Below are 144,179 nucleotides of genomic sequence, written 5' to 3' on the forward strand. Positions count from 1 at the left end.
TGATTGAAAACATGCTTCTTTGATCTTATATTTGCTTATTATTAATCCTCTCTTATTATCATTAGATGCCTTGATATGTGTGTTAAGTGTTTTCAGAGATTACAGGGCAGGAATGGCTTAGAGGATGGAAAGGAAGCATGCAAAAGTGGAAGGAATACAATAAGTTGGAGAAATTGCTAAGCTGTCCAGCCTGACCTCTCTGCACTCAAACGGCTATAACTTTAGCTACAGATGTTCAAACGATGCGGTTTCAGTTGCGTTGGAAAAGCTAACGTCCGGGGCTTCGATTTGATATATAATATGTTATAGTTTCTCTGACGCTAGGCGATGCGAACGCGTGCCCCACACGGACGCGTCGCAATGACGAAAAACCAGCGTGACAAAATTCGAAACCAGCGAATTCTGGACTGTTTTTGACCCAGTTTGCGGTCCAGAAAACATAGATTAGAGGCTATAAAGTGGGAGAATGCATCCATTCATCAGCAAGCTCTCATATTCACAATTTTAGGATTAGATGTAGTTTTTAGAGAGAGAGGTTCTCTCCTCTCTCTTAGGATTAGGATTTAGGACTTCTCTTAGTTTTTAAGAGTGACTCTCGATCCAGGTTCAATGTTCCTTTAATTTATGTTTCTCTTTTATTTTTATTTTTATTTACTCTAATACTTTTATTTGTATATGATTTATGTTGCCCAATTGGCTTATGAACTTTTCATGTTAAGATTTGAATGTTCTATTTATTATAATTTGAGGTATTTCAGTTTAATATTACTTTCTCTTATTTACATGATTATTACTTTCCATTTGAAGACATTTTTATTCCAAGTAGATTTATTTTTTCCCTTTTGGTCTTGGTTAAGAATTCAGTAACTCAGGAGTTATCCAATTCAACAGCATAATTGATAATTGTTATCTTTGCTAATTGAACTGAACTTCAATAATCCCAACCTTTTCTTAGGAATTAAATAGGATTCGAAGGTCAAACTAATTAGTCCCTTGACTTTCCTTTGCTTTAGCAAAGGTTGACTAAGTGGAATTAAGATTCAACTTTCATTATCATTGATAAGGATAATTAAGTCTGGACTTCTAATTTCTCATACATTACCAAAAGTTTGCTTTACAATATTTATTTATTTTAATTGCCATTTAAATTATTTGTCATATTTACTCCTCACTCTCAACCCCGATTTACAAACTCATAACCAATAATAAGAACATACCTCCCTGCAATTCCTTGAGAAGACGACCCGAGGTTTAAATACTCGGTTATCAATTTTAAAAAGGGGTTAGTTACTTGTGACAACCAAAACGTTTGTATGAAAGGACTTTTGAAGGTTTAGAAACTATACTTGCAACGAGAATTTATCCGCAAATTTCTAGACCACGCGAAAGTTCTTCTCATCAGACAGCAAACTGGAAAAGACCCTACCAAGTCATATAAGTACTTGGAAAGGGCTACTACAGACTGTCCGAACTCAATGGGCAAGAGCTTCCTAGGTCATGGCACGCCTGCAACCTAAGAAGGTACTATAATTAGGGATGATAAAGGATCTTGGGATAAGGCGCACTCTTTTTCCTAAAAAGGTTTTTTAATGAGGCGCCAAGCCAAGACCTACAAATTTCCCGACTTAGAGGGATAAAACTCCCGCATGTATATATTTGCATTTTCTTTTTGAATAAAATCTATGTAGATCTTCTACAAATTCTCAAGCCGTATTAATCTGAAACATTCATCATCCGATTATAAAGCTACAGATCGGCAGAAAGTGAAAATCAAATTCGCTACACGATCACGATAAAGACCAACAGAGATGAAAACCAAATTCATTAAAAGGTCGACCAAGCGAGGATTAAACCCAATTTCTACAAAATCGGCAAAGATGAAAACAGAATAATGCAAGAAGTTATCGAAAGTGATCCATAGAAAGGACCTGACGAAGTTTTAATAAAATGGATTGCTAAAAAATAACTTAAAGACTGGCCGATGTATAGAAGTCGGACCAGCCGTAAAAAACAAAGTTATAAGTAAATCCCTGGAAAGAGGTCTGGCCAGCCCTATAAAAGAGGATTACTATAACTTAGAAGGGCTCGACATGAAGAAGTCGGCCCAAAACATAAAGTTATGAAAGTAATCCCTAAAAGAGACCTGAACAAGGTCCAAGAAAGAGGATTACTAAAAATAACTTAGAAGGGCCCGACATCATGAAGTCGGCCCAAAACATAAAGTTATGAAAGTAATCCCTAAAAGAGACCTGAACAAGGTCCAAGAAAGAGGATTACTAAAAATAACTTAGAAGGGCCCGACATGATGAAGTCGGCCCAAAACATAAAAGTAATCCCTGAAAGAGACCTGAACAAAAGTCCAAAAAAAGAGGATTACTAGAAATAATTGGTAAGATACCAACATGACGAAGTCGGCCACCCACGAGCAAGTTATAAAAAGTAAATCCTAACGAAAGACCTGACAAAGGCCCAAGCAAAACGGATTGCTAGAAAATAACTTCAGTAACGAAGCCAACATACAAGATTGGACCCAAACCTCAAAAGAAACAAGCCACAAGTATGAAAAACAATGGCAATCTAAAGAGGTCAAGCAACAGGGTTCCAACACTTCCAAAAAAAAACTTAGAAAGGTACCAAGGCAGAAACAGACATGATATAAAAACATAAAGTTATAATAATAACAAGCTCCAGAGGCCACCAAAATCAGCCCCAAAAGCTTGGAAATCATTTGTTTTTTCAAAATTAAGTCGCTAAACAAGCAACTAAAAAAGTGTCAAAGGCCAACAACCATCATTTACATAACAAAGACTTTTAAAGCCCACAAACCGGGCTAGCTACACAAAATCTAGAAACATCATGGAAGATCCATAGGCTTCTCGACAGTATCAACACGGGGCGAAGGAGGGCGAGTCTGAAGAGATACAGCATCCACTGTCCCGTCATCCCGATTTAAGATTTGACAATCAGGTTCCGGTCCGGGATAACCAACCTCAGATGAAGGAGCTGAAGAAGTCGGCATAACAGTGGCCTTGGCGACAGGCACAGAAGGAGGTTCAACATCATCGTCATCAAGATCATCAGGGACAATCTTGCCGTCCTTTACAACATTATCCAGGCTGAAGAGAGCAAGATCAAGCTCGGGGGCAAGAACCCGAACCTGCTCCTTCAAGTTCTCATAAGCAGCATTTACGCTGCCCACAAGGTGACCTTGGAGCTCGGCATAGTCAGCCCGAGCAGACTCCCTGAGACGCATCACTTCCCTGTAGGTTGTGACATAGCTCTCTTTATGCCTCAATGCCGTGTCTTCAGCCAACTTCACAGAAGCTGCCAAGGCAATAGAACTAGCCTTTTCGCCCTCCAGCTCCTTCTCCAGCTTGGTCACTTTCACTTGGAGCTCCTCCTTCAAACCCTTCATCCTGTTGAACTCCCGCTTAGCCTCCTCCATAAAGGCCTTGGTAGCATGAAGGGGAAGATTCTAGGCAGTTCGGTACATGGCAGCCCCCATATGTGCCATCTTGGTACTGCTCCGAGTAATGAAGTCCAAATGGCGAAGAAGAGAGACATCGTCAGTAGGGATGGTACCATAAGGACCGATCTGCTGATCGACAAACTCAACCGCATCAAAGTCAGGAGCATCAAGATTAAAAGCCTCAGTTGTTTTTTGTTTTTTCAGAGGGGGAGCACTAGAGATAGCAGCAGAAGCCTGCGAAAGATCAGTCAAACAAACCCGGGGAGTGGGGATCATCTTTCTCGACCCAGAGAACTCGACACTGAGGGCTTCGATTGAACTTGAGAAGATCCCTCCCCGGCCGCTTTGGCCGAATTGTTCTGAGTTGCAGTGGCCTTTCTTGCCTTTTTAAAGGCCTTCATGGATTCATTATTTTTAATCATCTCTGCAAACAAAACAGCGAGAGACCAAGTTATGAATTAGAAAAGAAAAGAGATAAAACTCGACAAAATAAGCAAAAAACAAAAGAGAAATCGACCACTACCCAGCTCAGCTCGGAGAAGAGAGGGATTTTCTAGGAATTTCTTTGTATCAAGATGGGGAGGCTGTCCCCAATTTTTTTCCAACACAGTAACAAAGGCTTGTTCAGCCTCATCCAACATCTCCCACGTATATTTAGACACCATCACATTCTTTTGCCTTTCCAAAGGAAAGGCGGGCTCGGACCCTGAAAAAATAATTTTTGAAGTCGCGAAAAGATTCATCAAACATCGAAAAAACCTTCTTCCGTTGGGAAGCTCGGAAAGAAACCCAGGCGGCCTTCTTCTTAACCACCCCAGGCTTTGTCAAAACAAAGAGATAAAAGACGAGGGATTGTGAAGCAGGGATATCTAGTTCATCACACAGCAACTGAAAGATTTTTATAAAACCCCAAGAGTTGGGGTGAAGTTGGGATAGGAGCTACATTACAAGACCACAAGAGGTTGGTCTCAAAGGGGGTAAAAGGAAGAGTAACATTCATCTGACTAAAAAAGAAGTCGTATGCATAGAAAAAGGGGCGCTCTCCAGCAATTCGGGTAGAAAAACAAACCTTTTCTTCAGAATTGGGAGACACAAGCTCATAGTTCTTTTCATCACTACCATTACTACAAATCCTGTGAAATTGCCTAAGCTGCTGACAAAACTCGGAATCAACCAACGAAACGCATAGAAGAACCATGGAATCCACCCAATCAGCCATGCCCTCAGGGACTTGGAAAGATGTCTCAACAATATTTTTGCGAGAAGACATAAGGTCAACTAATCCTACAACAAGAAAAGAAGATTGGATTACTAAAAAAACATCTCGAACGAAATCAAAACAACTCGGCTAGTATGATTCAGGACAGCACAAACAACAAAAGGAAACCCCAGGACCCACACAGAAGCTCCAGGGGCATCCTTTGGAGGCAGTCAGGGAACAAGGATTCAGGAAAACCTACAAGACTAACGTCCAAACAAAACTCGCAGCAAAGACAAAGAGAAACCCTTTCTAAAAAAAAGCAACATCCTGAAACGAAAAGAAAGTCATTACCCCAGAAAGCTACAAATCAAATAAAACCAAAATAGCTACCTTCCAAATTCACAGTCTCAACTTATCAGCAAACAAAACTACCAAGCAGCAGAGCATATCAAGAAGAAGTCATCAAAGGTGCCACCTTTTTCAGAGAAATAAATCCCCCCCCCAAAAGCAAAACAACACGAAAAAAATCAAAACGAGCCATCAGAAAAAGTCGTTATCTTTTACGGAATTCATCAGCAAAGAAAGCTGTCAGCATGACGAAAAACATCAAAAGAGCAATCTTTCGGGAAAGCAAGCAAGATCATGCAGTTCGCAAAAGAAAAACAAGCAGTATGAACCCTAGAATACAGAGGGACCATTTCAAAAGCAAGAAAAGCCCCCAAACAGTAAACAAGCAGGCGCACAGTGATACGAAAAGATTTAGATTTCCAGCATGCACTTCAAGAGAAAAATTAAAACTTTATCAAAAACCGAAGGCAAAACGACGAAAGAGAAAGTAAAACCAACCTGGAGAAAGGAGAGAAAGCTCTGAAGAAAGGTGGAAGCCAGAGCGAAGAAATCTTCCCTTGAGCAAAGCGCAAGACACAGCGTCGAAAAACGAAAAGGCAAGCTCCAGGTGAAACAGAAGAACAAAGAAAAGAGGGAAGTTACAGAAAAGAGAAAACCGTTTCTTGAGAACAAAATTCAAAATAAAAGCCAAGAGAAACGGAGCATCAAAAACCAATTCATGAGGGCATTAAAACCCCCGCGCATTCCCAAGGCTAGGACGCTAATACAAAAGCGCGCGCTTTCAGAGGAAACGAAAGAAGAAACGTTCCGCATTCAAAAAAGAACTCAACAAAGATAAAATCGACAAAATGCTCGAGTTCGGCTTCACCCGAGAAGGTTCGAAGTCCTAAAACTAAGACTCGACCTCAAAATAAAGACCGAGCTCGAGTAGGGGCACTATTCATACCCTGGGTCGAGCTATCTGACCCGGGATGTTTAGCGACAAGGTGACCGACCTCTTCAGGTCAGACTATCCGATCTCTTCTCAAAGAGCTCAGCCAAAATACCAAGAAAGCCCAAATATAGGGCCCGAATAGAGGAACACGACCCAAATCCAAAAGCCGCCCAAGCCTATAGAGATAAGGACGGTTACCTTGAAGATAAGCTGACCTCACCCAAAGATAAGATAAGATAAGATAACTAACTTATCTTATCTAAAAAGGTCCCTCCACACCTCTATAAATACACTGGAGCACCCAGGTATAACTCATACTCTGATTCTACTAAAAAACCTTCTTAATACCCTTGCTAACTTAAGCATCGGAGTCCCTTGCAGGTACCACCACCTTCCAGTGACAAAGGATCAGCAGCATAGCTAGTCAAACAAGTCGGACACAACAGCTCCAGCCACCACCTACCAGCCGGACACGTCAACTCCGATCAGTACAGAAGATCTCATCCGAGATCGACCTACAGTTTCAGGTAACCCTCGGAACAGAATTTGATTTTCACTTTCTGCCGGTCTGTAGCTTTATAATCGGACGATGAATGTTTCAGACTAATGCGGCTTGAGAATTTGTAGAAGATCTAAATAGATTTTATTCAAAAGAAAATGCAAATATATACATGCGGGAGTTTTATCCCTCTAAGTCGGGCAGTTTGTAGGTCTTGGCTTGGCGCCTCATTAAAAAACCTTTTCAGGAAAAAGAGTGCGCCTTATCCTAAGATCCTTTATCATCCCTAACTATAGTACCTTCTTGTCCATCGAGTTCGGACAGTCTGTAGTAGCCCTTTCCAAGTACTTCTACGACTCGGTAAGGTCCTTTCCAGTTTACTGCCAGCTTTCCTTCTCCAAGTCGAGTTGCTCCGATATCATTTTGGATTAGGATGAGGTCGTTCTCAGCAAAAACTCGCTGTACTACCTTTTGATTGTATCTCGAAGCCATTCGACGTTTTAATGCTTCTTCCCTGATCCGAGCTCTTTCTTGGATTTCCGGAAGTAGGTCGAGCTCTTCTCTTTGAAGTTGGGAGTTGGCTTCTTCATTATAGTGGATCACTCTAGGCGAATCTTCTTCAATCTCTACTGGGATCATTGCCTCCATTCCATATGCTAATCGGAAGGGTGATTCCTTTGTGGTGGAATATGGTGTTGTTCGATATGCTCATAAGACTTGTGGGAGCTCCTCAGCACAGTGTCCCTTTGCGTCCTGTAATCTCCGTTTTAGCCCAGCCAATATGACTTTGTTGGCAGCTTCGACTTGTCCATTGGCTTGGGGATGTTCTACAGAAGTGAATTGTTGTTTTATGTTTAAGTCGGCCACTAATTTTTTGAAGCTTACAACTGTGAATTGGGTGCCATTGTCTGTGGTGATGAAGTATGGGACCCCGAACCTTGTGACAATGTTTCTATATAGGAATTTTTGACTTCTTTGAGCAGTGGCATTAGCTAGGGGTTCTGCCTCGATCCACTTTGTGAAATAGTCTACCCCTACTATGAGGAATTTAACTTGTCCCAATCCCTGAGGGAAGGGTCCGAGAAGGTCGAGTCCCCATTTTGCGAATGGCCAAGGTGAGGTCACGCTGATGAGTTCCTCTGGCGGCGCGATGTGAAAGTTGGCAAGTTTCTGACATGGTGGACATGTCTTTACGAACTCTGTGGCTTCTTTTTGTAGAGTTGGCCAATAAAATCCTGCCCGAAGTACTTTTTTGGTAAGAGCTTGCGCTCCGAGATGATTGCCACAAATACCACTGTGTACTTCTTCTAGAACTTTCTTTGTGTTGGAAGTCGGCACACATTTTAACAATGGTATTAAAATCCCTCTTTTGTATAGAGTATTGTTTATGATGGTGTAGTGTTGTGCCTCCCGTTTTAACCTCTTTGCCTCCTTTTCCTCTATGGGGAGTGTTTCTGTTTTGAGGTAGTTAATTATGGGAGTCATCCATCCTTGATTCTGACCTGTTATGGCTAGGACTTTTTCTTCTTCCGAGATTGACGGGTTCTGCAGCATTTCTTGGATGAGGCTTCTATTGTTGCCCCCTGTTCCGAGGGTTACCTGAAACTATAGGTCGATCTCGGACGAGATCCTCAGTGGTGGTCAGAACCGATGTGTCCGGCTGGTGAATAGAGGCCGGAGCTGGTACGTCCGACTTGTTTGGACTTGGACGTGCTGTTGATCCTCTGTCACCGAAGGTTGGGGGGTACCTGCAAGAGACTCCGATGCTTAAGTTAGCATGGGTATTAAACAGGTGTTATGTAGAATCAGAGTATGAGTTATACCTGGGTGCTCCAGTGTATTTATAGTAGTGGGGGCTGACCTTTCTGATAAGATAAGTTAGTTATCTTATCTTATCTTATCCTGTTTTGGATGAAGTCAGCTTATTTTCAAGGGAACCACCTTTATCTCTATAGGCTGGGATTGCCTTTGGATTTGGGTCGTGTTCCTCTATTTGGGCCCTTTATTGGGCTTTCCTGTCGATTTGGCCGACCTCTTTTAGAAGAGGTCGGGTAGTCTGACCTGAAGAGGTCGGTCGCTTTGTCGCCAATCATCCCGGGTCGGGTAACTCGACCCAGTGTATGAACAGTGCCCCTGCTTGAGCTCGGTCTTTTTGTTGAGGTCGAGTCTTTGACTTCGGTCCTTCTCTGACGAAGCCGAACTCAAGCATTTTGTCGATTTCTTCCTTTTGTAGAATCTTTTGAATGTAGAACGTTTTTCTCTAAAAGCGCGCGCTTTTGTATTAGCGCTTTGTCCTTGGGAACGTGCGAGGGTTTAATACCCTAATTAATTAGTATTAATTGCCCCGTTTTTCCTTTGGCTCTTTATTTTGATTTTTGAAAACTCAGAAACGGTTTCTCTTCTTTGCTCTTTCGTAACTTCTTCACTATTTTCCTCCATTTTTCTCGTTCTCTGTTTTTCGCCTACGTTTCTTCTTTTCCTACGTTGCGGCGTCGCTTGGCGATTCTCGGGACAACTTTCATTTTTACATCTCCTTCTTTCCTTTGAAGCTTTTCTCTTCTCCAGGTGAGTTCCATTCGTACTTTCTTTCTCTTTCGCTGCTTTGGCTTTTTGTGATTAAGTTGCAATTTTGTTTTGAGGGAAGTTTGGATCTTTCTGCTTTTACTGTGCCTGGTTACTGTCGTAATGCGTGCTCTGAAGTTTCTTCATCCTTTTGTATGAATCTTTTCGCCTTTCCTATTGCTTTAATGTGCTTAGGGCTTCTGCATGTTATTTCTCGTTTGTGCTTTTGATGATAATTTGTTTGATATGCTCGGTGTTGGTGCTTGTTCTTTGCTGATGATTTTTTGCTTGATTTCGAAAAAGTTTGCGCCTTTCCGCTTGGCCATTTCTGATAAACTGTAGAAATAGTGCTTTCTTCTGATAAACTGTATGAGAGTGGACCTTTTGCATTTTCGCTTTCTTTTGTTTTCTTTCTGGATTTTATTTTGATGAGTGCTGGGATGTAGGCCGTAGAAATAACTTGAAAACCTTGCTTGTTTACTGCCTCCAAGGGATGCCCCAAGACCTTTGTCTTGAGTCTTGGGGTTTTCCCTTTTTGTTTATCCGCCCGTCGAGATGTTTTGCCCTCTGCCTGAGATGTTTTTGAGTAATCCATTCTTCTTTTCTTTTTGTAGGATTTAGTTGACCTCATGTCTTCCCGAAATAACGTTGTCGAAATGCCTTCCCAGGTTCCCGCGGGTATGGCTGATTGGGTGGACTCCATGGTTCTTATGTGTGTCTCGCTGGTTGATTCTGAATTTTGTACTCAGCTTAGGCAGTTTCACAGTGTCTGTAGTAATTCTGGTGATGAGAAGAACTATGAACTTGTCCCTCCCTCTTCTGACAAGAGAGTTTGCTTTTCGACTCGAGTTGTTGATGGTCGCCCTTTCTTTTATGCTTATGATTTTTTCTTTGGTCAGCTGGGTATCACCCTTCCTTTTACCAAATTCGAAACCGACCTGTTATGGTCTTGTAATGTTGCCCCTTCTCAACTTCACCCCAATTCCTGGGGTTTTATTAAAATTTTTCAATTGCTGTGCGATGGTTTTGGTATTCCTGCTTCCCAATCTCTCTTTTCCTATCTGTTTGTCTTGACTAAGCCCGGTGTGGTAAAAAAGAAGTCGGTCTGGGTCTCCTTTCGTTCTACCCAGGGGAAGAAGGTTTTTTCCATGTTTGACGAGTCTTTCTGTGATTTTAAAAACTACTTTCTCAAGGTCCGAGCTGTTGAAGGAGCTCGGCCCTTTTTTCTAGATGAGAATGACGAACCTGCTTTTCCCTTGGAATGGCAAAAAGATGTGAGGGTCTCCAAGTATTCGTGGGAGATGTTGGATGAGGCCGAGCAAGCCTTTGTGACTATCTTGGAAGAACGCGGGGGTCAACCTCCCCATCTTGACACAAAGAAATTTCTAACCAATCCTACTCTTCTTCAAACTGAACTGGGTATCTTGTGTTTCTTTTATTATTTTGTTTATGTTGCTTGTAGCTGTCCTTTCCGACTTATCCGACTTGTAGCTGAGTTTTCTGTTTTGTTTGCAGAGGCAATGAAGAATAATGAATCCATGAAAGCTTATAAGAGGGCGCAGAGGGCGACTGCTGCCAGAAATGCTGCTGCCCAGGCGGCTGGGGAGGGATCTTCCCAAGTGCGCGAGAAGCCATCGGTGCAGAGTTCCGCCGGGGTGAAGAAGGTGATCCCTACACCCCGAGTTCGTTTGGCAGATCCTCACGTCGCCTCTGCTGCTCCTTCTGTTGCTCCTCCCAATAAAAAACAAAAGATTGCTGAGCCCTTTGACCTCGATGCTCCTGATTTTAATGCTATTGAATTCGTGGATCAACAAATCGGTCCTTATGGCACTCTCTCCATGGACGATGTGTCCATCCTCCATCATTTGGAATTCATGGCCCAAAATCATGTGAAGATGGCGTACATGTCGGCTGCCATATATCGGACTGCTCAGAATCTCCCTCTCCACGCTACTAAAGCGTTTATGGAGGAGGCAAAACAGGAGTTTGATCGGATGAAGGAGCTAAAGGAGGAGCTTGAGACGAAGGTAGCCAAGTTGGAGAAGGACTTGAAGAATGAGGAGGCGAGCTCTTAGTCATTGGCGGCTTCTTTGAGGTTGGCTGAGGACGCAGTCTTGATGCACAAGGAGAGTTACCTTTCATCTTATCGGGAAGTGATGCGCCTGAGGGGGGAGCTTGACAGTGTTCGGGAAGATTATGCTGAGCTCCAAAGTCATCTCGTTGGCAGCGTGACTGCTGCTTATGAGAAATTGAGGGAGCAAGTTCAGGTTATTGCTCTCGAGGCCGACCTCACCCTTTTTAGCCTCGATAATATTGTCAGGGATAGCAAGATTGTCCCTGATGATGAGGGTGATGATGATGATGTCGTTCCTCCTGTGTCTTCTACCAAAGTGCCGACCTCTTCGGTTCCTCCCGCTGTGCCCGACCCGGATTGCCAGATCCTGAATCGGGAGGATGGAACTGTGGATGCTGTGCCGATCCAGACTTGCCCTCCTTCTCCTTGTCCTGATGCTGCCAAGAAGGCTCCTGATGCTTGTTGATCTTTTCTTAAAATTTATGTAGTTGGCCCGGCTTGTGGGCTTTTTTAGAACTCTTTTATTTATTTGCTGATACTTCTTGGTTGCTTATCTAGCAACTTTTATTTTGAAAAACAAACAATAGCTCGCTATATTTTTTATAGTAGTTTTTGGTGGCCTTTCGAGGCCTTATAACTCTGTAAAAAGTAGTTTTTTGACTAGGCATCTTTTCTGTTTTCTGCTGATGTCGAAATCTTGCGGCTCGACCTCCTTGGGTTGTTTTTGTTATGTTATTTGTAGCTTGAATCCTTTGAAGTCGTGGTCGTGGGGGTCCAACTTGTCTCTTTGGTTTTCTTTGCTTTGCATGCTTTCTTAACGTTGGTCCCCTTCTAAGCTATTCTCGTAATCCTGTGTCTTGGACCTTTGCTAGGTCTCCTTCAGGGATTACTTTTATAACTTTCCAGTTGTAGGAGTCCGACTTCGTTAGGTCGGTCTCCTTTAAGTTATTTGTAGTCCTCTTTCTTGGATCTTTGTCAGATCTCTTTCAGGGACTACTTTGATAACTTTTAAGTAGTAGGAGTCCGACTTGGTTATACCGGTCTCCTTTAAGTTATTTTTTGTAGTCCTCTTTCTTGGATCTTTGTCAGATCTCTTTCAGGGACTATTTTGATAACTTTTAAGTAGTAGGAGTCCGACTTGGTTATATCGGTCTCCTTTAAGTTATTTTTGTAATCCTCTTTCTTGGACCTTTGTCAGGTCTCTTTCAGGATTACTTTTATAACTTGTTAGTAGTAGGAGTCCGACTTCGTTATATCGGTCTCCTTTAAGTTATTTTTGTAATCCTCTTTCTTGGACCTTTGTCAGGTCTTTTTCAGGGACTACTTTTATAACTTGTTAGTAGTAGGAGTCCGACTTCGTTATATCGGTCTCCTTTAAGTTATTTTTGTAATCCTCTTTCTTGGACCTTTGTCAGGTCTCTTTCAGGGATTACTTTTATAACTTTTCATTTTGGGCTGACTTTGTCATGTCGAGCCCTTCTAAGTTAAAGCAATCCTCTTTAATAAGGTTGGCCAGACCTCTTTCCAGGGTTTACTTATAACTTGGGTTGACTTGGTCCGACTTCTCAACGTCGGCCAGTCTTTAAGTTATTATTTTAGCAATCCGTAAGACCTCGTCAGGTTCTTTTTTAGATCACTTTCGATAACTTCTTACATTATTCTGTGTTCATCTTTGCCGATTTGTAGAAAGTGGTTGTCGTCTCTAGATCGTCCTTTGGGTGAATCGCGTTTTCACCTTTATCGGACGGTTGTCTTTATCATGATCGTGCAGTGAAGTTGTTTTTCACTTTCTGCCGATCTGTTGCTTTATAATCAGACGATGAATGCTTCACATTAATGCGTCTTGAAATCTTTGTAGAATATTTAAAATATATTTTATTTAAAGGAAAAATGCAAATATATACATATGGGATTTGTCTGAGTCTTAACTTGGTGCCTCATTAAAAAACCTTTTCAGGAAAAAGAGTGCATCCAATGATGAGATCTTTTATCTTCTCTAACTGTAGTACCTTCTGAGGTTGCAGGCGTGCCATGACCTGGGAAGTTCTCGTCCATCGAGTTCAGACAGTCTGTAGTAGCCCTTTCCAAGTACTTCTATAATTCGGTAGGGTCCTTTCCAGTTTGCTGCCAGCTTTCCCTCTCCTGGTCGAGTTGTACCGATATCATTTCGGATTAGGATGAGATCATTTTCTGCAAAACTTTTCGGCACTACCTTTTGATTATATCTGGAGGCCATTCGGCGTTTTAGAGCTTCTTCCCTGATCCGAGCTCTTTCTTGGATTTCGGGTAACAAGTCGAGCTCTTCTCTCTGAAGTTGGGAGTTTGCTCCCTCATTGTAGTGAACTACTCTGGGCAACCCTTTCTCAATCTCTACTGGAATCATCGCCTCTATTCCGTATGCTAATTGGAAGGGGGATTCCTTCATGGTGGAATGTGGCGTTGTTCGATATACCCACAGGACCTGTGGAAGCTCTTCTGCCCAGGCTCCCTTTGCATCTTGTGATCTCCGTTTTAATCCAGCCAGTATGACTTTGTTAGCAGCTTCGGCCTGCCCATTGGCTTGTGGATGTTCGACGGAGGTGTACTGGTGCTTTATATTCAAGTCGGCTACTAGTTTTCTGAAGCCTGCATTTGTGAATTGAGTGCCATTATCTGTGGTTATTGAATATGGAACCCCGAACCTTGTGACAATATTTCTATAAAAGAATTTTCGGCTTCTTTGAGCGGTGGCATTGGCCAGGGGCTCTGCCTCGATCCACTTTGTAAAGTAATCTACCCCTACTATGAGGAATTTAACTTGTCCTGATCCCTGTGGGAATGGGCCGAGAAGATCGAGTCCCCATTTTGCAAACGGCCAAGGCGAGGTCACGCTGATGAGCTCTTTTGGCGGGACGATGTGAAAGTTGGCATGTTTCTGACATGGTGGGCATGTCTTTACAAATTCTGTGGCTTCTTTCTATAGAGTTGGCCAATAAAATCCCGCCCGGAGTACTTTTTTGGCGAGAGCTTGTGCTCCGAGATGATTGCCACAAATACCGCCGTGTATTTTTTCTAGCACTTCCTTTGTGTTGGAGGTTGGCACACATTTTAGTAAAGGTGTTGAGATTCCTCTTTTGTACAGGATGTTGTTTATGATGGTGTAGTACTGTGCCTCCCTTTTTAACTTCTTTGCCTCCTTTTCTTCTGTGGAGAGCGTTCCTGTTCTGAGGTAGTTGGCTATAGGGGTCATCCATCCTTGGTCTTGATTTGTTATGGTCAAGACTTTTTCCTCTTCCGAGATTGATGGGTTCTGCAACATTTCCTGGATGAGGCTTCTATTGTTACCCCCTGGTTTAGTGCTGGCTAGTTTTGAGAGTGCGTCAGCTCGGGCATTTTGTTCGCGGGGTATGTGGCAGATCTTATACTCCCCAACTTGTCCGAGCTGTTCCTTGGTTTTATCCAAATACTTTTTCATGGTGGGATATTTGGCTTGATAGCTCCCTGTTATTTGTGATGTGACTACTTGTGAATCGCTGTAAATGTTGAGTTTTTGAGCTCCGACCTCTTTAGCCAGCTTCAAACCAGCTAATAACGCTTCATATTCCGCCTGGTTGTTTGAGGCCGGGAACCCGAACTTGAGGGAGAGCTCAACCTGGGTTCCTTGGTTGCTCTCTATTATCACGCCCGCACCGCTTCCAGTTTTATTTGAAGAACCATCCACGTAAAGATTTTATTCTGTGGGGGTTTCTAGGGCATCTGTGAATTCTGCGATGAAATCGGCCAGATACTGTGATTTGATGGCCGTCCGAGCTTCATATTTGAGGTCAAATTCTGACAACTCGACTGCCCATTGCAGAATTCTGCCTGCTAAATCTATTTTCTGCAATATTCCTTTTATGGGCTGGTTAGTTCGAACCTTAATGGTGTGAGCCTGGAAGTACCGGCGGAGTCGTCGAGATGTTAGGATAAGAGTATAGGCAAATTTTTCTATTTTCTGGTAGTTCAGTTCGGATCCCTGTAGTGCCTTGCTAATGAAGTAGACGGGTTGTTGCCCATTTTCGTCTTCTCTGACTAGTGCTGAGGCTATTGCCCGGCTCCCTACTGCGAGATATAATATGAGCAGTTCTCCTTCTCGTGGTCGAGATAGGATGGGTGGCCGTCCTAAGAATTCCTTGAAGTCTTTGAAGGCTTGCTCACATTCTGTCGTCCATTCGAACTGTTTTCCCTTTCTTAGAGTGGCATAGAAGGGGAGAGATCTTATCGCAGCTCCTGCTAAGAATCGGGATAGGGCGGCCAATCTCCCGTTGAGTTGTTGTACAGTTTTGACATAGGTTGGGGTCTTCATGTTGAGTATGGCTTGACATTTGTCTGGATTTGCTTCAATTCCCCTTTGTGTGAGCATGAAACCTAAGAATTTGTCTGCTTCTACTGCGAAGGTACATTTTGAGGGATTGAGTCGCATGTTGTGTTTCCTTATGGTGTCAAACACTTGAGCCAAGTTGGATAATAATGTATCTTCGGTTTGCATTTTTATCAACATGTCATCCGCATAAACTTCCATAATTTTTCTGATGTGATCTGAGAAGACTTTATTCATTAGCCTTTGATAAGTAGCTCCTGCGTTCTTGAGACCGAAAGGCATCATGATGTAGCAGTAGTTTGCTTTTGGTGTTAAGAACGAGGTCTTTTCCTGATCTGGTGGGTACATGGGGATTTGGTTGTATCCCGAGTATGCGTCCATAAACGAGAGATATTTATATCCAGAGGAAGCATCTACCAGAGCGTCAATGCTTGGAAGTGGGTATGGGTCTTTTGGACAAGCTTTGTTGAGATCGGTGTAATCAGTGCACATTCGCCACTTCCCATTCGACTTTTTCACCAAGACGACGTTGGCTAGCCATAGTGGGTACTTGACTTCTCTTATAAATCCGGCTTCCAGCAGTGCTTGTACTTGCTCTTCCACAGCCTGGGATTGCTCTGGCCCAAGCTTTCTTCGTCTCTGCTGCACCGGTCGAGATCCTGGATAGACCGCCAACTTGTGGCACATTAGCTTAGGGTCGATGCCTGGCATGTCCGCGGCTTTCCATACGAAGAGATCGACATTATCTCATAAGAATTGTATTAGCAATTCTTTTAATCCTCCTTTGAGGATTGTACCGATATTAGTTGTTTTTTTCGAGGTGTCCCCGATCTGAATTTTTTCTATCTCACCTTCTAGTTGGGGGCGAAGATCTTCTTGTCGTTGAACTCCGCCCAACTCGATTGCGTGGAACTCTTCTCCTTTGCCTCTGAGGTTTAGGCTTTTGTTATAACAGCGACGTGCCATCTTTTGGTTAGCATTTATCGTGGCTATCCCTTTTGGCGTTGGGAACTTCATACATAGGTGTGGGGTCGAGACTATTGCGTCGAGTTGGTTGAGTGTTGTCCGACCTATAAGAGCATTGTAAGCTGAACTTACATTGACTACGATGTACTCTATTTTGAGGGTCCTGGATTGGTCTCCTTTTCCGAAGGTTGTATGTAGTGATATATATCCTAGTGGTCGAACCGGGGTATCTCCTAACCCGAACAGACTGTTTGGATATGCCTTAAGTTCTTTTTCTTCTAAGCCGAGTTTATCAAAGGCTGTCTTGAATAATATGTCGGCAGAACTCCCTTGGTCTATTAAGGTGCGGTGTAGGTTGGCGTTTGCCAATATGATGGTGATGACCATCGGATCGTCGTGTCCTGTGATGATGACGGACGCATCCTCCTTAGTGAATGTTATCGCTGGGATGTTGAGTGCTTCCTCCTCTCCTTCGACATGACATACTTCTTTGAGATACCTTTTGCGGGAAGATTTGGAGATCCCTCTTGCTGCGAATCCGCCATGTATCATGTGGACGTGTCTTTCTGGTGTCCGAGGTGATCGTTCTGCTCGTTCGGTATCTTCATCCCTTCGTCTTTTTCTTTGATCATCATCTCGGGTGGCCAGGAATCGATCTAATTTTCCTTCCCTCACCAATTTTTCTATGATATTTTTCAAGTCGAAGCATTCGTTGGTGGCGTGTCCTCTGACCCGATGATATTCACGATATTCCTTCCGATTTCCTCCTCCTCTTTTTCCTTTGAGGGGCCGTGCTGGGGGAATCTTTTCTGTATGGCAGACCTCTTTGTATATTTCGACTAGGGATGCTCTGAGGGGAGTATAATTATGGTATTTTTTAATTTTCTCCCCTTGTCGGTCTTCTTTCTTTTTGTCTTTATCTCGGTAGGGGTTCCCAGATTTTGAGGTTTCTCCTAATCGAGCGTTTTCTTCCATGTTGATGTATTTTTCTGCTCGCTCCTGTACTTCGTCTAATGAGGTAGGGTACTTCTTTGATATAGATTGGCTAAATGGCCCCTCTCGTAGGCCATTGATGAGTCCCATGATGGCGGCCTCTGTTGGTAAGCTTTGTATGTCCATGCATGTTTTGTTGAATCTTTCCATGTAGTTGCGGAGGCTCTCCCGATCTCCTTGCTTGATCCCCAGTAGACTGGGGGCGTGCTTGGCTTTATCTTTCTGGATGGAGAATATGGCCAGGAACTTTTTGGCCAGGTCGTCGAAGTTTGGGATGGACTTTGGAGGTAAGTTGTCGAACCATCAGATTGCTGTCTTTGTGAGAGTTGTTGGGAAAGCTTTGCAGCGAACGGCGTCTGAGGCGTCGGTAAGGTACATTCTGCTTCTGAAATTGCTGAGATGGTGGTTGGGATCTGTGGTGCCATCATATAAAGTCATATCTGGGAGTTTGAAGTCCTTTGGGATTTTGGTTTTCATGATCTCTCTGGTGAATGGATCCTGTTCTTTACGTGAGCTTTCCTCAGGAGTGATCCGAGGGGCCTTCGATTTGAGATCGGCTTCCAATTGCTGTAATTTTTCTTCCAATTCTCGACGTCGCCGTATCTCTCTTTGTAGATCCTTCCCGATTTCTCGTTGTTGTTGGGTTTCTTTTTCAAGTTGCTTCAAGCGATCTTGAAGTACTTCTATCGCCCCAGGATTTGCTGGATTTTTGTCTCCGTTGGATTCCGGGGTGTCTTTTAGTGGGGTGTCCGCGTTTTTGTGCGGCGTTCTGTTTTCTAGATCTGAATCGCGATCGTTGTCATGGTTGTCCGCCATGGTGTTGGGATGACTTCCAGGTCCCCGGCAACGGCGCCAATGTTCCAAGGGTTACTTGAAACTATAGGTCGATCTCGGACGAGATCCTCAGTGGTGGTCGGAACCGATGTGTCCGGCTGGTGAATGGAAGCCGGAGCTGGTACGTCCGACTTGTTTGGACTTGGACGTGCTGCTGATCCTTTGTCACCGAAGGCTGGGGGTACCTGCAAGAGACTCCGATGCTTAAGTTAGCATGGGTATTAAACAGGTATTATGTAGAATCAGAGTATGAGATATACCTGGGTGCTCCAGTGTATTTATAGTAGTGGGGGCTGACCTTTCTGATAAGATAAGTTAGTTATCTTATCTTATCTTATCCTGTTTTGGATGAAGTCAGCTTATTTTTAAGGGAACCGCCTTTATTTCTATAGGCTGGGATTGCCTTTGGATTTGGGTCGTGTTCCTCTATTTGGGCCCTTTATTGGGCTGTCCTGTCGATTTGGCCGACCTCTTTTAGAAGAGGTCGGGTAGTCTGACCTGAAGAGGTCGGTCGCTTTGTCGCCAATCATCCTGGGTCGGGTAACTCGACCCAGGGTATGAACACCCCCTGGTTTGGTGTTGGCAAGTTTTGAAAGTGCGTCAGCCCGGGCATTCTGCTTTCGGGGTATGTGACGGACCTCATATTCTCCGAGTTGTCTGAGCTGTTCCCTAATTTTGTCCAAGTACTTTTTCATGGTGGGATCTTTGGCTTGGTAGCTCACTGCTATTTGTGAAGTGACTACTTGTGAGTCGCTGAAGATGATATGCTTTTGAGCTCCAACCTCCCTAGCCAGCTTCAAACCAACTAGTAGCGCCTCATATTCCGCTTGGTTGTTTGAGGCGGGGAACTCGAATTTGAGGGAGAGTTCAATTTGAGTTCCTTGGTCGCTTTCAATTATCACACCCGCGCCGCTTCCATTTTTATTTGAGGAACCGTCCACGTAGAGATTCCATTCTGTGGAGATTTCTAGGGTGTCTGTAAATTCTGCAATGAAGTCGGCCATGTATTTTGATTTGATGGTTGTCCGTGCTTCGTATTGAAGGTCGAATTCGGACAGCTCGACTGCCCATTGCAAAATTCTTCCTGCTAGGTCTGTTTTCCGCAAAATCCCTTTTATGGGCTGGTTGGTCCGAACCCTGATGGTGTGAGCTTGGAAGTATGGACGAAGTCGTCGAGATGTTAGTATGAGAGCGTAGGAAAATTTTTCTATTTTTTGGTAGTTCAACTCGGATCCTTGTAATGCTTTACTGATGAAGTATACAGCTTTTTGCCCACTGTCGTCTTCTCGAACTAGTGTTGAGGCTACTGCCCGACTTCCTACCGTGAGGTATAGTATGAGTGGTTCTCCTTCCCGTGGCCAGCTTAGGATAGGCGGTTGTCCCAAGAATCTTTTGAAATCTTGGAAGGCTTGTTCGCACTCTGTTGTCCATTCGAACTTCTTTCCCTTCCTTAGGGTGGCGTAGAAGGGGAGAGACCTTATTGCCGATCCGGCTAGAAATCTGGACATGGCTGCCAACCTCCCGTTGAGTTGTTGTACCTCTTTGACACAGGTCGGGCTCTTCATGTCGAGTATGGCCCGGCATTTATCCGGATTTGCCTCGATTCCCCTTTGTGTGAGCATAAAACCCAATAATTTTCCAGCTTCTACTGCGAATGTGCACTTTGCAGGATTGAGTCGCATGCCATGCCTTCTTATAGTATCGAATACTTGGGTCATGTTGGACAATAGCGTTTCTTCACTTTATGTCTTTATTAACATGTCGTCCACATAGACTTCCATGATTTTTCCGATGTGATCCGTAAAGACCTTATTCATTAATCTCTGATAAGTAGCTCCCTCGTTTTTAAGACCAAAAGGCATGACGATGTAGCAGTAGTTTGCTTTTGGGGTTAAGAACAAAGTTTTTTCTTGGTCAGGTGGATACTTTGGGATTTGATTGTATCCCAAATATGCGTCCATAAACGAGAGGTATTTATATCCGGAGGAGGTATCCACCAGAGAGTCGATACTTGGGAGTGGATAAGGATCTTTTGGGCAGGCTTTGTTGAGATCAGTGTAGTCAGTGCACATTCGTCACTTCCCATTTGATTTTTTCACCAAGACGACGTTAGCTAGCCATAGTAGATACTTAACTTCTCTTATGAATCTTGCCTCTAGTAGAACTTTTACCTGCTCTTCCACAGCTTGGGATCGTTCTGGCCCGAGCTTTCTTCGTCTCTGTTGTACTGGCCGAGATCCTGGATAGACCGCCAACTTGTGGCACATTAATTTGGGGTCTATGCCTGGCATGTCTGCAGCTTTCCATGCAAAGAGGTCGACGTTATCTCATAAGAACTGTACGAGTGATTCTTTTATGTCTCCCTTTAGGATCGTACCAATGTTGGTTGTTTTGTCCGGGATGTCTCCGATCTGGACTTTCTCTATTTCACCTTCGGGATGCGGGCGGAGTTCTTCCCGCCTCTGAACTCCACCGAGTTCGATTGTGTGGAATTCTTCTCCTCTGCCTCTGAGGTTTAGACTTTCATTGTAGCAGCGGCGCGCCATCTTCTTGTCTGCTTTTATTGTAGCTATCCCTTCTGTAGTTGGGAATTTCATGCACAGATGTGGAGTCAAGACTATTGCGCCGAGCTGATTCAATGTTGTCCGACCTATTAATACGTTGTAGGCTGAACTCACGTCGACCACGATGTAGTCTATCTTGAGTGTTCTGGATTGGTTTCCTTTTCCGAAGGTTGTGTGTAGTGAGATGTATCCAAGTGGTTGAACTGGGGTGTCTCACAGTCCAAACAGACTGTTCCGATATACTCTAAGTTCTTTTTCTTCCAGGCCGAGCTTGATGAAGGCATTTTTGAACAAGATATCGGCGGAGCTCCCTTGGTCTATCAGTGTGCAATGGAGATTAGCATTTGCCAGTATAATAGTGATGACCAAGGGATCGTCGTGTCCTAAGATGATACCGGATGCGTCTTCTTTGGTGAAAGTAATTGCGGGGATGTCGAGTGCTTCCTCTTTCCCCTCAACATGATATACTTCTTTGAGATATCTTTTGCGAGATGATTTGGAGATTCCTCCTCCCGCAAATCCACCATGTATCATATGGACGTGTCTTTCTGGTGTACGAGGTGAACGCTCAGTTCGTCCGACATCCTCGTCCCTTCTTCTTTTTCTTTGCTCATCGTCCCGGGTGGCCAGATACCGATCTAATTTCCCTTCTCTTACTAGTTTTTCTATGACATTCTTTAAGTTAAAACATTCGTTGGTGGAATGTCTGCGGATTCGATGGTATTCACAATATTCAGTCCGATTTCCTCCTCCTTTTTTGCCTTTGAGTGGTCAAGCTGGGGGTATTTTTTCAGTGTGGCAGACTTCTCTGTAGACATCCACAAGGGACAGCCGAAGAGGGGTGTAATTGTGGTATTTTTTAATCTTTTCCCCATGTCGATCTTCCTTCTTTTTGGATTCTTTATCCTTATCCCGGAAGGGATAGGTGAATCCATATTTTGAGGTTTCTCCTAGTCGAGAGTTTTCCTCCATGTTGATGTACTTCTCTGCTCGTTCTTGCACTTCGTTCAGAGATATGGGGTGCTTTTTTGATATAGATTGGCTAAAAGGTCCCTATCGCAGGCCATTGATGAGGCCCATAATGGCGGCCTCTGTTGGTAGGCTTTGTATGTCCAGGCATATTTTGTTGAATCTTTCCATGTAGTTGCAAAGACTTTCCCGATCTCCTTGCTTGATTCCTAATAGACTTGGGGCGTGTTTAGTCTTATCTTTTTGGATGGAGAATCTGGCCAGAAACTACTTGGCTAAGTCGTCGAAGCTTGAGATGGACCTAGGAGGTAGATTGTCGAACCATCTGATTGCTGTCATTGTTAAAGTAGTTGGAAAGGCTTTGCAGTGAACTACATCTGAGGCGTCGGTGAGGTACATTCTACTTCTGAAATTGCTAAGATGATGGCCGAGATCTGTAGTGCCATCGTATAAAGTCATATCCGGGAGTTTAAAATCTTTTGGGATTTTGGTCTTCATGATCTCCTTGGTAAATGGATCTTGGTTCTTGCGGGAGCTATCCTCATGAGAGGATTGATTAGCTTTGGCCTTGAGATCGGCTTCGAGTTTTAGGAGTTTGTCCTCCAATTCCCGGCGTTGCCTTATTTCCCTTTGTAGGTTTTTCTCAGCCTCTCGTTGATGTAGGGCTTCTTTTTCAAGTTGTTTTAAACGATCTTGAAGCACCTCCATGGCTCTTGCGTTTGGAGAATTCTTTTCGTTGTTAAGTTGAGGAGTATCCTTTGGTGTAGCGTCCGCATTTTTGTGCGGTGTTCTATCCTCTAGATCTGAATCGTGATCGTTGCCCTGGTCGTCCGCCATGGTGATGGGATAACTTCTAGGTCCCCGGCAACAGCGCCAATGTTCTGAGGGTTACCTGAAACCGTAGGTCGATCTCGGACGAGATCTTTAGTGCTGGTCGGAGATGACGTGTCCGGCGTGTAGGTGGAGGCCGGAGCTGCCGTGTCCGACTTGTTGGACTGGTGATTCAGTTGATCCTTTGCCACCGGAGGGTGGGGGTACCTGCAAGGGACTCCGATGCTTAAGTTAGCAAGGGTATTAAGCAGGTTTTTTATAGAATCAGAGTATGAGTTATTCCTGGATGCTCCAGTGTATTTATAGAGGTGTGGAATGACCTTTTTAGATAAGATAAGTTAGTTATCTTATCTTATCTTTGGGTGAGGTCAGCTTATCTTCAAGGGAACCACCCTTATCTCTATAGGCTTGGGTTGCCTTTGGCTTTGGGTCGTGTTCCTCTATTCGGGCCCTTTATTTGGGTTTTCTTGGTAATTTGGCCGAGCTCTTTGAGAAGAAGTCGGATAGTCTGACCTGAAGAGGTCGGTCGCTTTATCACTAAACATCCCGGGTCGGATAGCTCGACCCAGGGTATGAACAGTTTTCAAAATTGATTAAAATTTGTTTATAATTAAAGATCTTTGAAAACCCTTTAAATCGATATAAAGTTTGTGAAAATTGGAATTTTGTAGAGGAAGTTATGATCCGGCAAAGTTGGTGTTAAAAATCTGAAATTCTGCAAAATTGCAGAATTTCCTAATTTCTGATATGTGCGGGCGCACACTCTTGTGCGGACGCACACCCTGCGAAATTTTGACCTGTGCGGATGCACACACACCTGTGCGCACGCACAGGCAGGGGAGTACGCTCTGTTTGCAGCGCTAGCATAGCTTGTGCGCGCACATATCTAAGGAAGAATGCCAACCTGTGCGGACGCACATGTTTGGAAGGTCAGTCTGTTAGGGGCACTGGCACAGGTCGTGCGAGAGAACAGACCAATTTGAGTTTTGACACCTGTGCGTACGCACACTCTTAAAAATTTTCTGGACGTGCACACGCACACACCCCTGTGCAGCCGCACACGTCCTGTTTCTCAAATTTTGCTTGTTTTTCAACTATTCTACCTTCCCAACAAGGTTGTGAGCTTCTAAAACACCATTTTAAGATTTTTGGGCCTAGTTTTGAGTATTAGAACATGGGATATAACTTAAGGGTTCAAGTACTTGATTTTAAGATAAATTAGAAAACGGAGGCCTAGGTTTCTGGTGTGCTGATAAGAGGTTTGACGTTAGGTGAAGGATGAATGATATATGAGATGAGGAATGATGAACTGTTGATATTTGGATACTGAGTTATGAATGGACAGTGGTTGAGATGAGTCGGGGACTCGGATTGAAGTGATGGATCTCTGTATACTGAAAATGCTTTTGAAAACCACTAAAATAACATTTTTATATGATATTATGAGACGCTATGCGCCTGACAAGGACGGTGGTTAATCCCGCCTGTCGAGGTAGCGGCGGCGGCGTAAGGACGGTGGTTAATCCCGCTTACATTGAGATATGAGGTCTGAGGCAAGAGTATCCTGCTTGCATCCCTTCTGATCTATATGGTGAGCATGCGCCGATACCTGGACAGTGATCCGGGCACTATATCTCGGGAGTTCCCATATGAGAAATCCGAAAAGCGACGTCTCTATGGAGATGTGTCGGGTTGGCAGTTGAACCGACAATGTGATATCACAGCCAGTAGGACAGGCATTCATCATATGCATTTTCTATCTATTTGTATGCTTTGTTTACTTGTAAATGGCTTGCCTTATTGAATAACATGCTTACTTGCTATCCGAATTAATTGCCTTGTATGCTTCTACTTGTGATTTACTTGCATTGTATATTACCTGTGTTTTCTGCTGGGATTGAGGAGGTTTGGAAGGCGGTGGTGATGGGATCGCATGGAGGATCGGTTGGTGGAGGCTGTGGGACAGCGGTGTTTGGTTAGAGTAGAAATCCCCTAAGATAGATTACCTGGTTTATTTAAGACAATGTTGGTATATTATGCTTATCTGTTTTAGAATGCTTAACTTTGAAATCTTATGATGGATACGGAGCTTAGGATTACCTTTGGCGTCCCGGGGTCTTATATCCTACATCACTGGGCATTATTACCATACTGAGAACCTCCGGTTCTCATACCATATTTCTGTTGTGTTTTTCATATGCAGGTCGCAACCCACCTCGGTGAGTTGTTTTGGATGGTGACAGAAGCGGAGGATCTTGGATTCTTTTGGAGTCTTTTTGGTTTACTTTGTTTATACATCTCTCCTTTTGTATTTTGTTTTGCCTAAAGGCATGTATTTGAGAGGACAAAACTTGTATAAGCTGTTTTTCATTGTATGGTTCTGTATACCTGTATATGGCTAGCCGGCTTAAACTCCGCGAGTCGTGACTAGTTCCCTATGATATTATATACTTATCTTTTGTTATATCTTGTCTGTTTCTTGTGCTTTAAGCTAGAATCTTCGTTAGTACGTTTTGCGCTTTGAAATTCTGTTTTTGAGCTGTATCCTTCATCAGACTTCTAGATTATATTATTCTTTCTATATATATCTATTATGTAAGAGTTTAGAATTGTCGTAATCTTTGATTAGCCTTTGCTTTACAACGCGTGGTAAGGCTTAGGCTAATTAGGGTGTTACACAATGCAAGACTAACAGCGTTAATCAATAGACCGTCATGTGTATAAAGCTCTAATTCTTGTTATCCAGACAAGACCTATTACATGACAAACGCTCAGAATATGCAATTGAAGCATAGTCGGTCCATTCCTCAGGCTCTACAGGAAAGACCGCTCTGATACCATAATGTAACACCCTAACTATCAAAGCTCATGCTTCTGGCTGCACAACTCTGATAGCTCGGACATTACAATGACTCTTATACTATTTAATACTAAAATATGAGCCTGTTTAAAACTTAAAACCGCAACACCGCTTCAAAGTACTTTTATTATGTACATACATCCATACATACAATACAACTTACAAGACTCATAAAGAGTATATATATTAAGTAACTTTACAAGCATTAGCCAATGCCATTCCTATCCCTCTTACATAATGCATAAAGATAAAGGCGAGGGAACAATAATTAATAACTAAGGCAATACAAAACATCATGACAACAATTAGATAAGCTCTTTATGACTTCTGCTTCCATATCCTGAAAGGGGAAATTATAGGGGGTGAGAACATCATCCTCGAAAGGGTTCCCACCGTAGGGTTGCAGAATTACTATAAAAGGATACGAGAGATAAAATCGTTATAGTGATTGATAACCGCCTTATGTATCTTTTCCAAAAACAACGGCTTATTATAAAAGAGAAGTCTGAAATCTTTTCTGAAAGAAAAACCGTTCAATTCTTAAAAACTCAAAAGCCTTTCAAAAGGGTTTATCTAAGCTGAACCAAATTAGCCTTTCATGCTTTTCCAAACCAGAAACACCAACGAACATGGCCTTCGGCCCAAATCATGATCAACCAAGGCCCCAGGCTCAAACAGTCCAACCAACAACCAATCACCATAGTCCAACAGAATCCCAGTCACAATCACAAGTAGAAAAGTTCAAGCACAAACAAATAGTTACTGCAAGTAGAACAATTAGCAGATAATCACAAGTATTCACAAAGGCAAACCAAGTACAATATACACACCCAAACAATGTCACATAGATGCATATGATGCATGCCTGTCCTAGTGGCTGATGATATCATCTGTTGGTTATAAAGCCAGTCTGACAAGTCTTGGTAGCTAACCATTGGACTGTCCCTCTATCGTGCATCCCCAACTCGATTTATTTCTCAATCATCATCATGATCATAATCACAATCCATATCCAACACCCTCACTGGTGTATATTCATGGGGGCGAGCTCATCCGAGAATTTTACAGTGCCCGGCCACACTTACGACATAGGGTCAGCAGAGTATCGAGTCTCCACCTGGAACACGTGGTGGCTAGCCACTGCTTTCACCCAAGGAAACTCGTATCTCAGATAAGTGGAAGTGCAAAATCACAATATCAATATCTCAGCATATATGCATTTATTCTCAGCCATAATTCAACATTCATTTCAGCCATTCGGCTTGAATTCATGACTTACAGTCAGCCATCCGGCTCATAGTTCAATCCAGGATCAGCCAAAATTCATAATCATACACAGCCATTCCGGCTCATAACAAAACAGCACTTCCGCCATCCAACATCATCAAATTCATGAAATCATTATTCAAGCCATAAATCACTTTTTCTCAATTTAATTTACTCTGAAATCAAATTTCAGCTCTTTTCAGCCTTGGCTTTAAAGATCTCATTTCTCAAATCATCTCAGGCTCATAAGCCACTTTTGCTCAAAGTAAGTTCCCCTTTTAAAAACAATGCCACTTTCGGCATCCTCTTTCCAAAATTTCCATAACCATGGCAAGTTAAAGATTTATTTTGAAATATTCAAAATCATCCATCCAATAACGGGATTTTATGACAAAAGTTCATCGGCAGAATCTCAAGTCTTTAGGGGAGAATAACATAACTCATTTCCTCAAATTTACTAAAAATCATTAAAACATTGGCTTCCTGATTTGAGTAATAAAATAGGATTTAAGCCAAACCGAATCATGTAATCAATTACTCTTTTCAAAGCCGCTTCCTTCACTTAAACAAAACCAGTTTCAACTCCATGGTAAATTCCAAAGCGTTTCAAACTGCCCAAAAATTGTTTTAGTCTTACAAAAATTCAAAATTTAAAGAGTACTTAAGACTTTTCCAAAACATTTTAGAATGAAACTTGTCAATAGACGTTTAGGCTCTTTCAAAGTCACTGAACTTCTCTAATTGAAACCCTCAAGTCAAATTCAAAGGCATAAACCCTTTTCACATTTAAAACAGCCTTAAAGCATAAGTTTCATCTAAATAACTTGTTCACAAGTGAAATATAATATTTTTCTTAAGAAACAAGACTAAATCACAATTTCCTTTTTAATAATTCATTTCAAAAGCAAAAGTCATCCCTTTCTTAATAATTTGGATAAAATAGTAGAAGCCTTTAACTCATAAGTTTCCGAATAACGTTTCAGTAAAGTCCCAGATTCTACCGAAATTTCGGCAGCACCTCCCCTAAAACTTGGACTTTGCCACCCTTTCCGGGTCCCAACCAATCCATTCCGCAACCCTCTTCAAGGGATCCAAAACCAAATCAATTCAAAATCAAGTTGTTTCCAAATATGCACCGTGTTCAGGTTTTAAGAATACCAAATCAAGTTCAAATCAATTCTTGACAGAATAAACCCGATTTCAAGCTTTTAAAAAAAATTAACTTTAAAGAAGCATTTCAAGAACGGTCCGTTTCACAAAACCGAACCACAACCCAGCCAATCAAACAGTCATATTCGTTCAAGACAATCAACAATCACATAAGACTTATACAATCACTCTCAGATACATTTCCTCATATCAATATCCATATATAGTAATTCTAATTCATACAATATGGTTTTCTGAAAGAGCCCCTACCTCGACACGCGAAACCACAGTCCAAACGCCTCAGAGTCCTTTCCGCCTCAACCCAAAATCAACAACCAAAATCCCGGTTCCGCTTGTTTTTCTCAATAGTAGAAACAGCCTCAACACCACATATAAGCTCATTTACCACTTCCTAACACATCAATATCGTGGAAATCTTAAAACTCATAACTGAAAATAAATGGCGAGGATTCCGAGGTAAAAACACTTACTGAAATAAAAGGAATGTCAGAGCAGCCTCCGCAACACTTATGCGACACGCAAACAACGGAACTCAAACCTACATTACCAAGCCTCAAGGTCTTTAACCAAACACAACCGAACGCTAAAGCAGGGGTTTTCGAAACGTGAAATACTCACTGAATTAACAAAACGAAGCAGCCGCAACTCCAAATCGACCCAGCAACGGCTCCGTCAATAACCCCAAGTGACAATCGCGAGCAAAAACCCCGGTAACGGCAACTGTAATAACCACACGGCGTTAACAACCTTTTCGAAATTCCAAAAGGACAGAAACCAAACTCAAAACTCTTACCAGCGGTGGAACACGGTGGTAGCAGGGTCTCAAGTGGCAGAAGCTCAGCCCGGAGCTCCGGCGGTCAGAAACACAGAGGCGCGGCTTCACAGCAACACCTGCGGCGACCTGAATCCTTTTCCAGCGGCGGTGAGAACCCCAACAGCACTGCCGCGGCTCACTCTGTTCCATAGCACAGCGGCAACGATGGTTTGACCGCAGGTTGATGGCGTCACAGGGTGCTTCGGCAGCGGCAAATCGGTGGCGACGTGGTGGCGGGACGACGGTGGCTTCACAGACGAGACTAGGCGCGGCGGTTCCAGGCCTTCAGCCCCCTTCTCACTCGCGTACCCTCTCTCCCCGTGTCTCAAATTTGACGGGTCAATAGAGGTGGAGGCGGCGCAAGCTCCCTCTCGTCTTCGCGATTCTCCTCAGGCGACGGAACGGGTGCTGGATGGCAGAACCGCGACTGGGCAGGGGCAAAAGGCGTGGCTTCGACGGCGGCGCTCCTCACGTGTGGCAGAGCGCGACGGCAATGAAGCCTCATCTCCCTCCTTCGCGTCCTTCTCCTCTCCTGGCGACAGCAACAGCGACGGCACTCCTCGCCGGCACCGCACCGTCTGTCTTCTCTGATTCCCCTTCCCCGGTTCCCTCTGATTCCTCATCCTCTCTCTCTGTTCTATTTCATGAATGCCGCCGGTTTTGGAAGAGGCAATAGGATTAGGGTTTCGGCGGCTGAGGGGTAGGGGATTAGGGTTTCATTTTTTTAAAAATTAGGGTTAGAGGCATTTTAGTAATTTTAAATGAAATGGGGAAAAATATAATAATTGAAACCCTAATTAAACTCAACACTAATTGTATATAGAAAATACTATTTGTTCATTAATTTTATAAATTACTTTCAATAAAAAATCCAAATCAAATAATTAGAAATAATATACTTAATTTCTTCATTTTCCAAAATAACAGTATTAATATTTAAAATATTACTTATTTAATCCAAATTATATAAAATCTTTGTTATTTCACAACTACCAACTTTATAATTCAAATATAGAAAATAATCCAATAATTATAAAATTGGATAATAAATCCTAATTTATTTCAAATTCAATTAATCAAAACTTGCTCTAATTTTCTTTAATAAGGAAATTTCTAAAATTAAAGCTACAGAAATACTAAATTTGAAATTAGCTCATGATAGCTATTTTTCAAAAGTTATGGGTCTTACACCTATAACATACAATTTCAGCTCCAACTCATACAATATCATAACAATATCACTCCATATTCAACCATCACCCATCAAACCCCAACTTTTACCAATCCACACTCTAAATTTCTTCCATCAACAAAAATCACTAACACCTTGGCATACATTCATATATAACCAATATCATCAATTTACCAACTTATCAATTACCCATCAATACACCATATAGCATTATATTTCCCACAATAACTATGATCACCAACATATATTCAGCTCATTCAACTCATATCAGCAATCATTGTCATAAGCACTAAACATTCAACATGCTTAATCATTCCAACCTTACTTAAGGTCTTCTAACCTAAGTTTTCACAGAACATTATATATTAAATACGAGAAACCTAAACCATACCTTGACTGATTTCCACGTATTATCCGAGACAACCCACTAATGCATCGAACACAGCCCCAAGAGGTCCAAAATCACTAAAGCAACGTCACCCAACCTCCACCAAGTCTCAAGTGTCCACAAATCAAGCTCCAATTAATATATATACACCTGACTTCACATTACCACACATATACATATCCAAATTTAATACCCAACATATGAAATTAGAGAATTAACTAGAGTTCTAGGATTCTCACCTTACACAAGCACCAAAGAAGCAAGATTGAACGTTCTTCTCAAGCTAGTTCAAACCTAAACACCGGAATTAAGCAATTTTTAACATAATTGCTCATATAATTTGAAATTCGGAAGGAAGAAATTGGAATACAGAAGTAGTTTTCTTACCTAATTGTTGACTGGGCTTTGTAGAGCTTGACGTTGCGGACGCGTGGCCGCAAACAGTACGGTGATCGGAGCTCAGAGCGAGAAGTTATGGAAGATTGAATTGGAACCAAGGGTTTGGAACCTCACCCTCGTTCTTCTCCCTTTCCTTCAGCCCCAACGTGAAAATGAAATCATTTGGGGAAGGAAACTGAACCTCTTGCTTTATATGTGTTGGGCTTTGACCCGGTTTGGATTCGATTCAATCGGTTCGGCCCGTTCAACCCAATTTTAGGCTAAATTCTTTGAAATTGGTATCAAAATTTTCGTTATATTTAGCTCTATCCTATTTTAAAATAAAAATCGCATTTCTAAATTATTTTATTAAAATTTAATTTATTAATTAATTATTTACTAATTTAACGAAATTTACGTAAAGTACTTACACAGCATAAAAAACAAAATAATAAGCCACAATATATAATAACCACATAATATTATGAGTCCTTATTATTAATCAATTGAATCCACAACAAAAAGATTCAAATAACAAAAAAGTCACAACAATTATCTTATATAACAAAAAACAATCATGAATTAATATTTATGCTATTGTGGCCATAGTAAAATTTATTTATTTATTTTAACGCAATAATAACTGAATCCATATTCATATACATAAGGGACATTGAATGAATGTTTATATAGACCAACAAGAACATATGATTTAAAGCCTTATATCATATAAAAAAAATTAATTCATGATGTTTTAAAAAAAATGAAATTAACGTCATTCTCTATGATACCTCAAAAATAAGTGCTGCACAAGATAACACAAAAATATATACTAATTTTTAACAAAGGTATACTGCATATATCAATTAGTCTTTTATATGATAAAAATTTACCACACATTATAAACATCAAAGTGGATAAATAAATTGTATACACATATTATTAATAATCTGTCATCTTGTATCTCATTATCCCGATGGAATTATCGGCCATTCCTAATGCATTATTATAGTTGATTGATTCACACTAATAAATTTTATCCAAAAGATAATGAGAAAGAAAGAATTTAATTGAATCTAAATAAATGTATAAATGTAAAAACAGAAACTGTTTGAAAATGAATGATTCGTAAATCCAAAATTCACATCAAACATTAATTAAGATAAATTGAATATCGCTCGATGATTCAATTATGGATGGCTCTGATACTACTTGTTAGAATTTTCTTAAAATTTTTTAATCCCAAAATCATCCATGTTAAATAATTAAAAAAAATATTTGAATACGCACTACTAGAAAACAATAAATTATAGACATAATTTTTTCGATAGATTTTTTTTATCAAAAATATCGACGAATTTTAAATAAATTTTCTATCGATAAAAAACCCCAAAAAAAATATGAAGACGGGAAATCTCACTGATAATGAGGTCAAGTTGAAGCACGAGGAGCTCACTGATAACAATAATAAGCAGATTGATGGAAACAGGAACACTTCTCTGAATAATGTGAGTTATAATTTTTTCCCCATATGTTTTCAGGGTTCCATGATGGACAATATCAATTCTAAATTGTAGAGATATCTACTTTCCTGGTTTATGTTAATGCATTATGCATGGATGGTTATTTAGAATTTCACCTAAATTGTAGGTCTGTGTGTTTATTTTCAGTTATTGAAGATGTGCAGTGAAAGTATTGGTACTTAGTATACTACTATACTAGAACAGTAATGCTTGTAGAATAATTTGAGATACTATCTCAAGGTGTTGGGTCACTACTGCTGGTTTACTAGAGATATATTCTGATGTCTTTCCATGATTGTGATTTACCTTTCTGTGCACCTAATCTTGGTCATTTCACTGCTACATTGATAAGAGTGAGAAAAACTTGACGCTGAATTTCTTGAATCTGTTATTAGAAATAAGGAGTACTTAGTTGAGTGTTTTCTTTCTCCTTTTTTTTTTCTTTTTCTCTTTCCCTCTTATCCACCGTTTTCTCTATGATATCAACACAATCAAATTGATCTTAGTTTTACAAATTACTACTATTTTTTAGGAAAGCAACAATAAATAGTACATGCTCAATTGTCAAGAGATTCCTTAATATTTTCTTCCTTTTGCAGATTATATTTGCGTTTGTTATATAGCCTTGTTTGGTGGTACAGTATATAGGTCAAGCTGCTTTCTTGTCTAAGAACCTTTAATCTATTCATAACAGTTTTTATGATTCAATACCTGGTTGGTCCATTTATTACTCTCATTCATTAATACTGCTTTGAGAATTTAGTAATTTAGTGCAATATGCTCATTTTTTTGCTTCTCCTGCAGAACCTGTATTTTGGCTTGTTTTTGTTGTTGCCAGCCTTGCTGCTATTGAGAGTCAATTTCGTAATATATATCTTTAGCATAAGTTCTTATGAAGCCTATGTCACACTTGATAATATGGGGAATTGGTGGCACATTTTTCATCCTTCTTTGTTTTCTTCCCTTCTTCAGAATCTGAGACACATACAGCTTCTAAATCTCTGTGGCCTCAATTAATACTCTCTTAAATTATCGGCAAAGTCATAACCAACAACATGTGCAACCATTCTTATGCTTTGAAATTAACTTCCATATCCTTTTTGCAACTATTCTAGTATATATATATGTTCCAGACCCGATCTCCGGGCCTTTCCTCGAAACGGTCATCAAACCCGGCATGTGATGAGATGCCCAAAAAAAGCGCTCATCGCCTGACCATGAAACGGCCAGGAACTCCTGAATCCCCGACCGTGACCGGAAAAACCAAACAACGATCTCCTTGCCAAACCACAACGGCGAGGAAAAGGTTCCTCCAGCGATGAGACCGAGCACCCTCACTCTCTCGCTCCGGGGGCAACTGTTATGGATCCGGCCCACGACTTCCACACCTGGAACAGTCTTCGAACCCGGTTACCCAGATCCGAACTACTTCACCCTTCTAGAAGGCCCGAAACCAGCCCACTAGAGCTTCTAACCAACAATCAAATTCAAATATCTCCCTTATCTTAACCAGATAAGATAAGATAAGATAATTACCATCACCTATATAAAGGGGAGCCTAGGCACCCTCAAGTATGTCATTCACTCTACACACCTTATACCTCTCAGATCCATTCTGACTTGAGCGTCGGAGTGTCTTTGTAGGTACCACTCCCATTGCTCCAGTCAAATAATCCGGCATCCGCCTCGACTCGCAAGTTCCCGATCTATCTCTCCACATCCAAATAAGTAAACGGATACCCGGGAATCGATCACCTCGAAGCCAACAAAACGGATATCTAAATAATAAAACGGATATCCAAATAGGTAAACTGCTACCCGGGAATCGATCACCCCGAGGCCCACAAAACGGATATCTAAATAATAAAATGGATATCCAAATAAGTAAACGGATACCCGGGAATCAATCACCTCGAAGCCAATAAAACGGATATCCAAATAACAAAACGGATATCCAAATAATAAAACGGATATCCAAATAAGTAAACGGCTACCCGGGAATCGATCACCCCGAAGCCAACAAAATGAATATCCAAATAAGTAAACGGTTATCCGGGAATCGATCACCTTGAAGCCAATAAAATGGATATCCAAATAACAAAATGGATATCCAAATAATAAAACGGATATCCAAATAAATAAGCAGCTATCCGGGAATCAATCACCCCGAAGCCAATAAAACGGATATCCAAATAATAAAACGGATATCCAAATAGGTAAACGGCTACCTGGGGATCATCCCGAGGCCCATAAAACGAATATCCAAATAATAAAACGGATATCCAAATAAGTAAACGGCTACCCGGGAATCGATCAACTCGAAGCCAATAAAACGGATATCCAAATAACAAAACGGATATTCAAATAAGTAAACGGCTACATGGGAATCGATTACCCCGAGGCCAACAAAACGGATATCCAAATAATAAAATGGATATCCAAATAGGTAAACGGCTACCCGGAAATCGATCACCCAGAGGCCAGCAAAATGGATATCCAAAAAACAAAAAATGACGGCTCGGGGATCGATCACCGCGAGGCAAACAAAACAGAAATCTAAATAAGCTAAATAAATAAAGTCTTGAAATTGGCCCACCAAGAGGCCTAAAATAAGTTCACAATAATGGCCCAAAACAACAAGCATGAGCTGATGGTCTTCCAACTCGCGAAAAGCCGGACTAACCAACATCCTGCCAATCGGTGCAGGATGACGTCACGCCCTTTCCAGGCCCTTCACAGTCTCCCGAACTACAGAGAATCGGACTCTCCAAACAACTTAGCATTGAGACCAAGCAAGCATGCTCTCATGCTCTGGGGGCAACTGTTCCAGACCCGATCTCCGGGCCTTTCCTCGAAACGGTCATCAAACCCGGCATGTGATGAGATGCCCAAACAACGCACTCGTCGCCTGACCATGAAACGGCCAGGAACTCCCTGAATCCCCGACCGCGACCGGAAAAATCAAACAACGATCTCCTTACCAAACCACAACGGCGAGGAAAAGGTTCCTCTAGCGATGAGACCGAGCACCCTCACTCTCTCACTCCGGGGGCAACTGTTATGGATCCGGCCCACGACTTCCACACCCGGAACAGTCTCCAAACCCGGTTACCCGGATCCGAACTGCTTCACCCTTCTAGAAGGCCCGGAACCAGCCCACTAGAGCTTCTAACCAACAATCAAATTCAAATATCTCCCTTATCTTAACCAGATAAGATAAGATAAGATAATTACCATCACGTATATAAAAGGGAGCCTAGGCCCCCTCAGGTATGTCATTCACTCTACACACCTTATACCTCTCAGATCCATTCTGACTTGAGCGTCAGAGTGTCTTTATAGGTACCACCCCCATTGCTCCAGTCAAATAATCCGGCATCCGCCTCGACTCGCAAGTTTCTGATCTATCTCTCCACCCGTATCGGAGGCATCCAGTACAATATACATCTTGGATTATTAAGTTTAAAACATCAAAAGCTTTAGTTATTAACACACTACTATTTTGATAACAAATTCCATATATAACTAATGCTCACGTATCTAATCCAGTACTTTTCTTACAAATTTGGAAGGCATTGTTGCTAGCAAAGTGTTCAAGGAACAAAGTGTTGAAGCAACTTGGTCTTGCTGAGTGCAGCTGCAGCAGCTCTATAAACAGGGGTCTCACCAAGGTGGTTCCTTATTATATCTTCAATTTTGCTCTCTGATTTAAGTTTGGAGATAAATTGTTTATTATACCTTTGTTTTTGCTCTCTGATTTAATCTATTAAGAATTAAGATGAGCTTTTGGATCTGCAGTGATTCAATTGCTTCTCTCCAACTGTTTGAAGTCCTGAGTTGAAGTGATGCATTCAAAACTGGTTTATATATCCCTGTACTAGAACTAAATGGTGGTGTCTAATTTCTTTCATAAAATTAGAATTTTTTTTACCATGTATGGCAAGGAATATCATGTGATTTTTCTAATGGTGCACCTGTTATCACTAAGTTGTAAGTCCTTTTATTCTTCTTGAAAATATGTTGCTAAGTTCATCAAACTGAGAGCAAGAATTACATGCACTGAACTGTGGCTTTTTAATGATTTGATAACCGTATGAGATGTATATTATTGTTAGTTTTGCAAGGATCTTTCCTTAAGTAATTTGAAAGGACCACTTCCATCCAGTGTCATAGAGTTGACTAACTTGCAAATAATGTATTGCTTCCTTATAATAAGCCTTTGTTAAGTTGCTAGCATATGTTTGTATTTTGGGACTCATTCCATTGGTGTATGTGCAGGAACCTTAGCCACAACAACTTCAATGGCTATATCCCCTCATTTCCAAGTTCCTCAATGCTCACTTCACTGTAATGACTCTTTCCTCAATGAATTTTAAAATCCAATTTTATAGTTTTGTTTGCTCTTACCGCTTATTAGATATCGATACTTCAATAGACACCTACTTTCAAATGTTGAAAAATAACACACCAAAGACCATCAAGGGACCAAAAGCCCAAGCCCAAGCCCAAGGATGAACAACACACCAAGATCATCAAAGAAGCCAAGGTAAGTCCCCCTATTCAATGTTTGTTTAATGTGCTTCTTGTGCATGTTGTTGTGTGCTGCTGAGAGGAAATTAATGTTGTAAGAGAAATTATACCTTTTCTAAGTAATGAGCATTTGACGATCTTGATGTGTATTTCATAATAACTGTAATGTGTCTATGTTCTTCTGTGCTGAAAGGAAAGAAGAAACGACTCAGTGTTTTTTTTGTATGTTGGTAGATTGATGGAAGTGTTACAAATACACTGGTCATTGCAAATTGTGAGCTTTGTTAAGCCTAGGTTGCAGCTGCAGAGCACATTTCACAAGTTTGTTAATCTTATGTGAATGTGATATCTAGCTTATTATCTTTGAATGGTTTTACTTTGGCGTTTGAAATTCAATTAAGCATTTGGGAATGCCTTTTGGTACTAGTTTAATGAAGAGGTATGCTCTCAATTCGTCAAGAAGTACAAGACCATTATACATCCATGAGAGGTACATATTCACCTTTCATATCGATAGAAATTCAAAAGTGGATCCTTTATTTTCTACAAGAAGTTACAAGCTTATGCAATTTTGTCCGGCTTTTCTTTTTGCCTTGATTTTCTTTAGTTATGGTCATTGTTATATTTTGACTTGAACTTGATTATGTTGATAATGATGAGATAGTGGGGGTTGATCTGATCTATGATGCATTTTATAGATGAATAGAATTACGGAATTATCGCAGAACTTTGAGATAGTGGCTACTCATACAGACAACCCTGACGTGAGAACTTTACCTTTTGCTTTTGTGCATATTCTTCAGAGCTGGTTTTATTTCTTGGTTCATGGTATGTTTTTAATTGGCCGAATTTCAGGTCCTCATTTGGGATGTTGAAAGTCAACCTAATCATCATGCTATCCTTGGAGTTATGAATTCTCACCCAGATTTGGAAAATTTTAATGGTTATCCATTAATATTCTAGATTATCCCATCTTTAAGTGCTAAGTGTAATTTGTTACATTAGTTAATGAAGGAGATCCATGTAACATTGGGATGGTCATCTTTTTTTATGGTATTTTTTTATTGAGACAGAATGAGATATTGGCCAATGATGTTGAAAAATAATACCCAATTTTATAGGTATGATGTAATAAATATTATGTTTATCTATGTGATTTTTGAATTTCTTTTTTTCAATTCGCAGTGTGTTTGATAGAGTAAATTTAGAAAACAAACTTAAAAATATTCATTTTGCAATGAAAAATCTAAAAAAATTATGTTTTACCTTATTGATGGATTTACAGATGAAAAATCTGTATGTATTAAAAGTTGTGAATGCTTTTCCAGGCACCAATTACCAACAGAAAATTTGATGCTAGTTACATACGAAAAATTTGCTAGAAAATCTGACGTTTTAAGCGAAATGGAGGGGATGATTACCGAGAAAAAAAATTGTCGATAAATTACCAACAGAAAATCTGACATTTTTAGTGAAATGGAGGGGATGATTACAGAGAAAAAATTTGTCAGTAACGGAAAAAATCTGTTGGTAAATTACCGACGAAAAATTCTGTCGGTAAATAATTTCTGACGAGACTTCTATAGAGGAACAAAATTCGTCAATAACCAAAAATCTGTCTGTAATAAATTAAAGACCAAATCTATCTATAAATCCGTTTGTAATAAGTAATTTTTTAGTTGTAGCAGAAGCGTACCTTAATTCGTGAGCATGATTGAAAGAGTTTGGTTCTTTGTTCTTCCTCAACCAAAGCCTTCTGTATCCCTAATAGGACTAAATCACAACTCCTTTGATGAGAAAATAAGTACGAAGGCAGCGTTGATGTGTTGGGGACCAAAATTCTGAAATCACTATTTATATTTTAGTGTGACACCCATTAAACCCTAAAATCTAAATAAAATAGTATCTATAATTTTATTCTCATTTAATTTCAAATCAAAAGTAATAATGACTTATTTTATTAGCATTTATAACAATAAATGAGATCACTTATATAAGTCTTATAATATAAAATTGCTAATATGATTATGATCAATTATATGTATTGCCCGTAAATAGATTAGGAAATTATAATTTTCTAACAGAAATTCTAGCTAAGTGGTGAATCAACGCTTAGAATATAAACTATTAAAATTAACCATGTTAGGTATATACTAAAATTAACTATTAAAATTAGTCATTGATATAAAATATATGTTAGAATATAAATATACATTAAAAATAAATTAAACAATATATATATATATATATATATATAGTAATAACTGATTTTAGTAGTTATTTTTAATTTTTAATGTACAAATATAAATATGGACTACAAATTCTAAATAAATATAGGGTTTATAAAGAAAACTTTTGCTTTTTTTTTTTAATAAGTAACGCCATCTCAAAATATATGACTGCTCACTTGTTCAATATGTATTTCAATGAGTTTAATTTTAATATATTTATGTATAATACATTTTTATATAATAATACAATGTATTTATTATGATATGCTACTTTCATATTATTTTTATTATTTATCTTATTTGTAATATAAATAAAATATGTGTATTATAATAAGGGAAATTTACTTAAATAAATAGAATAGAGAAAACGTTTACCTAAATGTGCAAAACTGGTTCTTGTTACCTGCATGTGCAAAAAGCCATTTCTATGTAATCCGTGGCAACCCACCACGGTTTCAAAACGTGCATAAACCGTGGCAGGTCCCAGCGGATTATGGCCAAAAGATATAGAGTGTAAACCGTGGTAGGTCACCACGGTTTACTAAGGAGAGATGGCGTACATAAACCGTAGAGAGTCACCACGGTTTATGAAGAAACTTGTTTGTACATAAAACCTTGTGGGTCACCACGGTTTATGTGTGGTAAATAATAGCCAGAAAACCTTGTTAATTTTATGTCCAATAGAAAATGAATTTATTAGCACAATAAATTTATGAGCAGAATCTTAAATTATGTCTTATCAACAACAACTTTTTATAATAGAAAGAGTACAATAGAAAAAAATCAGATAATACTAAGAAAATGATTTTTATAGTGCTTAAAAAATTGATGTCTATTTACTAAAAAATAAAAAATTAATATTTAATTTAAAATGATGAAATTTAATAAATTTAAAATATTTAAAATTTGTTATGTAAAATAAATTAGAAAAAAATTAGACTCCAATAATAAACACCATGAAATTTTTGGATTTTTTTCTATTATAAAATAAAAAAATACTTTTAAAAATAAATTACACTAACATTAATGTTTGGAATCTGTGTTTTTATTTTTTATTTTGAGCTTTTATGAAGTTTTCAAAATCTTAGGCGAACTTATAAAAACTACTCAAAAGTTCGTTTAAGCTTAAGGTGACCTCTCTCATTATATTCATCTTTATTTTTTCATTTATAAAATAAAGATTCATTACACTATAACATATTAATGAGTACAATTAAATAATTACTTGTTAATATTGGTATATTAATATTCATTAACATGCTTATTGATTAAATCTTTTATATAGATTTAATAAATTCACATATAAGTATATATTGATACATTAGTATTTGTTAAATTTAAAATAAAAAATATTTATTATATTATAAGAATATTAATGAGTACTCTAAAAAATATTAATAAGTAATTATTTTATTATGTTCATTAATATTTTTTATAGTATAATAAATATTTAAATATAGTGTAAAATGAAAAATAGGGATAAACATAATGAAAAAATAATTGATAATACATGTAAAAATTATATATTAGTTAATAATACATAAAGAGAACGAAAAAATTTTATTATAAATATTCAATAGAAATAGATGATTTTTTTTTCTTTATAAAATGTACTATATAGTGTGTATTTATTAGGCTGCCACCTTTGTTTTCAACAACAAAATAGGATAAGACACTGAAAATAGGATAGGACAAGACACTGATGGACAGAGACACAAAATTTTGTATTCTTGTAATTTTGCTTGGTGATAAACTAGAACAAATTATGAAAATCTAATTTATTCTCATTTTTTTCATTAAAAAAATTTGAGATGAAAAATATAATAATAAAAAATATAATTATAAAAAATTAACAAGAATAATAAAAAAAAATAAAAAATAAGTTGTGTCTCTTGGACATAAAATTAACAAGGTTTTCTGGCCATTATTTACCACACATAAACTGTGGTGACCCACAAGTATTTATGTGCAAACAAGTTTCTTCATAAACCGTGGTGACTCTCCACGGTTTATGCACGCCATCTCTCCTTAGTAAACCATGGTGACCTACCACGGTTTACACTCTATATCTTTTGGCCATAATCCGCTGGGACCTGCCACGGTTTATGCACGTTTTGAAACCGTGGTGGGTTGCCACGGATTACATAAAAATGGCTTTTTGCACATGCAGGTAACAAGAACCAATTTTATACATTTAGGTAAACGTTTTTTCTATTTTATTTATTTAAGTAACTTGCCCTTATAATAAGATGTGTTATGGATAATTCCTTTTATTAGGTAAATGGAATTGTGACGGTAAAAAAATTGATGCTACATAAGTAGATCATTCACTTAAACAACATACCAATTTCTTTTTTTATTCTCTTATTCTTCTTATAAATTCAATGATTAGTAGTAAATATATCTTTGCTATAGTATTTATCTAAATACAAGTATAAGTAGTCACCAAAAAAAAAAAATACAAGTATAAGAGATAATAAGGACGGTTTCGTTTAAATGCGTATCCTACATTTTTACGTACTATGTACGTCTATCGTGTGGAGTTTTTGGCTAAAATTAAAAAAAAAAACTCTCATTGATGAATATGTAAGAATTTAGTTTGAAAGAAACTGAGAATATTGGATACAAATTTTTAATAGTATATAAAAATTGATGATTTCGATATAATAATTTTTAGGGTAAAAAATTTTAATAAACCAAGGAGTCACTAATATTACACAATAATCCCAAATCAAAAAACGTTATGTATATGTCTTTAAACATAAATCTATGCAAATTCAATTTAGCTTCTCTAGTATTATATCGAATTAGTTTGATTCGAATTTATAGGAATAAAGACAAATCGAAATGGGTAGCTTCGATTTAGGATAATAGCAGTATTAAATCAGCTTGCATCAGAATTTACGTGATTAAGTCAAACGAAAAAATGAGACATGGATCAACCAAAAGCATGTCTCTATATAATTCGAATCAACCCTATTCGAATTAGTGAGGGAGTTTGCAGTGTGAATAATTCAAATCAACCTGTTCAAATTAGCGAGGGAATTTGCAGTGTAAATAGTTCGAATCACACTTATTCGAACCATGTAAGGTGAAGTTCGAATCAAAACGATTCGAATTATTGATGGGGAGTTCGAATCTATCTGATTCGAATTATGTGTATGTAATTTGAATTAAACCAATTCGAATAATAATAATAATAATAATAATAATAATAATAATAATAATAAGGTTTAGACATACTTTATTATATTAGGTTAGATAAAAATTAAACTATTTAAATAAATAATTCAGTTTTAGAAGTCAAGTATTAGAATAACTTTTTGGGAAGTATTTATCATATTATAAATTCATAATTATGTAAGTATGCGAATGATTTATTTTTTAAATTACGTTTTTAAATTAAATGGCTTTCAATATTATTAGATTGTCCTATTTTTAAATCGGTCAATTCATTTTATATTTATATATTGTAATTATTTATTTTGTAACAAGTACAACTAAAATTTTAATAACAATTATTAAATTAAACATTGTTACGATGAGTACTATAAAAATTTGTAATGTACTCGTTACTAACCTATCACATAATAAAATTTTTTAAACTTTATAAAATGCAATTTTTTTTTACAGACTCGTATTATCGAACTAATTGAATTCGATTTAGCATTGGCTCCATATAGATATAATGGTTGGTGTATTAAAATAATTGCATGAATTAGATTTATGCTATGGAATTCACGTTCAACTGATATTTATAAAAAATAAGCTAACAAAATATTTATGAGACTTTTTCAAAATATTTATGAGCTATAAAAAATGGACGAAAAAATATTGTATGAAATTTGAATTGTTTTGCATTTATTTATATAAAATACTCATATAATTATAAATATACATAAATACATGATAAAATCAAAACCTTTGCATGTAAATCAAAACCTCCTCATTCGATTTATCAGTGACCAAATCCATAGAGTAAATTAAAACAACCTAATTCAATAGATCGAAATGCATTTATTCATAAATCAATGATATCTATTTCGATTTGTCTTTATTGTTACTAATTCGAATTTAGTATCAGAGAAGATAAATCAAATTTGGTCAATTTAATTTATATAAATTTGTACATAGGAACATGTATGTAACGTTTTTTGATTTGGGACTATTATATAATATTGGTGGTTCCTTGGTTTATTTAAATTTTTTACCCTATTTTTTAGTTTGAGTTATGTATTATCAGCCAATGAAAAATTCTGAAAATGCAAAAATTTTAAAGCTTATCTAAACCAGGTTATATAGTTAGGCTAGCTCAAATGGTAAAACTGAGTTAAGACTCAAAGTGGTCTCTGAAGTTGCACTCGAGTCTTAAAGTAATCCCTGAACTTAATAGTTATCCAATTTCATCCCTGAAGTTGTACGCCAAGACCCACAGTCATCCTTCTAGCAATTTTCGTCCACCTGACTCCACCGAAAATCTGATCTAGACTCCGCTGTAACATGCTGGCAAAGAGAATGGCTAGCTGACGTGGAAGAGTAAACTTTTTTTATTCAATTTGGTCCCCTTAATTGAATTTAAAAACCCTAATCCCCAAATTTAAAGATCACTATATGCATTGCTCTGGTCTTCTCCTCTCTTCACTCTTCTCCATCTTCAAAGGCCCACAGTTATGGCTAGCGCAAGTAATGCTGTTGGGAGCTCGAACAACCCACGATTTTTTGGAAGCATTATGAGGAGAATGACTAGAAATAGAGATTTGCATTTGCCAGAATGGTGTGGGTGCGGATCGAGACCAGTGTTGCGATGGCCAGCGACGAATTCTAACCCAGGGAGACCGTTCGTCAGTTGCCCAAACTACAATATAAGTTGTTGTTGTTGTTCGTTGCATTTTTGGGTATGAACTTGGCTGATTCAATTTCTTGTTTCTTGGGTGCAGACTGTAGGTAACAGGTGATGTGGGTTATTTCTGTGGGTAGATAAAATTCTGGAAGATATGATAACATGTGATGGTAGAACAAGCCCTTCTAGACAATGAAGAATAGAAGATGAATATTGTTTGGAAACTTGGAAGGCTAGAGTCTGAAGTTAGGGTTCTAAAACTGGGTGGGATTTTGGTTTTTGTATTTATGTTGCTGATTATAAGAGCCGTTCTTCTGTTAAAGCTAAATAGACAATTTGGCCAATTGTATCTGGCAAAAAATAAATGACATGTTATATGTAGATGTTGTTCTAGTACCTTTACATGCCTTTTTGTTTGAAACAAATGCAAATTAAAGTAAACAACATGTACCTGTCTTTTTGTTTAAAACAAATACAAATTAAAGTAAACAACATCATTGTGCTTGCATATTTTGAAAATTGGAGAAACAATATGAAATAGTAATCCATTTATTCATATTATAATACTTGTCCATGATATAATGAAACACAGCCAAAACATTGTTCACCCATAAACATTGTTCATCTATGTCAAAGTTTTCATAATTAAGGCCTCACAAAGTCATAAGTCTATAGTATCCTAATTAAGACAGCATTGAAAGTATATAATCCAAACAAAATAGATGGACAAAAACACTAATTATTCCATATACATAATATCTAAATCTTCATTTCTTGGTTCCGGATGGTTTGAATCCAGGGTTGGGCACAAACTTCATGAAGTTTTCAAGTCTTGTAGCAATCCTCTGTGTTGCACCTTGCATAGGATTAGGTGGAGGATTCCTTGCTGGTTGAGTGCTAGCTGGTGGGGTGGAAGCAGGTGGAGTGCTTTACTGATGAATTGCTGTTTCTTGAAGTGGATTTTCTAGCTTTGAACAACTTCCTTTTGGGAGGGAGTTTTAGTGGCCTAACAGTAGTAGGTGAAACTTATCAGTGAAAACATGTAAAGTAGTTAGTAAAATTGATAAGAATATGTATTTAATAAAATCAATGTCATTTAATATTGTGAACCTGTTGAGAGTCATCAATTTCTGACAAGGGTGGTTGACTGAGTTCAAGCTGGATTTCAGTCTGAGGTTGTGGGATAGGGATGGCTTCACCACCGTTTACCGGTCCAACTGGAGCAGAATTGTTGAGCTGACCTTCACCACCATTAGCAGCAATAGCCTCTGCAATAGCAGCCTCCTCTTCATCAGCAACCCTCTTTTCACAATTTCTCTTGGTATTCCTGCTTCACCACAATAACGACTGCGACCTTTTTTATAAATTCTTTTCAGTTTGGTCCTCTATTTCTTACTCCCACTTTACTCCTCATCTGCATCCTTTCTTTTTTTTTTTTTTTAAGTGGCCCTGGCTTCTTCCTAAACTTTGGTGCTTGTGGTCTGTTACATGATGACTTTTTTCATAATGCTTGACCTGGAATTGGATTGATATGGAAGGCATATATGTCATTATATACTTTCATAGTCAACCACTTGTGATAAAATTCTTTTACCAGCCCTTGCCAATGCTGCACAAGCATGCACGTATGGCATCCCTAAATAGAATTAACACAACAACAAAGATAACAATAATAAGCCAACTATAATCTCAATTTCCACTCATGGATAACAATAATAAGATAACAACAAACATAAGAAAATATTACCACTCAATTGCCAGAGACCTCATGTACAGAGCCTCTTTTCCAAGTCCACAACCATGTTGGTTGGCCAGCCATGAACTTCAAATTTTTCGTAGTTTGTATCACCAGACTACATAGGGACCCAATTTTTCGATTCTTTCCTTATCTTTTCTAATCTGCTACGCTGTATTGGAGGTAGAATTCCAATGTTTGAACTAAGCTTGACTTTGTTCCTAGCTATAAACCTCATTGCATACATTCTGATTTTCAATAATGTGATAATAGGCTTAGCTCTAGCTTTTTTTATCCTAGAGTTGAAGACTTCACAAGCATTATTGCAGATGTTGTCTATTTTAGGGGCATTACTGAAGAAAGCCCGACTCCAAGAATCTCTAGGCCACTTGTTCAGATAATTCCAAGCATTCTTATTAACCCTCTCAATTTTTTTGATAAAGGAATCCATCTTGGCTAGTACACCTTGCACAATTTCACAGTAGCTGTCTAAACTGGAGATCCTTCCATTGCTTATTGAAGTTCTTCCATAAATGCCAAATATAGAATTTGTGATGGACATCTGGAAAAACTTCTTTAACTGTATGGATGAGGCCCTAATTCAACATACACAGTAGGTGTAAGACTTGTTATTAGGCATCAGAATAGTCCTTAAAATTGCATAAGTGACATCTAAGAGGCCCCTAAACTTTTATAAGTGACATCTAATTGCTCCCTAAATTTTCATAAGTGCATTTAGTTTGTCCATTTTCAACCATTTAAACTTATTGAATTAGTCTTCGTCCATATCATCAACACATTATAAAACATGTATAAATAGCAGTCCAATATATATACAGGAGTCCAACAACTATGGAAATGAGCAGTTAACACTTATTGGTCAAATAACAGTAATAAAAACAACAGCAGCCAAATAATGGGTGATTTACACTTACACAGATACTTTGATAGTTCAAAATAACTTAAAATTACAAAGCAAAAATGTTACAAGTCAATTGCTGCTTTCTTCCAACTTTCACATAATAGACTAATTGCACACCAGTTATATAACAATTAATAAAGACAATCAATGAGCCAAGTACTAGCTATACACAATAAAATTAACTTAATTACATACCTTCTGCATATCTAATATAAAATACAGCTTGTTTTGTTTGTAATCCTCCAAGCCTTGATGAAGTAATTCTAAGAACCACCTCCAGTTATCAGTGTTTTCAACAGGGACAATTGCATAGGCAATCACATATGTGGTTGTTTGCATCTTGGCCAATAGTAGACAGGATTTGACCACCATGCTGGGTCTTCAGAAAAGCTCCATCCAAGCCTATAAGAGGTCTGCAACCAGCCAAAAATCCTCTTTTACACGCATCCAAACAAATGTACATCTTCTCAAAGATTGGATCATCATCAGGGTTGGGATGAAGTATAATACGAACTGTTACAGTAGAGCCTGAATTACTCTTCAGCAGCGTCAGCCCATAATCTTTCACCATCCCATATTGGGCAGCAGCATCACCATACACAATAGCTCTAACATCTCTTAAAGCCCTAGTCAGTGAAGACTTGTTCAGATCTAAATCATACTTTGTCTTAAAATATTGTGCAGCCTTAGAGTGTCTTAGATTAGGGTATTTTCTTAGCTTCTTCACCAATTTGCAGGCTAGCCACTTCCTATTAGCTAGTCTATTTTTGGTCTCTCTTACACAGGTGTGGTCATCTACGATCGTCTCAATTTACCAACAATTATTCTCAGTATTATTAGAAGCATACACCAACCAACCACAACTTTCATCCTTACACACAGCTCTCATTTTTACATTATCATTCTACTTAAACCAAATCCTCTTACCCTCCTGAATATAATAGTCACGCACAGTCTCTTTGAACTCCATCTTTGTAGTGAATGTCATTCCAACATCAAGCGTAAGCTCTCCAAATCTTCCTCCTTCTCTGAACACAGGGAAGACCTCATTTGATTCAATCTCCTCCAACTCATCCTCAGAGTTTGGAGGAGTCTTCATTTCTTCTGAGTGCCATGAGTCTCCACCATCAGATTCATGTTAAGCTTCATCTTGGGCATCATGATATGGTGCTATTGATCCAAACTCAGGATTGTTCCCAAAAAAAGTTTATCATCCTCAGATCCTGAGTCTGCACACACAGGACCATCATCCTCAACCATAACAGCTTTCTTTTGTTTAGTAAGTTTCTTATCTGTGCTAGTTCTCAGTTTCACATTAGTCTTCTTTACTGCTGATCTCTCTACAGCCACATCTTCTTCCTCAGTAGACACCTTATCACCACCAGGCCAATATGATTCATCCTCTACACTATCATCACTATCATGGCTATCTGAGAATTCATCTGAGCTAGACAAAGCCACAAAGACTGTTTGGGGATGTTTTCCCTCAATTGATCTTCCAATAGCTCCAATAGCAGCTGTTCTTGTTAAAGGCCTCCTTCCATATGGTACCGCAGCTTTTTTATTCTTAGAACATCTCTTTAGTACATCACACTTCTTGGTTTCTTTCAATTTGGACCATGGTTTAGGAATTGCAGTGGGTTGGGCCATTCTTTTTGGTGAGATGTTGGGCTTAGTTTTACTGGGTTGAGCCATTATTTTTTGTGGTAGATTGGGCTTAGATCCAAGAGTTGCAGTGGATTGGGAGTGTATTTTTTCTGGTAAGTTTGGTTTACCAATAGAAATTGAAGTAGGTGGGATCTTTTGTTTTGGTCCTAGAGACAAGTTATCAGTAGACTTTGTTGTGGAGACTATTTTTTGGGTAGGAATAATGGTGTCACTTGGTTTAAAAGTTGGAGTAGATGGTGTTGTGATGGGAATTGGTTCAGTTGTGACATTGATGGTGGGGTTTGGAGTGGGAATAAAGTTTTGTATCACCATCAACTCTTTGTCTTTAGATGATACTGGTTCTGCTTCCTCATTATACAAAGGTTCAGAGACTCCATGTTCATAGTACACATCACTACAAGAAAACAAGCTTTTTGCTACGCTTTTAAAGCGTGGCGAAAAGTCCAAAAAAGCGTAGCGATAGCTTTTTGCCACGCTTTTTGAGCTACTGGCACGCTTTTGAAAGGGTCACAACTGCAAGGGTGCCGATTGCTCTATCGCCACGCTTTTGGTGACCTATCGCCACACTTTTTTTCTTGCCTCGCTTTTAAAGATCGTCACGCTTTAAAAGCGTGCCAATAGCAAGAGATATGGCTACGCTTTAAAAGCGTGTCAGTAGCTAGAGATATGGCTACGCTTTAAAGCGTAGCGAAAAATGGCCCCTGTACCGAATAGCGACGCTTTTAAAGCGTGGCGATAGGTTTGTTCAAGTTTAGTTGTTTTTTTTTTAATCTTCATAATAAAATCTAACAGAATTAATAGATAATGTAAAATTTAGACAATATAAAAAACCTTCATAACAATTTTAATTACTATTAACAATATAAAACCTTCATAAACTTGTACACTAAATATAGTGGTTGATCACATGACAAGCTCTAACAAAAAGTCAAAGTGAGAACAGTTACCCATGAATTTGTAATACATGCATTACAATTCCAACAACTATTACATTATCTACTTCCTTTAAAAACTACAAAATACACATTAAAAACTACAAAATACCCTTCCCTCTTGTGATATCTTGCTGGTCATTTGAGATATCATAGGCCAACCCTTTCCATCTGTCCTTATCTTCTTGTCCTCATCGATCGCCACAATCTTGAAGCTTCCGGTGGAAACCTTGCTGCTGCTGGAGATTCTTGACGAACCTTCTTCAAGTTGCTTCCAAAGAAAGCTGATGAACTGGGAACTGATGAAGTCACAGCTCCAGAACCATTCAAACTCGCCTGCAATGTAAAATTACATTATTCTCTTGTTATTTAAGAGTTACTTTTCCACCTAACAATCAAGTAACACAAGGAGAAGAGTGTGTTGATCTGCCAGAGAGACAAGATACTTCAATTCAATGTATTGAATAAGAAACGAGGACCATCATTTAAATGAGTTACGTGATGAAAAATACTAACCAGAATTATCATAGCAATGACAAGAAGGGGACCCGACCAAAGAACTGACATGAATAATCCATTTGGATCAAAATAGTTTTGACTAGAGAAGCTTTTCCAGTTCATCCTCATAACAGTATTAAGCCTCTCAGCGAGATATACACCGGCCACTGCATCAGAACATTCTCAGTAAGAAATGATACATGAAGAGAAATTCAAGAATATCAAGACTGCCATTCAACCACACAAGGAGATGTCTCAATGAATATAATAAAGATGTTTAAATGGAATTACAAATCACGGAGAGATTCATTGATATCTTCAAGATTTAGTGACTTCCACACAAATGTTTATGAATATTACATAACTAGACATCTCAATTTTTTAAGCTCAAATATCAATGATTCACCTACTTAATAACTTGTTACAACACTGTCATGCTCCCAAGTCCTAAACACATTGCTGCATTGTTGCTACATTCATTTAGTAGATCAAACAATCAAAATGATATTTCATATCAGAATCACTCACCACCGGTTACTGGTTAAGATCATCCTAAACAAATATATCTAGTTCGGTAGGCCCTCTCCCTTATATGACAAGTTTAGAAATGTTCACAATGATCAAAGCAAATATGACAAGAGAGAAAAAGGATTTGCACACATGAAATCAAAATTCAAATCATAATGAAAAACAGTGATTTGAATTTCACGTAAAAATTGCACACTATGAATAGGAAAGAAGCTATAGCTAACTACATGAAAGGTAACATATCATATTCATACTTGATTAGAGTTCCTTTGACAGCTCCTATGGTTGAAACTAAAGCTGCCATGGCTGTGTTATTGTCCTTGTAGCAGCAGAGAGTAAATGTACTTACTACAGAGGAAATAATGAACACTATAAAAACTTATTATAGTGGCTAAGTTGAGTTTAAAGAAAGGAATATAAGGGAATATCTTTCAAGATTGGTTGTAGAATCCTTAACATCCACACAGTGAAGATTATTTTTTAAGCCACGTGGCAGACATATGTTGCCTCCAAGATATAATAAGTTACCCTTACGAGACAGATATTAGAATTGCTAGCCATTTAAAAGAATTCAGAAACAGCAATGATAATAGAAAGACCCATTTTGCAGGTACTAGTATCTAGAACTTACAAGAATATCTTGGCCTATCCATGAATATGATTGCTGTAGTAGCAACCCAGAAAATCGTAAATGCAACAGAAAATAGTAACACTACAAGTGAGAAAATAGAGACCTCCCTGAACAGAGGTAAATTCACTGTCTTCTGACCGAAACTTTGACATTTTCTGCTCATAGTTTAAGAAAGTGAGAGAGAGAGAGAGAGAGAGAGAGAGAGAGAGAGAGAGAGAAATTAATAGAACATACATCAAACAGAAAGAAAATTGATTTACCTTTCTAACTGAAGAAGGAGGGAAAAATACATTGATTGTACCTTAAAGTGAGGCTTACAATACAACTGTGCATCTCCCGAAAAATAAACCAAACTTTAATTAATGCACAGAGGAAATTCAAACCTTTTTGTGTGAATTAATTGGTTAAAAGTATTCCATAAAACTAGTTTCGAATCACAGTCAGCTCATACATCAATTACCATTTACCAACATGCCATGCCATGTGATCCAATCTAACAACTGTGCGAAGCAAAGAAAGTGACAGTGAAATCATTAGAGTGCTTGAGCATTACCCTTCCTTTGGTAATAGCTATTACCAGTAGAAAAAATGCTAGATTTTAATTAATAACATCAAATACATGAACAATTTTGTATTTTAAAAGAATTTCTTTAGAGCACTAATTGGACTAAATTTTCTTTTTAAAACTTTTAATGCGAGAAACTGAGAATTATAGCAAAGAAATGAAAATAGCAAAGAAGCAGCAAAGCAAAAAGTAAAAAGAAACTATAGAAATGACTGTCAATAGTTGAAAAATGAAATGAATATTCCATATGAAATGGTAACAAGATTGTTACCTTTCTTGTTGACTTCGAAGAGAATTAACTGCTTGAAGATGGTGATGGCTGCAATGGAGAACTACCTGCATTATTGCTAACTACTGAAACTGGATTTTCAAGATGAAAGAAGGAATATAGAAACCAAAGGAATACAAATGCCTATACTCAGTAATAGTGGGAATAAATTACCATTTGAATCAACTTTTTCTTTATGCCTTTTCTTCTGGATAAACAAAACCAAATAGTAAGCACTTTCCCTAAATAAACATTAAGATATCAATTGCCACAATAATACTAAAAGTTAGAAAATACTTATAGCCATCATAAAGTCTTCAACTACTAAAAAAAATATATATTCAAACCAAACAACGGCAAACAAATCTAAAAGTACAAAAACTCACCACCACTAGAAAGAAGATCTTGTGTTATTGGTTGGCCGGATTGTGCCAAAGAAATTAGCTACATTTCAAAACACATAAACACGTAAGCACTCTACTTTTTCAACTTCTTCGTCATCAAATTCATCTTTAAGAGGTTTTTGTGGCCTTCCTCTTCTCTTTTGTGTGGGAAGCTTTTCATCCTCACCACTTACAGCATCTTCATGATTAACATTTAGCTTTTTACCCTTTCTTCTAACTCTACCCATAATCTTAAAATTATCAGCAAAGATATGATCATACAAACATGAAAATCTGCAAGCAAATCAAGCCAAGTTACAAGACTTTCATTAGAGAACTAGAGATATCAAAGGATTATAAACTCTAACTTCAAACTAAACAGGGTGCACTAGCATATTCTTCCCACCATCACCTGTTTATAATCAAGCATATGTGATATGTATGTACTCACAAAAACAAACACAATCCATAAGCCGCAGCAACATAGTGAAATGAAAATCTAAAAGGTTAATGATATTAAAGCTATGATTGAATTTGTGCCTAGGCAAAATCAACCATAAGAAATATCACTCCCTCCCAAGTCCCAACCATTTCTATAGATAAACAAAGGACTTCTCGTTGTTCTTGCACCATTTTATTATTCCATTCATTCACAATAAACAAGTTCTTTGAAACCCTGATTTTTCAGTGACAGAATAGTAAAACTCAAAAGATATTGCAACCACAGATTGGTTTCACATGCAACAACTAATAGCTAGGTAATAGAAAGGTATATTCCCAAAAATTGAATCTGGTACTCTTTTAGTAAATAACAGTCAGATTAGGGCACATAAGAACACAGTAAGAGGATTAGGCGATTCAACGAAAAAAGAGCAAATCAAGTGAGAAATAATGCACAACTAAGCTTCTAATCTAAACAAAGTATTATTTGGAAGATCCACAATAAACCATACAAAGTATTAAATCCAATAACAACAAAACGAGACAAATAAGTTGCATAACCCAATGAAAATACTGACCAATAATGTGGATAACTTGGTTGATATCTCCAGCATAAGACTGAATGAATGGAATCTGCTGCAGCAGAAGAAAACTCTACAACAAGAAACATCAAAAAGGAGTTAATTTATATATCTCAATCCAGAAAAAGCAAGTGGATTTAAACAGTGAAAACTGAAAAGCTGAATAAACAGAGTTAAACTTAAAAATAATAAACAAATGAATCAGAGAATAAACAACACAAACAAAGAAGCACAAATGAATTTTGTTCAGATGAGAAGCCAAACCTTGCGAGTAACCTTGTTCTTCGGGAACTTGACGGTACCTGCTTTTCTCTCCTTCCATCGGTTCCTTTCAATTGGAGAAGAGTAATAACAATTAAAAGCATAGATTTATTGTAATATTCAAAATAAATGATTAAATGATGATCAAAGATTTATTGAAAAATCATGAACATGTACTCAACAGCGACGATGGCTACCACCGTGACGGCTCCCTCTCGCGTGTCCCCCTCCTCCGCGACGGCAACGATTCTCGCAGATCCCTCATCAGCAACCAGGAATCATGATAGTGACTGACGCGACAGGAGCAGCTCCTCTTTCCCCTCCTCGGCGACGGCTAAGCGTGAAGCTCCTCCAGCGGCGGCGACGCGTTTGGTGATGACTCCTCCTTTCTCATCGTCGCACACTCTCTCTCGGGTTTGACTCGACAGTGGCGGCGGGCTGGGCGCGACGGATCTGGCAGCAAGGCGGCGTCTCCTTCCTCGAGCTCTCCTCTTCCACGTGGTGCGTGTGTGTATTGTGTTGTGTGTGCTGGAGAGGGGAAAAGGTGGAGTGGGGATGCGGCACTGTTGTGAGGGGAAAGGGGGCCCGTGTGGTGGGTGTTAGGTTAGGGTTTGTTAATTAAAAAGGGGTAAGGTTAGAGTTCCGGAACAGGGAGCTCTGACAATGTTCTTCGGATTGCTGGGGTTGCCGAGTACTACCCTGGGGTCTTTGGAAGAGTTTAGGTTTCTTTGGAAGGGCCTTCCTTGAATAAAAAAGGTTCGAAGAGTTTCAGGATTCTAAGGAGAAAGAGATTTTGAAAGATGGTGTGCAATGTAATTAAGTAATTATATCCTGTTCAAAACATTTTTTTTCCAATCTTTTTGGCTACGCTTTTGAAACGTGCCAAAAGAGTTGTAGGAAACGGCTACGCTTTTAAAATGTGACTATAATAAAAAGTTGTCGCCACGCTTTAAAAGTGTACCTGTTTCTCTCTATGGCTACGCTTTTTAAGTGTAACAACAAAAAGCGTGGCCAAATCTCGAATCAATTGCCACCCTCATAAAAGCGTAGCTATAGACCCCTTTCGCCATGCTTTTTAAGCGTAGCAAGAAAAAACGTGGCCAAATCTCTAATCAATCGCCACCCACATAAAAGCGTGGCCATTGACCACTTTTGGCCACACTTTTAAAGCGTAGCAAGAAAAAAGCGTCGCCATAGGCCTTTTTTCTTGTAGTGCATGGATAACTCTCTTATTCTTCTGAGCAAGGTGACACATCTCCATGAGCTCCTTATCATCTGTAATAGCTCTTAGACCAGTTTGCAATGGCCTATTAAGCACCAACCACCAAGATTGAGTCACCTTGTCATACCCAATGTTCTTGTTGTGGTCTCAGATGAAAAAGACATCCAGTGTGTCTATATCAACTCCCGACAACTCAAAAATCTCTCCACTATTGTAAGTCATACTTCCATCATGCTCTGTGATAAATGACTCTCCATAGTGAAATATGATGGTAATCAAAGGATCATCTATCTGCAATTTAAAAAAAATTGAATTATCAGACTCATTATCTTCAACCACATTACCAAATTGAAAACTCCATAACTAAAACATAAAATCCTGTTCTCAATTGTAAATGCAGTAAACCCTAAACCATAAAAAACAAGCTTTCACGCTAACAAACAACCGCTACTTAGTCCATAATTTTATTGACCTAACCACTAAGAAACCTAGCTTTGAGTAAACCCTAGCAAATAGCACAAAGCACAAGCATGCATACCCACACATTACACTCGAAGACAATCTGTTCAACTACTGAAAATATCAAATTAACAAAAAAATAGAGCTATCTTATTATCATATATTTTTTTCCTTTTTTTCCTTTTCTGTTTCATAGAAACCAGTCTTCAGAACTCTTTGTCTGATGAAGATGATGAAACTGATCCTCTAGAACCTGGATTTTTGACAGAAATTGCTGCGGCTACAGCAATTGCACAAATGCCATTTATGAGTGTAGGAGAGAAGAGAAGAGCTCTGTTTGTGTTGTGTTTTGAGAGGGGGAGGTCATACGTTAGTTTAACATTGAGGGAGTGAGGTTTTGAGAGTGAAACAATGTCGTTTTCTTCTATTTGCGCACCACAACAATACTAGGTCATTTTCTCTTTGCCAACGTGTCACAGAGGAGTCCAGATCAGATTTTCGGTGGAGCCAGGTGGATGAAAATTGCTAAAAGGACGACTGTGGATCCCGACATACAACTTCAAGGATGAAATTGGGTAACTATTAAGTTCAGGAATTACTTTAAGACTCAAGTGTAACTTTAGGGATCATTTTAAATCTTAACTCTAGTAAAACTGTATGTTCTTTTTGTAAATCTCGAAAGAATTTACACTTAATCCATCAGTTTAATAAAGTTTGTATAAAATTATAAAATTCAAAGATATTTGTGTTATTTTCAATAATAGAGCATGGTAACAAATTACTCTTTTTAGGAATATTTTGTTAGTGTCGCCAATCCAATTATTTAGTTAGTTAGGTGAAAAAATACATTAGATATTAGAGGTGACAATAGATAAATAGAGACCAAATTTTATTTTATTCAATTTCATTCCATTCTATAATAATATATAATAGAATCTATCACATTTTTATTTGAAGATAATACAAAAGTGAACTCTTAACACATTTCTTAAGTATTTATCCAATTATTTTGCTCTTATAATTATCAAACAAAGTTAAATTTTAAAATTTATATAACTATACTAACATTTATAACATAAATAAATCAGCCTAAAAATATAAAAATAATACCATCTTATCCATTTTAACCGGATAAAGAGTAGAGATAGGTAACCATAAATCTGACAGTATTATCACTCTTATAGGCATTACGAATATTACTCTAAATAAAAAATTTTGATGGCTATTTATTTTCTAATATTTTTTAGATAAATTAATTTTTGTATCGATTTTTTCCTTAAATAGTTATAGAGAGCACTTGGTTCATTTTTTTAAATATGGGATAAAAATGGGTGTAATCCTATAATATTAGAAGATACGGTGTTTTACAAAATTACGAGAATGGTAGAATTTGCAGAGAATAAATTGTCAGATCAGATTTTTTTTTATTTATAAAGACAATACACAGACTACGTATTGTATTATTTTAATGTTAAACTACAATACGCAGTCTGCGTATTGTATTATTTTAATATTAAATTATAATACACAAACTGCGTATTGTAAATACACAGATTGCGTATTGTCAATGTAATATGTATTCTGCGTATTGTGTTTGCACCCCATAACACAGTAAAATCTCATTTTTTGTAATATTAAGGTAAAACTCTATTCACTCTTCCATATTAAAATAAAAAATCTCACTTATGTAGGGTAAACAATTAATTCGAGAATTATAGAAATTTTATATTATTTTTAAATAAATTGAAACTGATTTGATTATTTATTAATGAGTAATTACCCAAATCAGTCCCCGAAGATTTTAAAATCGGACGTTTTAGTCCCCGAAGAAAATTAATACCCAAATCAGTCCCATGGTTTATCTCCCGCGGCCAAAACAATCCCCAAATCCATTTCTCCATTTTATGCCACCGAAAAAAGCTGAAGTGGCGCAGTTACTCTCCAGCGTGTCTAGCAATAAGAACAGGTGTCATAGAAGGACAAATTAGTCCCCAGCCACCTCATCAAAATGGTGTCGTTTAGGGCTTGGAACCAAATGTACGTTGAGTTTTAGTGGGAGACATAAGGTCAGGCTTCTTCTTCTCAACTTCAACCCCTTTCTATTCAAATAGAAACCAAACCCCACACATTCTTCAAACTGTTACAAAGAAGGTGGCTGTCAATCCCTCGCACCTAATCTCCCAGAGCAGCTGAAGAATTCGATCACCAACGCTAGCATTGGGTGACTCTATTGACGCGTCGCTCCCGAAACAGAAGCAACAATTGGAGCGCAAGACGGAGGAAAGTGGATGTTACGATCGTTGAACACGCTCATTGAGGAAGGTGAGCTTGTATTATCTTTCTTATGTTGATTAGATTTATGGAATTTTGAATTAGTTAAGTACAATGCTGAATGTCACCATTACAGAGTATGTTGGATTTTGAGTTTCTGTTCTGTGATAATTATGGAGTATAATGGTTTGGTTGTTATGTTGTGACTGTATAGTGTTTGGTTAGGGTTCAGTTACCAAAATTCTCAAAATAGAGTAGTTTAGGGTTTGATGATTCTGTTTGTTGATTTCAAGTATGTTGTACTTGCAGTTAGATGGAGGATTATGTAGTTCCTATTTTCCACCACGGTGGATATTTTGTAAGTGATAACCAGGGAGTTCTTCTATATATTGATGGAAAAGTTGACAAATTTCCTAAGATGGATATTGACCTTATATGCTTCTTTGACCTGGAAACTCTGTTCAAAGGTTTAGGCTATTTAGATTACAAGGCTATGTACTGGTTTGATCCTAAGGCTCCTGACTTGGAGAGGGGGTTGCACCCTATAAAAGGAGATTTGGAGATTAATCATTTGCGTGAAAATAAACAGATGAACCAAGAGACTGACGAGTTTTATCTATATTTCGATCACCCAATAATGGTTACTCCACCAGAGGACATCAATTTGGACTTTGATACTGATGCAGATGTTGAGGAGGAGTCTAGTGATGACGGGTATGAAATGACAGAGGATGAACCATATAGACCACTCCCAGCAGGATTTGAGGATGAAGATAGTGACTCAGATTGTTTGATTGTGAAGAGAAATACTAGAAAAGTTGGCAAAAAAAAAACAGAGGGTGGTGTAGGAATGCAGAGTTCACAGAGGAATATAAGTGTAAGAAGGAAGGCTTTAAAAGAGAATAAGAAAGCTACAGATAGGCCAAGTACAATCAAGACAAACACTAATGGAGCTACTGGTTCTGGATCAAAGTATGCAGGTCCAAACATGTTAAGGGCTGCTGTTGCTGCTAGGCCCAACATTAGGGCTCCAAAAAATGCTGGACAAAAAGGTCATGGGTCAACTTCATCTGGCCCAACTGCAAATGGGCCAAAAACTGTTAGAACAAGAGCTGGATTGCCAAATTTTGAGGCTGCCAATGCTGTTGAAGCTAGTAACAGTAGTGGTGAAGATGAGGCTGAGGAAAATATTGAAGAAGAAGATCCAATTTTTAAGTATGAATCAGAGACATTATTGACTCCGGAAAGCTTTGAAGATGAGAGAGATAGGTATGAATTCCCTCAATTTACTGAAGGTGTTGGATTTGGGGAGGTAAACTTTGAGTTGGGAATGGAGTTTGCCACAATTGAAAGTTTTAAGAATGCTTTTAAGGATCATGTAATTTTTGAGGAGAGAAAAATTAGGTACATAAAGAATGATCAAAGGAGGATTAGATGCGATTGTGAACATGGGGTGGAGTGGATTAAAAAGCCAAGAAAGCCAAAGGAGCAAAGTAATGTTTCAGGTGAGCACAATGTGAATGAAGCTGCTGTGACTGAAGAGACTGTGACAACTAAGGCTACCAAAGTTGGCGTTGGGGATATGAATGCTGGAACTAAGGATTGTGTTAAAAATGGAACTGGTAGTGCCAAATTGAATCCTTGTCCATGGCTAATTTATTGTACATGGAATAATCAGCTTAAGAGTTACCAAATCAAGACTTATACTTCTCATCACACTTGTGCCAGAGAATTTGGAAGCAACATGGCAGATCAGAAGTGGGTAGCCAAGAAGCTGGAGAAGAGGCTTCGAACTCAGCCTCACATGACCCTGAGTGAGGCTTATGAGCACATCAAGATCGACTACAACGTTATGTTTAATGGAAAGATGGTATATAGGGCCCTCAAGGAAGCAAGGGAGCGTGTGATTGGCAACGAGAGAGCACAATATAGCAAGTTGAGGGACTATCTAACAGAGATATACAGGAGTAACCCAGGGAGCTCCACCATTCTTGATGTGACACCCATCCTTCAGTCCCTTCCACTGTTTAACAGACTATACATCTCTCTAGATGCATGTAAAAGGGGTTTTAAAGCTGGATGTAGAAAACTAATCGGTCTTGATGGTTGCTTCTTGAAGGGATACTTTGGGGGCCAGCTATTGTCCGTTGTAAGTCAAGATGTGAACAATCACTTCTATGTGATAGCATTCGCTGTTGTTGACAGTGAAACAAAGGAGAGTTGGAGGTAGTTCCTCACCTTGTTATAAGAAGATCTTGGAGATCAATACATTCATGGGTGGAATTTTATCTCAGACCAACAAAAGGTATTCTTTTAACTTAGTTGTTTTCGAGTTAATGTATAAGTTAATTTAGTTGTGATTAATTATCTTACTTAATGGATATAAACTAACAAGCAATTGATTAATTATCTTGCTCTGCACTATTTTTTAATTAACATTGTTAGTTCTATTAGTTTTGATTAAGTTATAGTTAAGTTGCTGATTATGTTACATTGTTGGGACTGTTTATAGTTGCTGATTATGTTATAAGTTAATTTAGTTATTTTCGGGTTAATCTTGCTCTGCACTATAAAGTAATATTTTCAGAGTACTAACAATAAAGAAAAATGGACATTACTAATTGATTTAGTCATAAGAGAATTTGAAGTAGAATTTCAATACCAGACTTGGTTTTAAGTGTTTTCTCTCTTTTTCTACCAAAACCTCTTTAAGTTTTTAATATGAAAACTGATGATACATTTTGTTAGGACTAGATGTCTTCGAGCTGATTGCTCTAATGATGTTATCAATATATTGCTTGTTATGGCATGTTATTTCCAATTTAAGTTGTGTTTATTTGCTTGCTATTAGGGATTGTTGCTTGTTCAAAAAATTCAGTTGCTATTTATTGGCTGCTATTTCCAATTTAAGTTGTGTTTATATACTTGCTCTTAGGGATTGTTGCCGGCACTAAAGGAGGTGATGCCGCATGCTCATCACCGAAATTGTGTCAGGCATATTTGGAAAAATTTTACCAATAGATACAAGGACAAGCAAGTCAAGAATGTTGTGTGGGAATGTGCTAAATGCACTACTGATGCTGAATTCCAAGCAAGTATGAAGAAGTTGAAAAGGATCAATGAAGAAGCATGGAGTTATCTAGAAAAATTTGAGCCTGTTTGCTGGACCAAAGCTCACTTCAGTCACGGACCAAAGTGTGACAACCTCACCAATAACATGTGTGAGGTTTGGAACGCAAAAATAGTGAACTACCAGTCAAAATCAATTCTTACAATGTGTGAGGAGCTTCGGTGCTATATCATGCGACGGATGACTAAATACAAACAAGTATTAGAGACACACATCGGAACTCAGATCGCACCCACTCAACAAAAAAGGCTTGATGAAATTATGAAGGATGTTAGATATTGTCAGCCAGTTTGGGTTGGTGACGAGAAAGGAGAGTCTTCGAGGTTCAACAAGGCTCCAAGAAGCTTTCTGTCAACCTGTCTACAAACAAATGTACATGCAATACTTGGCAATTAACCGGGATACTCACTATATTTTGTGTGTTAATTTACAATTGTTAAATTACACTTGTATGTTGCTAAATACATTGCAATTATAGGCCTTCCTTGCGTTCATGCACTTGCTGTCATAGCTAGAAGGGGTGATAGACCTGAGACATATGTCCACCCTCTGCTTAAGATTGGGGCAGCAATAGCAACGTACCAACATTGCATACAACCTGTTAATTCTGAAGAATACTGGGAGAAGACAAATTATCTGAAACCTATTCCCCCAAAGCTAAAGAGGCCAGTTGGCAGACCCGTCAAGAGAAGAAGAAAAGAGTCATCCGAGACTGAAGTGCGCAGAACTGACGACAACAAAGTTAAGAAGACATTTCGAGTTACTTGTAGCAAGTGTGGAGAGGTTGGCCATAATTACAAGACTTGCAAAGGACCTCCAGCAGCAACAACTAGACGTCCAACTAATCCAAATAGAAGAAAGACAAAGGCTGGTGCAAATTCTGGAACATCAAACCAACCTGCAGAGGAGATACATTTCTCACAATCAGCACCCCAGGTGCAGGTAAACCACCATAAATAACCTGTTAATTGTTGCTCGCGATTGTTAAATTGAGTTTTTAAGACTTCTATAGGGACTTAGGTGGATACTTTAAAAAACATTGGGGACTTATATGTCTTTTTTTAAATTTCACAAGGACCAATTTGGATTTTTATTTGGCTAATTTTTTCATTATTTTAGAATATGGTCGATCATCCTAATTCAACTCAGCCCGCAGCTAATGCACCAGGTTTTGTGTCTAGTATGGTGAGTGAAAAACTAAATGTAAAGATATGTAATTTGTGTTAATGCACTGTTAGATTTGCTACCATAAATTTGTTTACTCTATGCATATGCTATCTTCTTTATCATAGGGTGCAGCAAATTCTAGAGCGACAATTCTCCAAAGTGCAATGGCCAAGCAGCCTATCATTAGACCACAATATCCTGCACCAGTCCAGTCTAGCACTCCACCTCCTATTCCACCACCTAGACCAAGTCAAGGCGTCTCGGTAGAAACAATTGCAGCGGCAAGTGAGGGTACTACATCAAGGATGTTCCAGTTTATTCCAAATCCTGAGTTCAAGCATCCGAGACAGAAGTGAATGAAGACAAATGATTATGCTTTTTGATGTAATAGTTTGGTTTGTATTTTGGTAATGATCTTTCAAGTTGATGGACCTAAACTTGAAATACTCTTAATTTAGAGATTGATGATAGAGTAGTGTGGATGAAACTTTTTTGTGAATTATGTTTCGGCTCATGTATGGCCGAATTCTGACTTTAGTTTAAGTTGCTACTATGACAATTATGTTGTTTTTATTAGGTCGAATTTGTGACTTGCATTCTATGATTTGAAGTTGTTATTTGACATTAAAGCAATATATTTGCTGTTATAAGTAATGGTGCTGTTGTTTTTTTCCATTATTCATTTCATGCTACTTGTTACTGAACTTATAAGTAATGGTGTTGTTGTTTTTTTTTTTCATTATTCATTTTACTACATGATATAGCAATATGATTTTCTATTTGGATTCATAAAGGTCATCAACCAAACAATTTTGGAAAAAAATTTTAAAGCTGATATATTGCATAAATTTTCTTCTTCTCACAAGCATTTAGATCACAAAAAAAGCATACAAATTTGCATACAAGTTTCAGTGAACTCTTAATACTAAGATATAACTTACAAAATAACTATTGTTACTGACAAAATCAACACAAACATTGCAAAGAACATGATAACAAGTACTACATTCGTATATTTACTCTTGCCCTCAACTTTTGGGACTACATTTTTCTGAAGCTCTAACAAATCAATTCTATTTTGCAACTCCATCAGTTTGTGTTCCAAACCAGCATCATTGGTATCATACATGGGTGAAATATTAGTAGCAATCTCACCACCACCCATGGTTACATTCTTCACCGAGTCATCATTTTTCAACTTAATGTCAAAAATCTTGTCAACCCATGCAAAGAACTTGCAATGAGATAACTTTTCCTGCTCATCACACAAAAATAGCTCTTCAACACAATTCTTATAGAATGTAAATTATTCGAAATCCTACAATTGTTTATCTTATATAGTGGGCATCCAAAAAACAGTCTACCCAGATTTTCATGAGTCCTTGAAGTGGAAATTATTGCATACAAACCGCATAGACATTTTGGGTGTTGCCCTTTGGGGATTTCAACTTTGCTTAGGCTGCTGATGTCACCATCTCCGATAACGCTACAACTATGGTCACCGCCGAGTCTCCCACTATGGTGATTCGAAGACGACGAGCTTCCTTTGCTTGGTGTCATTGCAGCTGCTGATAAACTAGGGTTCCAAAAGTTTCAACGAAGAAAACGTTTCTGTTCAAGTACAGAGGGGTTGAGGTAGAGGAGAAGAAGTGCGACCTTGTGTTTCCCATTTAAACGCAACGTTTGGTACCAATTCTTAAACGGCGCCGTTTTCATAACATTGCTGGGGACTAAATTGTTCTTCTATGATACCTGTTCTTATTGTTGGACACGTTGGAGAGTAACTGTGCCATTTCAGCTTTTTTCGGTGGCATAAAATGGAGAAATAGGTTTGGGATTGTTTTGGCCGTCGGAAATAAACCATGAGGACTGATTTGAGTATTAATTTTTTTCGAAGACTAAAACTTCCGATTTTAAAATCCTCGGGAATCGATTTGGGTAATTACTCTTCATTAATTTTTAACAGAAAACTCTGACATAATAATTACCTGTAAAAGTTTGAGTAATATCGCTATGCGCCTTCCTAAATCCTAAGCAAACGAGGATTCGTTTTTTTTTTTTTTTGTTGGAAATTTTTAATTTGGAAAACATAAAGATTTCATTTTTTTAATTTGGAAAAGTTTCGGTGCATCATTTCCAATTTTCCCTTGTAATTTTTCCTTTTTCTATTTTCTTTTTTCGTTTCTTTCTTTCTTTTCCCCCTTCCTGTTTCCGTCATTGCTCTGTTGGAATTGAGCTCGGCTTGTTCGTTCTTCTGGATTTTCCTTAAATCCTCTTCGTCTTCTTCTTCACCTAACATTTCTAGGGTTTGCGTTTCGTCGAGCCACGCGCACGGTTTATCATCTCTTCAAGGTACTCGCTCTTTTCTTGGTCTTTTAATTAATTCATAATTGATTTGACTCTGCTTTCCTATGTGCTACAATCTTAATTGTTATTTTGAGGTTCTTTTGTGGTACGACGTCGTTTCTTAGATGAGGGATTGATTTGGCCCCGGCGAATTTCGAAATTGGGATGTAGGATGCCGAGTTTTTTTTTTTTTTTTTTTTCACTTTCATGGCTTCTTCAGCTGAATTAGGGGAAATTCGGGAATGGTTTTGAAATTGACCTAGATTTCTGGAACGAGGTGGGGGGTTTAGTTTCAAGGGGTTTTCATGCTGTTTACTGTGATTATAAAGTGATGGGAGCTGAAATTGGTTGGTTGAGATTTGGAACTTGTTTTCTTCGTTTATTCATTTATATCCATTTATGTTTCCAACATTTTGGATGCAGATTTTGCTTTCTTTTCTGAGCTGGGGATTTTAATAAGCATGTCTATGAGTGAGCGCAAGACTATTGACCTAGAGCAAGGATGGGACTTTATGCAGAAGGGCATAATGAAGCTGAAGAATATTCTGGAAGGGTTGCCTGAGCCTCAGTTCAGCTCTGAGGACTACATGATGCTTTACACGTATCCATCTTGAAGATGTTTTGGCGGTTTAAATGTTCAGTCCTGTACTTGGTTTATGTGTTTGATTAAATTGTTCTTGGTTCTGTGAACTGCTTTTCCTTAAATCGTATTGTAGGACCATATATAATATGTGCACTCAGAAGCCTCCTCATGATTATTCCCAGCAACTATATGACAAGTACAAGGAAGCATTTGAAGAATACATCCTGTCAACGGTGAGTAATGCTATTTTTCTGGAGGTGATAAGATTAATTGTTGGGATAAATTTGTAATATTTTTCTGGTACGTTACTGATTACTTGTTTATTATTACCTCCCATTAGCTGGAAATACTTGACTCGAATCATATCTAATGTTCTATACTTTTGGATAATGTAATTGTTCTATGAATCATGTTCATCGCTCCAGGAAAATTAGGACATGTACCATTTATCATCAATTGCATTGGTGTTAAAACATAAGGTAGTTCTAAGGAGATTTTTCCATTTTTGAAAAGGTGTGTTAACTGGTGTTACCTAAGCCTAATATTCCTGAATCACCCCCCTGCCCTTGTTCTAGCTCTTGGGGGGCCACGCATAACTAAAATCATGATTTGGAACATTTAATCCCTAATGTGAATGGTAAATCATAGGTTTGAGCAAAGGAGCGAATCAGATCATCAGCATAGATACTCTACTTATTTGGGCAAGGGAAAGGTTAGTGTTGTTTGGCGGAAAGAAAGAGGGAGAAGGAAAATGGATGGGCTCATTACTCAGTGGGTTTTTGATGTTATAATAGGGGGAATAAATATAGATTATCACCATCACTGAATAAAAGCATTGAAGAAAGAGAAAATTTATTTTTAAGTTTGACTTTGTTATACCTTATTGTAATTAGCACAATTAACATTACGTTGTACCAAAGAAGTATACCCCTATTGTAGCATAATTTTAAGTTTTAACAAGGTAACATACTGTGTATCACATACTACTATCCATACCAAAACCTTGTGTAGCATAACACCCCTATGGAGACAACCTCTCTAGGAAATGAAAGGATGCAGCACAGCAGTTAGGGAGAAAACGCAACACCAAGCACCTAACTTAATCAGTCGTTGGAAGTAATTAAAGAAGAGGAGATATCTTCCGAGATATCTTGCTCAAGAAATGGTGGTGGGCAGGCATAGTTTCATTGACATGGGGGATTAGACTCTCGGAGTTGATTGATAGCATCATGCAGTATATTCAATTATTCAGTAGGATAAAGACAGTTTTGCCTATTAACTTATTTTAAAAGAAATTGTACTGTTACACCATGGATGTTTTAGAGAGAATGGGAGAAAAAGGGAAATGGAATGGACTGAAGTTGTTTTCTGTGATTCAATTATTGATCATGGAAAAAAAAAAGGGGGGGAAGGTATAGCACTATGATTGTAAAATATCCCTTCTTAAGTTCTTAGAATAGATTTTTAATGGGATAATAGTTACATAAAGAGTTTTCAAAATATCAGCAAGACTAATTTTCCTCATTATTCCCACTTTGTGGGGAGTGCAAGCTTGAATTAAGGTTGAATGGTTCCCTCACATTTCAGCAAGGCTAATTGCCTAATTTTCCTCATTATTCTCACTTTATGGGAGAGTGCAAGCCTGAATTAAGGTTGAATTGTTCCCTCATATTTCTTTCTTATCCATAACTTTTAAACTAGCAAACAGGGATACTCGTTCCCTTTCATATCCTTTCACCTTCAACTCTCTCACTCACTGGCCCTGATCCAAATGGAATCATTAGTGACTTGATGGTTGTGTGAAAAATTCACCCAATGTTCAAGTTCTAATTGATATATATATAGACTAACTACGCATTTATACATTGATTGGCATTATAGAGAAATGTGAACTTCTTATTAAGTAAATTTCAGTTACCGCTTAATATTATTTTTCAAAATCATTAATTATGTAAGTAATATTTCTCTGTTGGTTTATATGGGTTTTTTGGGAGGCAAGTTTGAAATGTGACTCATTAAATTTCCAGTACATTTTACCATTAGATATTGGAAACTGTTTTTCAATGAATTTGGAGGTTTCTTCTGTTATCATTTTTTATTTTATTTTATTTGAATAGACATCACTTTTTTGGTTCAGGTGTTGCCTTCTTTGAGAGAGAAGCACGATGAATTTATGTTGAGAGAACTTGTGAAGAGGTGGGCAAACCATAAAATTATGGTTAGGTGGCTTTCTCGTTTCTTTCACTATTTGGACCGTTACTTTATTGCTCGGAGATCACTTCCACCGCTTAATGAAGTTGGGCTGACTTGCTTCCGTGATTTGGTAATCTTATAAATTATAAGGCAACTGAACCAAGGATGACACTGTCAAATTCTTTCATTAGCTATTCCTGTTAATTTCATGATCCACTCTAATTTTTTAGTGCCAGTGCTAACTGGATCATGTTCTTGTTATCATCATTCATTTTAACGCTGCTTCATCATATGAAAATTTCGGGGTTCGTTTTTATTATTTCCAGGTTTACAAGGAACTAAATGGGAAAGTGAGAGATGCAGTAATTTCTCTTGTATGTTTTTTCTTCCTTGGCATAAAAGATTTTCAATTTAAAAAATTTAAATAAACTAACCTCTCTTTTTCTATGAAAGATTGATCAAGAACGAGAAGGAGAGCAGATTGATCGAGCTCTATTAAAAAATGTATTAGATATATTTGTTGAAATTGGAATGGGTCAAATGGATCACTATGAGAATGATTTTGAAGCATCCATGCTGAAAGACACTTCTGCTTATTATTCTCGAAAGGCTTCAAATTGGATCCTAGAAGATTCTTGTCCTGATTATATGCTTAAGGTACTATTTCTTTGTGCTGATTACTGTACGTTAGAATTTTAGTTTCATTATGTTGGTGTGTGGTTTCTATTCAATAGTAATTTATTTGATGTTGTATAATTCATTTCAGGCTGAGGAATGCTTAAAACGAGAGAAAGATAGGGTTGCTCATTACTTGCACTCCAGTAGTGAGCCAAAGCTGTTGGAGGTTTGTTGACTTTGTAATTTATTTCAGCTATTTGTTTTTTTTTTTCTGTGTTCAATGGAGCTCTGCCTGGAACTTCAAGAAATTCATAATTATTGTGAATTCATACGGTTCCTCTTTTTCTAGTTTCTGAAATTTGTTTCTCTTTTTCCTCTTCAGAAAGTTCAACATGAGCTGTTATCTGTGTATGCAAATCAACTCCTTGAAAAAGAGCATTCTGGTTGTCATGCATTACTTAGGGATGACAAGGTACTATCTAAATTCTTCCTACTGATGCTTACAAGTTTTTTAACTTGTCAGTACAGTATTCTGATGTTTTAAATTGCTCAGGTTGAAGATTTGTCAAGGATGTTCAGGCTCTTTTCTAAAATACCTCGAGGCTTAGACCCTGTTTCCAGTATATTTAAGCAGGTTGCAGCATACCTATATTTTGATTTTCCTCCCTTAAATGTATTTTTGATGGTTTGCTTATAAGATGCTTTTTGTCATTGCACGACACAGCATGTTACTGCTGAAGGTATGGCATTGGTGAAGCTGGCTGAAGATGCTGCTAGTAACAAAAAGGTATTTTTGCCTTGGTTTTTCCTTGGATTTTCTTATTTTTGGTTTTTAGGCATATTATCTCATGTCATACAAAAAATGAGCTGTCTTCAATATATTCTTCAAGGTTCTGAGAAATTATTCATTCAGAGAAATGTATGGGTCTACAATTTTAATGAGTTTTGAATAGTTAACCATGGCAATAAGGGGAATGTACAAAAAGGAAAGATATCTAATTGATCTTTCTAATAGGAAATATGATGACTTGTATCATAAGACTCTGAAAAGTGACCTGACATATAGCATGTTTTGAGCCAGACTAAATTACTAATGTTAAAGAAATTGTTCAGTAGCAGTCGATGACCTTTTCCTTTCACATTTTGCTATTCGTTTGTGACAAACTGACTTTATCACTATCATTTGTTTTAGATTCATGTTAACATGGACATTATTTGTGGTTGCTTTCCTGGCAAAATGTGTTGTTTTATTTGTCTCTTTCTGCATGAAATCTTTTTACTGATGACGTTGTGAATGTTGCCATACGTTTGGAGCAATTAACTTTTTGCCATTGCCATTTCTTACCTTCTAAATAAAATGTCTACAGGCAGAGAAGAAGGATATTATTGGTTTACAGGAGCAGGTAATTTCCAAAAATTTTTAGAGTTTAACACTTCAACTGCATTATTTTCATTTGTGAATTCTGAAGACCCCTCTTTCTTCAGGTTTTTGTTCGGAAGGTGATTGAGCTGCATGACAAGTACCTGGCCTATGTGAATGACTGTTTCCAGAATCACACTCTTTTCCACAAGGTTATGATAATGGAATGACTATCCAAATGGTTAAGTAAAATTGATGCACTATCTAAAAGGTTTGTTCATATAGGCTCTTAAGGAGGCTTTTGAGAACTTCTGCAACAAGGGTGTTGCTGGAAGCTCAAGTGCAGAACTACTTGCCACTTTTTGTGATAACATCCTGAAGAAAGGAGGAAGTGAAAAACTAAGTGATGAAGCAATCGAGGAAACTCTTGAAAAGGTTTTTCTTTTCAGCAACAGCAACTCTACCACATACTTTTGTACAGTTGATGTTCATGGTTTTAAAATTGGAGTTTTTGGTTTTTTTGCAGGTTGTAAAGCTGCTGGCTTATATCAGTGACAAAGATTTGTTTGCTGAATTCTATAGGTAAAAGAGCATTGGTTACAAATGATGATCATTTGGGTGTTGTTCCTTTATATTTGTCTGAAGAAGGCAATTCAGTGTCATCCTTGAACTATTTTTCCCCCTCCGTGCATGTTACTTCAATTTCGGAAAAACTTAAAAAGGGACAAGATATACTTCAAAAGAAACTAAGATAATGATGGGTATAAAGAAAATGGAGAGAGAGAGAAAGTAAATCATAAGTTTATGGAAATTTGTCTTTGACTTTAGTTCTATATTACCTTTATAGCTACATGCCCCCTTTTTCCCCCAGTTTATCTTACTGGACAATTTTGAAGTTTTTGAGGACAAAAAATTGATGATGGAAATGTCTCCCGTTTCCTAAGTTAATAGTGGGTCACCAGACAGATCTCAGGTTTTGCCCTTTGGGCTTCAATTACAATACATGACTGACGGTGTTTATTATTTGTTATTATTATTATTATTTGGTGTTCTAACTACAAAAAACTGTTAAATCTTTGTGATGTGATCAGCAATAGAACTGTAGTCCACCCTGAACAGCAGATTCTTCATGATGCGTGTCTAGTAGTTTTCTGTTGCTATTTGTGAATCAAAATTACCTCTGATAATGTTAAGCTATTTTGAAAGAGAACATTGATACATGCTCTTCCCTGTTTGTTTTCAGGAAGAAGCTTGCTAGAAGACTTCTTTTTGACAAGAGTGCCAATGATGACCATGAGAGGAGTATTTTGACAAAATTGAAGCAACAATGTGGTGGTCAGTTTACGTCGAAGATGGAAGGAATGGTCAGCCCTTTTTAGTCTTTGTAAATGGAACTGATATACTACCTTCATCTATATGGATAAAATGATGAAACGACCTCTTATTTCATGTTACTTCTACCAGGTTACAGATTTGACACTGGCAAAGGAGAACCAAACAAGCTTTGAGGAGTATCTAAGCAATAATCCAAATGCAGATCCTGGAATTGACTTGACAGTTACAGTTCTAACTACTGGCTTCTGGCCAAGTTACAAGTCCTTTGACCTCAATCTTCCAGCAGAAATGGTATGTGTAGATCTTATCAATATTAGCATCTTAGAGCTTATTGCTTAGCCCTTGATAGTGATTTCCCAGATTTAGTTCATTGTGCTTTATAATTAACATTTTTCTTAACATTTACTCTAGGTTAGGTGCGTTGAAGTTTTCAAGGAATTTTATCAAACAAAAACTAAGCACAGAAAGCTTACATGGATTTACTCCTTGGGTACCTGCAATATAAGTGGAAAATTCGAACCAAAAACTATGGAACTAATTGTGACAACATACCAGGTTATATTTCTCACCTCATGCTTCCTTGTCCTTTATACTTCATTTTTCATTTTTCATTTTTCATTTTTATCTCTGCATATTCTCGTATGGATGTCTATCTACTTACGTATTGTGGTCTTTTGTTTTCAATAGGCTTCAGCATTGCTTCTATTTAATACCTCGGATAGACTGAGTTATTCTGAGATAATGACTCAGTTAAACTTATCGGATGATGATGTTATTAGACTGTTGCATTCCTTATCATGTGCAAAGTACAAGATTCTTAACAAGGAACCGAGCACAAAGACAATATCTTCTACTGATTATTTTGAATTCAATGCAAAATTTACGGACAAAATGAGGAGGATTAAGGTACAGTTTTGTTTAAAATGTATTATTCTAATCTTTTCTGTATTTCTTTTACTTTAGTTATATCAATCTATTTTGAATGAGACTTGTACGTCATTTGATGTGCAGATTCCTCTTCCTCCTGTGGATGAGAAGAAAAAAGTAATTGAGGATGTTGACAAGGACAGAAGATATGCTATTGATGCCTCAATTGTGCGTATAATGAAGAGTCGGAAAGTTCTGAACTACCAACAGTTAGTTATGGAATGTGTCGAGCAGTTAGGTCGCATGTTTAAGGTTAGCCTTTCACCCTTTCCTAACATAGTCTGCTATCTATTAAAATTCCGAGTTCTTAATATTAAATGGTGTAATTGCACAGCCTGATGTCAAGGCGATTAAAAAGCGGATTGAAGATTTGATATCTCGAGACTACTTGGAAAGAGACAAAGATAATGCAAATTTGTTCAGGTACTTAGCATAATGTTGCTTGACAATTGTGCAAACAAAGTGGTTACTGCAGTTGCTGCAAATAGTGAAATGAGAAGATCGTATTTCAACATGCAAGAAATTGGTTCCTCCTTATGATTATTCGTTGGAGAAAGGAGCTGGAGTGCTTGTACATTTTGCCTCCATATCCAGGTATGGACTATTACTGTAGATGTGTGCTCCTGTTGAAAAAGTTGTAAAATTCCTTAAGTACGTCCAGCTTAATGGTAGTTTCATGTCTATTTCCGATTTTGACTTCTGCAGTTCCATCTGATGACTTTGTCAATGCCTGTCTGTTAATTATTCCTCCAACCCATGAAGGAAATAGGAATCATGTAACACTAGTTTCAATGAAATTCTATTTTGATTGTCGGTTTAGAAACCATCAAATGAATGGATATGTCGTTGGAATCCAAACCTACAGCTGTGGGTTATGGGTCTCCACTTTGATTGTTTATATCATATTTCAGATCGACATTTACATGTTTGTAGTGTAGTATCAAACTAGTTAAAAAAGTTTATTTGGATGTTTAATGCTTCTGCTTTTTGAAGGTTTGGTCCGGCACCAACTCATCTTTGTTTTGGCACTTTTATGATAATTGAAATAATTAAGGTGAATAGGATTATTTTATATTATCAAGGATTCCGCCATTTTTTTGTTATTATTTTAAATTTTCCAAGTTAATGCCCTGTATCATTTTGCAAAAGGGAGAGGGGGTATACGTGGATTATCTTTAGGAGTCAAAATTCAGACTTTACATGTGGCATGAGGAAACCTTAGATGATAGCAGAAATGAAAGAGAAGAGAGAGAGATTCAAAATTGTGAATGGATGGTGAAAGGTAGGTGTATCCATGAGGGAAGTGACATATTGTTTCAAGGTAATAAATAGATAAATACTTTAACATCTTGGAATATCAGGTTTCTCATATGAAGATAATGAGTTGGTGAGTTATAGAGTTTATCATCTCTCTGCAAAGCGTAATATTGCTCCCTCAACATTTATACATTTGGCCAATTTACAGTTGTGTCGTGTTGATCTATGAAAGTATTGCTTGTAAAATGTAAATGAAGAGGATGATATAAGTTTCAATTATGATTTGTTCTGATGGCAGTTGTTCCTCTCGTTAAGAAATGAAATAACTGGGGTGAGTAGTGTGATACTTGTGGAGGCTTGATTTTTGGGTATGGCTTAATAGATCTTTAATGAGATGTCATATTGTCATTGAACTTGTTATTTATTGATATATGAGTGCTTTTATTTGGTGTATTTCAAATTAACAATGCATGATTTAGGATCAACAATTTTAGTTTCATACTTTGGTTCTTCATGGTTAAAGTGACATAAAACATCGATAGTTAAGTGTTTATTGACTTCAGTTCTATCTTGGTGATGCATTTGCAGGGAACTAATAGCACAGAATGATTTTTTGCGCTTTATTTCCTAATTTTAAAAATGTTTTAAGCTAGTATCTTAATTTTTCCTTGAATATGTTTCTTTTTGTTAATGCATAAAAAGTTAGAAAAAGGTCAATTTTTATTTTAATAAAACTTATGGGTTGATTTTCCATGTTTCCAAAAATTGGGAGCATACTGTTGCCTTATGATTTAAGTGATTTTCTTTTTTGTAATGATGTAGATTTTATTTTATATTAGATGAACTAATTGATGGTTCAAATAGAATTCTCCTTAAATAATGATTTGTTACCGATTCTGAAGAACTATGGCTTCTTTTGTTTGGTGTCCATGTCCACTAGATATAGACATGATAGCACATGTCGGTTGTTTGTTGAAGCACATAATTTTTGATACACAAATACACAAGAGTAAACTACTATTTCTATCCATAAAAGTTGAAAACAATGATATATCTAGCCATAAAAAAAGGAAATTACTATTTGTACCCATGAAACATGAACTTTTTGCTAACAAAACTATTTAAATCCAAAAAAATAAAAAAATTGAAATTTCCAAATTACCCTCTAATATAATCAATGTCTAACTTCTCTTACTGCACGCCATCACTTTTTCAATTCCAAACCCTACCTTCACCCAAACTCTTCTTCACCACTCTTATCCCCAACTACTATCATCACTCAAAAGGCCTTCTGTGCCTCCGACGAACGTTCCAAAAATGACGACGCTAACTCGCCGCTTCTAGTCTTCTCTCGCTCTGTATCTCCCCACATTTTCTTGTCGGAAATTCGAATACCATGCTGCGTGAAACTCCTCCAGTGATGTCCACGACCGGCTCTTTAATAGCACGCCTCAGTTTGGTCCAACCTATGTCGGGAATTTCGAGTTCAAAGGAGGACCGAGACTGTCCAAGAAACGATTGAACAAGTTCTGGAAATTTTCAAATCTTTTCAAGACCAGATCAGAGAAATTTCGGTACAGATAGTTGACCCATTATGAACAGAAAAAGCTTCACTGAATTGAATTTAGAGAACAAAAATGGAAAATAGTTGAAATTAATACCGACGCAGTATTCGCCCTTGATGTAGCCTATGCGGTTGCCTTGGTCATCCTCCTTGACGGTGCCTAGGGGACGCAGATTAGCGATAATCCTTCCATGTCCATGGTGATTGTTGATGTTGCTTAAGACTAGGGTATTGTTGGAATCAGAATAAAATTCTGGAAATTTTGGATTGGTGGTTGCAAAGTGGGGAATTTGGAGATTTGAGTGCAATAGCGGAGTAGTGCGATAGGATAAGGTAATTTGGGGATTTTATGGATACAAATAGTATTTTCTTTTTCTATGAATAGATATGTAAATGTTTTCAACTTTTGTGGGTAGAAATGATAGTTTACTCAATACACAAAATACATGTATTTGGTATTCCAAAATGTTGAGATATGAAAATTAGACATGAGATGCAGATTTTAGTTACAGTTTTGTCTTTAAATATTTTTAAAATTCCACTTCTACCCTCCCTTTCACGAACACACCGCCTCTTTTCCCCATACCATTTTCCTTCTCATTCCTCCCTGATGCTTCTCCTCCCCCTACCTCAGGCTCCTTCACCTCCCCCCTCTCTCTCCCCTTCCTTCTCCCACTGCATCTGCCTTTGCCACGCCGCCGCTTCCTCCACCTTTCTAGCTTTTTGATGTTGATGAGGGAGGTAGATAATGAATTTCTGTTGGCTGTTCGCTATTGGCAATAGTTGGTTGTGGTTGTTAGCTATTCGCTATGGCTGCTACTACCACATCTATTGTCACTACCACCATCCCTAATACAGTATTATTGTTTTAACTTCTAACATTTTAGGTGGGAATCTTGTTAGACAATGTTAAATACTACTCCCAATCTCCCATAATAATTTTTAGTTTATGTGCGCATATAGATTAAGAAAATGATTGAAAAATATTTAAGTTAAAAAAATTACAAATTGTATTTAGCATTGATAGTAGTATTATTAGAAGAGTATTAAATAGGACTGAAAAAAATAGGTTATATAATCAATACGGGTATAATTGGTCAAATTTAACATATTCAAATTTTTTTTTTTTTTTTTTTTTACAAAATTTTCAGAACAGAAAAATTGAAAATGGAAATAGAAACCAAAGAGATGCTAAAATTTTGAAATTGGCACTTAATTTATACTAGATTAGTTTACAGACCACATCTAAATGAGCATAGATATTATTTAGAGGTATATTACCTCCCGAAAAAACATATGTGTTCTAGAAAAATAGAAGTGCGTCAAGGGAGTTCCTCTTGAACCGATGAAAAGAACCAACTTTGATCTCATATTTTTCACCAAATAATTTGAAGTTGCATGGAAGTTAATACCAAAAAAAAAGAAATATTAGGGAAGTTAATCAATTTGGATTGTCGAGTGGTTAGTTTACTCATCCGCTTAAACAAGTTTCGAGGGTTCAAATTATGTTTTGTATATGCAATAATCCTTTGGCTAACAGTAGATCCTTAAATGAAGTTTAGATCAACAGTAAATTAATTCTTAACTTATCGGATTGGGAAATACCGTGAAAATTTCAAAGAAGAAATATTAGGGAAGTTGGAGGGGACACAGTACACATAGTGGTGGGAAAGAGATAAAAATGACCCACTTGTAGTACTGATGCCAAGGGAGGAGACACTAGAAAGTGCTACAAATGGAACTTGAACAAATTCACCAAAACCTAATATTGGTGTCAATTACTAGTGAATGAAGCAATATAAACGGTTTGCATTATTCCCCTTGACACTGACCCGAACCAAGAAAGCACTAGTAGCGAGTTCCTTGATGAACTTGGATGTTCCTCCTATATCTTAAGCACTTTATTTCTCCCAACGGTTGTACATGCTCTAAAATCTGCAAATTATTTAAGGTAAATTCTACCGTACCCTTTCTGAAGTAACATATAAATTATCCTTTGTGATGTGTCATTTTATGATTGAATACTATCTTAACTATAATTAAGCCATTTTATAATTAAAAAATTAGAATAAATGACCATTTGTACCCATCAGAGTTCAGAACGCTGACATTTGTACCCATCGTAGATGGAAACTGACTTTGTAACCATGAAAGATGGGATCCGTGTGACAAAAGTAGCCTGGCTTGGGTTGGCACTTGCTTTGAATTTGTAGGACCCTACGTGGCTCCCCGAACCTCCCAAAACCCTATCTACGTGGATCAGCCATAACCTTGTGCTCCCTCTTGGCCTTTTCCTCATAGTTAAACATAGCCAAAGCACGCTTATCCTCAGCACTATAAACCTGGTTCTCCTTCCTAATACGAATGGCATTCATCCTCTGATGCCTGCTACCACTCATGACATAACCAAGGCTCTCAAACTTCTGAATCTCCTCAGCTGAAAGACCGACTTCACCTCTTTATGGGATACGCTTCCCCTGCTGCACATACTGCGCGATTGCATCACCTTCTCCCGGTCTAAGGGCACCACCATAACTTATGTGACCCGCTGCCCTTGGCAAGGGCATTGGCCCTACTGCAGGTTCGTTATCTAAAGCTGGTGTCTTCTGAGATTCAAAGAGTTCCTTCAATTTCAAAGCCTCGGGGTTCACCTCTATTTTCATCACCTCTTTCACTGTTGCTTTGTTCTTTGCATCAGCAGAATCCTTTTCCTCTTCTGACTCAGAACCCTCGCTTTCTAATTCAGATTTTTTGCTTCTTTCTCTTCTGCTTACCTTCGACAGCGAAGAATGCTTCTTCTTTCTCCTGCTGCTACCATCGGAAGAATAATTGCTTTCACTCTCTTCACTCTCATCAGATTCGTTATAGTTTCTCTTCTTTCTGCTCCCTCTTCTCTTACCACTCTTCCTCTTATCCTTCCTATTTTTGCGCTCCTCTTCTTCAGTATCGCTTTCCTCCGATTCAACATCACTATCAACTTTTCTCCTTCTCCGACCCTTCGATTTGGAACTCCTTCTTCTCTTCCTCCTTGAAATTGAATCGTCAGATTCAGATTCACTCTCATCAGATTCGTTATCGCTATTCGACTTTCGTCTACTGCGCTTGGAACCAGAACTCTTTCTTCTCTTTCTCCTCGAGCGCGAACCGTCAGATTCCGATTCAGACTCCGAAGAACTCTCCAAATTGGATTCAGATTTTGATTTTTCGTAATGTTTGATCTCTTTGTCGCTCGAATCGTTATTTTCAATACCATATTTTTCATTAATCTCTTCTGCTTTTTCTTCCTCTGATTCTTGTTCGTTCTCGCGCCTAGGAGGGCTCAACGTGATGTTCCAGATACAGTGCCTCAGCGACTTCCGCATCTTCTGCCTCTTCAGCCTCCGATACTCTTCGAACGGCAATCCCTTCAGTTCCTCGTCGGACTCGGAATCGAAGCGCCGTCGCCAGTCACCATTGCGACGGTCGCGGTTGTGAAACAAGCCACCGTTCTGGCGGCCGAAGTTCTTTGGAAGTGCGTCGCCGTTAGGATGTCCTTCGTTGGTGGTGACGCACTTGGGGCTTTTACGTTTGGACGACTCGGGTCGGTGGCGATCACGGCAGCGGTCTCTACTGCGGTCGTATGAGTCATAGCTGGGGCTTCGGCGGCGGTGACGATAATCGTCGGAGAGGTCGGAATCCGGGGTGGTGCGACGTTCTCGGTCGAAAGGGCGTCGTTCGTTAGGGCGTCGTTCAGATTCACGTAGACAGGAGTTTGGGAGGTTCGGAAAGCCACGTAGGGTCCTACAACCCCGAAGCAAGTGCCGACCCAAGCCAGGCTACTTTTGTCACACGGAGCCCATCTCTCATGGTTACAAAGTCAATTTCCATCTATGATGAGTACAAATGTCAGCGTTCTGAACTCTCATGGGTACAAATGGTCAATTATTCTAAAAATTTATTTAAAAGGGGTGAATGTATAATTTGATAAAATATTAAAAATTGAATTCTAGTTTTTTTTCTCCCCCATACTTTATTCTTCATCGCTCACTTCCAATCCTCCACTTAAAAGGAAGCCCAAAACCACTGATTCCTACAGGTACGTTAGTTAGTTTAATTTTGGAATTAAAATTCTCAGCCATCTTAACTCCAAACGATAAATTCATTAGTTTCCTACACCATTTTTGCCACTCCCTACACTGCGTCGACGCAATGTTGGTGCAAAAACCGGAGCGAGATGTCTTTGTCGAAGATGCTTTAAAGCAGAGGGATGCTATCCATGCCTCTTTCCAAAGAAGAAGGTAGCATGGCATTGAGATATGCACTTCTGCAAGATCGTTTATTAAGGGAGTGAGCAATGAGAATATTTTGCAAACGACGTTGCGGAACCCAATCCTGTTGAGCTAGAGTCACATGCCTATTTTAAAAAATTATTTAATTACAAAATGGTCATATTTTAGTTAAGATATTAACTCTCATTAGGTTAAATTAATTCAAATTAAAAATAAACATTCAATTAAAATGTACCACGTTTATAAAGAGTAATTTACATGTTATTTAAGATGGAGTAGGGTAGAATTCACCATTATTCAATCATTGTTTCAATGCTTCCTAATGCGATGTTCAAATAATTTACTCAGGGTCGGTCAATGGGACCCCTCCACTAGTAGTTGTAGAACTCACCTTTCTCAAACTTAAAGCCTCAATGACACACATATTGCTCAAAATGGCGAATATAACATCATGCTATTTGCACGTTCGAAAATCTAAGAATTGAAAAAGGACCAAGAAAAACACATACACACTTGCGTAGCACTCAGTTATTCTATAGTGGGTTATCATTTTATGCAATCATTATTATGGCTACTAGTATTGTCATTTTGAACATCGAAAAGTGAGTATCAATTACACAACTAAGAAAACTCAAAGGTGAAAATAAAAGGCTTATATATTTAAATATCAAAGTTGTACCAAAACTGAGTAATAGAGCGGGCGGGTGTTATTATTTATTAAAGTTACGGTTTAGGATTTAGAGTTTATTGAGTATGATGATATCAACGTTGAACAAACATTTATCATTAATTAGCTACATAAGTTTCCTGCTATTATAGTCAAGTTCCTCAGGTGTATTCATCATCTTCAAGTCAATTGTGAATTATAACTTAAGGGGCTAAAAAATTAGATCTAGGTGTTGGATTCCACGTTTCGTAAGATTGAGAAAGGAAGTTGGGCATGATCCACTACCTTAGCTGGTAGCTGAGAATGGAAAATTTGGTTTCGAGAATAAACTCCTAAGTTTTCCTTGGTTATTTGTCCCGTCACGTTTAGAGAATGACAAACTAAATTGCTAAATGTAATTACTGTGCATGTTAATATATACGTGTTAAAAGATATAATTATTTATGTATTTTTGAGAATTATTTTAAATTTTTAAAATAAGTAGTTTAATGAAAATGCACTAAAAAATCCCAATGTTTCACACAAATTTTGGATTAACTCTCCTACAAACCAAGAGAGGACAAAATTCCTTCCAAATTAATTATTTGGTTTTCATATATACTAGTTTCCTTCACATTTGATAAACAAATTAGGTACAACATATTTGTTTGCAAATAAGTAATTTTTTTTATATTATTAACCAATAAATTATTATATATAAGATAAGATTTAAACTGATACTTGTTTAACAGTTCGGATGAGTTGATTACTCCTCTAATTTAAGTTTTTTGCTTTCTTAATTTTAAAAATTGTAGAAGTATGGAAGCAAGATTTTGGTTTCCCAGCATGGACCCACAGAGCTATACCCCCACATCCTTGTCTGATAGTGGGGCAGTTAGTCAATGTGTCATATTCCAACAACACTAAAGGCTGTATCTTTTGTTTATTTTTAATTTTTTATTCTTTCCACTGATGAGCATGAGCTCATTGGATTTGATTGTTGCACCTTTTTACTGCATTCATGATTCATGCATCAGACCCTATAATGCATAGAGACTAACATGGACATGGAACGTATATCAACATACCAATTTTAAACTTTTATAAGACATAAAAATATATTACAAAATATAAACTATTTTTTGAATAATTTATAATTATTTTTAATAATATAAAATTTTAAAATTATTTTTTGTTTTGATAAATAATAATATATATTATTTTTAAATTTATTTTAAAAATATATATTAAGAATAAAATTAGATACATTGATAAATAATAATATTTAAATATATTTAAATATGTTCAAAATTTTTTTTATTAAGATATAGTTACACATAAAAATAAACATATATGTTAACCGACTATTATATCTAAAATATATTCAATATGTAAACACAATAACTTTACAAAGTGTCCAAATTTTATAGATTAAACTAAACCTCTAATTTACAATAATGCACACATTATATATAAGTTTATAACCTCCTTTCTTTGTGCTTCTCTTGAATTACTTGATCGACTACAATGTTATATCACCAATTAAAGGAACCATTCCGTTTTCGAATATATGTCTAATTTCTGAAATTTTATTCTTTTACAAATAAGTATTTACTTAACAAATTAATGCAATATTACTATTTTTCTTTTTAGTAAGACTCCTATTTTTCAAAGATAATTTTATAATCTTTATAACTCTAATATATTTTAAAAAAAAAAATTCTCAAGTCCAAATGAAAAGTCACAAGTTGGTACTAATTTAAAAACCAGAAAGAGTATATTTTTTTTGCATACAATAGTGAGCATGATCTACAAGTTTTTTTTTTTAATTATTATCTTTTGGTCCCAAATAATTATATATTCAGACGAAATAGTACAAAACTAATATATTTCCAGTCCCAGTTATTTATTTAATAAAGTGGTACATCTTTTTAACATACTAGTTTATTTAAATAAATAATTATTTAGGACTGAGCGGGAGTGATTGTGAATTGGCAGCACCAAATCAACAAATCAAAACACTCATAAATGAGATATGTGGGACTGATGAGTGATGAGTGATGACAAAGGAAAAGCTCTCCCCTCTTTGTCTTAGTATTTGGACCTATAGGACAAGCCAACCAATGATTTTGTCCACTTTTTGTTTGATATTTTTTTTTTTAAGAAAAAATGTAAAATGTTTGTGTGAAGTGTGAAGTGTAAAATGTAAAATGATTTGCCTTATTTCTTCCTCCTCTTTAAGTAGAGAATTGGTGTAGCTATCAAGGATCGTGATGCATGCTTAATTATTTTTCTTTATATATTATTAATTTTACAACCAAAATATGCCACATCATTTTCTGATTGTAATTAAAATAAAATTTTTTCTTTTAAAACTAAAAACTTTTCCCTTTTTTTCTTTTTCTTTTTCTATCTCTTTTTTTTTCCACTCACTCTATTTCTCTAATATACTATTATCAAGGGTAATAAAGTAAACAGTAACAGTGACAAATATGTTAAAACCCACACGGTCCAGTCCGTGTAACTCACCAAAAAAGCGGGTCGGGCTCAAAATTTGAAATCACCATACCTAAAAAGCTCATCTAACCCGCATTACCTAAACCATGGACTTTGGTGGGTTTCGGCAGGGTAGAGCGGGCTTTCTCGGCGAGCCCAACATTTTTTTTTGTCAGGGGATTTTCTTTTTCAAGCTTTTGAAAAAAAAAAAAGCGCAACCCGACACAAAAGAAACCCTACCCTAATTCCGCTCACTCTCTCAGACTCGAACATAACACAACACACTCACACCAGTGCAGTATATCACTAGTGACCACACTGTCCACACATAGCCCCATGCCCTAGGTCCCAGCCGCCCCCAAATCCTACTGCATCTGGCGTCCCTATTCGGCACCGTTGCCGTAGCTATCACCGGCAGTGTAGGTCCATTGCTATCCACATATGTTCACGCTCATGAGTCACGTCGTCTCGCTGTCATCTCATCGTCAGACTCTGAGTTTGCAGTCTTACACCTGGCAGTCCGGCACCACCGTCCCACCGCTCTTCGTCACAGGCTATTCCCATCGTTGCTTTCTTATTGACTCGCCACTGCACCTCGATCGGTCCTCCTGGGTCTTGGCCACTGCCGCTGCTTCGTCTAGCCATCGCCGCAGCTTCTCGTCGGTTTTGGGCTCCTGGCCATCGGTGCTGCTCCTCTGTCCTCTCTGGGTCTGCTGTCTGGCCATCGCCGTTGTTCCTCGCCTCCTCGGTCTCGGTCGTCGCCGCTGTTAATCTAGTATGTTGGTTGAGCTTGTTAATGTTTTGAATTTTTTATCCTTTTCTATCTCACTTATATTTACAAAATAATGTGCATGATTAAATTAAACATTAGCATAAGTTTAAGTTTGTATCAGATAAGAGATTTAGATATGTTTGGTTTGTTTGCTTTGATTGAATTTTACTGTTTTGACAAATCTAAAATCTGATGCACATTTTTTTGTTTGTTGTGTTTTGTTTTGCTTGATTATGGTTTGACTAAGTCAGATTGTATAATACTTGTTTTAACATTTGTAGTTATTTCGGAAAAGATGAATTCTAAAACTGTGAGTAACATTGCTGCTGCTAGAGTTGGTTTTGAGTCTCAGGTCGAGATTGATGCACCTAGTTCAAAAAGGACCAGACCAGCAACATCTGATGTATGGAACTTCTTAAAAAAAATCGGTCTAATTAAGGATGGAGTATAACGTTCTGAGTGTAAAGGATGCAAGAATGTGTTTAAAGCTTGGGGTGAGCGATAAGGCACATCTACTCTAAAACGACATCTTGATAGTTGTACTCAAATTAAGCATGAAGATATTGGTCAAACTATAATGGAAATACAAAATAAAATGGGTTCACTTAAGATTGATTCAGGAGTTTCTAGAGATATGTTTGCTTCTTATGTAGTTGCTGGGGACAAGCTGTTCAATATGATTGATGATAGGAGGTTTAGAAATTGGGTAAAATATATCAGTCCAACTTTAAAATTTTCTACTAGGAATACAATTAAGGCTGACATAGTGAAAGTTCACAAGAGAGAATGTGCGAGCTTAAAAAAATTTTAGTTTCCATTCCAAATAGGATTTGTTTAACATTTGATCTTTGGACATCATGAACAATGAGAGGTTTATATATTTGACTACACATTTTTTTGATGAGAATTAGAAATTACAGAGTAAAATTTTCAATTTTTGTCACATGCCTCCTCCTCACACAGGATTTGAGTTGTCTTCTAAAATTTTTATGCTTTTGAATGAGTGAAAATTGACTAAAAGATTTTTTTCATTATTTTGGATAATACTTCTTCTATTGATACTTGTATTGATCACTTGAAAAGTATTTTGGATGTGCATCATTCATTGTTATGTGGTGGTGAGTTCTTTCATGTTTGTTGCTATGCTCATAGAAGAAAGCTTTTGAAATGTATAAAGTGAAAGAAGCTGGATTTAGGAATATTTGTCCTTCATCAGATGAGTGAAAAAGAACTGAAAAGATATGTGATTTCTTGTACCATTTTATGAAACTACTAACTTGATGTCCGGAACTTCTTACCCAATATCCAACTTGTATTTTTTACAAGTTTGGCAAATTCAGCTTGTTTTGATGAATAATCTGAAGAATGCTGAAATACTTATAAGGACCATGGGAGAATAAATGATGATCAAGTTCAAGAAATATTGGGATGAATATAGTGTTCTTACATTTGGAGCAGTTCTTGATCCTAAATTTAAACTCAACACTTTAGCTCATTGCTATAATGAGATTGATCCTATTAGTGCTAAAGACAAGATGGAGCATGTGAAGAGTAAATTATATAAGCTCTTTGAGGTTTATACCCACAATTCCTCTACAATTGTAGAAAGTGCTTCTCAAACTCCAAGTATGGTTTCTCAGCGACATCTTCTGCAATAGGAACTCAGCTTATTAAAATTGTTGCTGTAAGTATTTTTTTCTTATATTTACTCTATTTGGTCACATGTATTTTTATTTGTTGGTTATATGTATTTTTTTTTTTATTTATATATTGTTTGCATTTCAAAGAATTTGATGTTCTGCAATCAAGAAGCTAAAGTAAAAAGTGAAAAGAACCAACTTGATTTTATTTGAGTAAGGTGACATTATTTTGCAATGATGCTGCTAGAAATAAGAGAGTGATTTGAAGAAAGGGTTGTCTATTATTCAGTAAGTTAAAGAATGATACAATATACAAGACTATATATAAATGCTAGAAGAATCAAAACAATAAAAGCGTAATATCCTATAATAAATATACAGATATGCAATCCTAATTATCTTATAATTGATACTAATTAATTATAAGATAATATCTTAAATATACGTATATCTTATAATTGATACTAATTAATCCTAATTATACTCTAACATCCCCCCTCAAACTCAAGTGGGAGTTAAAGATACCATCTTAAGTTTAGACACTAGAGTCAAACAACGAGTAGGATGATGAGCATCCATGAAGATATCAGTAGTTTGATCCACCCCAACAGCTACGAAATGAATAACATCAATAAGGAGATGTTTTCGGACAAAATGACAATCAATCTCAATATGTTTGGTATGTTCATGAAAAACATCATTATGACCAATCTGAATAGCACTGCGATTGTCACAATAAACATCAGTTGGGAACAACTAAAGGGAACTCAAGTCTTTGAAAAGCTAACAAATCGAGACAACCTCAGCAGTGGTGTCAGCGAGAGCACGGTATTCAGCTTCAGTACTTGATTGAGCAGTGAACGTTTGGTTCTTGGCTCGCCAGAAAATAAGAGATTCACCAAGAAAAAACCAATAACCAGTAATAGAACGAAGATCAGTGGGATCATCAGTCCAATCAACATCTAAGTACGCTTGAATGGTTAAAGATGAGTGGGAAAAAAAGTGAAGACCATGAAATAGAGTACCTTTGATGTAGCGAAGAATGCAAAGAACTACAGCATAGTGAGTAGTACGAGGAGCTGACAAGAACTGACTAAGAACATGAACTGGATAGACAATGTCTAGTCGTGTAACAGTCAATTAGACAAGACCTCCAACTAACTGTCGATAAAGACTAGGATTATCCAAAATAGTGCCATCCATAGGAGTAAACCGAACATTAGGCTCAAGAGGAGTAGACTCAGTGCGACTATCTGTAACATTGACTCGAGCAAGAAAATCAGAAACATACTTAGCTTGAGAGAGATAGATGCCGTCATTTGAGAAAATGACTTCAAGGTCAAGAAAATAACTGAGAGAACTAAGATCTTTCATCTCAAAAGTGTGGAGAAGGGATGCTTTAAGATCGAAGATACCATCAATATCGTCTCTAGTAATGATCATGTCATCAACATACAAAAGTAGAAGAACAATCTCACATTCACTTTTACGAATAAAGAGAGCATTCTCATGAGTGCTGTCAGTGAAACCGAGATTGCATATAGTGGTGTTGAACTTGTCAAACCATTGATGAGTAGCTTGCTTAAGACCGTAAAGTGCCTTACGAAGGAGACAAACTTTACTAAAAGGATAAGGATATCCGAAGGTGGTTTCATATAGACTTTCATTTTCAAATCCTCATTAAGAAATGCATTTTTTACATCCATCTGATCGAAAGACCATTTTCTGACCTCATCAATCGCAAGGAGAGTGCAAATAGATGTGAGATGAGCAACACGAGCAAAAGTCTCTTCATAATTAATACCATACTCTTGCATTCATCCTTGAGCAACCAATCGTGCCTTATAACGATCAATAGAACCATCAGTGCGAATCTTGATCTTGTATACCCATCTACTATCAACAACTTTGTGATCAGAAGGAGGATCAACCAAGTTTCAAGTGTGTAATTTTTCAAGTGCCTGGATTTTTTTCTGCATTGTTTGATGCCAATTTGGATTTGTGGAGACTTCTCGAAATGACTTAGGTTCATGGTGATGAAAAATAGTAAAAAAACATTAATAATCAAGAGGATGAGGAGGTGGATTTCATACCCTAGAAGAATGATTGGAAAGAAGAGGCATGACAGTAGGAGCAGGAGCATCGTTTGGTCTGGAATCTTCGGGAGATGGAGAAGGTGGAAGAGTAGGAGGCTCGAGAGATTGACTTGAGATAGAACTTGTAGAATCATCATTAGAAAAAGATCAACAATGGGGTTAGTAAAAAAATGGTGACTGAGTAGGAAGAATGGACTCAAATAAGGAGAACCTAAAAAACATGTGATGCTCCTAGAATACAACATGACGAGATATACAAATACGTATAGAGAGAAGATCCCAACAATGATAACTCTTGTGTTCAGTGCCTTAACCAAGAAAACAACACTTGTGAGCCCGAGGTTCAAGTTTACTATGTTCATGAGGCTGAAGAAGAACAAAGCAAACACAACCAAAGACTCAAAGAGAACTGTAATCTAGAGAGGTATGATAAAGATGCTCAAAGAGAGAAATGTTACTAAGGACAGAAGAAGGAAGTCTATTGATAACATGTAAAGTAATGAGAAGAGCTTCACCCCAAGTATGCTTAGGACACGAAGAAGAAATAAGCATTGCGCGAACAGAGTCAAGAATGTGACGGTGTTTGCGTTTAGCTCCTCCATTTTGTTGACATGTACTAGGACAAGAAAACTCAGACAATTCAATAAGAAAATTTAAAAGTTTGGAGTCATGGTAATCCATAGCCTTATCGCATCGAAAAACTTTAATGACCTTGGAAAACTGAGTTTTAATCATAGTGGATAAGTTAATATAAATCTGAGGCAGCACATGGTGATTAGTTATCAAATAAACCCAAGTAAAGCGTGAAGAATCATTAATGAAAACTACAAAGTATCGAGCCCCTCCCATAGAAGGGTGGGAGCGGGGCCCCAAACATTAGAGTCAATAAGATCAAAAGGAGAGCAAGCAAGAGATGAATTATTTTGAAAAGATAAAGCTGGTTGTTTTGAAGTTTGACAAATAAGACTCATTATTAACCTAACCTAAATCACCCTTAGACACAAGAAGACACAATTTTCCTAAGGAGCTATATGCAAGACGGTGATGCCACAAGTGAATGGTAGATGAAAAAGAAATAGCATAGAGATTTGACGTAGGAAGAGTATGAAGATTCTCCAGCTCAAATAACCTTCCGGCCTTACGTCTAGTCTCGATGATTTGTCCCGTCCGATGATCCTGCACACGACAACCAGAAATGAAAAAATTGATATCAAAACCGATATCAACAAGTTGACCAACAGAAATAAGATTAAAGTTTAATTTTAGAATAAAATAAGTATCCGGGAGATTAAGATTTGACTGTGAAATAAAACCCTTATGTGTCGCATACAAGAGGTAACCATCAGCAGTGTTGAAGGTGCATTTGTAGTGGTAGACAAAGACAAGAAAACATGTCACAAAGGAGACATGTGATGAAAGCAACTGGAATCAAAATAACATTTAGAATTGTCTGAAGGAGTGGAAAAAAAAGTAGAAGTATTACCAAAAAAGAAGAGAAGATGCTTAAGAAGAGACGCAATATCAGATAGTGAGACAGGAGACAGGTTGAGAGAAACATAGCTGGTAGATTCAGTAGTAGCAAAAGTAGCAGAAGAAGCAGGCACATTCTTGGAGAAGTTGGGAGGTCAATGATACTTGATTTGATCAGGATGTGGTAGGTGAGTAGGACAGGTAGTATTAAATGTCCTAAGAGCTTGCAATAATGGCAAAATAATATTGGGCAATTGAAGCCAATGTGTCCTTTTTGCTTGTATTTTCGACATTCAATAGAGGGGCAGTCTGGGAATAGATGACCAAAACAATGACAATTTTGGCAAAATTTTTCCTTCCTTTGTGTAGGGTAAAAAACATCTAATTTTTTTATAATAGCAAAGACAAAGACAAAAGAGAGAAGAAACTGCAAAATCGGGGCAAAAATTGAGATAACAAAGGGCAGAATTGGTGGCCACGTTAGCAGTCATGTCAGCAGCCACGTCAGCAGAAGAGGACACGTGGCGACGCCAGATTGGAGGAAGGAAACATGTCAATGTTGACGCGGCGAGGATGTGGCACGCAAGTTAGGAGTCGGGTCGGGTGGGATACGGGTTGAAAATGGGTCTGTCTGGCGTGCCATTGTGTGACACGTGCGACGTTATGGGGCCGTTGATCCTGGGCGTGGATCCAACGGTGCTGAAGGCATCTAGAGGAAGGAAAAATCTGAAGCGAACAGTGAGCTTCATGCGGCGCATGAGGTCGCATTTGGTGGTTATTGGTGACGATTCTCGACTCGTTGAACTCGTGACGAAGAGACGAAGATGGTAATAGTGGTGGTGACGAACCAAGGCATTAGGAAAGGATTGAAAATCAAGGGCTAAAATACTGCTGGAAGGAAAAAAAACAAATGGGCTATGAACTAATTTCTATAAAAAAAACCTATGATCTTGATACCATGACTTATTTAAAACAATGAAACAAAGGAAAAAAAAAACTACATAAACTGCCGGAAGGAAGCATAGATGGAACTGCCGAAAGAAAGCGCAGGTAGAACTGTCGGAAGGGAGCACAGACAGAACTGCTACAAGAAAGCGTAGAAGGAACTGCCACAAGGGAACACAAATAGAACTTTCACAAGGAAGGTGCAGACAAAAGTGTCGCAAGAAAAGTGTAGACAAACTGCCACAAGAAAAGCGCAAAGGAAATTGCCGCAAGAAAAGTACAGACGAAGCTGCCACAAGAGTGGCAAACTGCTAAAAAACTTCCGAAACCATGATGAACTGTCAGAAAGATGGTGAACTACCTGAAAACTACCGAAAATGTGGCAAACTACAAAGAGATGGTAAAATGTCAAAGGATGACGAACTGTCGGAAGGTGACGAAAAATATATGATTTCTCCATGTGAATAGGTAAGCAACGAATGGCAGTGGTGTTTGATTCATTAGAGTCAGAAAGATACATGATGGAGAGGATAGGCTAATCGGTGAGGTGAAAAAGTATCATAACAGTGACAAAAGGTAAGGAAAAATGGCATGGAGAAAAAATGTGAAAAATATGGTAATTTCACTGGAAGAAAAATAACCTACCATCTTCATGGAGAATACCATGCCTCTGATATTATGTTAGAAATAAGAGAGTAATCTGAAGAAAGGGTTGTCTATTATTCAATAAGTTAAAGAATGATACAATATACAAGACTATATATAGATGCTAGAAGAATCAAAGCAATAAAAGCATAATATCCTATAATAAATATACAAATATGCTAAATAATTATAATTGATGCTAATTAATCCTAATTATACTCTAATAGATGCAATCATAGATGTTTTGCAATGGTGGAAAGACAACCATAATCACTTTCCAACACTATCACTAATGGTACGAGATTTGTTGAGCATTTCTATTACCACTGTGGGTCTGTGGCTTTAGAATATGCATTTAGCATTGGTTCTCATATTTTAAACAAGTATAGAAGTCGTTTATTGCCAGATAATGTTAAATCTATGATTTGCACTCAAAATTGGATATGTAGATATGCTGATTATGGTATAATAATATTTATAACATACTTACTTGAATGATTTTGTTCATTATCATGTATTATCTTTCTGATACATTTATTTACTTTTTTCCAGAGTAAGATTTAGATGAGGAAGATATTGCAAGAGAAAAAGGTTATTCTTCAAGAGTTGGTTCTAGTGATGTTATTGATCTATAAAAAGATAAAGATAAATAGATGATCATTGACGATATCCTAAGTTATATTTTGGATTATGCTTTATGTTTGATTGATAATAAACTTGAAGATGTTTAATTATATATTTTGGACCATGTTTGTTTTACTTTGGACAACGTTACTTTTACTATTTTGTTTCAAAAGACTTGGTTTATGATTATGTTTATTACATATTTATAATTATAAAGACTTTAATGTTTGTGAATTTAGAAATTATAATTTTTTTATGTCTTTAGAAATTATAAATTTATTGAAATGGTTGTGAAATTATATATATTATTTAATACTTAATGGTTTAAGAAAAAATAGAAAGAGAGATTTGACGGACTTGACCCGTCAACCCGCTAAACTACCGTTAGCCGGGGCGAGGAAAGATTTCAGGGCCGCCTCACTATGCGGGGCAGGACAGGACGGTCCATCCGTTAGATGGCAGGCTTTTGGTGGGGGTAGACTTCTCTGTCTACCATCCCTAGTGGGTAGCCTACCTCATCCCTCCAAGGCCCACCCCGCCCCGCCCCACCAAGCAAAGCAGGCTCAAAATGCTAGCCCGTCTCACTTTATAATGGGTTAACAAACTGACGGGTTAGCCAGCTTAACTCTTTTTAAAAAAGTTAATAAATTAATTAAAATTACTAAAAATAATAATTAAAAAATTAAATACAAATAAAAAACAATCAAATTACAATACAATTTTTCATTATTTTTCTAAAATTTTAACTTCAACAGAATTACTCAAAATAATATCCGTCAATAAAATCATTTTTATTTTAAGAAATAAGTCACATTATTTGAGCATATATATAAAAGTGTAAAATAAAATAAATAAAGTTAATAACTAAAAAAAATAAAAAAAAATATATTTAAAATTTATATAATTATTAATTTTTGTAATACTAATTACTCTTTTATTTAATAAATAAAATAAAATAAAATAACTTTTGGCCCGGCGCCCTGCCCCGCCCTGCTTCTGCCAAAATCTGTGGTTTGGCAGATTTTTTATTTGGTGATTTCAAATTCTAGCCCGATTCATCCTTTTTGGCGAATTCGACCTGTTTTGATACCCCTAATTATTACTAATGTTCAATTATTAATTTGACAACCCAAGTGTACAATATGATATTTTTTAATTAATTGAAATATTAAAATTGAGATTGAAATATATTTATTATATATTACTAATTTTAGAATCAAAATGTGTCACATACCACTCTCCCATTGCAATTGAAATAAATTTGTTTCCCTCCAAAACTTAGAAATTCTCTCCTTCCCTCTCTCTTTTTTTTTTTTTGTTTTATTTTTTTCTTTTTTCACTCACTTTATCTCTCTTATATATTATTACTAATGACTAATTATTAATTTATCAGCCAAAATATACATGACATTATTTAATTATAATTGAAATTAAATTAAAATTAGAATTAAATATTGAAATTGAAATATATTTGAAATCAAAATATATATTACTAATCGAACGTTTCCAGGTGAATTGAGAAGAGGAGGTTGAATCAAGGAACTATTTTTTGGACTTGAATAAACAAGTTATGCAGAATTCTGGTTTTAAGAGATTATTTTTAATTTTGTCTCATCATAGCAGAGCATAATTGAAATGACAGAGAAAGAGAAAGAAGAGTGAGACCACGATATATCCTGGTTCGACCACTTAATTCAATATGTCCTACGTTCAGTCTCCACCACAACAATGATAGAATTTTTACTATAATCAAGATTGATTACAAACACCAATTCCAAGAGACTCACACTCTTGTAAACCACTTAAGTTATTCCAAGCTTAGTAAATCACCTAGGTGCTAGCCGAACCTAGTTAAGGAGAACAAAGTGTATTCTAACCCAGCACACTTTCGAAATCAAACACTAAAACAACGGTTAAAATGACTTTTATATGCACTACTCTCTTTATCTTTTGTATCTCTCAAAGTAAGCTTGAATCTAGATAAAAGAAAAATAAGAATACACTCAATTAACAAGAAAATAAAAGGTTGTTTGTGTGACCTGCAATATGACGAAAATGGTTGCCTCTTCCTTGGATGAAATCTTCTTTTATAGAACTTGATTGCTTTCTTTAATGTTGAAATCATTCCTAATTCATAAACTAGCCGTTGCACCATTTATGAGTTGATTCCATTGACATTAAAGAGGAAAATTTTCCTTCTTTGTTCATCCATCGAATGCAGCAGCTCCTTGTGACTGTGATATGATTTTGGAGAGCATTACTTGCGGTCTTGATTGAGTAGAATCTTTTTAAACATGGCTTGATATCATCTTTAATGATATTCTCATTAATAAGTTTATATTGCATAATTTAAGCTTCTTTTGTTTAGTTATGCTTGATTGATTCCTACATTGTTCATCATAATGGCTAGTTTTAATAGAAAATAGTTAATTATGTTTGCCATCATAAGGTACCAAATCAAATCCTGACTCAACACTAATTTTACAATCAAATATGTCACATAACATTCATTATAACTAAAATAAATTCTTACCTCCAAAATTAAATTCTCACCTTCCCCGTCTCCTCTTCCGTATCTCTCTTTTTCCTTCCACCCACTATATCTTTCTTATGTATTAGAATAAATAATCATTTTCGACCATAAAAGATTTAAAAGCTGATAAAATTAACCACAAAAAATGAAACTAAAGTTATATCCATAAAAATAGATTTTGTTCCGATAAAAATACCTAATTATTACATTTAGAGTTTACTCCGTTAAAAAAATTTTAAAATACCCAAATTACCTCTTTTATTATCTCTTTCTTCCCAACTTTTCAACTTTTTTCACTACTCTTACCCAATTCTTTGCTAAGAAATCAAAAAGTTCTTCTTCTTCCAACCTATGAACAATTCACCCTTCATGTCCTTCGCTCTCTTCCAAAAACTCAAACCTTTCACCATGCTCTTTCCTTCGTTGCACAGTGTCCTTTTTTTTCCTTCCTCTTCTCTTCTTCTTTTCTTTCATCACCATCACAGGAGAATCTCTCAAAGCCCGACCCAGGCACATGTAAAACATAAGACTGCTGAAGGCAAACTACATCAAAGCCTTTACCATTTTTGGACACGTTGACAATCCTCTTAATCCTAATAACTGCTTCCTTAACCTTACTTCTCTTCAAGTCAGGAAAAAACTTGCAATCATATGATTTTCTAGTTTCTCGTAATTTCATTTTTTTCCTTTTAATTAATGGTTTTTTTATTAGTCAGATTTTTGAATTTTATTATTCTTTTTTTGAATATTGTTGCATTTTATAATGTCATTTTGTCACAAAAAAATATTAATTTTTCTTTATTCACTTTAACCTTCGATTCTACTAAGGAGGTGTGGGAGCAGTGGTAAAGAGCGAAGGTGGAAACAACGAAGAGGAAGGTGAAGGAGAGGAAGGAGAGGGAGAATGTAAGTGCGAAGGCTAGGCAACGGTGGCTGGCGGTTGAGGCTGCACCTACCATTTCTTCAAGTGCAGTATTAGAGTTACTTATATTTATCCCTCTCTAAAATCACATTCTTGTTTTTTCTAAGAAAAGGAAAACGATTATCCAAATCTTTGATATCTTTGTTGTTATTAATCTTGAAAAAAAATTGTTACTAAGTATTGTTAAAAATAAAAGATTGAATTTGAAAATTCTTAAGAAGTTGCATTTGGAATACATGTCTGTGTTTTATTTTTTTTTTCTCTTTAGAGTGGTAAAGAGAAGAAGAGTTGGGAGGAAGAAGATGATAAAATGGTGATTTGGGTATTTTAGAAAAATTTTAACTGAGTAAACTCTAAATGTAACGATTGGGTATTTCTATTAGATGGAACTCGTCTTTTATGGGTATAACTTTATTTAATTTTTTCGTAGTGAGTTTTGTCAACATTCAAATTTTTCGTGGTCGAAAATGGTTATTTACTCTATGTATTATTATTAATTATTAATAATTAATAATTTGACAACTAAAATGTATCAAATAAAATTTTCTCATTGTAATTAAAATGAAATATTTTTCTCCAAAATTAAATAATTCTTTCTTTTTTCCATTTTTGTTCTCTATCTCCTTCTACGACTCCCTCGATATATTTTTTTCTTATTTTATATTTTCAAAAAAAAAAACAAATAATTTGTCATTTATATATTAATATAAAAAGAAATATTTTAAAAAGGATTTTGAAAAAAGATATGAAAAGAAAATAAAAACAGTAGTCTTGTAGAAAAATATAACAATAGTGGCGAATGACCACCTATCGACAGAATTTCACCAACAGACTGACCGTTAACTTACCAACTAACCATCTTTGATATACGTTGGCCCTGATTGACTGACTATCCACTGAAAGACCCAAATCAATTTCGATGTTGACTAAGCGACAGCCTAACAACCTATCTTATCCACTTGCCAACGACGTCAGCTGACCAAGCAAGCCCGACCCGCCAAAGATCATTCAATGATCAATGCCCACTAACAATCGATTGACCACCTCCTAACCTTGATTGATCTGCCACCATTCTTCCGATATCGAATTAGTTGCCGTTCGCCTACCTACCGACCATGCATGTGGACCGATGACCACCCGTTGACCTATTCGACCAACTGCCTGCCGACTGACTACCTACTTCAATTGATTGGCTGCTCCTTGACCAATCACTTATTGACCTACCTCGACCGCCTACCAATACACTGGCAAACTACCTGACCTATTTCCCTACGGTTAGCCTATGTCGACCTACTACTAATTGGCCTCGGCCAACACAGACAACTGATCTACCACTGGTCAATGATGGTGGAAAAACTCGGTCGATCATCGAACAACACTTGGTGATCTAACCTGCTAAAACCTTGATTGAATGCTGGATAACCTCGAACTATGGTAGTTGACTCCATCACCCATCCTTAGACGTCTGTCATTAAATGACTCCTTAGGCCAGAAGAGTTTTTTGCCCTGGTTTTATTAGACTCACTTGGAATTTTGTCTCTACATTCATTTCGTTCGGTCTTTTGGCCCTGTGAGTATTTTACAACATACCACAGGATTATGAGTAATTTCGTATAGAATGGTTGATGTTATTGATAACACTATATATCTCTTTCTTTTTTTTTTAATTTGATAAAATTTTTAACATTTATTACAAGAATATTAGATATCAATAATTTTTTTATTTTAGAATAACGATTAAATATAGACATACAATTTATTTAAAAACACTTATAATTCGGTAATATTATTACGGAAAAAATTACGAATGTGTGTATAATATGTTAGAAAAATGAATATTTTAGTTTTATTACCCAAAATAACCAAAATAAGAGAGAGAGATAGAGATGTATTAAAGAATTCAAAGCTGGTGGTCAAAGTCAAAGATATGAATCACAAATCTTTCAGCCATCTAAAATTTTTTAACAAAAATAAAATCATTATACACACTTATAATTCGGTAATATTATTATGGAAAAAATTACGAATGTGTATATAATATGTTAGAAAAATGAATATTTTAGTTTTATTACCCAAAATAAGAGAGAGAGATAGAGATGTATTAAAGAATTCAAAGCTGGTGGTCAAAGTCAAAGATATGAATCACAAATCTTTCAGCCATCTGAAATTTTTTAACAAAAATAAAATCAAATCAAAAGCTTTAAAATTCTAGAAACTTTTAAACTGATGAGGACACAATAACTTTTCTTAACAAAACTCAAACTCAAAGCAACCATGGTTCATGGAATTTGCATTCATCGCATCCTACACTATATGGAACCTTAACGAGAAGAAATAAAAAAAATGTTAGAAATTTGCTTACTTTGCTTGATGACTGAGCTACTTCAGCAAATCATCTTCATTTCTCCTACTCCACTTTTTTCGATGATGCTTCAATTACATTTTGGAGGGAAGAAAACTCTGATTTTTGTGAAGGGGTTAGAACAATTTATGGTAATATCTATCTTTTGGAAGGATTTTTAATAAAAATTTAAAATCTGAGAAACGACATCGTTTGTTGCCACTAAGGACCTTTTTGTCCTGTAAACTTTAGCCTCTTTCCAGCATGACACCGTACTAGACACCATTACAATCATGTCAGTCAGTTTCGTTTGACTTTCTCAATTATGAATATCAGCGAGAGTTGGCTTTTAGTTGTATGAAAGTGAATTTTTAAGTAATTATTTAGTGATATAAAAAAGGAAATACATTTTGATTGTATTTATAAAAAAAATTACTTAATTTTTTTTTTAAAATATGAAACCTAAAAAATAGAATTTTAAATTATATGTTATTATTTAAATTAAAATTTTAGTGTTTTAATTTGTGAATTAGATATTTTGAAGATTAATCATGTTTTACAATAACAAAATATAATTATAACAATAATCATGCCATATGTACATAAAAATTAATCATTTATGTAGAATATATATTAAAATATAAAATACACATTAAAAATGAGTTAAACAACACATATATTTATACACAAATACATAATGAGAGACCCAAAAAATTTTAATTATGGAAACAAAAATATACTAAAATAAATTTTACTAAATATTGATATATTTATATTTTGAAACTAAAATCATATATATAAGTACCCAAAAAAGAAAACTAGATCTATATAAAAGCTAACAGTATATTAATTTAAAATAATAAAAAATTAATTAAAATAGTTTCTTCTCTTTATTTTAAAATAGTTAAATATTATATTTTATATATATTTTTAAATTTAATTTTAATATATTATCAATTTAAATAATATTAATTAATAGATATATAGATAACATTCTTTAATATCTTAATCAAATTTGAAAAAAAAAACTAATAATTTTACTTATGTTTAGAAAATTAAGTTTCAGCTTAGTAATTAATTACTTAGTTTTAAAAAATATATTATCAATATTTATTAATGTTGAATTTGTTTATTTATTTATTCTTGGCTTTTTAATACTTATAATAAGATAAATATTATTTTATGTTAAATTTAATAATATAAAGTAGTTTTTTTAATATAGATTTCAACGGGGGCAAAGATAATATAATAATGGGTACATGTACTTATTAATTTGTTTCCAAACTTCTAGTGGGTGGAGAGGGGGGGGGGGGTTTGAGTTGTCGTTAATAGATAATTTGATAATTAAATTTTATGTATACATAATATTTTTATTATAAAAAATATTATTATGTTATATCTATTTTTATTTTGATTGTCAAAATTTTTTAGATTTGTGGTTAGTATAAATTTGGGTTAATAGTTAAAATAAATCTAAAAAATTATATATTTTCGTTAATTTAGATTGATCGAATCGATTAGACTTTTTGCTGTTATTTAAAATATTTAGTTGAAAAGAAGTGAAAAAAATTTCAAAATAAAAAACATGAATAAAAAAAATTATTAATAGATCAATGAGAGTTACCAAAAATAAAATAGTATTGATCTTTATAATTATTGATAGCAATATTATAAATAACTATAAATTAATCTTTTTTATTTTTGTTTTGTTTTATTTTTTTGTTTTTATATTCTTTTATTGTTCTATTTATTGTATTGAATTCTCTTGTTAAAAAAAAAATCAAGTGCCATAAATTGGTCTTAAAAGATATGTAGCAAAATAATTATATGTCAATATGTTTCATTATTAAATTTACAAGGCCAATTTGATTCACAATATTGTATCTTTCATAAATCAACAATTTAAAATATTTAATTTTCCAATGACCGAATTGACGCTTTTTAATTTACATATGCCTCCAAAGATGGTGTATGAATATGATATGGGGGTGGGGAGTGCTTAACAGAAATGTGGTGTCTGGGGTGTAGCAACTCGAACCCTCCGAGTTTCCAAAACAATACGCACGGTCCCCGAGTTCCATGCGTTTGGTTCATGCCTGTCTTCAACTCGGACCCTCCGAGTTCGTTGAGGAATACCCACGGTCCGATTTCCGTTTGGGCAATCGCACGGTGCGAGTGCGTCGAGAAGGAGACACGCGTCGCTTCCCCAGCTGCTGCATATACGGTGCATTGTCAAAAGAGGAAACCCCACCCTCTCTCACCATCCGAATACACCACTCCCTCACATTTCACTCTCAAAAGCACAGCTTCTTCTTCATTTCTCTCTACTGATTTTGCATGGTGGAGGCCAAGAAGAAGAACAATGCCAAAAAAATATAAAATTAAGGATGTTGATCGATCTGAGCTTCACATTATTCAGTATCTCAGTGATCCTGATTATGTAAGTATTTTTTAAATTTTTTTAAATTTTATTAATTTTTTTATGCGAATAATTATTAAAATTTAAAATATAATTATTATGATTGTTGTTAGATCTAAGTAGTTGTGAAAGATAAATAAAACTGTTATGAATAATTTTTAATTATTTGCTAGATTTAAAATTTATTTACAGATTATTAAATATTTATATATATCACGGTTAGGCAATTTTTTATTATTATTGTTGTTAGGTTTTGTGTTTTGGAGTGTTGTAGAGAGGCAACACCGTGGTTAGTCAATAGGAATTTAATGTTATTGTTTTTTTAATTTTATATTAATTTGTATTATAATTAAGTGTAATACAATGTTATTTAAATTTATTTTTAAAAAATTAAGTATAACTGTTATGAGAACAGTTTAATGTTAATGTTATTGTTACTGTGAGAAAGTGTTAATGCTGAATGATTAGTTAAATCCTTTTTAATTAAAGCATGTTTGAGTTTACTGTATGAAAATATTTAAAATTTTTTAATTTTAGTAATTATTATTAGCAATTTAATTATTACCGTTGTTAGAATATGGATGATGGTATATACTGATAGTTAATATTTTTTAACATTGAGAAAAAAAATGTTTAACGATTGAGTAATTAACATTCGATTTTATTGTAGATGTAGTAATATTGTTGAAAATATTGATTAGGAATACATGTGTTTGTAATGAGTTTCATTTGTAGTTATGAATAACTTTTAGGATTAATTAATTAATGTTAGAAGTTAGAAGAATTAGTTATATAAGGATTCAGTAAATTGATTCGTGATGGTAAGTTAGTAATTGTTAGTTATCTGACTAGTAAGTTGTTATGTTTTTTTGTAGAAATCAAGAATGTTGACATGTAACCATCCGATTCCTCCGGATCGGTACAACGATAGGGTGGAGGATCATTTGCGAATGACCGGGTTCTATCATGTGTCTCAGATTGGGATAGTGCAGTGTCAGAAAGCATTGGTAAACGCTCTAATCGAACGTTGGCACCCTGACACCCATACTTTTCACCTTCCCATTGGTGAATGTGCTGTGACAATGGAGGATGTAGCTTTAATTCTTGGTCTTCCCACAGATGGTCTTCCAGTAACAGGGATGACAATTAGTAGTTTTGATGCCTTGGAGGCCGAGTGTTTGCTTCAGTTTGGGGTTGCACCGCGAAAGGATGAGTGTAGATCTAGCTGCATAAAACTGACGTGGCTGAGGAATCTAAAAGAGAATTTAGAATTGACTGATGAAATAAATATACAGAGGTATGTTAGGTGCCACATTATGTTGCTGATCGGAACGATCCTGTTTGGGGATAAGTCAGGGGCAGGTGTTCATTGGAAATTTCTACCCTTGCTACGTGACTTTGTCAATATTGGGAAGTATAGTTGGGGGTCGGCATGCCTAGCGCACCTTTACAGGGCGTTATGCAGGGCATCTCGTTATAACTGTAAGGAAATAGATGGTCCACTAACACTTCTGCTCGTATGGGCTTGGTTCCGACTGCCATATCTATCTCCGGTTCCTAGAGAACCCCGCAGTTTTCCACTAGCAAACAGGTAATATTATGTTACAATGTACTCATTTCTTGATATTTAAGCTTCAGTTGAGCTAATTGAGAACATCATATTAGGTGGCGTAACTGGGAGCGTGGCGACCGAAGATTTAGATATTTGAAGCTAGATCACTTTAGGAAGGCATTTGATGAACTTCAGGAAGGGCAGGTGTGTTTTAGTTTAACAAGTTTTTTACAAAAGCATGATGCAATTTTATTTTTTATATGAATTGTTGGCTGTAATGATGAGTATCCCTTATTTTTCCAGTTTGTCTGGGTTGCTTATGCTGTGGATTGTGTGGATCCAAACATAATTCCTGCTGAAATCTACATGCAATCGGTTGTCTGGAGCGCTACAGTTTCATTAGTGTCCTTTGAATGTATCGAGTGGCATGCCACTGATAGGGTCAGGCGACAGTTTGGTTTCATTCAGGGAATACCTGATCCAGAGCAAAATTTGGATAAGGCGCATGGAGAGGTTCTGACTGGTCCTAAGAATCTTAACTGGGCCACGGCACCGACTCATTCAAAATGGGTGATGCATTGGACAAACAGGTATCACTACGTTCTTTCTGAGCTTCCCATGCCTTCAAGGCATCATTTGGATAGTTACATCAACTGGTACCGTACAAAATATGGAAACCGCTTAGCCTTGTCGAATCTTGTGGGTGAAGATAATGATGAAGGTAACCAGGACATGGATGCGGGTAATGATGATATGGATGGGGGTAATCAGGATACTGATGAGGGTAGTCAGGATATGGATGAGGACAATGATGATCAGGCGCCACATATATCACTTCCAAATCCGATTCAAGAAGAACAACCTCAGCCCTCCGCACAGTATCTACCTCAGACACAGTTCACCCCATCATTTCCAATGCAGCAACAGTATTGGGGTATGTCACACTTTGAAGCAGGTGAAGGAGGTTCTTTCAGCCAGTTGCTTGGGTTCATGGCTGCAGATGCAGCACAGTCACAACATAGCCATCAGCCTGAGTTCATGCCAGGCAGGTATTCATTGGATGCGAGGTATCCAGGCCATACCTCATCCGTTGCTTCTGGAGGGTTCGTATCCGTCGACTCTAGTAGGAGTGAGGGTGGACGCGGTGTCCTTAATAGTCAAAATCCTAGCCGTCTTAACATGGGACTTATTGAGGAAGACCCTAACACACTCGAGGGAAAAACCGATGCCTATCTAGTAGACGACCCAGATGACGAAGGCGATGATGAGGAGGATGATATTGAAGAGTTTGATGAGGACGAAGAATCTCGTAACGATGGTATCATTCTAAATATTTTACTTTATGTATTCCATATTTGAATGTATCTTGTTTGCATAATTGGCCTCTATTTTTGGCATTTTCTTCTTGATTTGTTGTTTTTATGTTGGTTATGAACATGTAACATGCTGCATCTAGTTGTTTATTCGTTCATTGTATACAGGTCAGGCACACAGTCCGGATGACAAGGGTAAAGGTTACAATCTACGGATCGATCCCCCACGTCGGAGCGCTAATCGTTTCACTCCTTCTGTCTTTAAAAAGGCGGCCAAGAAATGCAAAAATTTTGTGAAGGATGTAAAGTGGGCAATGAGAAAGTAGTTGTTTAGGGTAATTTGTATATGTGGGAAATGATGTACTAATGACTTAATGTAGTTTTCAGTGTACTTTGTATTGTTTAGAGTAATTACCTTTAGGGTACAGACATTATGTAATAATAAGTAGAACTAATGGTCAGATTATATTCTATGTTTATTGTGCTTATGTTGTAGTGATATTGTTAATGTATTAATCATCTGGAGTATGTAACAATGTTTCATAAAACCTTAATATGCTCATACAGATATTGATGTATTGATGTATTAACCATCATCCCCCTAATGCCACAGATATGTTATAATACTGGATTGTCATAAAGTATAAGGTTACATATAGTAGATCATGTTAATTAAATTTGGTCATTCAGGTTATATTATACAATCTCATCTTAAATCTGTGAACCTACGGGGCACCTCTGTTGGTGTTCGAACCATCTGTCTGTCGGCATCTGCTACGACTATGTCCTTCAGCCCAACATAGAGTGCATCACCTAGGACGACGTAACATCCGCGTGTCCATCTCATTAAGAAAGCGCGTCATCCTTGGGCGACCTTTCATTACCCGTCTCAGGTACGGATTTGGTATGAACCGAGGTCCGTTGTAAGCAGGCCATGTAGCAGGATTACCTAGTGGCCTAAACCTTGCTCGGTATACCCGCCGCACTTGGTCCATCTTATACACATCATGCACATACAGTTGCCAATCCAGTCGCTGGTTGGCACAACATGCGAATACATGTCTGCAGGGGATCCTGTCCACCTGGAACTCACCACAGTCACATCGTAGGCCACGTAGATCGACTGCAAACTCCAGTCCACTTGGCATCTCCCGAACCTCAAAGACCTCATTCTGGCGATCAAAGCAACTAACCTGAATATTTCCTGATGCAATTTGGTTTGCATGCAACTTCGAGGTCACGATATCAGAGAAGACATGGCCAGCATTGATCCTTGATTCCGCCTCCGCTCTTTTTCGGGTGAATAACTCATTTAGCCTGTAGAATGTTGCCTTCACAAGAGCAGTAATAGGGAGATTGCGTGCACCCTTCAAAACTGAATTGATGCACTCCATAAGATTTGTTGTCATGTGCCCCCATCGGTACCCACCATCAAAGGCCAATGCGTACTGCTCGCGAGGAATTCTGTTTAACCAGTTTGTGTACGCCTCGCCACGTTCCCGTAACCGCTGGTAACGCACCTCATACTCCCGCACCGTCCTAGAATATCCTGGTAGATCACAACATATGCATAGCAAAGGAATGGAGGTCATTAGATTTATGTAAGGAAAATTTATTAATAAATTGCTTAAATTTCATAAATGCTTACCGATGTTGACGACCAATTTTTGGAGGTACGGTGCCTTGAACTTTCTCAAAAAGTTTGACTCTATATGCCTGATGCAAAACATATGAAAAGCTCTTGGAGGTGACCACGCTCCGTTACTGCGTTCCACAGCTGCATTTATGGATTCGTGCCTGTCGGATATTAGACCCACACTATCACGAGTTACAACATGTTGACGAAGGTTACTAAGGAAAAAATGCCATGCATCGGAAGTCTCTCCCTCCACAATAGCAAATGCAATTGGGACGATATTGTTGTTGCCATCTTGTGAAACTGCCACAAGCAAACAACCCTTATACTTTCCGTACAAGTGAGTCCCATCCACCTGGACAATTGGCTTACAATGTCTGAATGCCCTAATACAAGGGTAATAACTCCAAAATACACGATGCAATACCCGAATATCACCCACCAACTCATCGCCTTGATATGTAGGCATAGTCTCAAAATGGACAACAGCTGATGGCTCCTTGTGACACATGGCCTCAAACCATATTGGCAACGCTTCATACGATGCATCCCAACCACCAAATATTTTTTCAACTGCCTTTTGCTTAGCCAGCCATGCTTTCCGGTAACTGACGGTGTAGTTGAACTTCGATTCGACTTCTGCTATAACCGATTTTACCTTCAGGGATGGGTCAGCCTCAACCAGTGGCTTTATTGCTTCTGCAATTGTGATAGAATCCAGCTTTGAATGATCCTGTGAAATGGTGGCTCTTGTACATGTGTGACTACCATTATACCTCCTTATAACCCAACAGTACCTCCTGCTGATCAAGCTAACCCTAATAAGCCAATCACACCCTGACCCATACTGTGTACACTTGGCATAAAATGTCAACGGCTCAGACTCAAACACCCGGTAGTCTACGCTTCGTCGTATGCTATAGTCTTTAACCGCCTTAATAACAGCTTCTCTTGAACTGAACTCCATACCTACGCGAAATTCACCATCTTCCACCATAGGAATTTCTGCTGTGACAACAAGCACAGCAAACACTTTATTAACACGTACATATTTCAATAACGATTGTAAAAGTTACTCAAATTTCACTGAATCCAATATGCTATAACTCCAAACCTAACAACATGTATGATGTCACTCCATACAAATAAATAACAACAGCAGCATGTTTAAAAAGAAATCCGCATTTTCCGGTTCGACTAGCATACCAAACGAACCGGACCGGTCACGAGGTTCGACCGCCAAACCATTAAACCGGACCGTTCCAGTCCGGTTCATGGGATTTTAACGGTCAAAAGGAAGGCACCAGTTCAAATGATTATTACAAACTCATTCAATCCGTAACAACCACACTATGGACAATTTAATTATTAATTTCTAATTAATACTTCCAGGAAATAAAAGTAAAAAAATAAATAAAATAAAAAACCCCTAAACTTGCTAACTCATAACTGAATCAATGTCGAACTTAAAAAGGACTAACACAACGTTTACGCACCTGCAGTCATATATTCTGGAAATTCTGGAACATGCATGGCTTCCAAGTCTAAAACTCGCATGAAGGATGGCTCCTCAAACGGAACTTCGTTCGCGAGTGCATTTGCCACTTCTGTGACATCTGGGGCCATCGGTCTGTCACCTTAATCTTCATCTCCATTTGGAGCAACAAATTCATAGTTGCTTTCGAACTCTTCTTCACTGTCACTATTATAATCTTCTCGTAGAATATTCCGGTCGGCCTCAGATTGTTCAAACTCAACATACAACTCGATGAACGACATCTGGTACCGGTTTTCAATATACATTGAAAATATCTCCTGCATGCTCGCCTCGTCCGTCACATATTTGGTTTGATACTGGACGAATCCACCAGACACCGGTATCGGATACCTGTATAGCATACACGATATCTTTCTTGCCCTCTCAGAATCAACCTTTTCACATATTACACCTTTCAGCTCTTCAAATGAGATAATGAAAGGAATAACAATATCTAGTGGATTTTCACATATAAATTTAACTCCTTCAGTCGTTTGTAACAAGATCTAACCAAAATAGTATATTTTTAATAATACTCTGTCACTCATTTTTTCTCACTCAACACACAAAAATGATCACATTAATCTTTACCTACTAGATTTTCAAATCTTAAAACTGTAAAAACCAGAGAGAAGAAAGAAGAAGCAGCTGCCGTTCGAAGACGAAGAAGACGCCAGAAGCTCCCACCAGTTCACCTAACACTTTTATATCGCCAACTTTACAGAAATCGGAGCCTTCGACTAGGTTAAAAATGAAAAGCAAAAAAAAAAAAAAGGGGACCAACTCGGACCGTCCGAGTTCCCCTAAGGCTTCACAAAACCTACGGTCCAAGTTCTTTGACCCTCACCCTCAGCTAAGAACTCGGACCCTGCGACATGTTATCAAAATGGTCCCTTGTGAATTCGTAGGGTCCGATTTCACCAAGACGGATTTTCGCTACCCACCAAACAAATCGGACCGTGCGAGTTGTTATTAAAAAAATTTCATCCCATGGAACACGTACGGTCCGAGTTCATGGCTACCCACACTGACACAAACTGTCCCACATATATGTCTGTTTCCCCCCTAAACCATATCAAAGCAAAGCTCACACATGCCCCCCATTTCCAAAAAATTGAGCCCCGAATTGACGCTACTTAATTTTTTAAAAAATATTTTAACAATTAATCCGTGCAAATTATCTGGAGATTAGCAAAACTTATGAGACTAAATGTTATTAGATGATAAAAAGTCAAGAAGAAAATAAGGTAAACGTCAGAGCTGCGTGGTGGGTGAGCAATGTCTTACGAATCTGAATGTGAGGCAACAAATGTATAATTGTATGGTAATATTATAGCGCTTAAAAAGTAGTGTCTATTTATTATAAAAAGACTAAAAATTTATATTTAAAAAAAAGATAAATATTAAATCAGTACCTAAAAGATTTTGGCGTTGATAAAATGATATCTTATTTTTATTATTGATAAATTGATCCTTAAAATATTTTAAAATTTGACAAACGTGTCTTCGAACTCGTTAGAGCAAATCTCCGGCAAGTACAATGCTGACATGGCCACCGTATTCCGATGATCTGGTAAATTATCTCCACACCCTTATTTCTCCCTTCCAACGTAGACTCCTCCTCCATCTCCTTCTCGATCGCAGTCCTCCCCTTACCCAACGCAGCCCCCTTCCTCTTCCTCCCCATCGTAGTCCCTCAACGCACACTCCCTCATTCCCTTTCCTTCCCTATCGCAGTATCCCTTTCCTCCCCCTCCCATCGTAGCCCCCTAACGCCAATGCACACTCCCTCATTCTCTCTCCCTTTCCATTACAGCCCCCTCCCCAACACATACTCCTCCTCCTTCCCTCAACGCCACCATTCGTAGCAATAACAACCTCAACATTAACAGCAACAGCAACAACAACCTCCACCACTTGCAGTAATAGCAACAACAACCTCAACGGCAAGAGCACCATCAAGGACCACCACCACCACCATCGGAAGCACAACAAGGTCTGGAATAGTCATATCCCTTCAGCACCTCAATTGCGCCGCTCCTCTGCACATATATCCGCCTCTGAAACAAAAAAAAATCAGAAATGAAGCAACATTTTCAATTGGACACCGAAGTCCGTAAATCCTGACAATGAAGAATGAGAAACCATCAGCGGTAGCGGCAGCGGCCTGAGGCTGAGGGGCAGCGCGCGATGTCCTGCAACGTATGCAACGGGGAGGAAGGAGGAAAAGTGCGACGGAGAGGGCTAAGGCACTGGATTTTAGGTACTTGTGGAAGTTGTGGTGGTGTTGAGGGAAGGGGTGTGTGCGTTAGGGAGGGGAGAGGGAGGAGGAGTGTGCGTTGGGGAGGGGACTACAGCGGGGAGGGAGAGGGAATTGAAGGGGGAGGGCTGCGATGGGGAGGGAGATGGAGGGAGAGTATGCATTGGGGAGGAAGTGATTAGGGTTTGGGGGTGGTTTGCCAGGTCACTAAAATACGGTGGCTATGTGAGCATTATGCTTGCCGGAAATTTGCTCCGGCGAGATTGGGAGCACACTTATCAAATTTTAAAATCTTTTAGGGACTATTTTGTTAATAGCAAAAGTTAGGTACCATTTTGTTAGTGCCAAAATTTTTCGGATATCGATTTGGTATTTACCTCTTTAAAAGATATAAAAATAAATAATTTTTAAAAAATTAAAACTTCTTACAAGGAGTAAGTTAGACAAAATTTAAATACCAACTTATAAACACATAGAATTGACCATAATTAAAAAGTGACACTGTTATTCATTCAGTTTTATACTTAGTCTTAATTGACATTGTTGTTCACATACCAGTACAATTTAGCATAATAAGATATCACTAACTAGCTCCATTTCCAAGATAGAATGACTACTTAAGTAGTTAAACCCACAATCATATCTTATTCTTCTATGTCGTCTAAATTAAATTAAGAGTAAATTATTAAAAATATACTTGATTTATTTTAATATTGATAAAAATATTTTTAAATTTTTTTATCGATAAAATTGTATTTAAATAATTTAAAAATGTGTAAAAAATATTTCATCGTGACTAAAGATTTATTCCGTTAACAAAAAAAAGTAATGTAATTTACTTATTAATATTAAAATTTTATTTGTCACATAAAAAATTTAACTTATCATATTATTTTTTTGGTAATGTAAAATATCTCAATTTACAATCGTGCATTTTCATTATATTTTTAAATAATTTACAGATATTTTTATCGATAATAAAATTTTAAAATAATTTTATCAGTAATAAAATAATTTAAATGCATTCTGGTAGTTTATCCTTAAATTAACTACACGAATCAAGAAGCTGGCCATGATACACTTGTGCTGTTAATTTTTATAACATTTGATTTCTACTTAATAAGGTTAAGTGTGATATATCAACGCTGGTATTAAATTAAAATAAGTCATGTAATATAAAATTTTAAATATGGTAACACTTGATTTTCCAATTAAAAAGCTAGGTGGGCCTTCCTAGAATGCATTTCTGGTTTGGATCTTTGCAAAGTCTAAGGCCTTCTTTCCTTGCAACCTATGTGTTATGTAATGTTTACTATATTCTCCATGATTGTATCTTCTAAACTTGCATGGGTGGTTTGCATCAACAAATTCTGGCATTGGACCAAGCTCTACTTCGTAGCTAGGAGCATAAAATGTCACAAGTGAGAGTCTATCTTTATTCTCATTAGCCACAGCTCTATGCTCCACACTCTTGTATTTTCCATTTGTGAGAACCTGCAGAATAAATAGTCAAATTCATCTTTAAAAGATTATTAGTTCTCTAAAATTAAATTCATCTTTTAAAGATTTTAGATTAATCGAGTTAATTCTTCAATCATTTTTTGTTGACGGCGTCAAAATTTATTAATATGACACGTTAAGTGATACTACAACACACACATAGGAGTCTTAATTGACTATTAACATGACAAGTTTATGAAATTAGATCAAATTAAAACCTAATTAAGGAAAAAACTTGAGGTATTAGAATCTCTCAATTTAAAATTTATTTGATCTAATTTTATAAATTTATCATATTAGCTGCCAATTAGAACTATTAAATATGTATTGTAATGTCAATTAACATATCACATCAATAAACTTTGACGCTATTAGCAACAGAAGTAATGGAATGACTAAAATAACTAATTTAAAATTTTTAAAAGACGAATTTAATTAAAAAAATATTTTAAAGACTAATTTAAAAAATGAATAATCTTTTGTTTAATCATTTATCCTACAAAATTAATAATTCTTAATTTCTTACTAACAATAACCTTAACATATATTTTTAGTAACAGACATTAGCTAAAGCTTATTATGTATCAATTTTTAGTAACATATATCTTTATTCTAGATCTTTGTAAATGAAAATTACTTTGCAAGGATGAGATGGTAAATTTGGCTACCTCTTAAAAAAAATGCACTAAATTCAAACTTCAGTTAAAATTAAGATGTGGTTTGAAAAACTCAGTGCAGGTGAGCAAATTAAATGTGTGAGTAGTGTAATAAAAAATAACTCTTCTATTTTAAACAGAAGTCTCAAAATAAAAAAAGAGTTTATTCGAATTAAAATTCTCTATCCCTAATGTAAAATAAAAAGAAGGGTCTGGCTAACTTTAAAATTATAAATTAAATTTTTTTTATTAAAAATATAAAAAAATTAAACATTTTTATGTATTTATTTAAAATAAACTATTTAAAAAATTTTACTAATAATAGTAGGTGCCGAAAACATATTAGATAAAAGAAAAAACACTTATTCTTTCCTCATTAAAAAAGAAAAGAAGAAAGAGAAATGGAGAGGGCTTAATTACTTCTATGGTATCACCAATGTTGATGACAAGAGCATTTGGAAGAGTGTGAACAGGAATCCAAATACCATCCTTGAGAATTTGAAGTCCCACAGGGCTTCCCTTTGCTTGCTGAAGCACAGTGAGGGCACTTCCATCTGAATGGGGGCTCAGACCCATCACAAGCTCTGGTCTTGAACATGCTGGGTAGTAGTTTATCCTTATTGCTTGCACTGCCTCCCCAAACATTGAATCAAACGCCTCTTCTTTCAAACCTAGTCCTATTGCTATGTACTTTACCAGATTTTCACATAGCTTCCTTACTTCTCTTGAGTACTCTTCCAATGTTTCACTGCCACCACATGACTGTTTAATCATGCATCTTATAAAGTAATCAAGATAAGAGTTATACTGTTGGAAGCATTTCAGGAATGCTACAAAATAAAGTGTTTCTGTATTTTTAATTGTTGATGTTAATTATAAAATGAGTAATGTTAAACAACTAATTTTTTTAATTAATATCAACTAATTTTTTTAAATTATTTTATTTGTCTAAAATTTTAAATCCGAAATCATATGTAAATCGTACATCTTAAATTATAAATCTAAATACTAAAATTAACTAATTAATATTAACTATAGTTATATACCCAACATCAATAGCTAAAAGTGTGAAATTTTTTGGCTTTTAATATACGTAAAATATATCTTATATATTATTTATCTTCGTTCTTATCTCATATCTCGAATGAATACTATTTTATTATTAGATAAAGTGTGAGTGATTTATAATAAACTAAATATAAATTAACATAATATCTTACACTATAAATATAGATTTATACACAAAATATATTTTAAAAAAGATAATGGAATAAAAGGGAAAGATTAGGAGACAATTATCAATTAAAGTTTTTTTTTTTTTTTGTTCAAACACACACCCCCACTCACACAAACTAATTTCACTACAATTTAGCTATTGCTGGGTATCGAATCCTGTGTGGCACTTTAAGAAACAGCTACAACTGCCACTCATACACATGTCTTAGCCACTCATTTAGGGTCGTTACCTGAACTTTTCTGGCTTCTTAGGCCATAGATTTGGATTCCTAGCATGTTGAGGTTCAATTGCAAGAGCCAACATATTGCACCAATCCAACTTTTGGTCCTCTGAAAAAACAAAAGCCTGTCCATACCCTTGGATTGTTCCTGGTAGCATTGGGTATTTTTGTTTCTCTTCCAAAGGTAGCATAAAAAACTCGTTGCTCATCTTCTCTATGCTCTCCATCAGATTGAGGTCAACACCATGATTGACCACCTAAAAATAATCACCATACTCAACTTTAGTTTTCATACACACTAATAATAATGAGTTTAATTTTGATACCAAAAATATATACGATTATCCATTTATCCGTTAAATTTATACATTTAGATGAATGTTTAAATAGGAATTCTAAAAATTAATTATTTTTACTGATGTAATAAATACAAAATTAATTATTTGTATAAAATTTCTTTACACTAAGTTAGTGCATAAAAATTAAATTTCAATAACAATAATATCCTCAAAATATTATAGCTGGAAAAGTTAGACAGGAAAAAAAAAATACACAAGTATATGTTTTAATTTAGTGTGTGTATTCAAAATTTCAAATTAAATTCCAGTAGGTTGTTACCTGAAAAAATCCCCAGTTCTTACAAGCAGTTGCAAGGTTCAGAAGCTCATGAAGGAAGAGTTCATGTGTGTTATGTTTACTAAGATTGGAGAAATCAATGATAGGCATGTGATGATGATGATTATTTGCTGGAGTAGTAATGATGTGAGCTTTATTAGGAGTTAACGTAGCTATTGTTGGTCTTTCTGTAATGTCTCTCACAAACCTTTGGGGAATAGTGTCTGGCTTAGTCTTACTAAGTTCTATGACATCATCAATGTGTCCAACGTTGATGGGAGAAATAATAGGTATTGGAGCCATTGAATACAATTTTTGGAGAAGTATTTTTCTTATAAATTAAACAAACACTTATTACTGTTATTGCTCTTATCATGACCCTACCCTCAACCAACTACTCTCTATTTATAGTGGAATTTTTAGGACTCCTCACATGTTCAAGAAGTTGCTCTATATTTATGTGGAGACTTTAGACTTGTTTTTTTTTTTGAAACAAAGGAGACTTTAGACTTGTTACTTTCGATTTTAATTTTTTTTAAACATACGATCTACTCTCATATTTGTTACTTTTTTATTTTTTTTAAACATATAAATCTAACTCTTAAATTTATATTTTAGTATTAATTTTTTTTAAGTGTGCTAATCGAATCTTCCGATTTGTTTTATGGTGAAATAAAAATTTATTTTAACATAAATCGAACCTCTTGATTTGTGCACCATGAAATATGATCGTTAAATTTTTCTATAAATTTTATTATTCCTCAAATTTGAGGTCCGATTCGTTAATTAAAATTAAAAAATAAAATAAAAATTTATATTAGAGAAAAACACATCAACTAACCATTACACTAGATTACACACAATTTTTCACCATTTCTAAAATAATTAACTCACACACTCATCTTTATTGTTAATCTATTCTAATTTTCTTTTGAATTTAATTTAATATATTGCCAGATTAAATTATTTTATATTTGTATTTAATTATGTGGTGTCATATCAGTAAAATAACTATTTTTTATATTGATAACGTAAATAGTCGTAAAAAGAATAGATATGATTAAAAAATCATAAAATATTTTAAATTTTAGGTGCATCAAATTTATTTATTATTTTCTTTTTTTATTTTTTAGAATAACATATATGCGCATGATTTTTTCTATTAGAGACGATTTTGTTTAAATATTTTATTTAAGATCTTATATGAAAAATAGGTAATTATTCTCTCTGAGAACAGTAGTTTTTGTATCATTCATATCTCTATTATTAGCACTAGTAGATTAATTAATTTATTAATCAATATTATTAGATATGTATGTCAACAGGCATATCTTGATATATTCATGAAATGTGCATATTTATTGTTTACTAATTATATATGTCAAAATAATATTGATTAACTCAGATGTGTTTGAGCAACCAAAAAAACACAGATGTGTTTAAAAATATATCTATCTTTATTTTTAAATAGGTGATTATTGAGTACAAAATATATAATTTTCTGATCAACCTTCACTAAGCTTTGATTTAAGAATGGATGCATCTGAGATTAACATAGCGAAAAGTTTTGGAGAAGCAGTAGTGAGTTTTAAATCATAATCTATCTAACTTGGTGTGTGTCTCTCTTTTTTTTTTTTAAAGAAAAAAGAGTATCATTTGAAATTTAAAATGAGTATTAATTGAATTTTTTATATAAAGGTTAAGAAAAGTGAGTTTAAATGTTAAAATAAATATCAATAAGAAACACAATGATATTGATATTTAAGAAATTTTTTTTTTCTTTTGTGTGTGTATATGTTGTGATTTGTGACACCAATATATATAAATAAATAATTTGCCAATCAGGCAAGGACCCCTAATCAATGCACTTCCAGGATATTTGAAGACTAAAGTTCCACGTATCTTTTCATTGGCGATGTACAATATCATAATATGTAAAATTAATTATTTTATAAGCCTCTATAATTTTATTAATTTTTAATTAAATTTTTATATTATTTTAATTGAAATTTTATGTTATAATCTATTTTAATATAATTTTTATTATAATAAAAATATTTGAAATAATAAAATATTTTATTAAAAAATAAATATTTTTATTATTAGAGTATAAAACCTAACTGATGACATTTTTATATTTTAAATTTTTAAAAAAATTTTGGTTAGTTTTACTCACAAATTTAGTCCCAACTCTTTAGTTGAGCTTCATCCTCAGATTCACCACACATTCTTTCTGTTCGTCTGCTATCATTGTACTCAATATATCCCACTGCTCACATCATGTCTCTCTTCCTGCAACTGTGTTTTCAGGTGAGTACTCACATCGCATCTCGTCTTACGACTCTGCGCTTCCGTCCCTTCCTCACCTCTCTTTTTCACAAGTGTTGCTGTTTGATACCAAATAAAGATGTAGTCTCGTTCTATTTTTAGATAAAAATGATTTTCTCTTTCTCTCTCGCGGCGAGACTTCCTCTTCTTCTTGATAAGCGAAAAAATGAAAACATTACTAAAATATGGTTGCAATGGCGTTGGACACGATTCTGTCCTGACCACAACTTTCTAATGACATTAACTACATTTTCATCAGCTTAGGAAAATTGTTTGATAACATATGTCCAAAAGAAATTATAAAATAATATGAATAACTCTTCAGCTGTTAAAGATAGCATGCTGATGACAAAGATAGACATAGTGTAATATATTACCAAAATTCAAATAGTATGTTGGTTTGATATTGATATATCTTTATTTACAAACAAAACAAGAAAAAAATAGTTATTATTACAGAATACTTTCTCTTAGTATTAGAAATAGTTTATTATAATTATTTACAATTAATTTTATCTAATGAACCAATCTACAGTTAAAAAAAAGAGTACACAACATTAACTTGATCCTTTTATTTTGAAAGCTTACATACCTCATGCTCATTTCTTTTACTACCCTACATAAATCTTGCAACACAAAAGCTGACTCTCATAAATTATATATTTTAAAAAGAATGGTGTTGAAAATGTGATTAATTAAGAATGATGAAAAATATGTGATATTATTAAATGATAGTTATATATGAATAAGGGACTGTGAAAGATGATGAGTCACCTTCTAATGCTCAAAAAATACTTGATAGTGACGAGGTTATAGGAGATAAAATTGACGATGGAAGAAGAGTTTAGTGGGGATGGAATTGTAAAGAAAGAAGAGTTGAGTGGGGAAAGTAACGGAGAGCCTAATGATGGTGAGAGACATGGATAGATAAGTAAATTTATAATTTATTAATGTTTTTTAGATATTTAATGTTAAAAAAATTAAATTTAAAAAATTATATAATATAAAAATTTAATTAAAAAAATATAAAGATTTAATTAAAAATTCGATAAAATTATAAGAACTTGCAAAATAATTAAACTTAATAGATATTATAGGTTTGGAATTATTTTAAGTATTTTTCAAGAATATTAGTATTGAACATATTATGTATATACCAAAAATGAACTATTAAATTAATTAGTACTATAAAATATATATTAAAATATAAAAAAAAAAATAAAATAAATAATATATGTATTTATACATAAATATATAATAATTAATTTATGTATATAATAATTTTGTATTATTATTTAATTTAATACTTTTAATAATTGATATTAATTATTTATTAGCTAATTTTAGAGCTGTCAATATAAAGGGATCGATCAATAATTTAGACCATCTCATGATAAGTAATAAATTAGGGTTGAAAATTAAGTTACTCTATTTTTTTTTTGGCATGTCAAAAGAATGCATGTCAACTGAATTCTATTTATTCAAGTTGACGAAAAATTTACTTTTTTTTAATTCAATTTTTTAGAAGAAATATTTTAGAGCCTTTGAAAAAAAAATGTTGTTTAATACAAAAGAAAAAGTGCAAAGGAAAGGAAACGTAGAACTGTTAAGCGATTTTAATCATATTGTAATAACTAGTTTACTTTAATCGTAGAGTTAATTACTGTTCTAGCCTAGGCCAATAGGAATTAGAGGTCCATCAGGAGGATCCATGACCCGTCCGCATGACAACGTGTTCATAGTGTGACGATATTTTTAACAGAGATCTGGACAGCTGGTGGAAGTTTTTAGGGAGTTAGGCCCGAGCAGGAGGGCCCACTCAACAAATGAGAATAAAGGAGAGGGACCTACCCCAGTACCCCTCTCTAGAGGTACGTCACGATAACTCTAATGTAGCCACTTTATCGTACGAACACTAACTTTAGTATCTGAATATTCTTGCAGGTGGCTCCACCCGCCAACCAACCGACGAATTGTAGACGCAGCTCTTCCCATCGAAAGTTCACATTCAGGTCTCCCTCCACCCTAAACATCCTGACACTAGCTCACCCACCGAACTCATGAACAACGACACCGTCTATGGGGACCTGACGCGAGCTGAGGATGGAGGCTTTCCTCTGCCCAGAGGACGAACTAGGAGAAGGTGAGAACAACGAGCGCCAAGGGCGTCATCTCATGGGCAGGCTGAGCACAGGAACCTCTTGGCGGCATCAACCAACCCCCTCTGGTCAAGACTATTCCCGTGATCAGTCCCTGAAAAGGCGTCCATTCGTGGGTACACGTAGTGACAACTCCTGGATCATGCAAGAACTCAGACACAGGGTCCAAAACAGAGAGAGAGAGAGAGAGAGAGAGAGAGTTGGCGGTGAGACTGCTACAACCTTGAGAATAGCGGAAACACCCACTCACACGCAGAATCCTTCTCGAGCCATTCTCACACTCGATCCCTACTGAGGAGATCGGCAAAACGGCAGCGCGACGAGGAGAAGGACAACGAGCACGACCAGACTGACGGTCACACCCAGTTCCTTCACTCCCGTGACAAGTCGAGAAGCCGAGAACACAAGGAAGAGCGGAAACAGAAACGCCAAAATCCCGTGGTGATTGGCCCAACCCCTTTCTACTCTTCCATCCTAAGAGTTCGATTACCTAAGAACTTCGATAAGCTAAGGAACATGAGGTATGACAGTACCAAAGATCCACAAGAGCACATCACGACCTTCGAGGCCAGAATGAACTTGGAGGGTGTGGAAGACGCGATCAGGTGCCGCGTGTTTCCCGTAACCCTGGCAGGATCGGCAATTCGTTGGTTGAACTCCCTCCCACAAGGTTCTATAACCACTTTCTCGAACATCTCTCAGAAGTTTCTAGCTCAATTCACTACACGATCACCAAGGCAAAGCACCCAATCAACTTCTTGGGGATAACACAATGGGTTGGCGAGTCCACGAGAAAGTATCTAGACCGTTTCAATGATGAGTGTTTAGAGATTCATTGCCTCATAGATTTTGTGGCTAGCTTGTGCCTCACCAACGACCATGTGAATGAGGATTTTCAAAAATATTTAACCACCAAGACTGTCTGGACAATGCAAGAGATACAATGCGTGGCAAGAGAGTACATAAACGACGAGGAGGTTAGCCAGGTGGTAGTCGCCAACAAACGGCAGCAAGCCATCCCACCTTCCTGTCAGACCGGCAACCCAGAGAAGTAGAGGGACGCTCTAAAAGAGATGGTTTTGGGGGAGGCCATTTAAACCTTTTCCCCCGGGTATGGAAGTTCACGAATTACACCCCTGACCACCCCGATAGTAGAAGTCTTCCAGCAAATTGCGGACAGAGGCATTCTGCCCAAATCAAAATAATTAAAAGACCAGACTGGAGGGAACAAGAACCTCTATTGTGACTACCACAAGGGTTTCAGACACAAGACACACGATTGTTTCGACCTGAATAATGTACTAGAACAAGCTATCCGAGATGAAAAACTGAGTGAATTTTTGGGGTTCATCTGGGAACCAAGAAAAAAAGAAAGGGAGCATTTCGAAGAGGACCGTGGTCCGGCTATCAAGCAGAAATAAGACCCCCTCAAGAACTCATACATAAGCCCAACAATAGTAGTGAATGTGGTGGTCGACAAGAACGCCCCACCAAAGTCGAAGTCTTCAACAAAGAAGGATGCCAAGAAACTCACTATGGAAATGGGGGAGAGACCTTCCCCCAGAGAGCTACCTGAAATATCATTTGGCCCCACGTGTTCGATGCCTTGGGGTTAAAGGAAAGCAACCTCAAGGACCACCACCATGGAGTTGTGGGGCCAGGCTATAACTACATTAAGCTGAACAGCTATGTTGTCCTACCGATCTATATTGGTTCTTGGGCAAGTAGGAAGTCCTGCCGAGGAAGAGGAGGATGTCCTCAAAAAGAGCAAACGAGGTGGCCAAGCAAACGACTAGTTTGTTGGAATCCGGTTTCATTAGGGAATTAAACTACTCTACACGGCTTTCAAAAATGGTTCTCATAAAGAAGGAAAATGGGAAGTGGAAAATGTGCGTGGATTACTCGGACCTTAACAAGGCCTATCCAAAGGACTCATTTCCCCTCCCCAATATAGATACCTTGGTGGACACAACAGTAGGATATAAGCTTTTGAGTTTCATGGACGCTTATTCGGGATACAATAAGATCCCAGTGCACCAACCTAACGAGGAGAAAACGACGTTCATAATGCTAGGGGAACATACTGCTATAAAGCCATGCCATTCGGCCTAAACAATGCAGGCGCAACCTACCAAAGGCTGATGAATAAGGTCTTCAAAGACCACATAGGTAGGTCGGTAGAAGTTTATGTCGGCGACAAACTGGTCAAAACAATAGAACTGGATAATCTGATAGCCGACATGCAGGTCATCTTTGACTCCCTCTGAAAACACAACATAAGGATGAATCCCCTGAAATGTGCTTTCGCCCCGATTACGGTAAGAACCGATCAAGCGATCAAGCAGATATTACAGAAACCCGACCTAGCGAGGCAGATGATGGCCCGGGCGGTGGATTTATCCTAGTATGATATTTAATATGAGCCTCACCATGCTATCAAAGCCCAAACAATAGTCAACTTCTTGGTTGAGGTGGTCGGCAATCTAAACGAGGCACCGAACACATAGTGAAAACTCCATGTTGACGGAGCATCTAACCAAGAGTTTGGTGGAGCAGGGATAATATTAGAGAACTCAGAGGGGGTGACTTATGAGTAGTCCGTCAAGTTCGAGTTCCTGATTTCAAATAATCAAGCAGAGTATGAAACCATCATTAAGGGCTTAATCCTAGCAAAAGAGGTCGGAGTAGCACGACCCGAAATCAACAATGACTCCTGGTGCACGAATCCCCACACTTCGTACAATTGTACCAGCAAGTGCACTGGGTCATCCAAGTAATACCCGAGCGAGTCAGTGTCGATCCCACGAGGATTGTAGTTTGAAGCAAGCTATGGTTATCTTGTAGATCTTAGTCAAGCGAATAGAAAGGCAGGTGGTTTGATTGTTTAAATGCATAAAAGAGAATAAAAAATATAACGTTACTCAAAACTCAGAAGTCGTGTAAACTATGATAAGAAGATGGTTAAGGCTTGGAGATGCTTTGTTCTTTTGGATTAACTCTGGTCTTACTGTCTTCTTCAACTGTGAATGATTTCTTTTATGGTAAGCTGTATGTGATTGACGCCGGTTGAGAGGTCACTAATGCTCCTCTAGATCTGAACCCTAGGGTTAGTGTGGATCTATTCTGATTGAGGGTGAACCTCCTGCAGTTCATTCTCCTTAATGATCCTACTCAAAACGCCACAGACAAGGTCGAATCTTCTAGATCAGAGAATTCTGCGCTTTTGGGTTCTAGCCTCTACCACAAAGACCCTACTCTCCCCATACCTCGGCTGAACTGATGTTTCAAGAAGTTCCTAACGAAGTCGTGATTAGCCATCTAAGAGATGTATAATCAAGCTAGTGGTTCAATGCTTTCCAGTTACGTAGTCACACGAACCCAAGAAGAACACGGGTGGTTGTCAGGCATGCGGTCTTAGAATGAAGAACAAAGATACATCTTAGAATGGAGAATTAAACACGGATTGAAAAGAAACAGTAATACTTTTATTAATCTATAAAACTCAGCAGAGCTCCTCCACTCAACCTAGGAGGTTTAGAAACTTATACTAATAGAAGATACAATATGAAAAACATGAAAAGTGTCTCCCTCCTTGATGAGAGGTGTAAAAGTCTTTAAATACTAAACTAATGACTAAGGATTACATTAAGAAGGGTAAAACAGTCTTTTAGTGCTAAAATCTACTTCTGGGGCCCACTTAGTGAGTGTTTAGGCTGAGCTTGATTAAGATCCACGTGCTAGGAGGCCTCTAGAGTTAAACGCTGGATAGAGGGTCCTTCTTGGGCGTTGGACGCTGGTCTCTTCTCCTTTGGGCGCTGGACGCCAGAATAGGGCAGGAGGCTGGTGTTGAATGCCAGTTTTGGGCCTTCAATTCTGAAGCAAAGTATGGACTATTACACATTGCTGGAAAGCTTTGGACGTTAGATTTTCATAGCCATTGAGAACGCTCCATTTGGACTTCTGTAGCTCCAGAAAAGCTCTTTCGAGTGCAAGGAAGTCAGATCCGGACAGCATTTGCAGTGCTTTCTCTGTCTCTGAATCAGACTTTTGCTCCAGCTCCTCAATTTCAACCAGAAAATACTTGAAATTGCATAAAAACACAAAAACTCAAAGTAGAATCTAAAAATGTGAATTTTGCACCAAAACCTATGAAAACTTAATAAAATTAAACAAAATATGCTAAAAACTATATAAAAATGGTACAAAAAATCGTATAAAATATCTGCTCATAAACTCCCAGGTGGTAACGGCCCAAGTGAACAGAACGCATCAAGCTCGGGACCCGCTACTACAAAAGTAACTGGAGAAAACCAGACAGTTGTGTAGGGGTTTCGAAGAGGTGATTATTCATCATGTTCCTAGGAAAAGAAATGCTAGAGCCGACCTCTTGTTAAGGTTGGCCAGCACCAAACTTGGGGCAGAGAACTAATCTTTCATCCAAGACTTGGCAAATGAGCCATCAGTAGCCCTGTGTTTGACCCAGGGTCACCAAGAACCACCTTCCTGGATAGACCCAATCTAATGATTCCTAGAAGAAAGAGACCTACCAGCAGAAAACGCGAAAGAAGCTAAGCTCATGAGAAGAAAGGCCACCATGTACACGGTAGTACAAGTCCAATTGTACAAGAGAGTTCTCAACCAACCTTTGCTGAAATATTTGCGACCCAAGGAAACAGAGTACATCCTAAAAGAAGTGCACGAGGGATGTTGTGGGCACCACATTGAGGGAAAGTCCCTGGCCCGGAAGCTTGTTAGGGCTGGGCATTATTGGCCTACAATGATGACCGATGCTAGCGAGTATGTGAAGAAGTATCTCAGGTGCCAAGAGAATGCAAACTTCATAAGGCACTGGCAGAGGAGTTGAGTTCCATCATGGCCTCTCGACCTTTCTACCAGTGGGGAGTCGACCTGTTGGGACCATTTCCAACGGTCCCAGGACAAGTCAAGTACCTAATTATGACCATTGACTACTATATCATTGACAACGAGGCAAGTAATCACTAGATTGGGAGGGTTCCTAGTAGGCCTCGATATCAAGCAAAGATTCTCCTTGGTAGAACACCCCCAAAGTAACGGGCAAGTAAAGGCAGAAAACAAGGTCATCTTGAAAGGGTTGAAGAAGCGCTTGGAACAAAGGAAAGGGTTGTGGGCAGACGAGCTAGCCTTGATCATATGGTCTTATAGGACGACGCCACAATCCGCTACCGAGGAGATGCCTTTCCGGCTCACCTATGGAGTAGATACCATTTTCCTTGTAGAGATAGAGAAATCCAGCCCAAGACTACTATTAGGAGGAGGTAATGAGGCGAGCGAAAAGGCCTTGTTAGACAAGATCAGGGCAATGGCCCACTTGTCCAAAGCATCACTGAAGCAGAGGCTGGCACTGGATTACAATCGCAAGGTACATAATAGAAGATTCGAGGAAGGAGACTTGGTCCTACGCCGTAACGACATCGATCCACTGACCTCGAGGAAAGGAAAGTTGTCCACCAACCGAGAAGGACCTTACAGGGTAAAAGAGGTGCAGGAAAAAGGCACGTATAAGCTGGAACAATTAGACGGGAAGGAGATACCAAGGACTTGGAATGCGATAAACTTTAGGAGATTTTACTACTAAAGAACAATGCTACTGAGGATCAGTCTGCCTTCCAATCATGTTTGGTTATTTTCTTTATTTCTTGTGTTATTTTATTATTCATCTTGTTTCAATTTTGTATTTATCACACCTACTTGTACTGTCGTAGTTTATAAAAGAAGGGGTACTCTTTTCCCTTGCCGTTGGCTCAGAACGGCGGCAAGGGATTTCGATGAGGTCTAATTTTTTAATCATTTTTCTTATCGACATTATTGCTAAGTTATGGCTACGGCTTCCTGGGACTGATCAACCCGGGAGCCCCCTACGCGGAAAGAATAGATATCCATAAAAAATGACTAAGCAACTAAGTTAGCATAAATGTCACACAGCTAAACAGTCAAATTAATTAAACATACAATAAATCTACAAGTTTAAAACCAATCAAGTCTAAAAGCCCGGAAGTCATAGGTTTAAAGTCTACCACAAGGGCAACACATTGGCCCAACAACTCGAAAAGTTACTAGAGAGTTCATATTACAAGCAACCAAAAACAGAGTTCAAATACAACAAAGAAAACCAAGTTATAAAGACAGAAGGAGAGTAGCTACAGCCTCCGCATGTCCACAATCTTGTCATCCTAGATCGTCTTAAAAGCACCGATAGCAGAAGTGTCAAAATCGGGAGCCAGCAAAAGAACTTGGGCCTTAATCACCTCCTCGGTAGTGATAATGGCACCATGAGCATCCTTGATGATCTCCTTGTTCTTCTTTCACATGTTAGTAGCCTCAAGCGAGCCACATTTGCCTATTTTATAGCCTCAGCCAACTCCCTCTCAAGCTCTTTTACGTTGTTCTCCGCAGCGATGGCCCGACCTTGAGCATCATTGATTTTCCTACCAAGAGAGAAATCTCGATCAATGAGGCGCTGGATTTCCTCCCCAACCTCCTTCAACTTCTTATTGGCTTCACCCAGCTTGGTCCATATTGTTTCTTCGTCAACTTTCAACTTAGCAATTTCGCATTGGGCAGCCCTATACTTTCCCTCCAGAATCTGACATTGGGACAGAACCGACTCTACTTTCCTTGCTATAGCGGCAGCTCGGAGGAGGCTCCAATATGTCTACTTAGCTTGGTAGCCAAATCCTCCTTGCGAAAGAAGCTTTCGATACCCGGCAGTAGCTGGGAATTAATGAAGCCACCGATGTTGAAGTGCTTCTCCATAACGAAAAGACCTATCCTAGGCTAGAGCCAGTTTTTCTCTTTTTAGGATTAGGGATCACAAGCACGTCTTCATGCTCGACCCGAGCTCCCAAAGGGCTCTTAACCATAGCTCCCTTACCAAGGTCAACCCCGCTGATTGTATTATGACCAGGTTGGGGTGTTAGCTGAGGCATGGATTAGACCTCCGGTTCCTCGGACTGAGGGATCTCTGCCTGAGAGTCAGAGGCATCATCATCGTTATCCCTTCAGTGAGGAAGTGGGTCATCAAACGACTGAGGGTAGTGTTTTCGGCAGCCATTCGAACTATAAGAAAAAATTGAATAAGTTAAATAAAGTTTCCAACAAGAGTAGAAGCCAACAAGTCAAGAAAATGGAAGTATAACAAAGGAACCAGGCTCATTACACTTACCTATGCAATCTCGGCTATAATCCCGATCACCCATCGGAAGGTGAGGGTTAAGGGGATTAGAGCCGAACACAACTAGCAAAATGTCAATGATCTGTTGGTTCTGCCGATCTAAACCATCATAGGTCATTTTAATTAGGTAGTTGAATCCGGTGCCAAAGCTCCAGTAGGTCGGAATGCACCTTTTCCCTCGAGGGTAAGCCAAAAAGGGTGACGATCTCACGCTGGACTTACTTTGAAACAGGTTTCTTTAAATTCATGGAAGGAATCTTCGAAGATGCCGAAGATCCTCCAGTTTTGCATAGCCTAGAAAAAGAGGTACCCCTTTATGCTTACCCTCCTGGGAAGGATTTGTGAGCAGAAAGAAGAAGAGAAAGACTTTAACAGTCGCTAGAAGCTCTAGATATTCACAAACCATCTCGAAGCACCGGAGGGCAGCCCAGCTGTTCGGGCAAAGTTGTGAGGGAGCAATATCACATCGATTTAAGAGAGCCAGGATAAAGGGAGAAAAATGAAGCCGAATGCCTAGGATGGTAAACATGAGATTGTACACCCACATCCAGTCTGGGACATGGGGGGATTTGAGGTTGAGATTACAGACGCGTTCCTGGGGGCCCGAGACTTGTAGCTCATAGTTTGCCTCCTCGGGACTGCCTCCGCATACTGGCCCTGAGTCATGGAACTCTTGCAAGTCCTCCGTGGTCACCCTAGAGGAGGTACCCATCACATCAAACGTGCACCACACGTAACGGTTCCCGGGAGGTCGCATCGCCCTACCTACAGTGGGAAACCACTTACGTTAATCGCAAGGAGGAAGGAATATCCTTGCCTTAAACTAAGTCATTTTCAACTAAATCATTCTAGTCTAAACCACCAAAAAGAACACTTAAATCACCTCCCTAAATAGTTATGTAGTAAGTATCAATTTTGATCTAAAAAGCAACAGCGACAAGAAAACTAAGGTAGTAATGGCGAAAAGTAAGTAAAATAATACAAGTACGTGACCACTTACCAGTAATTGCGGTGCACAAAGGTGTTGGAAGGTAGAAATGGTGGGCTCCTCGCGACAATGGTAAGAAGGTTGCAAGCAAGAAAAGTAATGATAGTTTCACTATGAAGAAAAAGGGGTGAATGATGATATCAGTTATGGGAATAAGGAAGGAAGAAAATGAAAGTAATGCGAGGGTGGTAACTGTTGCCATGGAACAAGAAGCACATAAGGTCAAGGGTATAATGGACTTTTCCATGACCTTTCAAATCAATTAGGAGGTATTTAATGATCTGGGCACGACAATCAAAGTGACGCCTTCGAGCAACTGTAAGGGGCAACTCACACTCGCGAGAGGCGTGAGCTCTGCCAACGAAATCGCGTTAGGCAAAAACTATTTTACACGAGAATACGAGATAAGCTAATGCGCCAGTCATGAATCCTACGACATGACGCATCAGGGGCACTGTTCTGGCCCAGCCCAACAGGAATCGGAGGTCCACCGAGTAGATCAACGACCCGTCTGCATGACAAAGTGTCCATCGCATGACGGGATCTTTTCAGCAGAGATCTGGACAGCTGGTAGAAGCTTCCAGGGAGCTAGACCCGAGCAGGAGGACCCACTTGACGAATGGGAATAAAGAAGGGGGACCTACCTCTCTCCAGAGATATGTCACGATAACTCTAATCTAGCCGCCTTATCGTATGGACACTAACTTTAACATTGAAGTGTCCTTGTAGCTCGCCCCATCCATCGACCAACCGACGATTTGTAGATACAACTCCTCCCATCGAAAGTTCACATTCAGGTCTCTCTTCATCCTAAACATCTTGGCACCAGCTCACACACCGAACTCACGAACAATTACCATTTCTATTGAAAAAAGTTTAGAATATTAACACATTTTTTTATAAGTAAATAAAAATAATTTTTATTAAAAGATAATTTTTTTAATGTTTTATCTATGATAGTTTGAAATAATAATAAATTTATATATGAATAAAATTAATGTTTAAATATTTTTGTCATATAAAAATGATCTTTTATAACTTTAAAACTATTTTTTATTTATAATTAAATTTATTTGAAAGTTTGATGATTAAAAATATTCCTAATCAAATGTATGACATATTTTATAGCCACAAACTTAAGTTATTATTTTTGTTCCCCTTTCCGATATAGCATGATATCATCAACCACAGCATAAGAGAAGAGTAATCATTGCATGTTAATTTAGGAGAGCACTTTACTACTTAATTCTTATGCTCCACGCCTCCACCTATTGTAGAGTAACATTTAGCATTTGATGGAATAGAAATCACTTTTTTTCTTCATAATAATATGAATTTAGTATTAAAGTAACAATTGTTGGATTAATATATAGTTGAAATGTTTCATAAAAGATTTCACATGGGTCCATTTGCTTTTTGAAAGATTAAATATCTCAAATTTATTCTTAAAAATACAATTGTGAGTTTGATTAATAGTCATTCCATGAGTTACACGATGACAATGCACATAAATTTACATATCATCATCTAGCTGAAAAAATAATCAATTTAATTTATTGTTACAATTTTCATAGACCAATTTAATGAGATATTTATTCTTCTGAATAAGATCTTTCAAAATTATTGTGATTATTATCTTCATAATTATTCTATTATAGTGTAACATTTTAATATTAATGAAGATAAAAGTCACACTGTTTGAAATATTAATTTATTATTAAATCAAGTAGATAGTAATAATTTTTTTTATACAAAAATTAATTATTTGTATCTATAAATTTTACGAACATTGACAAAAATATTTATAAAAAAAATTAACGTTATGCCCATAAAAAATAGGTTTCGTATGACAAAAGTATCAAAATCTTAAATTTTTATTGATTTTTAATAAAATTCTCAAATTACATTCACTGTTTATTTTCAACTTCAACTCCATCGCCATTTTTACTTTTCTCACATCATACAATTTATTCTTATCATTTTTTTCTCGTCACTCTAATTCTTACCACACCCACCTTTACATCAACCTTAACATTGTATTTCACTAGCCACGACACCACCTTATTACTGTGTCACAGCCCACACACATTCACTAACAACAATAGAGATGAGAGAGATAAAGAAAAGTAAATTGAAGTTAGAAATATATCAAATCAGAGAAGAAAAAAAGAGAAACAATAATAGAGGTTGTGTGTGAGAGAGAGGGGGAAGAGAAAGAGAAAGAGAGAGAAAACACACTAGCGGAGGAGGGAGGGAGAGCCCGTCACCCACAACCTTTGTGACTTGATTGCTATCCTTGTCCTTCGCAGTACAATCGGCGTCAATTTCTCCTCTATTAACGCTAACGTTGTCAAAAGTGTCACCTTCTACAAAGTACTCAAAATTTCTCAATCTCTCTCCCTCATCTTTTTCTTGATCATTTATTTTTTTAATCCTTTTGTGATTTAATTGCTTCCAGATGTTATTGTTAAAGGATGATATAATTATGGTAAGAAGGAAGGTGGGATCAATGGGATGGAAGGATTAAGATAACTGATGTCGATGTCGTCATAGTGGTGGTAATAGTGGCGGTGGCAGTGACAGTGGTGGAGTAGCAGAGAAGGGAGAAGGTGATGGTAATAGAAAATTGTGAAAATTTGAGATTTGGAAAAGAAGAGATAGGGACGGAATTGAGGTTGAAAATAAAGAATGGGGATAATTTAAAAATTTTATTAAAAAATCAATAAAAATTTAAAATTTAAGTATTTTTGTCACGTAAAATTTATTTTTTATGGTATAATATTAGTTTTTTTAATAGATACTTTTTCAACATCTATAAAAATTATAACTACAAATAACTGTTTTTCTTTTTCTATATAAACGTAGCACAAATATTAAATCATGTCACTCACATGTACTATAGTTTATTATGATAATTAGTAAAAATTACTATTTTTTTCTCTAATCTTACAAGTGTTAATTAATTGAAAGGCATTAGACATGCATAAGCGATGTGTAGGACCATTTTCATTTGTCCGAAAGGAAATTGCCCCCATTCTAAAGACCAAATCTAGTGTTATTTGGTATGATGCCTTTGTCCACCCTCCATTGCTTAAATTTCCTGCTTTGTGTTCCAACTTGTCTTATTATTGAAGTAGGCATCACTGCAGACATCCAGAAATTTCAAACTCGATAGTCCCACAAGTTTTCTTGTCTTTGTGATGATACAAAAGAAAATAAACAAAATCTTCCATAAAATTTGCCACTCATCAGCAGTGGATTATAAGAAAGAGCTACCACAAAAGTCTTGAACCTATGTTTAAAAGGTGTGGCATGTAGTAGTACATACATTATTAAGTTGCGTTTTTATATACGATGGTAGACTATTTTACTGGTGATATGTTATATCTACTATTTTTTAGTACATTTTTGTTATGTTAAAAGAAGTAGTTAGTAAGAAATAAAAAAGATAAAATATTTATCCTTTATACACAATATATATATACACAAAGAAAATATGGCAAAAATTAATTTTTATATGGAACAAAATTTGATGTATTTTAGTCTTTTAGATATATAAAATAGAGGGTGATTTATTTGATTATGGGAATACTGACTTTTCGCAAAATACAGAAAGCTAACCATTGTCTACTGTCAATATTCATCAGCTTTTTGTAGGATGCAAAAAGACTCCTAAAAAAAGAAAAAAAAATATAAAAATATATATAGTTTTCCACATCTTGTAGGAAACTCATTTTCATATTTTTGAATTTTACTCATATGCCCCATTTTGGACTATTACACTAAAAATCAAGCCATATAAAAATCTTTAAACATATGGTACAAATATAATTTCTTACTTTGCCGCGACTTATTTTCTATAGTCACATTCTTTGAAAGTAAATGGCACGCTTTTGTTGCTTTGGCAAAAAAAAAAAGTGGCTTTTGTACTGGTTAAGTATTGCCATGTTCTCCAATATTATCTAAAATGGTTCTTTTTGGTTTGCGTATGTATTAAGACACAAACATTAAGATATAAATAATTGAGACATAAATAAAATATTTATGTTTATGTATGGTATTTAAATATAATAGACATGACATTAAAATAGTATAAAAAAGTTTATGTAAATTCATATTCATCATTTAAAATTTGTGTCTTATCATTTTATTAGACATAAAATACACGTGTTTTATGTATATTTATGTGTAAGTATAATTTTTTTATTTTTATGTCTCAAACTAAACAATAGACATATTTTATTGTGTTTATGTCTTAACTTGACACATCAAATAAACAAAATTAAAGTAAGGCATTCTTTTATTAGAAGCGTAAACTTTGGTAGTTACAGCCACCTTTTTAACTTGTTCGAAAAAAATGTATGGTCATAGTTCATGTTTATTGTAGTGATTCCTTTACTTTGGGAGCATTATTGATGTATTATAGTAGAAAGGTTATTTTTGTAAAAACAACTGTTCTTTTCTCTAATTTTTTTGTTTGTATTCTAGTAGAAAGGAATTCTCACCACCATTATGGTAGTCATAATTATTGTGGTACGATGGCCTTAATAATATGCTGAAACAACAATAGTTCAACATATATATATATATATAAGGAATTCAACCACATATTTTAAGAGATTAAAACAAAAAGATTTCATTAAATTATTAGTATTTGCTAGGTTATATTCAAAGACGAATGTATGTATATGATTATGGGGACAACTGTTTCACTACAATTTAGAAATTTTTAAGTATAATATGATAATAATATTTTTTTGTCTTTACTAAATTATTAAATTTGACCTTATAATAAATTTTTAGTTAATTTTTTGTACTTCATAGTTAATTTAAAAATTTTATATTAAATATCATTAGACTGATCAATTTTCAATTTAAAAAAAATTAGTTGTTTATTTTTTTAAATTGACTCGAAAGAGTATTATTTATCTTTTTTTATTAGTTTTAATTTTTTCCATAACAACTGCATTAATTGAAAGAACTTTTTCAACTATGAATTTCAATAAGAATTAGCTTCTAATTGTATAAGAAATAAATTTTTAAATAAGTATTTACTTATATATGTAAGAGTAATATTATACATTCAAGTCTTTTTATGAATTAAGTCTAACCAAGTTAAACAATAAGATTTGAAAAAATGTTAGTCATAACTGATCTTTGTTATCTTAGACTAACTTAGGTGGACTTGGTTAACAAAAAAACATGAATATGTAGCATTATCTTATATAAAAAGACAGATATTTCGATTGTGTTGTTAAGAAAACGATTACTTAATTTTTTTAAAATATAAAACTTAAATAATAAAATTTTAAATTATATGTTATTATTTAAATTACTATTTTAGTATTTTAATTTATAAATTAGATATTTTAAAAATTAATCATGTTATATGTATATATAAAATAATTACCTATATATATATTGAAATAAAAAATATACATTAAAATAAATTAAACAATACATATATTTATATTCAAATACATAATGATTAATGAATAATTTGATAACTAATTTTTATGATGTATATATAATATTTTTATTATAAAAATTATTATTATTATTATTATATATGTTATATCCCCATTATCAAAATTTTTTTAAATTCGTCCATCGTTATATATGTGTGTGTGAGAGCAATTATATGAATTTGATGGACTTAAAACTCTTTATCAGCAATTATATGTTTGGTAGTATAATTTTACATTTACAAATAATTTTCACGTTTTTATTTGGACATGCCATGTGAGAGGAATATACTAGCTAGAGGATTAATTGGAAGGAGCACAAAGAGGTGATAGGTGAAGTGGTAGATAGGAAAGAATCAATTATGATAGAAAAGTGGTGGTTCAAATTCAACTAATAATCTAGCTTATAATATAAAGTTTTCAGGTGAATAAAGCAAAATAAACGGGTTGAATTGGTTTGCATAATCTAACCAAGCAAACACTAGGCATCTTCTTTGATGAACATCATCAGTGAATATATGGCTTCTTTCGGAAAAAAACATTATATATTCTTGCGCTTGCTTGCTTCAAAAATATTCATAATTGTTAATGATAAAAAAAAACTAACATAAATGGTTGTAAATGAGACACATCCACTAGTAGTCCAAGAAATCATCCTCCTCCATCTTAAAAACTTGTTTAAAGTAACTAATTTTACATTTGACGTTATTTATCGAATCCCATTTAATTAAGTGAATGAGTGAGTTATTCACTCAATATTTAGGATATTTTTGTTAGAATGTTATTAACTATTTATTATCATGAGCTCCCGTACATATAAGGTGATGGATTCATCAATCCCAAAATAAATCATATCTTCATGTCACCCGCTCGCCGGGGAGGGGGGAGGGGGGGGGGGGGGATTCAAGTGTTGGATTCCACGTTTCGTATGATTATATGATCGATCAATTACTTGCTAATAATTCACTTCCACACAGGATTTTTTATTTAAATAAATAAAATAAAAGTAATAATTATCGAAATAAAAAATTTAAAAAATATTTACAGATTTAAATATTTTAGTCTTATGGGAAGATATTTGGTTGCTTTGTGGGCCTCTAAAAGAACGGTTCTCCAGACTATTCTCTGTTTCAAACCAATGTGGATCTGTTATAGGAGACTGTGGATTTTGGGACGGGTTAGAATGGATTTGGAACTTCCAATGGAGGAGAGAGCTCTTTCAATGGGAGTTGGAACTACTGGGTCAATTACATGAGACATTGAGACCTGTGCAACTAGTTGTTAACAGAGAGGATAGGGTAGTATGGAAATATGATAGATAAGGAGTTTATACAACTAACTCATTTGTTCAGGTTTTGCAGGAGGCGATACTATCGGAGGAGGTGACAAGCTACAGCTTTACAAAAACCATCTGGAAAGGGTTAGTTCTACCTAGAGTAGAACTATTTGCTTGGTTTGTCCTACTAGGTAGGGTGAATACAAAAGAACGGTTAAGCCGTTTGGGGATCATTAACCAGGACGATAACATCTGTGTTCTATGTAATAAGTATGCGGAGCACGTGCACCACTTGTTTGTATGCTGTGAATTTACTTGGCAGGTGTGGAGTGCTTGGTTAGCGATGTTTGGACAACAATAGTCTATTTCAGGGTCAATGCGAGAACATTTTCTGAGCTGGACAGAGGGGCCAAGGAGGAGGGAGGATAAAGAACAACGACTGAGATGCTTCTGTGCGATCGTTTGGAACATCTGGCTGGAGAAGAATAGAAGGATATTTCAGAACATGAGCAAAGGTGTTGAAGATATCACTCACATGACTGTGTTAAGCCATAATGAGTGGAGTGGTGTAGACCCCTTTTGTTGTTGATGGCAATGCCGGAGATGACAAGGGGGTTTTAAATCGTTCTACTCTTACTTGAATTTTGTTGTTACTATATTTCTTTATTTTGGTTGTTAGCTCTGCTTGACTGCTCCACAGTATTGTGTTGAGCTTTTTCTTTTCAAAAAAAAAATATTTTAGTCTTATCTCGTTTATACTGTAAATAAAATGATATTGCATATATCTCGTTTACAATATAAAAGAGATAAAGTACGTCAGCGGTAACGCGGCTATCTCGTTTACACTGTAAACGAGATATAAAATGTTTATCTCGTTTACACTGTAAACGAGATATATAGAAAACAATCGCAGCAGCTATAAAAGGATGTCTAACTTTTGGTATTCTTCATAAATTTTTTCTATCTTTTTTGTGTCTCATATTTCTCACGAATACAAGGCTAATGGCCAGTAATAGTCTATACATAGTTGTGCTTGTTTATCCCAATTGTCGTATGAGAAATGGCGACAACGGGGTGACATTTGAGTGTGAGGATCCGATATTATTTCGCACTCAACGTGTCGAAATGTTTTCGAATTTGAAGACTTTGATATTGAGCAAGTTCGGTGGTACACAAGCGAAGGAAATCGGAAGGGTGGTGTATAGGTTGCTGGCACTTATGGGTAACGGAGTCTTCCATTTTTGACTATTCCGTCTTCAAGGTGACGAGCATGTGCAACTGATGTTCGACATCCATGGGAGGATTATGGTGGAACAGGTAATGGAGCTTTCCGCAGAGGTCGGACACAGTGGTGGTGGGAGTTCTGTACACTTGACCTATGTACAGGACGACCGACCTCTTGCACCACCGCCCATTCATGTCGCTATTCTAGTGGATGAGGCAGGGGAGGGTGAGGAGGAGTCGGACGATGATTAGGTGGTGGACAGTGCAGACAGCGACTCATCCGAGGGTGGGGATGAGGATGAGTGTGTTCTGGAGACACCTGTCCAGACTGTGGCGCGCCATGTCCTGCCTCCACCTCACCCAATTCCGCCCCTATCGGCAGTATCAGCTCACTAGCACAGCTTGGATCTGGACGCCATGCATGAGAGGACTCTGTTTCCTGACACGGGTGAAGAGGATTACAACCTAGACGGCGGTGTAAAGTTTCGGGTGGGCCACAAGTTTAGAAGCCGAGAGGCAGTGCTTGAGAGTGTGAAGAACTACAGTATTCGCAGGAGTGCGGAGTACCGGGTGATCGAATCGGACCGGTTAAAGTATCATGTGTAGTGCCGTCAAGCTCAGAATGAGTGTCAATGGAGCCCCCGTGTGGCCCTTCGGCAGAACCTCGGATACTGGTAAGGTTAAATTTAGTTGCGCTTTTCAGTACTTCTGTACGATGTATTAAGTAGGTGTACGACATGGCTAAAGCAATACTGTTTTGTTGTGTTCAGGGAGGTTCGGAGGATTGGTGGAGTGCACAGTTGTCTAGCACCCACCATGTCTCAAAACCATCGTCAGTTAGACAGCAGTCTGATTTGCAGGGTCATCTTGCCGTTGATTCAGTCCAACTCCTTTGTAAGCATTCCGGTTTTGCAAGGTGCGGTCCAAGCAAGCTATCACTTCAAACCATCCTACAAAAAAGTGTGGATGGCCAAGCAGAAGGCAATTGCATAGATATACGGGGATTGGAAAGAGTCGTACAATAAGGTGCCAAAGCTGCTTCAGGCACTGCAGAACTGTTTTACTATTTGTAACCTACGCGTCAAACCGTTCTATGATAGACACCTCCTGGTACGCGACTGCAGTATGTTCGACAAGGTATTTTGGACTTTCCCGTCACCTGTCGAGGCCTTCAAGCATTACAAGCCCTTTGTTTCTTTGGACGGTACGCATTTGTATGGGAGGTACTGCCTATTGCTTTTGCCATTGTGGAGTCCGAGAGCACCGAGTCATGGTCGTTCTTCCTTACTAATCTAAGATGCCATGTCACCCCATAAGACGGCCTGCTGGTTATTTCCGACAGATCTCAGGCCATCAAGGCCGCCCTAAGCTCCGATGATAGTGGTTGGCATCCCCCAAGAGCCTTCCATGCTTACTGCATCAGACACATGGCTGCGAATTTCATGACTCGGTTCAAGTCAGCTGAGGGCAAGAGCTACCTCATTAACGCTGCTTATAGTCCAAGCAAGGCTGGGTACGAGTGGTACATGGATGCCTTGAGAGGAGTCTCCCTTTCGATGGTGGACTGGGCGGGTCATTTCAAGAAGGAGATTTGGCTACAACATTGCGACAGCGGGCGGCGGTTTGGTCACATGACCACGAATCTGTCCAAGTGCATCAATGCAGTGTTGCAGGGGACCCGATACTTGCCGATTTCTACCATTGTTCGCATCACGTACGAAAGATTACAGAAGTTATTTGTGACGAAGGGCAGAGAGGCATAGTCACAGTTGGCGGCTGGATGTTGATTCTCATAGAGACTCTTGGCCGCCATTGAAAAGAACAGAGAAGGGATACCGAAGATGCGTGTCACTCATTGCGATAGGCGGGCCTCTGTGTTTGTTGTGGAGGAGCTAGAGCTGTTCGAGGGATATGGGGATTTTCCTTCCGTGTTCGGCTATCGAAAGGTACGTGTGATTGTGGCTTATTCTAGTCTCTCTACTATTCATGCCGCCACGCACTTGTCGGGTGCGCCGCAGCTAGCATTGAGTGGGGCCCGCATGTGCATCCTGTGTACAAACAGGAAGCTATGTTCAAGGTGTACGAGATGGAGTTTCCCCCTATCTCTGATGAGTCGATGTGGGCAAAGTGGCATGGAAGGATGCTGCGTCCTAACCCAGTCATGCGTTGGAAGGCAACTGGAAGGCCCATGTCAACCAGATTCCGGAATGATACAGACGAGACCGAGCGACATGAGAAGCGGTGTGGCCTCTGTAGGCAAGTCGGTCATTCAAGAAGGGGATGTCCTAATTAGCCCACGGGAGATGCCTAGGTCGTACAATACTTCTAGGTTTGCTGTAGTTGGCCTGTGTTGGTGTTTCTTTGGTAGTGTAATGTTTTATGTTCTAGTAACTTCGGATGTGTAGACTTTTAACTTGGAGTGCAATATTTTATGATTCAGTGTTAATTTATGATATTTTTGTATTTTTCTTAACTATGACAGTAAGGTATATGGAAATATTCATAAGAAAGAATACCATCATAAATAACAGTTTACATAACTACAATCCAACTAAAGTACAATCCAACTAAAATACAAAAGTACATACATAACCTAAATTCAACTAAAGTACAATACAATAAAAACATCTACAATCCACATATGCAATCATCATCGCTGGTGGGGATCCTGGTAGTGGCGCCTGTGCCTGGTGCATGGCGGAGGCTGAGCCTGGCGCTGAGGTCGAGAAGGTCGAGGATCTCCGACCAGGGCACCCGGATCCTGGTGAATCTGAGCATGATACGGCTGGAGCCCTCCAGACGGTGGAGTTGTGGCATACTGATGTAAACGAAGCTGAGGCTGGGAATGTGGAGCTGCTAGTGGGGTCACTTGAGGTTGGGAGTGGGTCAGGTACATACCATAGTCATGGGAGAGAGGTGTCGCGTATTGGCTACCTGGCCAAATACCCGTCCCGTATGACGAGCCAGAAGCTGGTGATATCTGGGGCATCCAGAAGGAGGTCTGGGCGAGAGCTAATGGGTGCTGGAAATCCCCGATGCCAACCTCCCTGCTTGTGCGGAATGACTCGGCTAACCGATCCATGGTGATGGGCGCGACGGTGTGAAGCTGGAAGGCGTCGTCAATGAGGATCTCGTCAAGGAGGACCTCCTCTTCCTGCTGGATCCCGGATGGACCTCTCTCATACCAACCTGGTGGTGATGTATCCCAAGCTGGTCGATACTGCTGCCCATCGGAACCGGATGAATGCCACGCTCCACGCCCCAGGGGAGGGGGAGGAGGTGGAGGAGTCGGTACCATAGGTGAAGCCGCACTGTGATGTGGGATGTCACCGTCATCCTCCTGGTAGTGGTACTCTGCCTCCTCCTCAGACTCTGCATCACCCCTAGCCCGTCGACGCCTGGCCCTCTCCCTCTTGACCGGCTCACCTGGTCGATGCTCTATATGGCCCCTCTCCCTCCTAGCAGGTTGTCGAGTGTCATCTCTCACCTCCCTCGCACATCTCCTCTGAGATCGTTTGGACGTGCGTTGGACGTGGGGGGGGGGGAACTCTACCAGCCTTGGGTCCTCCAAAACCTCCCACCCCGATAGATGCCGCACACGGCAATCTCCACGCCACCAATCGTAGTACTCTCTAGTAGGCTGGGTGTCAAACGTATGATGCACGGTGATCCTGCAACCGGGGTCGAACCTCTGGGTCCAACCATCGTATCACTGTTGGAGTCGCTCTGGCCACCAGACATCCTCAGTACGGCCAGTGGTGGTCAGATACCTATTGTTCAAAACAGTAAGTAAATAAACTAGTATCACTATCAGAATAACAAACAACTACCGTCATATAACATTCAAGATATTATCCATCATTCATACCTGTCAAGATTCACTGGAGTGACTGGCACCTACTGCTCCCCATTGAACTGCCGTTTCACCCGATCAACGAGGTGAAACCGGACAATGTTGAAGCAGACCAGCGGGATGGTCGACAACTAGGTACCCCACTCCTCCTCCTCACGAAACCAGTGCGGGCACAGGGCCTGCATCGCAGGGTCATCGTAGACTCTCCATGTGAACTGAATAAAAAAATATATCCAACATCAATAAACATACGTTATCTATTTAACTGTCGAAATTATACCATAATACAACAGAGCAAGTATTTAAAATCACAATATATTTTATTTCATGACTAACCTCATCGAACCGTAACCGGTCGATCGAAACCCTCCAATGCAGGACACTGGCCTGATGCTGATCCCTACTCTGCTGCTGCAATCCAACCAACCTGACAGTAACGGAGATATATACGATTCATTAAGTAACAAACTATACCAATTGATAACAATATTTAATGCAAATACAAAAAATAATTTTTGGTTACCTTGCATTTGGCGGATACTGGTAGATTCCTCTATCTGGTGGACATCACTGAGAAAATCTCTGATAAATTCAGCTCATCAAAAGTGGAGTGCAACCGGCGATGTCCGTGACACCCCGCTGTGCCGCCAAATAGAATGACTGGTACGTCCAGACCAGCACAGCCGAGCTCCAAGATAACGCCATACACTCCGCGAAGTCCCGGAGAAGCGGTAGCCAACGTACGTGCACCAAGTTGTTGGACTTGTCTGTCAATAGATACCCTCTGATCAGTAACATAATATAGCACCTGGCGTACTGTCGGATGGTCTCCGGGTCGTCAGTCGGGGGAATCTGGCAGACACGATCACGCAACCACACCAACTTTAGCGTGAAGGACTCCTTCCTCTGCGCAGCCTACTGTGCCGCCACCGGAGGCCTGGCACTAAGTAGCTGCTCCACCATAGCCCTTGTCTTCGTGCTGTGCCACCTGCCAAAGTCACGAAGGCACCCTCAACGGGGTTCCCGTGTGCGCGTAGGCCTAGGTGGTACGCCACGTTCTGCAGGGTGATAGTGACCTCACCCCACGAGAGATGAAACTTGTGCGTCTCTAGATGCCATTTTTCCACGAGTGCCGAAATCAGGAAATTGTCAAAATTGAAGTCTTTGAGGGGTACGGTGTCGCCGAATCTAGCCTCAGCTAGATACGGGACGATGACGTCCGATGGAGTAAGGGTATGGCTGACTCGCCGGGGGAGTAAAAGGCGAAGCCTCTGTGGGATAAAAAAATTAACTTATAAAGATATTATCATAAATTTTTGTAGTCTACTAAAGAACATACTTCCATGTTTCTAGTTTACACATGTCTCTTATGCCGGTAAGCAAATCCTACTTAAGTCATAACAATCTTACACAAGCAAATACAGTTCTAAATTCATCCTACATACCAATCCCTAAAGCATTTTACTCAGTTGTTGCCACTACGGGACTACTCTAACAATGTCCACATACTTAGATTAACCAAACAGAATGCAACTAACCTTGAAGCCGGTCGCCTCGACGTAATGCGACGTCTCGTTCACTTTGTTGATGTCTCCGTTGTTCCCCGCCCGGCGTGCGTGCCATCACCGTGTTAGTCTCAAATATGGTGGGAAATGGTTAAAAGAGGGGAGAAAGAGTTTGACTAAGTCAAAATGGGGCTCAGAGACACGCTGTAAATGACTTATACTTATAGACGCGGTTCGGTCTTATCTCGTTTACAGTGTAAACGAGATAAGGGGTCAATGTAAACGAGATAGTCGCGTTGCCGCTGACGTGCCTTATCTCATTTACACTGTAAACGAGATACATGCAATGTCATCTCATTTACAGTGTAAACGAGATAAAACTAAGGTATTTAAATACGTAAATATTTTTTAAATTATTTATTTCGATAATTATTACAATTTTTTTATTTATTTAAATAAAAAATCCCTTCCACCACAACTATCTTAAAAATTTATCAAAATCATAAGTACATCATCAGTTTTTTATCGAAAAATTCCGAGTTCTCATAAATGCAAAAAATCTTAAGCAGCCCAACTTTGTTTTTAATTTCTTATTTCAACTGAGTTGGTGAATATTACACTGGTTTAAAGCTATTTGGTGAATCAGTACTTCATAATATTTTTTTATTATTTGAATTTTTAAATCTTTGTTTCTTCTATTTAGGTAAGACAATTGATAAGTAGTAGAAAAATTAATTCTTTTCATAATAACTTGGTTTATTTCGAATTACTTTTGGGTCTAATCAAATATAAATTCGATAAATTATTAAGATTGAGTCTAAATCTAATTAAATTCATCCTTGCAGCGCTTATAAACACCTTTAATTAAAATATTATGGCTACATGAGCTCAATAAGAAATGGCAAAAAATCCAACCATTTAAGTTAAAGCAACATTCAATTTGTAGTTAGAAGAAGATCCATTCCAAGCTCAAAGCAACGCTTTAATTGGCCAAGGTCTCATTTGGGAGTGTGAACTGAATCAAACCCAATTTGAGAGAGAATTTCGCTCTCAACTGAAGAGAATTTATTGATGTCTTGGCATTTTTAGTGTTTTTACATCTTTTTAAAATAGTTTTCTTATATTTAGCTTAAGATTTTTATGATTTAATTGAAGTTTTCATAATTAATTTATATATTTGGAGTTGTTTTAGAATTTTTGTGTATTTATTATTATTCTTTAAAAAAAGTTACGTGAAGAGAAGCAATGAAAAAAGAAAGAACTCAAGAGAAAACAAATGTGGGTGTTCAAAACCCACAATTTGACGCCTAATTTCAGTGACTTTTTATTATATTAGGCGCCTAACTTCAAATAATTCTTCACTCTTAGAGGTCCAAAAATAACAGCCTAACCTTGACACTTAGCGCATTCGAAGAAAAATAAGACTAGCTCTTTACACTTAGGGTCCAAAATGCTTTGGCGCCTAGCGTCAGCATCCAAAGTCCAGCGCTAGCAAAGTCCAAGTTCAACGCCAGTGTCCAAGCCCAGCGCCAACACCTCAAGTTTGGCGCTCAGGTCCAGAATCTCTTCCAGGACATTTCGATTCGGCCCAGACTCTCCAAAGATTTAAGATTTGAATGATTAGTTATTGTTAGCTTCTTCTAAAAAGATAAGAGTTGGTTTTAATTTAAATTTCAAATGTTGTTTTAGTTATCTTACTCTTCGAAAGATAAGTTTAGATTTAGTTTGAATTGAATTTTAGGATAAATTTAGGATATAAATAAGCGAAGAGATGATTCACGAATCATCCAGCATCTTGCATTCATTAATTTTAGTTTATCTTTCTATTTATCATGATTCACTAATTCTCTTTTATTGGGGTTAATTAGGAACTCTGTTTGATTTTATGAATTAGTAATTTGATTGTTTATTTTATTTTGAATAATGCATTGCTACTTTTTCTAGAATTGAGTTTAGTTCTTATTCTTAATTATTAGAAATATTGGAAAATATATAACTCTGTCTTGGATTCCTTTATTATATTCAAAAATTTAATATCTTGGATTAGCTTGAAACTCATTTTCATAAATTTTCAAACTAACTAAGGATAGTTTTTGAAAGGTTGTGCGACTTTAAATGAGAATTGTACTTAACCTCTTTTTCTTAATTAATTGACTAAGGAATTGATGATTAAATAAGATAAAGAGAAATTAAAGTGTCAAAGAATTGAGGTTTAATTATATATGATTTGTCGTGAAAGTATCTTGCATGAGTCAAAGTAAATAAATATGAATGTTTCTTTTTTTGAAAATTAAACATCTACGAAACCTTAACATCTGCATTCATAATATACAATACTGTTACTGTTTCAAGATCTCATCCACTACAAAGGTTCGTTGATTTAATTAGAGATTTTATTAGAAGTTGCGTGCTCAATTCTTTAATTCTCGCAGGAATGATATCCAAGCAATTTAGTGCACTTGCCAATTTAAGTCCATTAAATTTTTTTTGGCAGGGTTGTCGGGGATTAACTGAGATTCACAACACACGTTTGGTTGACTCACTAAATTAGATCTTTATTTTTTTTTTATTTTCTTTTACTTCTTTTTTCGCACGGTGTGTTTTATTTCTTTTGAATTTTTTGCATGCAAGGCAGTGAGGATTGTATACTTTTCAATCTTGAAATAGAGAAGACGCTTGCACAAATAAAAAAGAAATTAAGGGCTAAGAGAGAATTAGAAGAAAAAATTAAAAAAAGATAACAATGCCAGAAAGAATTTTGGTGACTATACCATACCTACTGCTGATAGTTGTGGAAGCAGTATAATGAAGCCCATCGTTCAAGCAAACAACTTTGAACTGACACCCTCACTAATCCAATTGGTACAATAAGACCAATTCAGTGGTAACCCTCAAGAGGATCCCAATATTCACATAGCTAGTTTTCTGTAGCTATGTGACATGGTAAAGAATAATGGAGTTAGCCTTGAAGTTACGATTATTTATTTTTTCTGAGAGATAGAGCCAATCAGTGGCTCAAAGTTCAATCTCTAGGGAGCATAGCAATATGGAATGATTTAGTTAACAAATTTTTAACTAAATACTTTTCACCTTATAAGTTGCCTCGGTTGAGAAATGACATGAATTCCTTCTCCCAAAAAGATGGTGAATCACTCTATAAAGCCTGAGAAAGATACAAAGAGATGTTGAGAAAATGCCTACACCATACTTTTTCAGAGTAGATGTAAATCCAAACTTTTTTCGATGGAGCTTTTCAAGCCTTAAGAACCACGATCGACTCATCAGCAGGAGGCTCATTACATAGAAAGACACCTGAAGAAGCATTAAAATTAATTAAAACAGTGGCTGCCAACAATTTCATGTGCTCGACTGAGAGGAATGTGAAAAAAAAGAGTAATGAAGTTAGACACCATGGATGTAATTCTAACACAACAAATTTGTCTCAAAAAATCTCCTTACCCACAAAATAAATGGGACAAATGTAAGTTTCAGCCATTGAAACACACATCGCAAAGTGTGATTTATGTAAAAGAGCTCATAAGAATGAAGGGTGTGACTTATTCCAAGATGTCCAACCGTCTACCGAGTAAGTAAATTCTTAGAAAATTTCTCTAGGCCATAAAATGACCCATTCTAAAAAATATACAACCCTGGATGGAGAAATCACCCTAATTTTGGTTAGGAGAATGAAGGACAAAAAAATTTTAATGTTCCATACCAACAGAAAGCAAACCCTATGCAATCCCAAAATCCTCAAAAACCTTCACCTCTTGAGCTTGCTCTGGGAAAACTATCCCAATCTACTGCTACATTTGTTCAACAAACCCAAAGCTTCATGGAAGAGACACGAGAAACTTCAAAAACCAAGAAACCTCCATCAGAAATCTAGAGGTGCAAGTGGGACAAATTACCAAGAAATTGCCAAAGAAACCAGCAAACTCCTTTCCAAGTGACACAATACCTAATCCTAGATAGGAATGCAAGGCTATCAACCTGAGGAACAAAAGAGTGATTAGCAAGGAGACTCCCAAGGAGAATAAGAAAAAGTGGAGGATTCTTCAGAAAAAAAGGGTGGAGAAACCAGAGAAGAAGAATAATCCTATACCAACAGAAATCAAGAAGGAGAGTGTGAAGGCCTATGTATCGAGAATTTCATATTCTCAAAAGCTACAAAAGCATAATCAAGAGAAGCAATTCTCCAAATTTCTAGAGGTATTCAAAAAATTTCAGATCAGTATTCCTTTTGCAAAAGTCTTGGAACAAATATCACTCTATACCAAATTCATGAAGGATCTGTTATCCAAGAAAAGAATTCTCAAGGAAGATGAAACAGTGATATTCACCAAGAAATGTACTTTCATTACTTAAAAGAAAACTACCACAAAAATTAAAAGATCTAGGAAGTTTCCAAATCCCTTGTACTATTGGGATGTTACCATTAGAAAGGCACTGTGTGATTTAGGGGTAAGCACTAATTTGATGCTCTTATCCATGATGAGGAAGCTATAAATTGAAGAAGTGAAGCCAACAAGGATATCCTTGCAACTGTCTGATAGATCAATAAAGTTTTCACATGGGATAGTGAAAAACACATTGGTCAAAATGGAAAAATTTCATCTTTCTTATCGATTTCGTGATCCATGAAATGGAAGAAGATGAAGATGCCTCCATAATCTTAGAAAAACTTTTCTTAGCCACCGGACGAGCTCTCATAGATGTCCAAAAAGGTGAGCTAACACTAAGGGTGTATGATGAACAAATGGTTTTTATTGTCTTTAAAGCCATGCAACATCCTAGTGAATCAGAAAGTTGTATGAGGGTTGATCTAACTGATTTATTAATCTAAAAAGTTGTTGATAAAGAACACTTGTTGGGAGACAACCTAACCACAGTTAGTATCATTTTTTTCTCTTTTTCAACAAAAGTATTTTTTATTATTTAGTCTTCAAAAAGGGGGGGGGGGGGGTTGGCGCCAGCACCTATGCATTATGTTCAAATATGGGCGCCCATGGTCAAGTCTATCACTAAGGGTCCAAGTTTGGCACCCATGGCTCAAGTTCAATGCTTTCGAGCATCACTTCCTTGCTTACAATGATTTGCTCCCTTCAAGTGTCTCTAATTCTTGTCCATAATTTTTTTATTAATTTTAATTTTAAGTAATAGTTTTCTGAAAATTTCGCATGCATGATTATCTTTGTTTTTCCTTTATGACTACCACTATAATTGTTTGTCTTCTCAAGGATCATCATGCAACCATTCTGCATGCACGTATATCACCCTTCTCAATATCACTCTTTCCAATATCTGATTTGACATGCAAACATGCAACCTTTAATGTTACACGCTACTTCCATGAATTTACTTTCTCAAATTTCAATGATTCTAATTTTGTCATCTAGTTCTTGTCTTATATGAATGCTCTCTACACACATGCGCACCACACACTTCATGACCTATTCTCAACCACACACTTTACACTCCACTCCACTATAAATACACCAAAACACCTAGTACACACTACACATTCACTTCATTATATGTTCATATCTTCCTCCTTCACATTCATTTTATAAAAGTATTTCATTCATTCTCATATCACTTAAATGTCCAGACTTAGAGACTTAACCAAACTCTAAGTTTGATATTGAAAGTGAAACTTGTACATCCGTTGAGATTATTTTACAGGACTAAGATGTCATTATTTAAGAAGAGAAAGGGGAAGGAGCCAGCTACTCCCTCATATGACATACAGATTCCGATCTAAGTCGCATGAGGATGAATAGGACAATGATAATGAGTAGAAAGTGGTAACTTTGTTTTTTTCTGGTGGTTAATGATATATTTCTTTCGTATGTTTTCTATTTTTCCTTTTCTTTGTAAGTTTTAGTGTGTTTAAATTTTGTTTGCTTGTTTTTTTAGCAATTGCTTATTTGATGAGAATATTTGAATGAAAAGAATTGAAGATGAATAAAAAGGGAGATTTAATAAAAGCAGGTCATGTATGAAAGGATGTAATTACATTAATAGACTTAATATGTATGAAACCTGCAGAAAAAGATGTAGAATATTCAAAAACAAAAATTTAGAAAATTATTATGGGAATCCTAGGTCTGAACCATAAAGCAGTGATTTTTCAAATAAAAAAAAAAGAAGAAAGAACAAAAAGAATATCAAGGCTTTGAGCACCAATATCTAGAATTTAGTGAAGTGCCTGTGGTGCTATTGTGTCAAGGAGAGACTTGAATAAGTAAATATGAGGGGTGCTTTATCACCTAATACCTTGAACCAACTGGTTCGGAAGTATCGATTGAAAACTTATATTAAGAGTTGCCATGAGATAAAGCACTTAGAGTCCAAAGAGGCTCTGGGCACCTATGTTTGAGATATATGAAAAGATTCTCCTAGTTATGTGTTTGTGGTGTTGATTGTGTCAAGGAGAGGCTTGGGTGATTAAATCTGATGGGTGCTTCATCACCCGATAACTTAGGCCAACTGGCTTAGGATTATCGATTGAAAACCTATACTAAAGAGCTACCTTGAGACAAAAAACTTAGGTAGTATTTGGAAGAGAGACTGAAAGACTGAGATTGAGAGACAGAGACTGGGAGATTGAGATTGAAAGAAGTTCCAGTATTGTGTTTGGCATAAAGTGTACAAGACTGAATTATGTCTCAATATCCTGTTTGGTTTGAGATAAAAGTAGAGATTAAAATATTTGAAATTACTAAAATGTCCTTGTTAATTAAAAAATAAAAAACCCTAAACCCACCCACCTTTCCTCTTCCCCTTTCCCTTTCCCTTTTCCTTTTCCCTCTCTACTTTTTGCTCGTTCTGCCTCTCCTTCTTTGCTCTCTCTCTCTCTCTCTCTCTCTCTCTCTCTCTCTCTCTCTTTCTCGGTCACTTGTTTTCTCTCGCTCGCTCTGTCATCACCATCGAGCTCCTCCATCACTCACGCTCGCTCTGCTGTCACTATCGCCTTCATCATCTGCGAGGTAGACGGAGCCAAACCCGCCGTAGTCGATCTTGTACTTGGGGTCGAATCTATTGCGCCTCTATTTCCTATGCTCGCCGATGGTCCACTATGCCGTCTCTGTTCTCTGTGCTCGCCGCGCCGCCTCCGTTCTAGTTCTACGCTGCTATGCCACCTCTATGTCTCACTATTCTTCTCTTTTCTATTCTGAGATTGTTGTTTTTTATGAGATTATTCTTGTTTTTGGTATTAGTGTTGTTGTTGTTGAATCTAATTTATGAAATTATTTTGTTGTTGTTAAATCTGAATTATAAAATTGTTGTTGTTATTGAATCTGATTGATGAGCTTGTTGTTGTTGCTGTCGATACTGTTGTTGTTGGGTGCGGTGGTGGAGTGAATGGTAGAGTGGATTTGGACCTATCTTAGAGTGAGAGTTATGTTAAAGATAGCAAAACCTTTGCTTACTAGCTTTTGGTTGAAGACCTATAACTTGTCCAACGCATGGGTTCATTTCAAGTATGAGAGATTGTAGGATTCATACTGCCTCAACTGTGGAATTGTGGGGCATGGGAAGAAGGAGAGCAGAAATGAAACAATAATGGCACCATGGGATGAAGGTGTACCTCTTTACACGGCTAGTCTAGGAGTTAGTCAGGCCAAATCTTTGAGATTTTATGCTGGAAAAGAGGTGTAAGGAAGAGCATAGATAGAGCTTTATATGAGGAAAGGGTGACACATGAGTCACAGGACAGAAAAATATATGTGAGAAAAGCTCAAAAATCAATAGCAAGTAGAGCATGAAGATCTCTAGAGAGAAGCATCAATGAATTTTCAGGAGAAAATTTAGAAAATCAGAGAAGAAAAAGTAAAAGAGACACGTCAAGGAAGGGGTAGGTGGGAAAGATTCCAGAAATTAGCAAATGAGATAGTGTAATCAAACCTATCAAGATTATAACATAGAAGGAGCTTTTGAGAATACCAACCAGGACAAAAAAAGGATAAGACCAAGAATAAGGTGCACTTTGTTGAGGGCGTTCGCACGCATTGTGCGAATGAGCAGAGTTGGAAATTTTTACTCCTGTGCGTACGCACACCTCTATGCGTACGCACACTTCTTGAAAATCCTCCTGGGCGTGCGTACGCACAACCCTATGCATATGTACACTGCCCTATTTTTCAAAGAAAACCTTGTTTTTAACTGTTTTACCTTCACAGCGAGCTTGTAAACTTCTGT

At 37.0% G+C, this 144,179-nt stretch overlaps 5 protein-coding genes, 1 long non-coding RNA gene and 1 pseudogene across 44 annotated transcripts in view; 2 read left to right on the top strand and 5 right to left on the bottom strand.

Moving 5' to 3' along the window:
• Positions 1-48,936: 48,936 nt before the first annotated feature.
• LOC112741764 (signal peptide peptidase-like 3) lies at positions 48,937-53,997 on the bottom strand. 37 transcript variants are annotated; one of them, XM_072213903.1, is made up of 12 exons: positions 53,386-53,988; positions 53,192-53,255; positions 52,925-53,000; positions 51,909-52,199; positions 51,697-51,764; positions 51,526-51,573; positions 51,140-51,189; positions 50,991-51,024; positions 50,690-50,844; positions 50,313-50,406; positions 49,549-49,697; positions 48,937-49,368 (listed from the first exon to the last, which is right to left on the bottom strand). In XM_072213903.1, exons 7-11 carry the CDS (start codon positions 51,150-51,152, stop codon positions 49,676-49,678), a joined length of 318 nt encoding a protein of 105 aa, XP_072070004.1. In that variant the 5' UTR covers positions 51,153-51,189; positions 51,526-51,573; positions 51,697-51,764; positions 51,909-52,199; positions 52,925-53,000; positions 53,192-53,255; positions 53,386-53,988; the 3' UTR covers positions 48,937-49,368; positions 49,549-49,675. The 37 variants fall into 37 exon arrangements, with proteins under 37 accessions (XP_072070004.1, XP_072070003.1, XP_072070007.1 ...); XM_072213902.1 differs by having other exon boundaries at positions 51,526-51,590; positions 51,697-51,730; positions 51,909-51,966; positions 52,093-52,199; positions 53,192-53,988; XM_072213906.1 differs by having other exon boundaries at positions 51,149-51,189; positions 51,697-51,730; positions 53,192-53,997.
• Positions 53,998-63,381: 9,384 nt separating this feature from the next.
• LOC112741766 (cullin-1) lies at positions 63,382-71,880 on the top strand. Of its 3 annotated transcripts, none has more exons than XR_011870797.1 (21): positions 63,382-63,789; positions 64,207-64,384; positions 64,500-64,599; positions 66,504-66,689; positions 66,886-66,933; positions 67,013-67,216; positions 67,326-67,403; positions 67,560-67,649; positions 67,731-67,811; positions 67,902-67,964; positions 68,545-68,580; positions 68,663-68,749; positions 68,823-68,972; positions 69,064-69,119; positions 69,781-69,901; positions 70,002-70,163; positions 70,284-70,427; positions 70,560-70,778; positions 70,884-71,051; positions 71,134-71,393; positions 71,793-71,880. XR_011870797.1 is itself a non-coding variant. In XM_025790866.3 (20 exons), exons 2-20 carry the CDS (start codon positions 64,245-64,247, stop codon positions 71,233-71,235), a joined length of 2,235 nt encoding a protein of 744 aa, XP_025646651.1. In that variant the 5' UTR covers positions 63,382-63,789; positions 64,207-64,244; the 3' UTR covers positions 71,236-71,774. The 3 variants fall into 3 exon arrangements, 1 of the variants encoding a protein (XP_025646651.1); XR_003813421.2 differs by lacking the exon at positions 71,793-71,880 and adding an exon at positions 71,505-71,774; XM_025790866.3 differs by lacking the exon at positions 71,793-71,880 and having other exon boundaries at positions 71,134-71,774.
• Positions 71,881-75,866: 3,986 nt separating this feature from the next.
• LOC112742370 (uncharacterized) lies at positions 75,867-81,368 on the bottom strand (annotated as a pseudogene).
• Positions 81,369-83,666: 2,298 nt separating this feature from the next.
• On the bottom strand, positions 83,667-85,306 carry LOC112742371 (uncharacterized mitochondrial protein AtMg00810-like). Its single transcript, XM_025791608.1, has 5 exons — positions 85,247-85,306; positions 84,594-85,041; positions 84,244-84,548; positions 83,968-84,153; positions 83,667-83,720 (listed from the first exon to the last, which is right to left on the bottom strand). The coding sequence occupies exons 1-5, from the start codon at positions 85,304-85,306 to the stop codon at positions 83,667-83,669; spliced, it is 1,053 nt and encodes a 350-aa protein (XP_025647393.1).
• A 15,805-nt stretch (positions 85,307-101,111) lies between these two features.
• On the bottom strand, positions 101,112-103,564 carry LOC114925190 (uncharacterized). Its single transcript, XM_029292442.2, has 5 exons — positions 103,435-103,564; positions 102,831-102,970; positions 102,460-102,671; positions 101,951-102,324; positions 101,112-101,851 (listed from the first exon to the last, which is right to left on the bottom strand). Exons 1-5 carry the CDS (start codon positions 103,562-103,564, stop codon positions 101,112-101,114), a joined length of 1,596 nt encoding a protein of 531 aa, XP_029148275.2.
• A 3,322-nt stretch (positions 103,565-106,886) lies between these two features.
• On the bottom strand, positions 106,887-110,376 carry LOC112741767 (protein LATERAL BRANCHING OXIDOREDUCTASE 1). The gene is made up of 4 exons (XM_025790868.3): positions 109,967-110,376; positions 109,358-109,605; positions 108,312-108,639; positions 106,887-107,229 (listed from the first exon to the last, which is right to left on the bottom strand). The coding sequence occupies exons 1-4, from the start codon at positions 110,264-110,266 to the stop codon at positions 106,969-106,971; spliced, it is 1,137 nt and encodes a 378-aa protein (XP_025646653.1). The 5' UTR covers positions 110,267-110,376; the 3' UTR covers positions 106,887-106,968.
• Positions 110,377-141,512: 31,136 nt separating this feature from the next.
• The window catches only part of LOC140178831 (uncharacterized), a 3,975-nt gene continuing 1,308 nt past the window's right edge, over positions 141,513-144,179 (top strand). The window contains exon 1 of the long non-coding RNA XR_011871771.1: positions 141,513-141,781. This is a non-coding gene — a long non-coding RNA (uncharacterized lncRNA). The remainder of the gene's footprint in view (positions 141,782-144,179) is intronic.

Source organism: Arachis hypogaea, chromosome 14 (genome assembly GCF_003086295.3).
Source record: "Arachis hypogaea cultivar Tifrunner chromosome 14, arahy.Tifrunner.gnm2.J5K5, whole genome shotgun sequence".
Classification (NCBI taxonomy): Eukaryota; Viridiplantae; Streptophyta; class Magnoliopsida; order Fabales; family Fabaceae; genus Arachis; species Arachis hypogaea.

What these genes read in the sequence shown, in the direction of transcription:
- LOC114925190 (XM_029292442.2), bottom strand. Translation starts at nt 103,564, where the DNA reads ATGGCCCCAGATGTCACAGAAGTGGCAAATGCACTCGCGAACGAAGTT. An exon ending in TCCAGAATATATGACTGCAG is followed by an intron (nt 102,971 to 103,434) that starts GTGCGTAAACGT and finishes GTGTTAATAAAG; the next exon opens with TGTTTGCTGTGCTTGTTGTC. An exon ending in GACGAAGCGTAGACTACCGG is followed by an intron (nt 102,672 to 102,830) that starts GTGTTTGAGTCT and finishes ACCATTTCACAG; the next exon opens with GATCATTCAAAGCTGGATTC.
- LOC112741766 (XM_025790866.3), top strand. Translation starts at nt 64,245, where the DNA reads ATGTCTATGAGTGAGCGCAAGACTATTGACCTAGAGCAAGGATGGGAC. An exon ending in CATTACTTAGGGATGACAAG is followed by an intron (nt 67,650 to 67,730) that starts GTACTATCTAAA and finishes TAAATTGCTCAG; the next exon opens with GTTGAAGATTTGTCAAGGAT. An exon ending in TTATTGGTTTACAGGAGCAG is followed by an intron (nt 68,581 to 68,662) that starts GTAATTTCCAAA and finishes CTCTTTCTTCAG; the next exon opens with GTTTTTGTTCGGAAGGTGAT.
- LOC112741767 (XM_025790868.3), bottom strand. Translation starts at nt 110,266, where the DNA reads ATGGCTCCAATACCTATTATTTCTCCCATCAACGTTGGACACATTGAT. An exon ending in AGAACTGGGGATTTTTTCAG is followed by an intron (nt 109,606 to 109,966) that starts GTAACAACCTAC and finishes GATTATTTTTAG; the next exon opens with GTGGTCAATCATGGTGTTGA. An exon ending in ACATTGGTGATACCATAGAA is followed by an intron (nt 107,230 to 108,311) that starts GTAATTAAGCCC and finishes TTTATTCTGCAG; the next exon opens with GTTCTCACAAATGGAAAATA.
- LOC112741764 (XM_072213881.1), bottom strand. Translation starts at nt 53,292, where the DNA reads ATGCTTTTAATTGTTATTACTCTTCTCCAATTGAAAGGAACCGATGGA. An exon ending in AGAAAAAGTTGATTCAAATG is followed by an intron (nt 51,591 to 51,696) that starts GTAATTTATTCC and finishes GCAATAATGCAG; the next exon opens with GTAGTTCTCCATTGCAGCCA. An exon ending in TTCGAAGTCAACAAGAAAGG is followed by an intron (nt 51,025 to 51,524) that starts TAACAATCTTGT and finishes TTATTTTTCGGG; the next exon opens with AGATGCACAGTTGTATTGTA.
- LOC112742371 (XM_025791608.1), bottom strand. Translation starts at nt 85,306, where the DNA reads ATGGTTCTATTGATCGTTATAAGGCACGATTGGTTGCTCAAGGATGAA. An exon ending in AGGATGAATGCAAGAGTATG is followed by an intron (nt 85,042 to 85,246) that starts GTATTAATTATG and finishes CTCCTTCGTAAG; the next exon opens with GCACTTTACGGTCTTAAGCA. An exon ending in TAGTGTCTAAACTTAAGATG is followed by an intron (nt 83,721 to 83,967) that starts GTATCTTTAACT and finishes ACTGAATAATAG; the next exon opens with ACAACCCTTTCTTCAAATCA.